Source organism: Falco biarmicus, chromosome 11 (genome assembly GCF_023638135.1).
Source record: "Falco biarmicus isolate bFalBia1 chromosome 11, bFalBia1.pri, whole genome shotgun sequence".
NCBI lineage: Eukaryota > Metazoa > Chordata > Aves > Falconiformes > Falconidae > Falco > Falco biarmicus.
In genome coordinates this window covers 34,463,836-34,608,014 of record NC_079298.1, presented here as the reverse complement: position 1 = coordinate 34,608,014, position 144,179 = coordinate 34,463,836, and the positions used below count along the sequence as shown (strand labels likewise).

At 41.8% G+C, this 144,179-nt stretch overlaps 1 protein-coding gene across 2 annotated transcripts; it reads right to left on the bottom strand.

Annotated features, from left to right (window-relative positions):
* Nucleotides 1–51,631: 51,631 nt before the first annotated feature.
* Nucleotides 51,632–137,688, bottom strand: PLA2G4A (phospholipase A2 group IVA). Of its 2 annotated transcripts, XM_056355907.1 has the most exons (19): nt 137,191–137,688; nt 120,483–120,581; nt 120,185–120,319; nt 112,345–112,426; nt 97,271–97,419; nt 94,515–94,628; nt 91,297–91,334; nt 88,974–89,115; nt 80,877–81,013; nt 76,732–76,954; nt 75,188–75,302; nt 69,734–69,871; nt 69,335–69,427; nt 66,388–66,459; nt 64,115–64,357; nt 58,772–58,956; nt 56,101–56,296; nt 55,736–55,893; nt 51,632–54,225 (listed from the first exon to the last, which is right to left on the bottom strand). In XM_056355907.1, exons 3-19 carry the CDS (start codon nt 120,215–120,217, stop codon nt 54,094–54,096), a joined length of 2,250 nt encoding a protein of 749 aa, XP_056211882.1. In that variant the 5' UTR covers nt 120,218–120,319; nt 120,483–120,581; nt 137,191–137,688; the 3' UTR covers nt 51,632–54,093. The 2 variants fall into 2 exon arrangements, with proteins under 2 accessions (XP_056211882.1, XP_056211883.1); XM_056355908.1 differs by lacking the exons at nt 120,185–120,319; nt 120,483–120,581; nt 137,191–137,688 and adding an exon at nt 113,335–114,131.
* Nucleotides 137,689–144,179: the final 6,491 nt, after the last annotated feature.

Sequence of the window (144,179 nt, the reverse complement as noted above, 5' to 3'; positions counted from 1 at the left end):
CAAACACGAGGCCATTCTTTCCTTTCCCAGATCAAGGTTATTTGCCTGCCCATGTCTTCATTTGTAGATAGAGATCATGGACTTCCATTCTTTTTTTTCCAAAATCAGATAAAATCTGGAAAAAGAGGCTGCATAATGCATCCCCTCAGAGGTACACTATGATACACAATGTCATTCAAAGTCTCCCTGATGCGAGTAGCTCAAATTCATTTACTGTCTTGTCTGGTGACGAATTACAAACAGCAGCATTTACTATGACCCGAGATACTCTACTTTCCCTTTCCTTTTCCAGACATGTTTTAATAAGTTTCAGAGAAATGCAGAAGACAGACACTAAGTGACAAGAATAATTTACTGCAACTGAGAGATTCATATCCCTCTTGATTTGAACACAACGGCAGCTTTCACTCCCTTTAAAAAGAAAACCGAGGAGCTCGGCACTCTGCAACAGCTGGGTTTAAAACTCTCTCCAGGCACTTCCAGTTTCTCTGAAGTAGGTACGTGAGGAGAAAACAAGAGACCGTGCCGAGTCAGGAGCGCCACACTCAGTGCCAGGACCAGGAGCCGTGGATTTAACACCAACTACCAACAGGGATATATGAGCCCCAAACACCCCTGCCTGGAGTCAGAGGTGACATAAGGAATGTTAGAGAAGTGTTTGGTGCCGACAGGATCTGCAGACCTGGCAGAGCAGCTTTGCTCTACCTGGGGCTCAGGTGGACTTTAGGGAGACAAGAAGAAAGTCCAAGCTTTTAAAGCCAAACTGTCCATCTCTGCCCCAAACCCTTCCTCCCACAAGTGTTTTGAGAGCATTTACTTCACTGAGGATGGCTGGCTCTGAACTGCCAGCCAGCTAACCCTTTCCCACAGCTTTGGGAGCACTTTGGCAGTTTTTAAGAGTATTTCTATAGCTAACCCAGGAGCTCATTAACCTTCTCCCTGTCAGGAGGAGAGGAGGAAAGCAAGCCACCTTTGAGGGTGATCTTCAGTACAGTTGTCTTGTTATGCCTGGCAAGATGGGAGAGGAGATCCCACCTTCACACAGAGAGGGCTGAGGATGATCATCCTTTGAACCCACGGGAGGGATGTTTTGCAAGTCAGACGTACGCTGTGAGCCCCGCTGAGGGCTGCCGGTGTCACTCCTGTAACACTTTCTGAACAAAGAAAATGTTACAGATTTACTGGCATTATTGCTTTTGACCTGAGCACTGATAAAAAAGTTGGTTTACACAAAGCAGCAGTAAATGTAAAAAAAAAAGCTGATTTTTTTTTTTATATTTTTATCATCATTGCTGCTGTTATTTCAGAAGGAAGTCAGGAGAGGGATTTCCCATGAAACACTAGTTTTCTCAAAGACCTACTAATATCAGATTGAAACGACATCCAGTCATCACCACTATGGGAGTAAAAAGAAAGGAAAGGGTATAAGGAAATTGCAGCACTCAAGGACACTTCAATTTTATCACCAGTCGGAAGGGAAATGCCTGGTTTTCTGGTAGCAGCTCTCTCAACATGATGAGAGTGCAGGCGAGACTCACCCACTGCCCGCCCTACAAGCATGCCTTTTCACTCCCCCTTTCTAGCTACTAGCACATCTTTAGGGAGTATGGACTGCTGCCCATAGCCCACCAAGATGATGACCTGCTGCTTCTGCCTAATGCCAGACTAGCTGCAACTCTGGGGCATCAAAAAATTCTGGGAGCGTTAGATGTCTGGGATATTATTGGAACCAAAAAAATGCTTTAGAGTTAGCACCTTGTCTATCATATCACATTACTTTTTCCTTTAGCAACTTTTAAGTCCAGTAGCTTGTTCTGATGCTGGAAGAATATGTACCTGACACCTCAGCTCTGCCAATCAGCATTTCAGTATGATAGCTTAATTTATCAGTAATACCAAAGTGTATACAGCCAGGGCACAAATGCCAATTCCCTCCTGCCACTCAGTAACAGAGCGAATGAAACCGATTAAAGGGGTACAGTGGACAGCTAAACCTTAAGTCTGTTACACCAAGAGGTCTTGAAGCCCTCCTTAATGCAAACCTCTTCCAAAAATATCCCGCACAGGAGAAAAATACAATAGAATTTCAAATAAGAGGGGGAAACACTGAGTTTAAAGCACACTAATGCATTGGTAACAGGGTTTTGTGATGGAGTAACCATAGCAACATAATGTACTAGTGGCTTTAAAAGAAAAACAACATGAAATCCCACACAGGTCTAGGTAAATTCTGGCACTCTTACAAAACTAGGCTGTCAAGGGGCTCTGGATTCACTTACCAAATATATCCCATTTGAAAAGCCCAGACATACAGATATGCGCCTGCTCAAATGCATATTTTACTTCCTAGTTTAAGTACTCAAAAATAGTTTGATCTAATTGGTTGCAAACATGCAAGTACCAATTTAATGCATGTAAAGCAATTAAAATTCAACTCACCAGCCTGTACATAGACTAAGCATAATCCTTCTCACACACGGGGCAAATAGTTGACAAGCTGCTTCCTTTCTGTAAGAAATAACGTTTATCATAGTGCTTCCCAAATCAATACTAGGAAACTGTAGCCAAATTAGAGGCCTCTGATACTTGTACATTATAAATTTACCACTCAGGATGTAATTACTAATAGTGCAGATATAATTAATATTAGCTTGCCTCAAATCCAGAAATAAGCGTACTAAGCTAGTTAGTGGTATAGATGTATTTTTGTAACGCTGTGGTCAGGCACAATGCACAAGTATGCAAGCAAAGTGACCCCCAAAAGGGTAAAGACAGCTGTGTGTAGCTGCACGCAGGATGCATCCAACAAAACTTGTCATAAAAAGGACAAGAGAAGCACAGGGGACCACTTATAGACTGCCAAATACACAGCAAAGATGGCTGGCAAACCAAAGGAAAAAGGGATAAAAAACCAGGCGTCAGCAAGGAAAATGGGAGAAGACAGACAACCCACTTCAGTTTGGGCTTTTCTCATTGATGAGTTCTCAACCTTGTTCACCTGAACCTCAGCCTCTGGGACCACCAGGAGCCACAGCCACCAGCACGAGGTGGCATCGCCTCCCTTGTCCTGTGTACTCACAGCTAATTTAGAAAATTAGTGGTAAAGAATAATGGCTTTATATAAATAGCACTGATGATTAATACTGTGTGAGAACTGACTACTTGCCAAGAGTGTGTTAATGAATGAGTTTAGTACTGTCCTGCTTTTTCAGCCTTTGAAACCCCATCACAGCAATTTCCAATTCCCTGATTTATACGTATATACACATATATTCAGTTCACACAAAAGCTGTTGATCTTTTTATTCAAATATTGTACTTGGGCAACTTGACCTCCGTTTTGAAGCCGATCTCTCCAGAGATTTGTCATGTCACTCAGTCCATCCCTACCTCCACTGCAACACAAACAGAGAATAAAGAAGCTCCATTTTCCCACTTCTTGTACATCTCATCCATTTTGATTTAAGTGCTCCCTCACAAGCTATATAGTTCATTCTCTATATACCAAAACTTGCAAATTAACAAGGCTATCCCACAGGAACACAGATGGGTGTCCCCTCTCTCTCTACATCATTCAAGGTAACAGATATTTTTCCGAGGGTGTTATGTGATGGAGCTGCAGAGCTCCTGCTCCCATCTCCAAACACATTCCTGTGCACCCACAGTACTCTCAAGCTGGATATTCAAAAGCCCCAAACTGAAACAGTAGCCCAGTATAATTTCAGTATAGCACTGAAATCAGAGCTAACAGACGGTAGGAACCTTCTTCAGGCATCTTTGAAACTCCCTCTAAGGAAAGACAATGGGATATTGTGAATATGTTATCACTTAGTAAAGATCAAAGTTGGAGTCATGCTGTGGTTATGATAAAAACTTTCTCTCTTTCAGTTTCTGATGTTCTGCATTTTTTAAAAAGGAAGTTTCTAACAGCTTGTCATTTCTCCATGAATATCTTCTTCAGTCTCCTCTCCAAGTTCTATTTATCAAAATTTTATCAGAGGGAGCCATGGATGAAATTTCTACGTGCCTAGCAATATTTCTGGATTTGTGCTGCCAGATAAATGAACACATAAATGCGTTCTCACTGGAAGTACAGCTACAGCAGTATTTGGGAACGAGAAAGGAGCTGGCAGCCCATCTGCACAAACAGTGACATCTTCCCTGAAGACAAGCAAAGGTTGTTTCTAAATATCCATGTTGACAGCTTTTTGAGGAAAAGTTTGATTAAAACAAGCACAGTAAAATGAACATTCTTTATTTCAAGACTAAATAAAACATAGTATTTAGATATCCAGTCAGCTGAGGGATGTAGACCCACGTCTTCTGTTTCTTTCAATGACAAAAGATGTATTTGCCAGCATAATCTGAAAATCTATAGTAGCGTGACACCAGTGTACTATAGGAATATATATCTAGAAACATTCATAATCCAGAAGTCTATCCATTAAATGGATGCCAATTTCCATAAACAATATGCAAATTTCAAAAGCCCTCCTAGAGAAAACGGTTGAGATACCATGTCTGAAGGCCATCAGATGTCTCACACCAAAACTCTGAAATCCTACCTGCCTTGACAGCATATTTATTTTGGCTGCAGTGCCCCACTCTCCAATTCTCCCTGTGTGGCCTGGTGGAGAACGTCCTTCCTGTACAAGGCAGAGAAAGCTCAAATGAACTCCTGTATATAAAGTTATGCTTATAATGACATTTTTTTAAGGATCTGGAAGTTTGAGGAATAGATTCTGGTCAAAGATGAACTCTCTTGACAAGATCAGGTGATTTGTGAAGAGAAAATTGTTGCCTGTGTAAATGTAATTAGGTTGGACTAAAGAGAAGCTGCCAAAGTCACAGCACCCTCCATTGGGGTAAGCCGGAGTAATTAAAGCAGCGTTAATGCCTATTTACACCAGCAGAGAATCTGGCTCTAACACTGGCTGTCAAAAAACAGAGGTGGTGAAATTGCATAATTTCACAAAAAGATATTGCTAAATAGTGAGATGCCGGTACTGAAATACCTAATTATCCATCGGTATATTAACCTCTTTGCTCACAGATGTCAGAGTGTTGAACAGACGCGGTGCATTTGGCACAGTCACATGTTCCCCAAGCTCCTACCAACGTGTAAAACCGCGAGCCACTGCCAGCAGATGAGTTAATTTGCTGTGAAGGTTCAGCTCATGTATTCTGCTTTGCAAAACCCCCAAAAAGGGTTAGCCAAAGCTTTCTGCAGAAAAAATATACTGACAGAAAGCTTTTGGAGCAAGGGAAAAGCAGAAAGAACTTTGACAGCTCGAGCACAAGCTGGATAACCCAAAACACACATTGCCCAGGCTGCTGAGTCGAGGAAGCTCCACCTCAGCTCTGCTGTCCCATCTCCAGACTATAATATTCTTGATCTTACGCACTGTTTCTCTTCCTGTATTTCCTGCGAAAGAATTTGCAGTTAAGATATAAATACCATCCATGGGAATCTAAGAGAACCTTAATGGGTGAAGATTTAATAATTTCCTGAATATTACCAGTGTTTCCATAATTCCCATATGTTTCTGAGATTTGAGGGACAGGGGTTGTTTTGCCTTTTTTTTGTTTTTAATTAAACAAAGCAGACAATCTGTCCTTGCTATGTAATTTTCCCCTCGCCAACAGAAGACCTTTGAACAGCAACCGCTTCTTCCAGTTCTCTCAGTTTTCCCTACAAACTCGAAGCTGACTTTCCTCTGCTGCTGACAAAGTGAACTTGAGCAGTGGGAAGCCAGTAAATCTCAAACAGCAGTGATGCTTTATGTACCTTAAGTACTGTAAGATTAAAAATGTGGTTTTATCACAGTGTGATACCAACGTTAATAACTAGTCTGGAGCAAGAATTCAAAGCTTTCAGTATTCTATAATTGAAAGTAGCCCAGTTGCACATGGACTCATGTAGCAACAGAGGAGCTCAGATCATCTTAGTCAGTATTTTACTCAAATAGGAAAGCCTGAGAAGGGCAGTGAGGCATCGCTCAGTCATGGATTATCAACAGTGGTGCACCAAACGCAGGGTTTCCATTAGCAAATGAAGCTACATGCAAGTAACCATTTGATGCCCTCTGATTACCAAGAAGGTCAGGCATGCATCAAAATGTATTTGTGGCATTTGGTGAAAGCAGAGCAAACATTAAAATTTTAGATTTTCAGCCCAAGATGTGCAAATTAACATTACACATTAAAAAGCCATTTTTCAAGCTTTGTCCTGGATTAACCCATATTACCATCCCAGATATCAAGTCTCCCACCAGATATATGATAACATCCTGTGTACATACCTGCTAAATCTCCTGGTGTGGCATGCATATGGCTTTGCCCGCCTGCCTTGGCTGTACACTTGTTTTCACGAACCTTTGGGCTTTGTCACTGTGTTCTCATGCCAGGTCTGACACAGCACTTTGACTATCTCCACTCAAAGACTGGTCACGATAGCCTGCATCACCCTTTCTGCAAATAAGGGCACATCCGTTTGAGACATACATGCTTAATCTTAAATTTTAAGTGAAGATATTTCTTCAGCCTTGTAAATAAATATTGCATCATCAATAAATGCGTTCCCTCTTGTATCTGCTTTCCAGTGAGCTCTATTAGTAGGGTGGGGAGGACAAGCCTACTCAGGTTGCTAAGCAGAACAAACATTTGAATTCCAGTAATTCCTTTAAAACCTCTACACTGCATATAACCCCCTTGAGAATATGGAGATGCACGACAGGAAAAGAGTAGGAGAAGCCAAGCACCAGCAAGGGCAATCTGAAAACCACACAGAGTTCCGTTGCTCTTTTCAGCACACGTCGTGCGTTGTGCTCCAGCGGCAGGCAATGCATCCCGCTGCTCATGCCTACTGCTCCAAACACACCATCTCACTCTAACACGTGGTTCTTCCCCAGACCTTTCTGGGATTCACACTGCTGTGGCACACTTTGCTGCTTCCTTGTTCTCTAGGTCTTGCACTGTGTCGGATGTGCATCTCTTCTAACTTGTAAGGATTAACTAAAACATAAACCAATCAGAAATGTAAACATTGCTCTTTCACAGCTGCAACCAGCTGGAATTTGTTGATTCTGTTCATGAAGACCACGTGTCAGCGGTTGCCTGGTACTGACAGCAGCTGATTTTCTCTATTAGAAAGCATCAGAAAGAAGAACGGCAATGATCTGTGAATAATATGATATTATATACAATGCACTAATTCTCAGGAGTAATGGACATATTTGGATCTAATAAAAATGTCAGAATGTCATTTTAACAGCTTTTGGTTATTATTTCGTCTCCCCTTCTCACACTACACACATCTGCACCTGACCTTAAAAGATAATAAAAATGTCAAGGACACGAAAGTGCTCTGTCTGTGTGTTCACATGTGTGGGTCTAAATCAACTCTACAGCTACAATTACTTCTGAACCACAACAACAAAAGTCTCTCGGCACAAACTGTCCCCATTTTTATTTTTTAAATCAGCTTCAATACAATTGAATATGTAGGACTCAATACTACCTATAAGCCTGTGCAAATGGTGCTCTGTGCATATACATTGCTCATTTCCCGCATGGATTTTCCGGTACTCCATTTCATTTGTGCAAAGCAGACCAAGCCCGTGTTTCTGTTCCAGATCAGGCTGCAGAGGAGCAGAATGCAGTGAGGAAAGCTTCAGCACACAGGAAAAAAGAGCAGTTCACGCCTCCCTCATAAATCATAATGAAACTAAGTAGGTATAACACTACATAAATTCAGGCAAATTCCGAAATTTCTGGTGAAAGAAACCTAAAAGTATCAACCAGAAACTTGCCTGACACCCACAGTAATTAAAAAATAATAATCAACATATGTAGTTATACTTTTTTTAAAAGTAAGAAGATTTAAATATGTGTAAATGTGCTAAGGTGGAACTGCAGGACTATTATTCAGCCATAATTCCATTCCAAAAGTCTAATAACACTTCTTGATTTAAATTCTACACATCATTCTGCTTTTGTTTTCCAGTTGCTGAAAACGCCATCATAAGAAAATACTACACATTATTTATAGTAGTGAATGTTCATGGTTTATGGCTTCTTTGTCCGAACGAATTACCATATATGTAAAGAAAATCAATCTTTTCAATTCCCAAACTGTTTAAGAATTTATGTTCATTTTCTATTATAAGCATTTGACTTGGTTTATGAAAAGTCAGATAGAAAAGTTTCAACACTTTACAGGCGGGAAAAAAAATGCTCTTGAGTCTTTTTAGGTTCTGCAATATAGAAGTTCTAAAGCCTGAGATATCCCTTCGTATTTTCTTTTCTGATGCTTAATATCTTTTCTGTTGCCCATTTGTGATAGCAATTCCTGTGGGGGATAATGAGGAAAAGCAAACATTTGTTCCGCACAGATTCTTTCTTCCATTAATAACCCTGACAAGGATATAGATGTCAAAGGCAGTTTCTGTGCATTCGACACAGACCTGATATGGAACTGTAGAAGCATTTTTAGTTGTATTTGTCACTGGATGTTACATTTAAAGATCGACATGTTTGCAAAGTAAACAAAACAGAAATAACAAGCACAGCCACACCTGCAGAAATTAAGTAAAAAGGGAGGTGTAAAACTGTCACCTCCTGAACCTTGTCAGCTTGGCTTGACACACAACTTTGCAGGAAAATATAGGCATGTGGTGTATTTTCAAATTTAGGTCAAATGTAGCAATTAGCCGTTTTGCTAAATACATAGGACTTCTGCTCTTAGTGTAGGTCAGGAATCTGGAAAAGCTGTGAGCCACTACCACAGAACAGCTCAGTGTGTACCGGTTTATCACTTGGCATCCTTAAAAGCGCAGAAACTTCCAGACTGTCTGCCTTTTCATCTTCCCGTTCAAAAATGCAACTTAAAGTAAAACCTTGCATTGAAGTAATAACCAAGCCACAAACAATCATGTTGCCAAAATTTTCAAAAATAGCTCATCATTTTTTGTTCCATTTAGCTTGTGACCGAGCTGGGGGTTGCATACCTGCTGACAGTAAGGGATCTGGAGATCCTGAAACTGTTATTATTTTCCCTCTTTTCAAATAAAAGAAGTACAGCAACCACATCCAGGAAGCTGCTGACACCATTTAACAACCAAAGCAATGTGATGAAAAACCACATGAAAAATCCAGCTGGAATTTTTGTTTGCCTGTTAGAATAAGTAGGCACACTATCAAAATTAAAGATCAGGCTCATAAATAAAAGATGCTTAAAACTCCATCCCAGCTGCGAGGAGCACTCTCATGTCACAACTCAACATGGCAGGAAAAGACTGAAATAAGATGAGCCTAACTCAGCGCATCCTTAAACACCCCCGCCGGGCTGGCATGGCTGGGGGGGTGACCACCTTTTGCTTCCCCCCCCCTCAGCCCCTCACAGGTGCCCAACAAACATCTTTTACCCACAGGGTTCCCACTACAGAGGATGGCAATGGACAAGTTCCCACCTTGAGAATAAGGTTGGAAAGTCACTTCCGACAGTTTAAACCACTAACTTGAAAATCAAGGGTAAAACCAAAGGATGCATGGCACAATTTGGGATTGGTCTGCTGGTATGAAGGTCCTGCCCACACAGTCGGGAAGGAGGACTGCCCCCAAAATGCCAACGGATGAAAGAATATGGAAGAATTCTTTGTTCCATAAATGATTTCCCTGGTTTTTCTGTCAGCACCGAGACTCTACACCGGTTCCTGGCCATCATAAATAAGAACTGGGCAGAGAAACAGGAACCTCAGTGCAGTGGGTGAGAGGGGAGGAGTACTTCCCCAAGGTTATGTTGTAAACTGCTTTAAATTTAGTGCATTCTGGTAAAATTGAAAAGTAAAATGTATGCTTGGAGAAGCATTTTATGAGCCCGAAGGATCTGCTGTTTGACAGAAACAGCAACTATGTGGGGAGGGAGATGAAGTGGCAGAGTGAATAAGTTATACCGACACTTTCTTCTCTAGTTTTTGACAGCAGAATTCTTAGAGGACATAGAGAAAACTTAAACCCATAGTAATTCAGAGAGCCTGCAGGCTCTGCCAGCAAGCGACAGTTATATTCTTCAGTATTATGGGGAAACTTTTGTCTTTTTGGAAACCCGTAACTTAGTAGGATTTCAAAAAATGTGTTGCATCTAAACTCATGGCTGAAGTGAGATACTCATGGGTTACAGCATGCTCACTGAAAATCCTCCTTTGCTGGAAAATATTATGATTTGTAGTACTTCCTCCCCCTTTCCCTCAGGCAGGGTGCTCAGCACATGCATACCCACCTCACCGTTTTTGCACATTCAAAAGTTATGGCATAAATATACTGGGGAAGGAGACAAGAACATTCCACCACTGCATTACCTGGCAAGTTTTTGCTTACTTGCAGGCTGGCGGAACTCTTGTGAGTTTCTTTATTAATGAAACTGGGGAATCTTCGTATTTTATTCCTTGCTTTCTGTCTCTGTTACCACTGCCTAACCATACTTTCAGCACTGTCACCAGCAAAATACATCTCCCAATGTTAAACCACAGTCATTTGATGATGATTCTAGAAGATGTCAAGATTTTAAAGGCTAAATCTAACCTAATGTAAATTGAAGTAAACATGCAAATATGGTTAAGCAAAAAGTCTCGTTTGTCTCTTTACCCTACTTACATTTTCTGTGTTGTTTCAATTATTTTAATTTTTTTAAATGGGAAGACAGTCACAGGAATTGTAATATAACTGCAAAATTTAAAGGTTACTATGGAAGTATATTTTCATTTATCCTATTTAGCTCTGAAATACACCACTAAGCTGCTAATATCTAATAATCCATTTTTAGAAGCTGAATGTTATCTGTAAAAATTAAATTGTTTACATCCACAATGTCGCATAGTAAATATAAATGCTCATTCATTATTTAAAATGTGCGTCTCTTTGCAGCACATTTACATCATAGCAAATTTTACGTTTTCCCTGCTTAGTTTTGGCTAACCAACTCCAGATACGTTAGCACCATCTTTTGGCTAAACTGTATCCTGACCTCTATTTATATCTTTTTCTTAGAAAATCTCTTACAAATAGGGTTGTTTTAAGGGGGCAGCAGGCAGGGTAGAAGATGCATTCAAACTCATATTGCTGCCATAAGCGTTCAGGCAGAGCTGTGGAAAGCTTTGGAAGCAAAGATCTGTGTGGTTGGCTACCTGCTCTCTCTCCAAATGGAAGATTTAGATTGGGACTAAGGTGGACGACAGCCATCCAAAAACCACCTCTGACATCTCCCTGGGGGATGTCTTCCGAACATGAAGAAGGGCCCAAATGGGTATTGAAGCTCAGGCTCTGGATGATAACCCAACTAAGAGAACCCTATTAGTCCCAATTTATTTTTACACTGAGGAGCCTTTACAAAGTTGTAGCCCTAAAATTATTTTTTTATAATTACTTTGTTGTCCTAGAATTGTGTAAAAGTGATTTTGTGTATAGATGCATACCAGGTCCACTAATTATTAATAATCTATGGATGCCTGTTGGCACCATTTCGTTTTCATAAAACATAAAATGTGGGCTTGCTGGAGGGACTTGCTGCTACTTTGCCATTCACTTTTACTTTGCACTTTATGTTACCTTGTGTAAAAAGCTCTTAATCCAGACTGAAGCTGATCTGTAAAAAGTATTTTTCCCTCTCTATTTTTATGTTGCGTTTCTTAGTGTTTATTAACATCAGTTAAAAAGGAGGATGAAAATGCTGGTTCTTACTTAGGCAGAAACCTCCACTCCCTTCTGTAACGTCATCCTTTTGTCAACTGACGTCACATCAGGAAAAAAATCTTACCTACCCACCGAGTAATGGACCCTCAACTGGATCATGTAAGAGCCCAGATGGCTATTTGTGCATGCACCAGGATGGAGGGAAGGTACCCCAAATAAGGCACAAATCAAGAACTTCAGGAGACTGTAAAAGCTGGACTGCTAGAATTTGCTGCATTCTTGACAATACTCCAAAAGAGAGAAAAGAACTATCTTAATATTATTTTTTTCTTTTCTGGATCTGGACAGATTCTGGCTAAGCATTTATTTCCCTAACTTCAAAAATTAGGACTTGTGGAGCACAAATGACCTCATAAAATGTGGAGTTGCCTTGCTGCCACAGAGGCAGAGGGCCCTCTTGGTCCAGTCTTTACCCAAGTGAGGTGTCACATTCTGCTTCTGCTGAGGTCTCTGGAGTTGTCAGTCACCTCAGTGAAAACACGCATAGGGTAACCTGAACTTACAAGGCGCACTGGGATGACTAAGATCCTTAACTACTTAATTTGCCTTTAAGAGCTGTGTTTGTTGTCTCTATGTAGATCAAAGCATATCCATGTCAGCGCATCACCACGTACAGGCAATGGGGTGCACCACCCTCTGTATCAAGGAAGTTCCATTTTAGAGCAAGACAAACACAGTAAACTGCAAACACAGGTGATACCTCGTCGAACAAGGACAGAACCTGGCATATTGTGCTGTTGAATTCATGTCATCAGTAGAGCTATGAATCCCACCAGCATCCCCTCTACCTCACCTGTAAAAAAAAAAAACATTCTCTCAGGGCCAAACATGAAGCATTATGTCTTTTTAGTGTGATGCTTTATATTCCAACTACTACGATGTGTAATCAATTTGACATTCTGCTTTGCAAAGCAGTCATCATTCATTGCCACCCTGATCTATGAGTGTAGATACATCATGATTTGCCCATGGCATCGAGTATTTCAGCTTTGTTAATCTACAGCAGAAAGATAATTTACTGCATGACAGCAGCAAATATCAGTGCAAAACTTAACATAAAAGAGAAGAAATAACACTTGAGAGAGAAATACGTGCTATGTGTATATGTAGTATGGGCATATCAGAAATACAGATTTGCTAGTAACAATTACTGGAGCAGCGTCAGATTCTAGCAGCAGTATTGCTTCAGATTAGTACCTTAGCTCAGAAAACTAGACTTTTTAGACTGGAATTTTCATGCCAAATTATTGTGATTAAATTGTTCCTTGTATATTGCTAATTTCAAGTTAGACTGTGGTCTGGTAACCTAGCAGTTCTGCTGTGGTTTGCAATGGGATTATATTTACTATTTACTTCTATGCAAGAAGTGCCATCTTGCATAGAACTGTGGAATCGGAAGGTAATTTTACTTTCTTCAAGTTAATTCTTTGGATTTATTTAGAGACAATAAGCAAAACTGGTAATAATTAGCTAAATTACAACGTAAGTCTAAAGCCATGCAGTTAAAAAAACCTCCTTTACCCCTTTGGTAGGTTTATATGTACTTTTGGAGACAGAGGTGCAAGACAGCTGCTGTAACGGAGCACACCAGGATGGACAGGAAGCATGTGAAAGTGAAATGTATTTAAATAAAGGCATCTAATAAGTACTGTTAACATTGCTATAACCAGATGCCTGTTAAGGTGTGAATGACAAGTACTGACAAAGGTATTATGTGTGTAATATAATATAAATCTGTCGTCTGTATCTATATAATATACATACCTATACCAAAGGATCCAATTTGATCTCTGCTTATGTAATTTTAATTTCAGGGTTAAGAAATCTGGAAATCCTGAAAAATGTATGTATGAACAAAAATGTTTTAAGTCTATGTGGAACCAGATCTGGAAATAGGAGGAAGACAATCACATCTTAAAAGAATATTGACATGTATCTGAAGAAAATTATACCAAAATGGACAGTCAAAAGAGAAACAGGTTAATTAAGAAGAGACACTGATGGATAGCAACTGTAATGGACAGGCTATCGAAAAAAGAGAGGAACCTTCTGTTGCAAAACAATTAACCTTGAGTAAGGAATCACATAATTCACCCATGCATAAAAGTTGACTGTACAAACAGCAAAGGTGGAGCTACCTCTGGACTGGATATTTAAAATTGTAACAAGCTGCGCGTAGTTGTTTCTTTGGCATTGGAGGGGCAGGACAGACCCCACTGCTGCCCCACATATGTACCGCTACACAGGTACGTACTGTCTTGTTCCCATCAGAGGGAAGCATACCTTAGTATTTCGTCTCCATGTGTGCAGGCTGTTGGATTGTTCTGGTCACCTACCCCTTTTCGGGGGGGTGGGGGGGGTGGGGGGTGGTTAAATGTCCAGTCTTCCCAAGCCTGCCTCTGGGACTGGTCTTCCGATATTCAAAAAGCCGTGTGAATTACTGTGTTGGTGGATGTGATGCCAGGAGTGAAGCAGAAGCACACAAAGCAAGCAAAAAAGCAAGAAAGTACAATAGTTTGTCTTACTCTAGCTAGCGACAATTACCCTAACCAGGAACCGTACGATACCAGAACTGGAGATTTATAGGCTGAAAAAACACACAGCTTGAAGTTTCAAAAACGTGGGGGAGGTTTCTGTTCCCATTATTCGGTAAATAAGTGAGGGGAAATGGTTACAGAGCTACACTGCTTACAGGCTTACACTGCTCATATTTTACTAGCAAAGGGAAACCTTCAAGGAACTAGCAGGTTTCTGCTTGCCGTCTAAATAGCCAGCGTGTTGTAAGTTTGCATCATTGACTGAAAGTACAGTGTTCATAAAATGGCTATCGAGGGACCCAGCCTGGCTGAATCTCATTCCAGTTGCTTCCAACCACATCTAGTGGAAAAGCTACCCTGACAACACACACAAATAACAAAATCTACTACTGCAAAATTTAATGCAGGCAAAAAGGAAGGAAAACGTTGATCATTATGCAGACAACACAGAGGCAAAAACTGTACTCACCTAAAGCAATTTGAAACTGCTAGAACTGAAAAATTAAGAAAAAAATGTTTTTCCTTGAATTTTGGAAGTCTAAAAAGTCTCATGGCATACCTATTTACATGAGAAAGTTTAAGGTCAAGGAGCTATTTTGGGCACTAAAGCCTGCATGTTCCTTCAAAGGTAATACCCCAAGATTTTGCAATTAGTTTAAATCGATTCAGAAAGAATTTAAACTACACCAAAAAGAATTTCTAAATGAAAATAGGCTGAAATAAGTGGAAGGGAGGGATTGTAAACTTGCAGGAGGGATTTTTCTCCCTGTTGCACTGACTGTACTGATTATTTTTAAAAAATCTGTAAGGCTTCTGAATCTGTAGTTCATCCTTGTTAAAAATTTTACGTGTGGAAGCTTTGAATTTTAAGCCAGAAGGATACAAAACATACGAGGCTTTTTTTGACCTTCCCAGTTAATGTTTGATAATTGGCTATGAAAGCACTTATTTGAACAGAATCCAGACAATCTCAAGTACTTTGGGTACCTATCGTTAAAAATAGTATTATGCAACTTACAAATGGCAATTTTCCCATGCCAACCACAAATTATTTTTAACACTCATTTGGCACAGTGTGTGTCTGTTGTATCATTATCATGGTAAATGTTTTGTTTATTGAAAACCCACTCTCTGTGAACAACTAAGCCAACTAACATTAGGTATTAAATAGCACCCTGCACATGGGTCCCTGAGAAAATGCTGTTGCGCTAATGTATTCAACTGCATTATTGTGAGCAGCAGAATGTTAGCTACTGCCAAACACTTAAATATTCTTTTTTAAACCAAGAATGAACATCTTAAGGAAACTGGCTCATTTGAGACATTTGGTGTCCCTGTTAGCGGAGGTGAGATGGCATCGCCATCACCTCCTTGTGCGCAGCGAAGTACAGCATAGGGAGACAGAAAGCAAACAGCATGTCGTGGAGCGTCCCAGTTCCCAAAGGGTCCAGCACTGGTTCAGCTGAGGGGCGTGTGGACAGAGGATGGATTTTTCCATCCTGATCCCCACCATCCTTCCAAGAAACATCAACAGGGAGAAGAATGGGAGAGGGAGCTGTCAGGGACATGATCTTTCTGAAGAAGAGGGAGAGAATAACCAATTTTTCTTGTGCATTGAGGGACAGCTGGGAAAAACAGATTGTCTTTCTACTATATTGTCCTCCATAAAAAAAAAAAAAAAAAAACCAACAACCAAAACCCACAGAACACAAGCCATACTGGAAGACAGTTAAAAAAAATAAAACAACAAAAACCAACTAAACAAACAACAAACAAATCAAAGAGCAGTTGTCATCTCGGATGATCCATCCGCTTCTGTAAACACTGTAAACACTGCTTCCCTTTTGGCAGGAAAGGATCATTTTAAACATCGCTAACAGCCATGCTTCGCTGCGCAGCACTCAGGTTCTTTTACCATATGAAACCATCCATCACAAGTCAGTGAAGACCCAGGAAGAGAGGAAATACTAATCAGGCTAGGCTCTCTCCTAATCAACATAAACATGAAAAAAAGGTATCAAACCTCTCATGAGCATTACACTTCATAGGCTAAACCATAAAGTCAGCCCTTGAAACTTTTCATTTAGCTCTATGAAGATAAACAGTAGATCAGCATTTTCATTAAAAAGAAATGTCATGGTTCATGCCTTTCTGTGATTGAAGAGGAAGTAGCAACAACTTTTAAAACTCAGGAGAAAAAACATATGCTTGCAATAAAAAATAAATAAAAATGCGATTGTTGTTCCATTAAATGTTTTAGTCTGTGATTATAGTAACTTCCTGATTGGGAAGAATTCCAGTGTTAAAACCCCTATGTAATGATAGCTAAAGTAGATCAAAACAGAAATGGTGAAGCTCACTGGGTCAGCCAGGGGTTGCTTCCCTAGACAAGGTGCAGGGGAGGAAACCTAACTGCTGTTCATACCTTCTGTGTTTCATTATAGCTGTGCAGCTGAAGAAATTTTCATCCCCCAATACTGCTCTATTCTCTCCAACCCCTATAATTTAGCAAAGACCTGGGACAAAACTACTTAAACAGCTTAAGTTACAGCAGATTTTGATTGAGGCACGTCGGAAAGTCCTGACACAGGCAGGTGTGGAGGAGGAATAATATTTAACAGCTAGGATTTGCTGAGATGGTGGGCTCCAGCTGGCACAACAGCGCCAGAAACAGGTTTTTCCCTTTGATGTTCAGCAACGACAAGATAGGGGATGGCTCAAAGGCTGGATGTGAATGAGTCATTGTCCACAAGGGAAACCACTGTCATGGAACAGGAGGCAGTGTCCTGGTGTCTGGCAGACACAGACCCTGCAGACTGTTTGGTAGAGCGATAGCCTGTGATTAAAGGCTGCTAAGATATAGACCAAGGAGCAAATATAAAGCAAAGCAAGTTGGAAGGTTTTCGGCAAAATGTTTTCCGTCACTGTAGATCTTTTGAAATCAGAACTTTTCACTGGAGGGTACAAGTTCCAAGAAAAGGTTTGTCAAGAAATATTTCTTCAGGATGAAATGACTGGTTCAAACAAAGGTCTGGTGGAGAAAATGAGGGAGAAGGAAGGAGAGCGCCTCAAGAAGCAGCAGCTGACCTACCCAACATTATGAGCATTCCTGTCATGACCCAAAACTAATATGTAACGTGAAAAGTAGGATATACGGCAACTCTGTCTTACAGGCAACACACAACAACTCCTCTAGAGTCTGCAGCAGGGTGACATTGATAAGGATGTAGCCAAATCCCAGGCAAACATGGCCAGACTGGCCTCAGCCTCCCCTCACGTCCTCCTGCAGCCCCCAGCAGTGCAACCTCCCCGCCACCTCCATCACTCTCCTCCCAGCAAACCCTGCTGCTAGCAGGCTGATACAGTTTGGGATGGGAGTTGCCCCTGAGCTGCTGTGTATCAAGGTGGAGGCTAGTGCTTCGCTTAGTGAGACTGCAGCGTGGAGCCAGACGCCTGGGGCCCCCAGGGAAGCTGCACAGGAGCTCCTGCTTGTGGGGCACGTTACACCAGGAGGACTGGTCAGAACAGACTGAAAGGAAACAGAAATGGCAGGTTGGGCTTTAGATCCCTGGGAGAGGTAGGAGCAATAGAGACAGGACAGGTATTAGAACAACGGTTGGAAATGAACTGCCCATGTATTAAATCCATCTTTCAGAAAGTAGGTCTCCTGGGAATTTGTAAAAACATTCAAAACATAAAGAAAATCTCACAACTGTGCATCAGCGATTGGATGTTCCATATGGTAAGCTGGAAGGCAAAGGCCTCCAAATCCTTTTCTTGAGAAGAGACAAAATAGGTACCAATCACTGGAGAAGAATTGCTGAGCAATCTCAAGGCAAAGTAAGCTTCTAAATTTCATACTTTTTTCCCTTTCATACGTTCTTTGTTTCATTATAATTGTGCAGCTGAAGAAATTTTCATCCCCCAGTACTTCTCTATTCTCTCCAACCCCTATAATTTAGCAAAGACCTGGAACAAAACTACTTAAACAGCTTAAGTTACAGCAGACTTTGATTGAGGCACGTCAGAAAGTCCTGACACAGTTGGTGTGTCAGTTTCGGGCAAGAGCAGAAAACACCAGTAATCTTCACAGAGCATCTTTCTGCAAGAATCTAAGCCCAAATTTACAAACCAAAGTGAAGGCCTGAAAGAGTTTTGGATGCTTATACAGGATTGTTCTCCAGCTTTTTAGTACCATAACGTAGTATACTAGTAATTTAACATAAATATATAACTGTACATAAAAAGTATATACAAAGCCACTCAAAAAAAGCATCCAGAAAACCTACCGACAAGGAGTTGGAAACCTTCAGCGTTGATCATGACTACTTTCTTTGTGTTAACTTTAAAATAGTAATGATTTTCTTTTATCTTAAATATACGAGCAATGAAGTAAAACAATGTCAAGTCAGATGACAAAATCCTATGTCACTTCAAACAATTGAGATCTGATATGTACTGTAAGTACCGTTCTGCTTTCAACAGATTAAAGTACTCTCAGATCTATTTTTTGTTCTAGTCAAAGGCAGACACATTGCATAAAACATCAGGGGGCTTTCTTTGATCAGATGCATATCTTTACATTTCTTGTTAAACAGTTATAAAAATAAAAAAGCCTTATAAGAGATAAACTCAGGGGATATTTATACTTTCCAAATGACAGCTCAATTGGGGTCTTGAATTTAGTACCACTTTTGAGGTGTAAAAATAATTATTTGTGCAGTAATTTTTTGAGTTATAGCTCTAGAGGAAACCAAGGAATAATCCTCAGCTCTGTGCAAAACAAGTCCCGCTTGGAGAGTGCTGTTACCTTCATTGAAACGGAGCTCTGCTGAATATTGCCGGATTAGAACAGCGAGAGTTTCTGAGCATTAATAGGGTCTTTCTGTGCCACTCTGGAAGTCCACAGGAATGATAAAACTGTCTTAATTAAGGCTAAAGATTTTCTCAGCATAAAAGATTATCCCTCTGAGAAACAGCCAGAGCAGTTCTTTGTCTTCAAGAATTAGATCAGATCGGAGGTACGAATGGCAAAGCCCAGAACAGGGTTTTCTAAAAATAAAGCACGGCAAGGACGAAGAGGTGTTCAGCCTCAACCTATAGCATCGTTTATCGTGTTTTTTTTAAGGCTTTTTCCAAAAATAAATCTGAATATGAGCTATCAAGTTTTTATATTGATTTTCCTCTGTGTCATGAAAAAAGAATGTTAATCAGCTGCTAAGAAATTAACCATAGAAATGAACTTGTAATACAAAGGAAAATGGGGTGTTAAGACCCTCATCCTCGGGTGAGATAAAAGCCACACTGGAGTAGAAGGTTCGTTTCTCCATCTCCTTTTTATATTGCAGCTCTGCAGACGTTAGCACCCAGCAAAACAAAGCTAACCGTGCCGTGAAATGCTGCTTTTCCTTGGACCACATTTGTTTGTCAGATCACCAAGTCGCACTGAGCACCAGGGATGCATGGTAACAGCTTCCCTTTTCTGTGTTACCTAGGCAACCTAGTTTTAACAGTCGGAGCAAAAGAGAAGGAATTCTTCATAAAACATGAAGAAATCAAATAGCATTCTGGCAGATTAAAGGAGTTTTATCCTCGTTTATCTAAACTACTCATCAAAACACTGAAACTCAAAGAGATGTAGGTCAGCTGTTCTGTCCTTTCTTAAGTCATATCTGAAATCGTGACAGGACAAACACTTTGAACAGTGCCTTCCCAGTGTCTGCTTGCCAATCCCACCCCTCATCTCAGAAATTATAACTTTCAGCATCCAAGACATCTAGGGACTTTTCAGGGTGGCCCTGCTTTGTGTTTTGAAAGTGCATTTTTCTCTCATGACAGCAATGTGTCGACTACCAGGCAGCATTTCTGAAGCCCTGGCCTTTAAAGAAAAATGCTTGCTGGTTGTGCAAATAAAGGCCAGCTCAACAATTTATGTTTTGAGTTAATCAACACAGAGCAACGTATTTATAAAAACAATTTTATCAGATTGTGGAAAGCTATTTCATCCTGATTTGCAAGACAACGGCTGAGAGCTCTGTAGCTCCATTCCTTTAGCGGGCCGCTCTCCGCACAATCCCTGCATCTGTTTTACAATATATTTAAATGCATGATACTAGACCAATACATAATTAAGTTCCAACTCTACACGTGTTAAAAGTACATATATGTACCTATGCTGTATACCTGTCAATACATTATTTATTCTCCTTCCAAAAACTGGAGTAGATTGTGAGAACTTTCTGAAGCACCTCCACATGCGCACTGCACTATCTATGTAGCGCAGTTAAAGCAAGGCTGGCATTTTTATGTTTTCTGAAACCAAGTGCGACTTTAATACCTGAGGTAGGCTTTCCATTAAACTGATGTAAGAGGTGAGGAATTATGCCAAACTAGCTGTACTAGACCATCAGTCTTCGTTTCTTTGTAGGACTGGAATCTGTATGAACTACCAACATTTATAGAAATAATTTATAGCGATAGAAAGATATTTTTGTCTGTAGCTTTGATATTCTCAGACAAGACTGTTGGTGAGATGGTCAATTCATGTCATCCTTTGCAGGATTTTTTTCATCTCTCTGAGATGAGAATCTGTCCACTAGGAAATCTACTGAGACTTTCGATTCATCTTTCAACTGCATATCCAGCATTAAAGAGAAACATCTTCCCGGTAAACAAATACCTTTGTAACACAGCTAGGGAAAAACAGCTCCATCGTGGCAATTTCCAATATTAGACATTCTCTCCTGTCCATATTTGTGCAAAATAATTTACAAATACCAGATACAACAGGATAGGGGTGAATGCTGAGAAAAACTCTTTTTTGCATTCATAGGTTTCAGTGTACTCTTTCCAAGTAGTTCAACACGGTTATGTGTTAAAATGCTAATGCCAACCATTTGCATAGTCTCCTCTGAATAATGAATAGCAGAGACTTACTGAATAAGAATCACAGAGTGAATTCCATGTCTACAGAGACACACCTTACAGACTCTTTTACCAGTTTCAGGACATTTTCTTGTTTCACTACCCTGGGAAACCTCAAGTGACATTTTTCTTTCATTTTAATATTTATATTCACTATGATTTCTCTTTTGTTGAACTGATCCCCACTGCGTGTGCTTCTCCATGCCTAAGAAAACCTCTCACCACCCTCCATGATTTGGTTTTCACATTGGTTTTGACACTTCTCTCCCATATCTGCAATAAAATCCTAGATTCCAAGTAGCAATAATTGTCCAAAGAAGAAATTCTGTCCATAGAAGCAAATGACCACTGGAAGGCGTTTGGAAGAAATGCCATCCATCTTACAGGACTGCACCCACTTGTAGGTGACAAATGGGAGCATGTTGGCAAACCAACATTATTTGGACACAACAGCATTTTAGCCAACCGTGGTCTTTGTCAGCTGGCTTTTGGGACCTTTTGTCTGTGACAGGGTGGCTACTGTATCATGCAAATAATGTATTTAACTCTTCATTACAATTATGCAAAAACAAATCTACACAGAAAATAAAGCTTCCCTCTGGCTCTTAATTTTGCTATCAGAGAATTTTTCTAAGCCAAAAATGCAACATGAGGCCATGGTGGAGACAGTCAACCTAACTTCATTGGGGGAGGGGGATAAGGGTAAAAAAATCACCTCTAGATTGATTAAGAAGCTATAGTTCTCTGTCTCTTTCAAAAAAATTACATATGAGGGGATACAAAGCAAGCACACAAGAAAAGCAGTTTCCAAAGCATTTGGTTTTCCTGAAGTTACTGCCAGGACCCAGGCTCCGTACCTGCGCCATAGACATGCATTTAGCCTTGCACACGAGTAGCCCGGCTGCTGCATGGGCACGATGGAGGTGGCTCCTCAGAGGACATGGCTGAAGGACACATTGTTTTGCAAGATGGAGCTTCTAACTGTGGAGAACAAGGTTTCGTGAATGTATTTTTGGTAAGTGTTAGAGTATGATGCCTCAACCAGATGCAAATTTGGGTCTGAACAAGAAGGACCTCAGCTGCAGCCACATAGCATAGCCCAAGTCCAGTTTAATTGTACTATTTCCAGCTAATGAAGCGGTGCAGATGAAAACCTCTTAGACAACTGTTACACATATACACACACACCCGTCACTAAATCTTTGCAAAAAGGCTGAAACCTGGTCATAAAGTCAACAGCACACATTTCATAGATGTGAGCAACCAGGACGTTGTTCTGAATCTCTGAATTTTCACATTAAAAAAAATATTGCAAACTAAAATCTACGTTGTGCCTCAATACTGTAGAAAGTGTTGCTGCTCTGTAGGTTTTCGGGGGGAGGGGGAGGGGGTGAGACGACAACAGAGATGCTGTTCATTTTCTAAAGACAGTTCATGTGTATGTCAGCCAGGTCAGAGGAACATGTGGCCTCTAACCCAGGGTCATCAGCCTTCATTTCTCTAATTACTGATCAGAGAGGACGAGAAAGCACAAATAAGAGCCTTAAACAGAAAAACTTTACTTAAAACAGAAAAAGTGCAGAATTAAAGAATGAATACACTAAACTTCAGGGGTGTTCACAGAACCACAGAATGCTTGAGGTTGTCTGGGGCCTCTGAAGACCATCTGACCTAACCCGCCTGCTCAAGCAGAGCCACCAAGAGCCAGCTTCCCAGGACTTCCCAGACAGCTTTTGCATGCATCAAAGGATGGAGACTCCACATCTCTGGCCAACCTGTGCCAGTGTTTGGCCAACCTCACCGTAAAAAAGTGTTTCCTGACATTCAGATGGAACCTCCTGTTTCAGTTTGTGCCCTTTGCCACTGAAAAGAGCCTGGCTCTGTCTTCTTTGCACCCTCCCTTCAGGTATTTACGTACACTGTTGAGTTCCCTTCTGAGCCTTCCCTGCTCCAGGTGGAACAGCCCCAGGTCTCCCAGCCTTTCCTTACAGGAGACATGCTCCAGTCCCTTCATCATCTTTGTATCCCTTGTCTGGACTTGCTGAAGTATGTCCATGCCTCTTTTGTACTAGACACAGGTTCCATTATTAAGCAGGAGGATCTTGGTTTTAAGAGGGAAACTAGACTGAAACAAGAGGAGGGGGTTTCTGTGTTCTCCCAGGCAGAATTCCCATGACTTCCGGCAGCTCAACCTCAGCTCCCTCTGTATTGCGACTGATGGAGCAATATCCACGTGTCCCACAGCAGTGCTGGAAAATGTATCTGTAACTGATGTATTCATGCATTTCCCTTATCAGAAAGTTCTGATTAAGTATCACAGGTGGTTTCATAGTGTGACGGGCACCACAAAGGAACCACCATGGCAGCTGCTGCATAGCTACTTGGTGCCTCCTGGAATACCACTGTAAAGCAGAGAGAACATGGAACTGAATGGGAATATTTTCCGCGGGATCCCACAAGGATTAATTACTGTTTTTCATGGTTTTATTAGTGATATGAGGAAGGAAAACTTTCCATCATACCCTCACTAAAATTTGCAGGGGAGACAAAGAACAAGGCAGCGGAAAACATGAAAGAAGAGTCATCACTGATAAAGACTTACATTAATCTTCAGGAGACCAGGTAAAGCAAGCAGCACTCCTCTAAATGTGGAGAAACAAGAGTTGTACATCTCTAGGTGTATGGCAGAGCTAACAAACAGCAACCCCCATCTTGTCTTGTTACATATAGTTCAAAAAGCCTACCGATAAATCAGAGATTTGGGAGGTTACTTCACATGGAAAGAGTCTAAGACATAAGTCTTCTTCATTTGAATAAAAGAGAAGTCAGAAGACAACTTAATCATGATCTACAAAAACTGATATCAGCAATTTATCTGTGGCATTGGACTCTTCCAATTTAGTCAATAAATCTATAACAAGTCCCAAAGATAAAGAAACAGCTATCAAATAAAGCAGAAGACAGAATTAATATATTTTAATAATTCTGGTGGTGGCACTTTCAAATGATCACAGAGATTTTTATATCTAATTTTTTTAAAAAAGCTTTTTTTTTTTTTAACAGATATGTTCTATCTCCTCTTTTTACTGAAACTTAAACTAAGTGGTCAGAATATTTCCTCATAGACTTGTCTCTTCATTTATTAAGTGAAACTTGTTATTTTATACCAGATTTAGGAATAATTGGCAGCATAGGCTTTTAAACAAAACACAGGGTTCAGAAACTTTCCATTATTGTCACTGAGGCCAACTGTCAGCGAATATTATCTGCCATGGGATAAACCTTGTTGTAAGAAATTCTGTTCTTCCATACCAAAAATGTGGCATAGCTAACCTGAAGTTTGAAAATCTACTACCATCACCACCTAAAATAAACTCCAGTGAGGTGCCAAGACTGATTTCCCCTTGATTTGGAAAGCACTACACATTTTACCATGGTACAATGCTAGAAAAACATAAGACCAATCACAGCTCCTTTATCTAAAAATTTTTCAAAGGGCTACTTAATCACTTGAACACGTTTAGTCATAAGTCAATAACATGATGATTTCCTGGAAGCTCTGGGTTGCTCTCCCTTACCCTCACAGCATGCAGATATGCTTCCTGTGCACATTCAAGGGAATTTAATTATTCTCCAACTTTCCCTTTAATTCATGAGGAGGGAACAGCAAGCTAGCCAAGGCCGTCAAGATACTTCATGGCTTCTAAATAACAGAGCCAAGAGTTGCTGAAGTTTGCAGTCAAGGCTTTTAAATTAGGACGATCCTAAGGAGAGGTACCAGTAAATACGTTCATTTCAGGTGGAAAGTGAGCTGTTACAAAAGGACAGACAAAGAAAGGTTAATAAAGCCTTGACTGACATTCAGGTTGAACCCTAGTTAACTTATATGCAGAGCTATTCCCTTTCCGAGAAAATAAAAGGTAGTGCTGACATTGATGCATCAGAGCCAAAGCTGCACAAGTCCCAGAACTGATGCTTGATATCACCCGAGTGAGGGAACCGGAATTACAGATGGCCAACACCTGCTACATTACTGATTTGGATCCTCTTCTTTTAAGCCTGTGGGCATAATTTGAAATTTCTGTTTCATTTGTAGTAGACCAAAGTTTTCTGTCAAGGCACCATCTGTAGCAATGAAATTCCCATCCAATTCCAATTCCTGACAAAAACCGAACCAACCCAAACAAAAATTATACCTGCAAAACAGCCACACAAAAGTACACAACTTCAAAATATCAAAGACCTTACTTATCATATCATATTTACACTCTGTATAAAATGCCCTCTGACATGATTTGGAACAGCCACATCCAGTAAAAGCAGTAGAACTGCTCAGTAAAAGCAGTTTATTGCGAAACTCAGCAAAAGCAAAAGAACAGCAATCTGAAAAAGGCTCATAGGTCTGCATCCCCAAGGCACTGTCTCCAAAATCACTCAGTTTGCTCTTTTGGGAACAATTGGGACCGTACGGGCCAGCTCCGCCACCGCAGGTACACTGGTCTCAGTGCGTACACACGACCATGTGTGCTGTGCCATCAGACACAGGTGAGACAAGCAGTTAGGAGGAGAGAGGGGAATTATTTCTGTTATAAAAGAGCATCTCCGAATTGCTCTATGTTATTTTATTTCGTGATCCTCTGAAGGAAGTAAATGACTGGTGATGGGAAGAGATCAGCAGTTTTGTATAGGTTTTTCCGCAGGAGCATTCAGAAGAGAATTGGATTCTCACCCAGGTAACAAAACCAGGGATTAATATCTTACAAGGGAAGAAACTGAAGCTGGGACTGAGCACACCACAAAGTGTTGCCTAGACACCACATGTAAGCAGAGAAAGTTGTCCACATTCTTCGTTCATGCTGAATTGCGGTAGAGAGGAAGGGAAGGTGTTGTAACATGTTCCTGAGCTCATGCCAGAGCCATTGTGCAACTCATGACTACAGGGTGGAATCAGGAAGAGCTCTGACCAGTAGGGTTGCGCTCAGCACTTCTCTCATCTCAGCAAATATTATTTATTTTGGGCTGGTAACCCATCAGAACTGTTTAGCATGTGCCTTTTTTTCTGTCCTTTAGAAAAGAAATTAAGAAATTGAATGCCTTTGATACCACTGTGGTGGTGACCATGAGCTAATACTCATATTAAGGTTACCACAAAGAAGTTAAGCTTCCGGGCAGCAGAAGAGAAAAACAACCTGTTGGTGAAGGTTCTTTTCTTGGAGGCATGAGTTGAAACCCTTTTAGATAGAAAAGAAAAGCTGTACCAAGGTTTTATGCGCCATGGATGACCATGAGCCCTACCTCTTTTCTTCTGGATAGCTTTCATGGGAAAGAGATCCCACAGGCATCAAATTTCAAAAGGCAGTTCAACATCATGATCCTGCTGTGACCCTTCTCTGCCAGCCACGAAAGGTCTCAGGCAGAGCCAACAAAGCCCACGCTGGGGCGAGACAAGCGCTCCCAAGGCTGCTCTGCTGGTCCACCTCCATCACAGCCTCCACAGCCAAGGACCAATCTGCCAAATCCCATCTGCCCGTGACTTCTCTCCTAGTGCTACCAGACATTAAATAGTCTCTTCAAGAGGTACGATTGGCTTGGTCAAGCCAATCTGTTGAGCTGTTACTACAGACAAAGTTTATGGACAACTTCAGATTAATGAGATGGTGTATAAACATTTTAAAACAGCGCCTACAGAAATAACTAGAATAACCAGGAGATAAAGCTGCCGCAATTTGCTTTGAGAAAGTTGCATTTTTCTTCTGCAAGCATGTACATGTGACCACAGGCTTTACACCGCACATATGTAGTCATGGGTACTGAGGGAGAGGGTTTGTGGCTTTTCTCGGAAGTTGCTTAACAGCTTTAAAACAACCACTGTCCTCCGAGGAGCTGGCTGAAGGGTTTGGTGTACATGCCTTTTCTGGCGTCTGAAAAGAACATTCAAAATTGCACCCTACCAGCTCTTCCACAGCATAAGTAAGTTGTATATTACTGATTAACACTTGTGTCACACACCTAGCCGAGCCTACAAGCCCTTTTCCCCGGTCACTGCACACACTGATAACGAAGGGAAGACTGGTGCAGTGATCAAAACGTGAGACTGCAGAGGCAAGACAAGGCTGAGGCCGCTCAGCGAGTCCCTGATACAGAAATGCAATCTGGGTTTTAAACAGCTTAATCCTGCTAAGGCCAGTATCTCCCTGGGCGCCGAGTCCCTGAACAACCCGGGAAGCTGCCGGTGTTCCCTAATGCTTTAGTTGCAGAAATAGCCATTGATTTGTGATTTAAGGATAACCAGTGCAGCATCACCTCTTTGAACCTGCAGAGAGCCTGAAACAATTTTGGGGCCATTCAGCAGGATATATGGATGGTTTACCCTCCCTACATTCCCCAGGGTGGTAGTACATTGGAAGCCTACTCACGACTTTGTGCACCAGCCTGTTTTACTGAAGGCGTCCTAATCAGGTGGAAGGAAACAGGGTAGAAGTCAAGTCTGCGAGATAAAACTCAGGAGTTTTCAACAAATTAGGGCTGAGCCTATCTAGCAGGTCAACAGCACCAAAATCAATAGACTCACTCCTTCCCACCTCACACCAGGAGCTGGTTCCTTCTGTCCCCAGCCGACAGCTGGAGCTCCTTAAATCCCAGTGGAGAAGAAAACCCCCAAGGAGATGAAGGATGGGATCCTGTCCCCCACCTCTTAGTGGCTGTCTACCACAACGCTCACTTCTTCAGCAGGAACATTTGCAGGTTTTTTTCTGTATTTGCAAGTTTTTTCTGGGTAGGTTTTCTGTTGGATTAATGATGGCACGAGGAAAGTGCTGAAGCTGGTGCCACAGAAGCCACAGCCATGTGTGACAGGACTGAAGCAAGCAGGTAGGCTTGCGCTAGCCCTCCTCATTTGGCTGTATCCTTAAATCAGGGGAAAGAGGGAGGACCAACAGGACAGAAGAGAGGCAAAGACACAACAATTCTCTTTAAAAATAAATATTCCTAAGTGGTACTGTAACGAAACAGTGACCAAAAAAAAAAAAAAAAGAAGTTAAAAATATAAGAAACCAAAATTAGAATTAATGATAAAATTCATGACATATTCCTTTATTCCCCATACTAATAGTAGAGAATGTAAAGCTCTGTAGAAATTCTTTGCAGGACTGAACCCATAAGCTCACCAGAGAGTTAAAAAGGATAGCCTTACTTTTTGCTGTTTTGCTCTATAAAGTGTTGCCATATACTGGATGCATTTAATGTGCTTAGAAAAAGGGCAGGAGAGGTCTCTGCAACTAGGAGATTTAGAAGGAAATTGTCACTTTCTACTCTTAAGTGACAATTTTGTAAATTCTAGATGTGACAGTAAGAATCGAAACAGTAAATTATGGTGCCGGGGAGGAGGTTGGTGGTGGTGGGGCAAGGTTTGACACAGAAAGAGCTCCACAGGCTCAGCTACAGAGGTTTGGTCAGGAATGTGCTATAGCTGCTATAATGCGCTTCTACAGAGCAACACTAACATCTAGTGGATCTGGGAGAAACTTCCATGGCTGGACCTCGTGGTTCTGCATTCCCCATGAGGAATGGAAACAGCCTTAAGGAGAAAATAAGGGTATGCCCTTATGTCCTGTCCCCCCCACTTTTTTAAGTACATGCATACACCTACTAAAACAGCCCTAGCCAAATCCCACCGCCTCTTTGCCACTTCTGCTGGCAAGAGAGGTAAATTAACTACCCCCATGCCAAAAAAACCCAAACCACAAAGCCCACAGCAGCTGGGGGAGGCTGGTGGGCTGCAGGAAGGGAGAGCCTGGGGATGCTGAAGTCAGCCCAGGTGCACCCAGCTGCTGCACCAGACGGAGCAGCTCCCTGAGTCCGCAGTCCCAGCACGGTCCGTCCCGTCCTGCACACTGTATAGGCAGAGCAATGCAACATTTTTATCTTAACGCTTCCCTAGAGAGAGCACTATACTTTCATATGATTTACTGCCGTATTATTTGTTACAAAGATTCTGATTATGATGATGATTAGAACTGACACCATGCACAGCTATGCAAGCAGAATGACCAGGATTTTGCCGAGCTGCTGTGGTTAGATAGCACCAGACAAATACACCCCACCCCACCTCCTCAAAATCCATAGGAAAAGGCAATAAGCACACCGATTGGAGAGGGGGGAGCAGCCACAAACCGCACAGGACTTCCTAGAAGGGCTGAAAGCAGCAATGCAGATTTCTGCCTTACTCAACCAGCTTGACAGAGCGTTGGGCAGTTCGGGGCCCAAAGGCCGTGCCTGAGCTGGGGAGGGGGCACGGAGGTCAGTGCATCTTTGGGAAGATGCGTTTCCCCAAGGGAGCAGCAGCTGAACTGCAAACTCATGGTCTTCCTAAGAGGAAGCCAATTTATTAATTGCCAGCTTACACATCAGTCTGAACCTTGGAGGCCCAGGGAAGGGAAGCAAGGTAAATTTTATTCCTCTGTTCTCATGGAGTCAACAGTTAGCAATGGGAGAGACACTGCTCACCTGTCTCAGCTCCCTGTTGAAGTCTCACCTCTGATGAGAAGAGATGGAAAAAATATCAATTCATAACAAAATATCTGAAAATTAACATTTGAAACAGGAAATTAAGAAATGGATATTGGGAAGGTTTTAATATTTTAGCAAGTATGAAATCATTAAGTTTGGATATTTTCATTAATCATTTTTTTAAATGATCAGAAAGTTGGGGGTTGTTTCATTTGTTTTTGGGGTTTTTTTTTAAGATGCTTTAGTTTGTTACTTCAGAAATAGCTTTCAGATCAGAGTCAGTTTTCACTAAAATTCAACGATGAGCCCGGCTGTACAGTACAACCTGTGTCTTTCTGAATGGGAAGAACAATTTCCTATTGCCTGAAAACAAACAAATTTAACTGGATCTTTCTTGCAGCACAAACAAACTAGTAAGCTGTAACAAGGCTTTTACCATCCGTCAGATTCTGCTGTCTGTGCTGTTTCTCCTTCCTCCAGACGCCAGACCACACTGCTCCACCCCAGTCCAACCGCCCCCCCACCCACCCCCCGGGCTATTTAACCACTTAGCAGGAACGAGCTACACCTGCACATCATCCACGTCAATCAACCCGCTGCCTTCGAGGAAAGGCCACAGCTGCTGCATGTTATCAATGCTAATCAACACACTGCCTTCATTCCTCTATAGATCTTCAGCCTTGTTTGAATGTCACCCTGCTAGAAGGTGGCATCCAATGCAAGCGTTGGGAGGTCATCTACTCCTCCTTTCTTAGTTTCTTATGCATTTACTAAAACTCAGAGCCCACTCTTCCCTGTGGCTCCCTTTTGAGAACAAGCATCCAGATGTTTCAGATTCACAAGGACTTCAGCAGCAAAAAACGCGCCAGCACCCTTATGCTGGGCAGATATCAACCAGTCCTGGTCTCTTCCCTTACTGAAAGCCTGCCTAAACATGCAGCTGTTACCACAACTTCTGCCCAGACAGGACCACATATCCACTGAAAGCCAGTTGCCTCCAGCCCTTTTGCTTCACCTTGGCTACACGTTTTAAAGGAATTTCCTACAGCTGGGCTTGCAGTATCTTTGTTGAAAGTGGTGCAATAGCAATCGGCTGGAACGATGCTCAGTCCATTTCAATTTCATTCAGACCAGCTAAAAGGTTTTCTACTATCCATATTCCATTTTTCCACAGTTGCTGAAAGATATATATAGTCCTCAACACTGTCATGAATATTCATGTGTAGCTCAGTTTTAAACCCCCTACTATCCAACAGCTTTAGCAGATCAGATCAATCAAGATGTGAAGGCCCTGGGATCTGTTCCCTCTCAGCCTTTCAGCACTGTCAGCACATACCCAAGAGAAAAACACCCATTACAGCTGACTACCCAAACTTTCACAACGCTTTTATCTTCCAATTTTGTTCTTTACAGGCAAGTAGCGCCTGTTGGCTGGCCTGGATGACAGTCTTTACTAGGTGTTTCATCCTGGCTAGCCTTGTCATTACGCCCTTTTAGAAGAATGGGTCACAAATGTTAAGAATAATGTCTTTTAAGTATTTCATTAGTGGTGAAATACCTAGCTTTAACAAACCCCTTGTACCACTTCATCTGTTTGTTCTGGAAGACCACAAAAAGGCCCTTTATCCATCACACGTATTGTTGCATTCAGATTTTACAACCACCTTCAAGGACAGGCAACCTTACCGACACCCTACCTGACCTATCTGAGCCAAAGGAACACACTTGATATGCAGGGCCAAGAATTTATTGATAGTTTAATTAAAGTCTTGACAGTCTAATCCAAGAATTATTGTAAGTCCAATTACATGATACGGACATTTATAGTCCAACGCATCCAATTATAACAGCCCTTTTGCAATGATGATATAATTAAAATCCTTATATGCAAAACTTTCTCACAGCTACCCATTTTTCTGGTGTTACGCCCACCCTTCACTGAGTGTTGTTACAGCAGCAGCATCCCACACTCCTCACCGGCTGGATTATAACATTGATAATGGGATTTCTTCCTCTTCACTCTTGAGTCTGCAAGGGTTATTTTTTCTGATTTGCCTAACAGTTTGCTTACTTGCTTTCTCCTCGTTGGTGCATAAATTCCATGTTATATGACGTTTTACTGTATATGGTACAGTTACTGTATGTTAAGTTGTTCTTTGTTCTCCTTGTTATACCTAAAATCAGCTTTATCTAATGTCCGTGGTTACATGCTTTCAGGACCAGTAATGACCACTCATGGTACGTGTTTACAAGTAGTTATCATCCCGTGTCCCACATTCTCCAGGCCTCTGTAGCACCTCGTGCTTGTATTTTGGGGGCCCTCTGCTATGATCTTCTGGGGTTTGTGTGCTAATAAGTTATCAATGCAGGCTACTGGCACATTCATCCTTGTTCCAGAGTCACTGGATGGTGCACTCTAAAAATAGCAGTCTGTTAGAAGGTACACAAACACATAGACATACACAGGCACACTGTTCTGCTCTCCATTTACTAACAGCACCATAATACCTACACCAATTTCACTGGTATACCATCAAGACTGCTCTACACCATATCGGACTCCCACATTACTTAGGGAGCTTATAGCAGGAAGCTTCCTTTCTGTTGGTACGTCCTGGTGAAGAACTAGAAGGAAAGCCACAAGCTCTAGAGGAAATACTACATTTCTCTTATTTACACATGAAACTGACCATCACTAAATTACTCTACTACCAGCAGCTCTTGATAGTTTCTGTCGATCTTTTGGCAATTTGAGATATCCTTTCTACTCGCTCCAGACCACTCTCCAAACCTCCCAACTAACCGTGATTAATGGTTACTTGAAATTTTAAGTAAATATCCAAAGAACTAAATATAAATAACTCAGCTCACCCTCTCTAGGGTAAATTTTGCAGGACCATCAGATTTGGGTTCATTTGGTCTTCTTCTTAGATGTTTGTTATTGCTTGTTTTAGGTTTTACTCTAGCTCCTCCTGTGAAGTTTCCAGCTGTGATAAAGGAAGCATCCAGAAAGACTGGTACCTGCTCCATATGTGTTTTAAGATGATTAACAGCTTCTCCTGACAACTGGATCCCATCTATGGTGGTCTTATGCTAACTCTTAAGTACATCAAGAATTGTGAGATGATTTGGCCAGGAGTCAAATTGATGGTGGAATTTCTGTCTTCTTGATAGTTCCTTGTTGTTGGAGAAGTCAGACCACCACAGTCTGCTTTCTCCCACCAGCTCGTAACACATTAGGTGGCTTCCCCTTCCCTCTACTCTTCTCCTATCATCCCTGAAAATATATTAGACTAGCTGTGAATAAGCGATTACTTTTTTTTTTTTTTTTTTAATTTCCCGGAGGTAAGAAAAACCTCATTAAGTTTGCCACAAAAAATTTTACCACCGGGAATCAACTGGAAGTGGCACTCAGAAATAGAAATGAGCTACGCCAGGCAGTGGGGCCCCCTGAGACAGAGCAGCTCGTACCTCAATGTAATGGACCTGCTCAGGCAGGGGTGCCCGGGGACCTGCTGCACAAGTGTCCTGGGCCTGGGGAACTCCTGAGGACCAAGCTACCAAGAGAAAGAGGTCAATAACAGCACTGAAGTGAAAAGCAACCTGGAGGGAGAGACACTGGGAAAAGCCTGCGTGCTCTTTTAGTTTCAAAAGAAAAGAAAAAAAAAAAGTTTGCACACTACACTATGCTAACCAAGAAAATTGCAAGTGACTATATTCCTGCAGACAGTTCCTCCACCACCCATCCACTGGGAAAGCAATAAAGCTTTATATCACCTTGGAAGCAGCCTCTGGTACTTCATGCAAACCGGGGCCTGACTAACGATACAGCCTTGGAAGCGAAATTCCCAAACACTCTGGTTTAGGACCATCCGACTTAATATTCAGGGTTCTTCAGCTGAAATGCTTTGAAGCCCTGAGGGGCCACAGTATGTCACGTTTTACTCCTCTAGCTTTAAAGATAGATACGATATCTACAAGAGGCTAAATTCCCTTTTACTATAAGACCAATTTAGCGACATAAATGTGCAAATGAGAATGTATCCAACGGCATCTATACGCCAGTGTTCAGTGCAGGCTTGCTAGAGCCCAGAGTGACACATTAGCATCATTCCCATCTCAATCTCTGACTCCCTCCCCTCAAAGAAATAAAAATGTAATTTTATACAAGATGTTAGGAGCTGACATTATTGATAAAAGCTAAATTTCTTAAAGAGTAATTCAGTTTGTTACTTACTGCTTGCTTGGACTACAGATTTCTTCTTTCAATGCCAATCTATCTTTCCTCATTTATTGTTTGTATTAAAACAATGGCACATGGTCAAAACTGAGGTTAAAATTAGAAAGGGAAATTCAGAGCATTTTGTCCATACCAACACATACATATTGACTTCTTGGGATACTTCCATCAAAAATTCAGCTTTGCAAGATCACATCAAAGCACTAACCAGTTAAACTGTCCTTTGAGCCACTTCCAGTTTTCCCTGACTTACCCCTTATGGGAATAAATCAGTGGAATAAAACCTCAGTCTGTATTCAGCCTAGAATATACACCCTGACTTTCAAAATCCCGTGTTAGCCACCAGATTTCCTCAGCCTGTGCCTTGACTCTCATTTGCTTACCACAGCCATTATGTATTTGCTAAATTTGTCTGAAATTTATATTTCAAATTAAATTTTTGCATTCATGTAGCTTTTTAATCTCCAGATTAAACAGTTATAATTAGTGATTTTATTTCAGCTTGTTCCCAGGCTCCTACCAAATAGGAAAGAAAATAGAAAACACTTTTTTGTTTGTTTGTTTTTAACAAACTCAGTTTCTACCTGGTTTTCTTTTTTCCCTTGTCTTTTTCTCCACACCCCCACCCCAGGAGAACCCGGTCACATTCTAGGCAAGGAAAAAAACAAGGAGATTTGATGGAGTAATTCCAATTTTACTGCTTACCACACAGGAGCTATAGGAGGATAAAATCAAATCCTCAGAAACAAGATACTGCAGTGGTAGAAGCCTTATGAGTATCTGGGCGGGTAGACACAAAAACACCTCTCAGCCTTCCAACTTTTGCACATACCAGCCAGCCAAGGAGGATACAGCTCCCTGGGATATACCGTAGCGAAAATGGGCAGTGCTACATGTCTAAGGCCATCATAAGGGGTGGCCCATGGGACCAGGTTGGTTCATCACAAATGTTTTACTCTCTAGTAACAGAAACTAAATCAGAATAGACTCTCTGCCGCCTTTGGTACCTAGCTGAGATTACAAAAGTAGAGAAATTACATTACCCAAGGTGAGTAATAATACCCGCTTCTTTCTGTTGGCGATAACTAGGCTGCAATTCATGCCTCAGAATCAACTCCAAGCATAACCCATTCACAACGATTTTACTTTTATGGAACAAAGCTGGTCCCTTGAATTATGACTGGGGCAGCAGAAAACAGTAAAAGCTATTTTGTAGAGTTGACACTCATCATTATGCACTTGAAATAAAGCCCTTTATTTGGCTGGGGGGGGGACGACACATAGATCATCCCATTTTCATCATTTTAGGAAAAAAAATAATTACAGAAATATCCAAACCGGCATTTCATTCCCCAGTGCTTTGCTCCTGCCATGCTGGTATTGCTGTCCTAGTTAATTCAAGCTGTAATGAGAGTAACTGACAGACCAGTTAGAGATGTACCGATTTCCAATTCCTTTCCTTCTTAATGATTGTGCATACTCTGGGCACAACTGAGCAGAGGGATGCTAAATATCTTCCAAAAAAGGAAAAAAAAAAAAACCACAAAAAAAAGCAACGCTGTCACTGCAAACTGCGCCAAGAGGAAAGCATGGGCTTACTGAGTCTTCTTCAGAGCATGGACCTGACCTCCCCCATCCCAGGGTGCAGGCGCCCTGTGACGAAAGACAGCCACAGGCTTTGTGGAGCTGAACGCGATTCCACCTCTGGTTGTAAAGTCCAGGACTGCTCTCAGACAGGATGGATGCTCCAGTCATACCTGTGAGAGGAATGAAGACTGCAGGGTGTGGGGGCCAGTGAGGACAACATTTACACTAGATTTTCACTAGTGCAGCTTAGTCTTGTTACTTTTTCTTTTGTCTTTACTACCTGCACTTTCCAGCCTACTCTTCAAATATCTGTAGGCCTTCCTCCATTCCTTTAAAACTTTCTCTTGCCTCCTTCAGTGATTCCTGAACACCTGATTAAGATAGACTAACACGAAGGAATATCCTCATGCTTTTCCAAACCATCCCACAGCCCTATAAACTCATGTTATTATTAGTTATGCTACTCTCTGTCTACCTCCTGGCAATTAATGTTGTCTCCCTCAGCTACAGTCAAACTACAAATACAGACTAACATAAAAATGTCAAATTCCCATCCATTACAAAAGGCAGAGGTTGGCACCCCTTGTTGCTGGAATTTACAGACTGCTTTATAGTTTTATCATTTTATCTTCCTTTAATGGCAAAATCAGTTAATCCTGGGTGGCATCATAAAACTTGCAAACAGAGGCAGACCCTAAGCCAGCAAGTCATTCCTAGAGCTTTGCTGCACAAATCCCTGCTGTAAAAAGCAGCAGCACTTAACTCCTTCCACTTCTGCTCCTCTTTCAAGGACTCGAGGCAGGCTGCAAACCTGCTATTTATCTAATTAGCACCACTAATAGCGCTGCAATTCCTGCCCTTTAAAGGTAGAAAGTGGCCCGGAGGCACAAGTCTCTTAATTAGTCAGCGAAGTACATTTAGTTTGAGAGCGGGGAAGTGAACCTTTTCGAGGAGAAGGTTCCGAGGCTGATGACGTCGGAGGGCTCAGGTGCTGCGATCGTTTGGGTACCGCGGGCGCAGGGCGGGCAGGTTCATCCCAAGCCAAGGGGCTCACCCCGCCCCCCCTCCGCGGTTTGCCATCCCTCAGGGAACACCCAGGAGTCACTCAGCACTAAGGAGATAACGACTGAGACTTTCATCCCAATGGTAACGCAGGATCCCAAGGGAAAGCCAGCCGCATCTGCTCAGCCTTCCCTCCGCACGCACGGGGGCTGGCGGACCCGCATGGAAAACCCTGCAGCAGGCACAGTGCTGGGGAAGCCAGCTTTCCCGGGGGTGGGGGTGAAGGGGCCGAAGTGCCTTGACTTCATCCGTTAGTGAAACTTTAATCGGGTATGCAAGAATTTGGGCGAATGAAAAGGCAACAGAGAGCTGCGCTTGGGCTCCTCCGAGTCAAAGGCCCGCGACTGAACATCACCCTTTGATGTTTTCCTATCACACTGCTTTCTCCCTACAGGGCACAGTGGAATTCTTAGAAAGATCTGGCACCAACTAGTCGTAGGATCTAAAATCCCCTACAAAAATAACAAAAATAAACAAAATAAAACAAAACAAACAAACAAAAAAAGCTAGACAAACCTGATCTGATCCAAAACATTAGGTTTTGTTTCTGCTCACCAATACGTGGTTCGCAGAGGACGTTTGGGATCTAGTTTCATAGATGTGGCTTTTCCCCATGTCCTCAGGATGGTGTTACTAGTCTCCCAGCGGGTGCTGCAGGGATGTGTTTGTGTTCGGTGTCCAGGGAGCAGCGTCCATCCAGCGCAGGACACGTCCCTCAGCGCCGCGCTGGGTACCGGCTGGAGGAGACCGCGCGCCCCAGGTCTCAGCATCCCAGAGAGACGCTCAAGAGCAGGATGGGGAAAACGCACTGAGATCCCCCAGCCGCGACCCAGCTGTCACTGCCACCTGCACAGCCGCTGCTGCTGTGGCAGGGGACAAGCTACCGAGGCGGCGCTGTGAAGCCCCGCTGTGCCCTGCCTCTGCTGCCCACCGCACGGGCAGCACCGCACCGCGAGGTTCCCACCTGCCTTACGGTTACCGCAGCGGGGTTTGCTGGGCAGCCCGCCGTGCCACGAACAGAGAATGTCGAGTGAGAACGCGACAAGCCCGGCAGGGGGGACCCGTCCCCGGCCACCGGGAGGTGGCGCCCAGAAACCAGCAGATGCTGCCTGTGGGACTGGGGGGACCTGAACGCTGCTCACATCAGGGTCATCGCGGCAGGTGGAAAACAGCTGTCAGGACCTGGCAGGTCTGGGGGGGAGTGTATGAAGAGAGGCACAGCCCTTTCCAGCCGCGGCTGGGCAGCTCCCCCGACCCCGGCAGCCCCCGACCCCCCGCAGCCCCCGCAGCATCTTACTCCTTCCCCGCACCTTCGGCGATGGGTTTAGCCAAGACGCCCTTGGCTGCTTCTACTGGCCCCAGCTTCAGTCTTACACACCCCTTAGAAGAACGTTTGAGCGCAGGAAACGTGGAAACCCACAGCAAAAATTCCTGTTGGCTTTTTCAGTCCCCTTTCCAATTTAATTAAGGCTAGAAGTGAACATCCAATATTCACATTTTAAGCACAAGCTATTGGAGGTTCAAAGAGTTTGACTATATCGTGTTGAAGTTTTGGGTACCACAGGTCTTGCATTGCAACATGGATGTGGTTGGGTAAAATACATTTATACATAGTCCAGTTTGGAGACAAACAGCCAACAGGAGCATTCAAGAATAAAATAAATGCAGGTGCACAAAATACATTGGCAAAAAGAAAGACTTTTCAAGATAATGTCAGAAAATAGAGTTCAGCATTTAGAATTTGTTAGTAACAGCGTGGAAAACGTTAAACATAGAACAGCACAACCTGGGCTCTGCCGCCAGCCAGCCACGGGGAAAGCTCCGTCACCACGTGCCTTGGTTTTCTTGAAGAGCAGAGGTGAAGGGAACGGCAACTGGCCTGGCTTGCAGCTTCAGTGTATTCCCGGATGGAGAAAAATGAACCATTTAGTGCAGAAATGAATAAAGACAAACAAATTGAAGTGCAAGTTATCGCTTTGATTTTTCATGCTATGAACCCAAGCGGGTGATCAGCAATACACCAAAAGAGAAAAAAGAAGAGAGTAGGGGGAGGGTCTGCTTAGAATTTGCCTATGAGATTCACTGTCAAGAGATTTCACTGAGGCCAAGACATTATAAGCATTTAAAAAATAGATTTTTATACAAATAAACTAAATGTTTGCAGGATTTTGTGCAACTGATAAACCAGTACTTCAGATTACCCAGTCACTGAGTAAGAGTTATAACTATTATGGGCTGATTTTTCTATAGCTGCTTGTATTAAAGCTTTTCTGAACATGAAGGAAGGACATACCAAGCTTAACCACAATTAGCAGCAAGGAATACATCCCGTAAATCCACTCCATGATTTTATCAAGCGAAAGGAGCTGAAGGTGAAGCAATCTTTTAACAACTTTATTAAATGGGATTTGTCTGGGTTCATAGCAGTCTTCCTCAAAGCTGTGGCTTGCCAAAAAAAAAAAAAAGAACCCCCCCCAGGTGGGCTCCCAGTATTTGAACATGCTTTGGAGAGAACCTTGAGGTTTCATTTTGCACTGAACCCAGCGGACCCTCTTCTGTCTCTTGAAGAGGGAAAAAGAGCTCTGGAGGATTTATGCTGCAGGCTTCACACTGTATACACCTGCTTTAAAGCTGTGTTCCATCTGGAGTGCTGTAAGTGTTTTAATTAATCTATTTTCATGGCATAATAGCAAGACAACAGAGCAGTAAAGTCAAACACAGCCACATGGTTTTCTTTCCTTCACGCAGTAATTCCTGCAAGGTCTATGGGTTGATTTTCATCTTGTGGCTTTGGCTTTGCATCTGCCTGCATGGTGTACAATTTTTTTCTTCTGTTTCCCCTTCGATTGCTCTCCACCTAACAGTGGGATGACAACAGAATCAAAAGCCATTAGTGCCACGGCCAATCTTGATGTGACGACGGTAAAAACCAACAACAGACAGAAGTAGCTAGTTTGCCAGCAACGTGCTGATTTAACTGGAAATGCTGCAAATGGGAGAATGTATTTATTCTTCTCATGAAGCTTAACAATACGGTTGAATTATTGCACTTAAAAAGGGAGTCTTTCATGCATATATTAATGCGGCAAAAGCCTACTATATTCTTCCATTCCTTATAGCATACTTTTTTTGACTTATGTCTAAAGTCACCTCCAGCTGCCTTTGCAATTTGCTTGATCTGCTTACTAGCAAGCAATCAGTGGAAAACTCTACTGCTTTTTGTGCTTTCTATGTTTTCCTTCTAAGCATAAATTACTTTAGAAGAGCACTCTCTGTCTTCACTATGAGATTTTTCAAGCATGGGAAAATTAACCTCTTACCCAACATAGTGCGTGCTTTGTGTTTATTTACACCATTTATTGTGAGTGCCGAGCAGTGCAACAGATAAACAAATTTCTTCAAATTACTCACAGAAACAACATTTGACTTTAAACACTTCACCTACAAGAAAGAAAAGTCTTTAGGGTGCCTGGAATGACATATTTCCCCCCCTGCCCCATCCTTTTATTACTGGCTCTGCCTTACCTGTTCTGCTGTTCTGATTTGGATGACAACACACAGAGGACAGCTGGACACTTTTGGAAGGTCAGCTGGAGAGACCTTCAAGCAACTGAAGTATGGCTGAATCACTTTGCTAGAGGACAAGGAATAAAATTTGAGCATTGCTGCAAATGCGGGGTCTACAAGAACTTATAAAGGCGAAACAGTGAAAAAATATTGGACTTCTGGGCCACTACATAGATTTTATGTCTGCACTGATGGACTAACCCAAGTAGGGGTTTATATATGGCACGGGTGGCATTTGTATTAGTACCACTCACCCCATGCAGCCTGAAAGAGCTGTTTGGGTTTTTTTGTTTTGGGGCTCGGCTAGGCACCAAAGCAGCAGCTCTCAGCATATGAGAAACCAGGCACAGCCCCAACCCTGCTGTGTGCCTGGCCCTACTGCTCTCATGCTCCATCCTCAACAGCGATGACCAACAGCGCACCACCCCCCCAGGCAGTGCAGTGACTTCTTTGCCAACCAGGATCATATCCAGCTCCCCTTGGAACAACCCCGATCCTGCAGCCAGATGCCAAACAGTCAACAGCCAGCGCTGGCTTAGTGATGGGAGGAGCGGCTCTCAGCTGGGAAGTGGTCTTCTCTGGAGCACCACACACCCAGCCGGGCCCCCGCAGGCAACCGACACCCACAGAGATGCTGCTCGGTCTCCACTCTACAGGGTGGAGGCAGGACCAGGCTTAACTGACAGATTCACATTCACATCCATTTTAGAGCTAAAACTGACCTCAATGGACGCCTTCGCTGCCGTAACGAAGCAGTCCGTGCGGGTGAACTAGACTCATCTTGGAGCCAAGGATCGGTAAAAGTAACTCAGGGAAAAGTTTCATCCGTGTATATTCCTTCCATGGCCATCCCTGTGGGAAGTGTTTGCAGAGCCTTAACCAGGTGGGATTTCGGCAGCTTTACCCTCACCTGCCGAATCGGTTCAAACTGTTACCCAGTCACATTGTACGGAATTAAGACTGTCCAGAAATAGAATTTAAAATTAACCTGTTTCCACTGACAAAACTTTCTCTGGACTCTCTTTTCTTTTTACATCAAATAAAATTATCCTGTATTAATTCTAAAACAAAGAACTGTTAAAGTTCTTAACAATTGTTAAGATTTCTCAGCCTTACAAAATCCATGACCTTTAGAGACATTGCTGGTAGTTTTTACACAATACTGAAATATTCCTTAAACTCTGAAACAACTTTCATTATGGACTTACTTGATGAGTTCCAGAACAAATCTAGCTATTAATTTGAGAGAGATTGGTTTAGATCAAAATACAGATCCTAGTGCAACTGCACTGAAGCAGAAATCCAGATGACTATGAGCTACAGTTTGACACAATATTTTAATTGTCTTTCAGCCTCGGGATTTTGTAATTCACTGTCAGGAAGAGAAAACTAAACAGGTAGCTATTACAAGACAACCTGTGAAATACCCACAGCCTTATCTGCACAGGTAAATATTAACCAAGAAGGAACTAAAAGTTTGTTTAGTTCTGGGTTAGAGGCTTAAAACAATGCTGTACACACCTGGGAAAAACATGACAGCTAACTGGTATTCCTGTTTGGCTGAAGAACTGGGGAGTTTGAAAGTGTTACTAGCTAGCAAGGTGGAAAAAATGGCAAGATGACTTTCAGTAGTCTATTGATGTGTGTCCACGATGCGTGTCTGCGGCTATGTGTTTGTGTTTGTCTGTGGCTATGAAATTTATTCTCCCTTGCTTAGTCACCCTCTGCTCCTCTTGCTCTTCCCCCATCCCTGCACCTGTGTGACTCCTGTCACCACGAAATTCTGAGGAAGTATAAATTTAATCAGAGATTTTCACCTACTGCTTACAAAACGCAAAATTTCTCAGAGGTCACAAGGTGGTCTATTCAACCCTTATAGCCTTCCTAGGATCAGAAGCAGGGGGAAAAAAAGATGGGAGCAAAGAGCAAGCAAGTTAAGGAAATAGTGGCAGCAATTTTTACTACTGGTAAGAAAAGGGTTTGAGATCAAACCTCCTGTCATATTATCAGCGCATGTAAATTACCTACACTGCATCTGAATCAACATCTGCTTTTTTAAACAGCTAACCAAAAGATTTTACATATGAAAATACGGTATGTCAGTGACGGCAGTGGCAGTTGTGGCAGCCTGGAGCAGAGCACACCCGAAGGCATTGCCCAAGACACAACCCGAAGTCCACAAAAAGCTGGGGGTTCCTCCACCACTACATCCAACACGTTTTGAACGTTATGTCAGATCTGTCACTTCTAAGGAACAGCTGCTATAAATACATGTATCTATCTATTTATCTATCTATCTATCTACATACAAATTTCTTATGTGTCAAAATTAAGTCCAACTACAGAGTCTCATTTGCTTTCTTGCCTACTCAGACCAGAGTGATACATTATAATATATCAGTGATCTCTCTCTTAGGTCTTTACAGCTGAAAATACCTAAAGGCAAGAAAAACAATAAGGCACAGAGCAAAATATTAGCGAGCCTGTGAAGGAAACCCTGTTCCCTGTGGATTTACCTTCCATTCCCAAGACTAAATCCTCAGCAGGGATTGATCGCAGGAGTTGACTCACTCAGTGTACAGATGTCCTAATTTTTCTTTATTTTTTTATGCCTGTGGCTGAAATTCACCCAAAACTACTCTCAATCCAGTCGTAACACAACAGTGACATGGGAGTTATTTATCAAATGTAAAACTTACACAGAACCGCAGAGGGGACAGCCGTCCTTCAGCCGCCTGCACGCAGGTGCGGCAGGAGCCTCGAGCACGTGTGCCCCGGCGTTGCCGGCGGAGGGGCGCGCAGGGGCCACGTGGCCGTTATCAGCATGGCCAAGGGCACTGACTCAGTGTGGTTCCTACCAGATAAGAGAAAGGGCCAGCAGCTCTTCTGGGATTTGTCACCACCACAAAAACATTGGAAATCTGATTTTTCCTATTTTTAGAACAGATTTATTTTCTCTTTATTTTTACTTGCAGTTGTCCCTGTTCATAACACGAGTTGCAGGTTGAAAAGGATTTTAATAACCACAGAGTGCTATGAAGCAGGTGGGCTGATATGCAAGTTACTTTTAGCAAATAACCATACTTTAATTAAAAAAGCTGAGTCCTGAACAGCGCCTACCAGGTGGAGCGAACCAGGCTGAGCTCAGGGACTCAGCCCATGGAGGCACTGACAACGTCTTCTCCATGTCTTCCCTAAACTTAACTGCAGAATCCACAAAATGCATAGCTGTTCAACAATCCCTTCATGAACGTCTCATCTGTAGACATTCTACTGAAAAAAAAAAAAAAGTAGACTTACAATTACTTTTACTGCAATTACCACTGAGAAGTAGAAAACATTTTGGGATAAGATTGTTGGAAAAAAACTTATGACAAATTGGCAGACATGGCTTACCGTAAGGAAAGAGTGAAACCCCTTCAGTTTTACACTAAAATTACTTCTATTCCAAGGTTAATTAGCTCTTTTTGCAGCTTGATGGACTGATTCTGTGGTGGCCCGTCCTTGAGTCACGGGAAGGATTCATTCAGCTCCAGCAGGTTACGTCCTCACCTGACGGGGACCAGATCGCTCAGAGGCACTTAGCCTTAATGTCCTGCTGCAGGAAGGGTGTTTGTGCATCCAAGAGAAAACTCATGAATCATTAAACCCCCATTTTCTGAGCTCACACATCACAGCGTTTAGCGCCTTGTGCTACCCTGGGGAAGGCCCCTATCCCCTCTGCAGGCTGAGCAAGGCTGCAGCTTGCCCAGGCTTTCTGGGGAGCAGCGCATCACTCACCGGCACTGCCCCTACTGCGCTGGGTTGTACCGCTCTGCTAAAACCATCAGCCTCCAGCAGTGAGGAGAGAGGGAACGGTGGTGATGCAAACGCTGAAGTAGCCGAAGCTGGCACTAGGGAGGCACTGGAGCACCGTTTCCTCCTTCTACCAGGGATAAGGGCTGAATTTTCATTATTTTTGTTTTAATTTTTCCTAAACAACCTGTGTTTACTTAGAAGGCAAAAGACCGTCACTTGGGTATTACCTGTAGATACATAAAACAAAGCTTTGGGTTTTGCAAGAGCTGTCCACAGTGTCCTGCCACACAGGGAACTAGGAAAATATTAGCAAAGGCTGTTTTGCACTGTGATGGCTTGCCATCAGAAAACCATGATTCAATTGCATCCATTAAGTCAACACATTTTTTGCTAAGTGCATCTTACAACATCACAGGCAATTATAAAAAGACATTTCAATTAACTCGAATTTTTCAATCTGACATTTATTAAATTACACAACGTAGCAAAAAGGTTGGCTTTCATCACACTGTAGAACATAAATGTTGAAATTTTACGTTGGAGAGAAATGTTAAAACTTGATCAAAGCGAACTGTTTAGAAGTGGTGCAGCTACAGGACTCTGACTGCTCATTTCGATTTGAAAGGAAACCAGATTTAAAACAGCAAATTCCTTTCGGGTCTATATGCCAGGGTCAAGTTACCAACCTTTCCGTGCATAGCTCTCTGTGCAGGTTTTTCCAGCTTAGCCGCCACGATACATGTCTGCAAGAAGTGCTGTGGCCTCACCCCCCCTGCCCGCACCCCCCCCCCCGCCCCCGGAAGGAGCCACAGGGTTTACATCTGGCCGTTTTTTGCATTCCCTCCTTCCTGTTAACTTCTGTTTGAGAAATAAGACAATGTCTGGAGAATGTTGTTTAGATGACACATGTGTTCCTTGACCAGATTACAGTGGCTGGCCAACGAAGGGAACCCACCACCTGTGGCTGAAGCTCCCGGCAGCCTTCACGTACCCCATCCACACGTCACAATTCCGGCTGCAGCACGAAGCACCGTGCTCCTGGGCTTATTTTATTTCCATCAGCTCCACCAACATTAGCTGACCTGTTTTCTCCTCTGTAATCAGCCATGACATTAGTCCAGTCTAAATCTCTCCTGGTAAATCCTTTTAAATCACTGCACCAAAACGTGCTTTAAAAACAAAGCGTTAAATAAAAGGAGAAAAAAGAAAAAAACCCACCGTTGATTAAAGACCCCTTGCTGCCCAGGCTATGCCGTGTCAGGGAGGGGTCAGAACTGCCTTGGTTTGGCAGGAGGGGAACTCACGGCAGAAGAAAGAATGGCTGGGTTTGGTGTACAACAGAACTGTAGACCGAAGTCTGTGCCTTTGAAATTTCATTGATTAAAATTTGGCTGATGTCGTGGGCAGCTAGTTATCATTGCTCATAAGAACATCTATGTTAGTGTGTGCTGTGTGGAACACAGGAGGCTGCAGCCCTGAAGACAGAGAGCAGCTGTCTACCAGTGTTGGCCTGTAAAGTACGTACCAGCCAGACCAGTGTCCCTCCTATGTTCAGTAAATATATTTTTTATAGTTATATAAAAATATATAAAAATATATTATAAATGCTATAGTAAACACTATACCAGTGCTTACCTATTTTTCATGTCTCCCAGTTTTTAGCCATTTTATTAAACCTAGATGGTCCCTTTCATCACATTTCACTGCGTGCGCAGCTCACCCTTCTCACTACTGGTACCAAATCACTTACCAGCAAAAAGACAAACCCCGACCCTGGCACTCTGCTGCCTTTACTGACACACAAACTAAACATCAGGGCAATAACCCTTTTTACTCCTAATGTTTCCTCTAGCTGGAAATGTACACTGGCCTACAGGGATGAGAAGAAAAGTAGGTTTGGTTTTCTCCTGAGCAATGGCAGTTCATAGGTTGAACACAAATTCTAGATATATGTATATAACTGCATAAATATCTGTGTTCTTCACCTAGAAGACTGAATTCCCTGTATTTCAAGCAGTTGGTGGAGAACTTTTAAAACGGCTTCAAGCACCTGAACAACTTCTTGCTTCATGGCAGCTGGATGTAAGGGGAAGATTTCTGTCTTTGTGAAGCAGCTTGAAAGTCAGAAGTGGGTGGAGAAGAGGCAGGATTTGCAAAAAAGACAATTATCTCATACTTCCACTTGGCGAATACAAAATCTAAAGTGAATGATTTATTACAGTCTCCTATGTTTTTGTGGAGTATGAGTGCGAAGAAATCATCTGAAGCACCCTGCAAATGGCAGCTTTTACCTACGATGGGTAAGAGAAGGAGTGGAGCCTTTTCATGCCCAGCCCTGCCTCCAGCTCCTTGCACCCTGGAGACGTTGGGGACACAGCTATTTACACGTATTCCACTGAAACACCTTGGGTTTGATGATCTGGTGCAGAGAAGGACCAGAGAAGTGCCACATTCGAGCCCTGGCTGGGCCAGGGCTGCGGTGTGAGAGCAGCATCCGAAGGGGATGGATGAGGGCAGGGGATGCCATGGCTCCAGCAGCTCCTCAGGGGAGCTGGAAACAGCAACAAAACTCCTGGGTATGGCTGCTCCCAGGGTGACCACAGGGCCAGCGTGCTGGCCAGACGCTTCGCTTCTTTGGTGTTTTCCATACTGAAAGCAAGTTGCAAAACATAAACATTTCCAGTGAACCAGAAACCTTTTTTTTGTTGGTTGTTGGAGGTTTTTTTGCTATGGCCACATCCAGAGCTGCTTAGCTACCATGTAGCTGCCCGATGCTCCATCACCCCACCCCATCCCCCGCCGCTGGGTCTTCTGGCTAGCCCAGCTCACAGCTGAATTTTAAGCCGTTCCCCTGTGGAATAAAGAAAAATAGCTCTGACCTTTTGCTATCGCTATTAATCGTATTTGATAATGTGACCCACGTTTTGCACAAACTCCTCTACTGCCGGATACAACTATTACCCATTTGTGACTTAATGAAGCCTACTAATTATAGGCACTTTGATAACCTAGTTGTTTGTATCTTGTCTCAGAAGCGCCACAGAAGAATGATAAGGAAAATAGAGCAAAGACATTCCTCTTGGGGAACTAAGAACATACAACAGCGGTGAGCAGGTTCTGCACCTTGCTGCCAGGGCCCGCAGAGGCACAGTCTTCCCACGACACGTGTGCCACCATTGCACCTGGCGTCACTGCCTGCTTGCCGGCAAACGGCACGTCCCTGGCATAGCATGTCAGACTGAGGAAGGAACGGTCCAGGCCCAAAAAGAAAATAAAAATAAAGGAAGAAAAGGAAGCAACTGGTAAAGACAGTGAGGATTTCCAATGCCAAATGATTATATCTCACTTACCAAAATGGCAGGCTGGCAAGCCCTTGTCCACGGCCTGAAGAAAGAGAAAGACCCACAGGCATGGGCTAACAGTAGATAAGGTCTACGGTCTGGTGGGTTATTGAAACCTGCTCTAAACTGACTTGAAACAGATTTGTCTACCTAAAAATGGAGGGGGAAATGTGGCTTTAAACAAGACATTAAAAGAGACTTGAAGCTGAGGGAGGAATGGCAAATGGGAGTTAATCAGCACTGCTGAATGTTGGACCTCTGCAAGGTCAAACAAGCACCAGTTCAAAACAAGGAGAGGTTACGGGAGGCAAAACTACTTAATTGGTGTTTTTCAACAGCTATATTAGGCAAAGGGGAAAATTCTAAACATGGTGCAGGCTGCCGGCCTGCTGCTCCTCCCAGCCTTCGTCAGCTGCAACAGTTCAGCAAAACCAACCCCCAAGTCCGCCCATGGCACACAGCCCGGCCCGCAGCCCAGCACGCAGCCCACGGCACGCAGCCCACGGCACGCAGCCCACGGCACGCAGCCCAGCCCGCAGCCCACGGCACGCAGCCCATGGCACGCAGCCCACGGCACGCAGCCCACGGCACGCAGCCCATGGCACGCAGCCCATGGCACGCAGCCCACGGCACGCAGCCCACGGCACGCAGCCCATGGCACGCAGCCCAGCCCACAGCCCACGGCACACAGCCCAGCCCACGGCACGCAGCCTGCGGCACCGGTGGGATTTCTGCCCACTGCTCCAGGTCTGCCTCGCTTCAGCCTTTGCTCCCATCGGCTCAACCTGCGCCGCGATCCGTGGGCAAACACGGTCACAGCTCCTCCACAGCCATCACCCGCGGCGTCCCAGATGAAAGCGGGAGCCCTGGGGCTGCAGGTAAACAGACAGACTTTCACACCCGCAGCTGCCAGCGCGCAGATCCCATCGGCTGTTCAGGCCGTGTCTATTTCTGTTGACAGCTAGCACGGATTAGTTAGTGTCATAAACAATGTTCAACCATAACACAAAAATGTCCTGTAGCAAATCCCCAGGGTTTAGCAAAATGGGACCAGAAGGAAGGATTTGTAAAATCCACAGCTGCAAATTATCAGTGTTTCTACCTCCCCAAAACGCTGACAAAATACTTGCCTCAATGTCTTTTAATGTCATCACGTTAATTCCATTTCATATTTTCCAGAACACACCCTAAACAACATGTTGGCAACAAAATGTCTATAACTTGTTTAGCCCAAGCTGGATGTGGAACGTGCCTCCTACATTAACCTCCTCATCTTAAGCACTTGACCTGCCTTACAGAAGATGTGAGTTTCCACGTCCCACGCAGAGCAAGTGCTGGCCCCATCCATCCATCCCGGTGACACTGTCCAGAAAATTGGGCAATGAGCATATATGAAGCTAAATTAGAAAATGGTTACCAAAAAAACGTGTAACGTTTTACCTATGTAGCTTGTTCTGCAGTGGCAGAAGTTACGGTTTCACACTGGAGTAAAAACAGAGCTACCTATTTTTCCCTGCTCCTTTTTGACTTGCCTAAAAAAATTTACCTGGCTGAGAATTAGAGGGAAACACAAAGGCCAGAACCATCCCAAAGCACTCAGGTTTCTACTTCTAGCTCGGCCATGGGCTTCAAGGAGGAGGCACTGGAACAGCATCGTTCTGAATAAAGGCAAAGTATTTTTTAAGTATAAAGTTGGGTCAACGTTAAATTCCCTGAGGTTTTTTGGACACGTCTCGGAAAGACCTCACAAACGGGACTGATGACTCCAGGCGCTGATGGAGCTGTGGGGAAGCCCAAAGCGCCAGCAGCATGTTTCCCCTCTGCAGACATCAGACATCCAACATCCCTCCCACCCAGCCCTTGCACCAGCGCCCGGTGGCCCCGTTGCAGCTGGGCTTTCCCTTTCAGCACCCCGTTTTCCCCCGCCTATTTCCCAGACCCAGCTGTATTTGTGCCACACTGGGGGTTCGGGTGTCTCCTTCCATGCTGGGGTCCCCCCTAGCTCATGGCTGCCTGCTTTGGGACTTCTATTCCCACACATGTCCTGGCAAAACCTCACCAGACCAGAAGCCCTTTGGCTCGCCCTTTGGTCCCTGATTTCTGCTGGAGCCAAGTTTGCACGGCTTGGCTCCCAAGGGCTCCATGGCCACACCAGGAATTCCTGTTCCTGTTGGAACAAATACTGCATCAAGTCGCTATGTCAACTCGGTTACCACACTGCCCCGGTTCTTCGTTCTTCACATGCAAAGCAGTCTCATGTTTTTGTTGTCATGGGGAATTCCTTGCCCGTGAACTATGAGAGTCTTCACTTTTCACCTAGCGTGAGAAGGGCCAGTGTATATAACTCAACTGGATGAGTCACATCGGTACACAAACCCAGCCCATACGTGAAGCGCAAAAGCAGTAAGAGTGATGGGTGAAGTTACAGCTTCAGGGAGACGTCTACATGCTCTTGCTCGGAGTGAGCACCAGAGCATGTGTTATGTAAATGCACGCGGCTGCGCAACTCACTCCCCTGCCTCCCGTTTCTGTGTGCAGCGGATGAACAGCTCTCCTCCAAAAGCAGCTTGGAAGTGCTCTAAAAGCAGAGATCCGTGGGTGATCCAGGCTGTGTTACAGAGAATGCCACGGCCCGTTTGCAGCGACTTCTCAAGTTCCATCCCACAGACAAAACACGCTGGCTCAAACCAGAAAGTGCGTTCATTGCAGCCCTGTTTCCCTGCCAAATTTTCTTCTTCCTGATGCAAACATTCTGGAGGTCACCGCTCTTACGCTCTCATGCTTCCCAGGTCAATCGGATTTTATTCTGAGTGTTCGCTTCCACTGCTGATGAGAAAAGGCAAGCAGAGACCTCAGGTGCCGGTCCCAGCAGCTGGGGACGCTGGCAGGTCCTGCAGACCAGAGCCCCAGGACCAGCTTTGGGGCCAGGTGTCCCTGGTGCAGGATGGGGGACAATCCGGTCTGCTTCCTGGGGGCTGCGCTCACCTGCAAGGCTGAGCTTCTTGCAGTCACTCCGGGTTAGCACGATGGCACTTCCATACCCTGCAGGCATCACTGAAAGTAATTCCTGACATCTGAAATAACTCATCCCTTAAACCCACCTTTTACTGCCTCCTAGGTATAACGCATTTGGTTGGAAAAAAAATATTGCAGGCATAAATTAGATGAGCCAGGGGTTGAAGGAAGGGAAAATGAGTAACAGAAGACGTATTTTTTATGCTAAGGAAAAAATGTGTATGTTTGGTTTCACATCAGAAGTGAAAGGGGTTTTTTCCTGCACTGTTATTCTCCTTTGATGCAATTTTTAACATAATGTGTGATAAGACTGTAAGTCCAAGTATTCTGCTCTGCTGCTGAACTGAAATAAGGTTTCAATTTCTAAGTTCCTAATCATAACTAAGATGGATTTTTTTCCATTTGAAGTTTATGGACACAGAATTAAAAGTGGCTTTTTTTCAAGGCTGTAGTGAAATCACAGTTATGAAATTACCAATGAACTTCTGGAGAGCCCAAGACACTTCAAATGATTGAACAAGTTAGAGCTAGGGGGGCTTCTTTACGACAAATTTGATTTCAGCAGAGGAAGAGCGACTCCAGCCCTGGCCAACAGACACTCTGCTCCAAAATGAGAAAACCTGCACCTGGACCTGCAGCACCGCACGGTCCCAGCAGCGTCAGCTCAATTTTGGTGCACGTCCACTTGTTGCTCCCGCCACAGATGTTTCAGACCACAAGCCTTTGGTGACTCCAGCATTTTCCTCTTAGATCTACTGGTCATAGCTGACTCTTAGTCTTACTCACCATACAGTAGTGGGAGAAAAATATTCGCACATTTTCTCTCAGAATGATGCCCTTGCATTCCGAATTCCCTGCACATGACAGACCGCTCCTGGTTTTCAGCAAGCAGCAGGAAGAGGCCAGCAGCTACTTGATCTGGACAGGTGTGGACGAACTTCCCTCCTTCACCTGCTTTTTAAGAAATACGAGATGAAAGGCAGCAAAGACCCACCACCACCCCCCCCGTACTGTAGTTAGCCGTGGTGGCTCTTAATGGGACAGCACAAAAAATCTGGCAAAAAGCCCAGAGCAAAATGTATCAGCAGGAATAAAAATGGATTGATGTGCCGGCCCCACGCACTGAGCTGCCCAAAAATGTTGTAGCTTTGACATCCAAACCAAAAAGAGTAACAAGCAAAACCGTGACTTTCCTGCTTGAGAGCTGTCCCACCACGTTCCACATACCATCGAGCTGTTCCACCATCTCTTCACAACAGAAGTGAAAATACCATGTAAATGATCAAAATAAACTGTCTGAAAACAGTAGGTGCCAAATATAGTTCTATTTTTTATTGTCTGATAATACTGTGATAATATAAACTGTATAAAGCATGATAAAACACTTCCATAAAACAGAGTAAGTACATATTATAAAATAAAATTTAAAAATATTATGTTAACAGAAGGAAAAATAAACATTAAAAGAAAATATTACAATAAAATAATGGTACCAGTTTGCTGCTGTATTCCAAAATTTATTGAAAATTATTAAATTATACAGCACTAAGAACTTAATTTCTCTCGATTTTAAACATGCACTAACTCAAACAGAAATAAAATCTGTGGATCAATACAGAAAATGGTACTAATCACATAACTTTGCATGTAGATTTAAGGAGGGATGAATCAATGGCTGTTAAAAGAAATGCATTATAATTACTTCCCTTTGCACGGGCTTACAGATTTTAGCAATTAAAATAGCTCAGTAACTCACAATAAAAGGAATAGCCACTGAATTAGCAATAAACTCTGGTAAATGAGCAGTTATTGTAAAAATTGTCAGAAAACTATCAAACAAAAGATGAACTACACTTCAGCCTCTGCGCAAAGTGATGGCATTCATTGCGACCATGGTCTTTGGGCTTGCTAGGGTCCTGGCAGCCCGACCAGAAACAGGGGGTGACATCTGAACCCTATTAATGGCAACAGAAACCTTGAGACTGACATTCCACTTACAGACCTTGAAGAGAAACACACGTACCTTCCGACCACGACACTGCAAATGAGCCTCCTTAAAACATGCTGCGCTTTCACCACGATGATAATCTCAGTGCAAGGAGCACTTTTCTTCTCCACCTGCTGTGGAGCGTTGGACAAGGGACCTGTAGGGCAGCTGGGGATGTGTTTTTCCCCTCTCACCTCAGCAAACACCTCCATCTGCTCTTTTGCATTAACTCCCAGAGGCAGCAATCTCACCTTGAACTAAACTATTTGGCCCCCACTATCTTCTTCAAACTCAGAGCAAGCTGCTAAAGGAACAACTGCCAGGACTGCTAGATGTGTTCACTAAGGGTTAATCCCACAAACTTTACAAAAATGAAACAAGCCAGCCAAGTGCCCCAACAATGCGTGGCTCCTGACTCCTGCACACTTACCAACTACATCATTTCAAAGGAGGCTGGAAGTTTTCGGAGGCACGACTGCATTTTTCAATGCATTTACAGAGTTATCTCAATCCTTGTTGAGATGGTACTAAAATAATCTATGTCTGTGCACGGTCTTTAATTATTCAATGTACTAAAAATACATTTATTTAAAAATAGCCCTGAAGACATGAACTACTTCACATTCTTACCTAGGAACATTTTATCTATCCCCAGTAAACATTGCCACTGTCCCTTTGCAGAAATGTGATGCTTTTAATCATGATCAAATGCAAAATCACTTTTAATTTCTCTATAAACATTCTGGTCAGAAACACATGAATTAACTATAATTTAACACATGGGTGATACTAGCTCAGGAATTCAAGCAATGTAATTTTGTGGAATAAATGTGGAAAATATAAGAGGTTGGACTGTTTGCTGAGTGGATACACAGTTCTTAAATAGTAGTAGAAAAAGTGGAGTTCAGCTTCTGTGAAAATATTTGAGATCAAAAGATTCAAGAGCAGATTCTTTTAGCATCAGCCACAAAAGCTCTACTAGCATTAATAACCAGCTGAGGATCCTACTTGTAATATCAAAGATGTATAAACCACATTTTTTTGATCCCTGTTTGGTAACAAAGTTTGGGTGTTTTTTTTAAAGAGACACCACTCAGGCAAGAGAAGTTAAATTAGAAACACAGCTTGATGATGGAGCTCTGGTAAGGCCAACATAGCCAATGGTTACTAACGAGCAAAACCTCTTCCAGTATTGTAAAATCAACCTTAAGAGAGCTAGTAAGCAGCCAAGCAGCTAATATACCAGGGAGCTCCTGTTCCCTAGCAGTAGTTAGCAATTATTGACTTCAAACCAAAGTCAGAGGAAATCTCATTGATAGAAAGTAGAGTATCATACACCTGGACCAAGCCCAGGTATACCTATTGTCTCTATTACTACAGTTTTTTCTATTGTGTTTCTAATTCCATCTTAAGTTTCAAGATATGCCCAGTATACATCAATTACAAATCAGACAATTGCCCCACTATGAGAAACCAGTGTATAAAATTTTGTAAAAAAAACCCAAACACTGAACCCAATGACCATAGACTAAACCCACTAATTCCATAGTTTTTAAAATAAGGATATCAGCATACTGAAATGTTTTCAGTGTCTTTAGTTTAAAAAAAACAAAACCAAACAAGTACAAAATTATATTGAAACTTAAAAATTCACAAGAAAATGGTTTTGGGAGTTTTGCACAGCCCTGATCGGGAGCAGTGATGCTCTGATAATGTCTTTTGCTTCCAGTTATAAAGACAGAACCAGTTTCTTGAAGGAGTGGGACCTAGGACACATCCTCTACGTATGGTTGTTGTTAAGATTGTTCTTGTTAAAGAATCTCCTTGCTTCAACACTGCTAAGAGACACGGAGCAGCGAGATGGATTCTCTTTCCTGTATTCGATGCTTTCCATCATAGCTTGCTTGATCACCTGGAAAACGGTGAACAACGTGTCATTCAGGGAAATAATTAACATCTTAATGATTTATTAACAGAAAAGAGCCCTTTAGATATGAACTACTGTTGCTCATACTTTTAGCACTGCTCCATCACTGAACAACGGGATTGCTGAGTATTATTATGAATACTACTTGATTGTACAAACCACTGATTTAAATGTAGTTAATAAAGATATGATGGGATACCACTAACGTCAAAGAAGTCACACATGAATATACACCATTTAAACCAAATCCTAAAGAAATTCTGAATGGTAAACCAACACTGAGAAAATCCATACTTAAAGGATATAGGAAATAATTATTATCTTGAGAAAGGTTAAATGTCCACTTTTGGCTCCCTTGTCCTGAAGTAACAAGATTTCTTTACTATGCTGAGAAAAAAAAAAAAAAATCACTTCTTTATCTGGGATGATCATTTACACTTGTGAACATGACAAGTCGCTCTATGGATGCTGGGATCATGGTGTTGTGTTACAGCTAGTACCAGTTGAAAATAACCATTACCGAGTTAGTTGATAAAGAAATTTCCAGAGATCTTTACAGAAAATTGCCAAGTTGTTTTTTGGTTTTTTTTCCAGTTAGAAAATCATCATGCATAAAGAACTGAGTATACAATCCTGAACATAATGTCTCCATCCCACACAGTCACCTTTGCTCAGCTACCCTGCAGGGCTTTTGATGGTAAAAACAGCAAAACCAAACAGAGACCAAATTAGAAAAGAATATGTATTGGAATGGATCCTAACAAGCACAGGCTCACACATTATGAAAAGCACACATGCTACGCTCTAATAGTTCCTCTGTTTGGAAGGTGGTGACATTATTACATCAAGCTTAGCCCCAGAAATACCATTTAGACTTTTTTTTTTTTTTTTTTTTTTTTAATCTCCACCAGAAAGCACCTCTGGCCTTTTCAGCAGCATATTTGCTTAGTGGTTTATTATTGACAGAGGATCACATACGGCAATACTCCCTACAACACTGGTGTTTCAGTACTTCAGAAACAGAGGTCAAGTGAAAAGACTAAATTCTCTTCACCTAATTCTTTGTGTGTCACCCAATTCTCTTCAGGTAACTCCAGCCACCGTATTACCTACAGCGACTGGATCCCCCACTCCTTCCCAGGCTGGAAGGATGCAAGTTGACCATGGCACAGTTTGTGCATGCTGCTTCTACTCAAGCTCATGAAGAACCTACCTGGGGTATACTCACTCCAGCCCTCATTAAAATAAAGCAGATTTCTTCCACTGGCTATAATGGGTTTTGATCCGGCCTCAACTTTGAGAATAGCAAGGGGCACAGCTAAGCGCGGGAGGTACTCTGTATGTCATAATCATCAGGTAAACACTGAAGTAACCCCCTGTACCTTCTGTATGGCACGTTTAGGGCCTTGCTCTTATCTTACTTATCTTACTCACATCACCTACCTTCCCTTAACAACCTAGACCTTTCAAGCCCCTTCCACACTGGCATACATACATCTATGTTATTGAGGGTGTTGAACTCCATTAGATCATGAAGCCTCTTGAAAGCCTCGTTGGGATACTGGAAGTTGAAGGTAGAGAATGGTGTATTTGGATCATCAAAGATGTCAAAGTCTGCAAAATCCTTCTCTTCCTGTGTTTCTCTTGGAATGCCTGCATACAGATCAATACAAAACCACAATCTAAATGTTAGGTCTGAGGACTTGCTGTCTTATTTTTTAATGGCTCTTTCGAAATCCCCAAACGCTACTGACAGACTTCAGTTATTTCAGAGCTAAAACATTTCAAGTATATAATCACCATGCCATTATAAAGCTTCAAAGGAAGAGCTAGATTTAGCATCAGAAACTCTGCGCTGACCTGGAGCTTTGTACTTCCGGAAGTTGATGTTGGCCAAAACAAAATGGATTATCGTTGGACAGTCCTTCTCCGAAGAGGTATCCTTTGGTTTGAAAACATAGCACTCCTTCATGCCCTCTCGATCAAATACATTTGGGTCTATTTTGGGGAAAGGCAGCTTGTTCATTTTGGCCCATTTTTCCGCAAGCAAAATTTCCTGAAAAGATAACCAAGACTCAGGTGCATATAAGCATTCACTGCAACGTGAGGTTTTATCGTGGAGACACATCACACGCGCTACTAGAAGCGGTTTTAATAACTCGTGCTTCTTTACAGCAGAAGGACTGATCAAGTCAGTCTTTGCATAGATGAACCAGTACGGCAAACTGAGCACCTAATTCAGCCTGCCCAATCTTCCCCATCTGCGCTGATTCACAGGAAGGAAAGAGCTGGCCTGTCACATAAATCTTTGGGTGAATTTACAGAGCCAACAGCCAGAAAAAAACCCATCCTTACTTTTACTTGCAAACTGAGTATCAGTGCTATGGAGACCAATGAGAGTTAATAAACACCAATCCACGTGTTGTTATGTTCAGTCACATCACAGACAGAACAACATTTGAAAGCATGCTAAGGGAAGAAGTAAATCTGGAAAATAGGCTTTTTTTCCTCGTGACAACTCAGTAAACAAAATAATTTGTAAATAATGACTCAAAAGCATGTAATAAGGGCGTGTGAGAGGGAGGAGAGGGAAGGTCAACATCTTTAATCTTGGTTTTGAATGAAATAGGACCCTTCTTTGGGCAACTGTTTTGGATACGCAAGAGATTAAAAGATCGTGGGTGTAAAATGATGAAACAAGAGTCATTGACTTCAGCTGGCTGATTTTCCTATGTATTGGAGTAATAAAAGTATATTAGAGTGCTACCATAGCTACAGGCCAAGTCTTGAACTGGCAATTACTCTTTGTAACGCAAGCAGAACCAATGGGATTGCACAGCCAGTAAACAAAACTGGTTTCTGTCCTTTAGGCCATTAGCATACAGCCTCTGCTTGTGGACTATACTTGCGTATTAGCTGGAGCTATGCCACTCCTTTTACTATACACATATTTGTGCCTCGGAAATAATGAACCAGTCCCTTCAACGCTGGCTTCATGAAAACCTAAGGCATCATTTAATTTTCCCACCATTTTTTCTTGCATAAAAGGATTTTGCCTTTTTTAAATTACAGTTTACAGAAAAACCTTTGGGATACCACTTGACTTCCAGTCAGTCCCTCCATGTTACGGTATGGTCCCCAAAAATAACACAGGTAATTGCAGCTGACGGAGACAGAAAGCTCAATGCATAGGCTAAGAGCAACAGAGCTGACTATACACTGCCTTTTGCACAGACTCACGTGCAGAGCCTTAATGAAGGGAGGAAAAAGATGTTTCAGAGGTGATGGTAATACTGTGTCAGTGAATTTAGCTGATGGGGAAAATAGTCATGACAAAAAAAGAGACAAATTCTTAAACAAATAGAAAATTAAAGGAAGAAACAGATGGTGGGATTCAGTCAATTAAGGAAAAATGAAAGATCTCAGCACTAGTAAGTCTTCTCAGTGCTCTGTTCTTCCAAGTAGTCCCCGAGAGACCCAGAGATTACAGAAGTTACTCCTTTTTATTCTCCTGAATCTTGTACTTGTTCTTCTTTGCATTTGACAACACTGATCTAGAGTTCATTTTGCTACTGCTGTCATTTTCTAACATTGTTTGGAGGTTTTGTCCCTTGATAGCAAGAAGAAGAAAAAAAATAGTCTTGTTTGTTCTAATTACAATCTGTCTGTAAAGCAACAAAGGATGCCAGTTGTTTCTCAAACAGGCATGTTTTCTTGGTTTCCTTAATAATTATTTTTGAAAGTCCACTTGGGTTTCAGATAAATATTGCCTCCTTTTTTTGACAACCTCACAATAGTTTCCTAAGTGCTGCTGCTTCTGCATCAGCTACCAACGTGATCCAACCTTAACCCTTCCTGCTGGAGCTGTCTGGATACAGGGCTGGCCCAGGCTGTACTGACTGACAGCTGTGCTTTCCACGCCTGTACAGAAAACAGCCACGTCATTTAATCTGTATTTTTCTGCTGTTGCTTTGTTCTGGCCTGAATGGATTTAGGAATCCTACTTACACCAGTTCTGGGATTATCATAGTGAGATGTAAATGAACAGTTAGCCCCATTTCCAAAATGTTACATATTTAACAATACCACCGTGACTGAGACACACTTCTGCAAGATGATGACAGAAAACCATACATGCACATCACAGCATCACAGAGGAGAACAGCTGTACAGACCTAGAGCACTAGCACAATGGTAATATTACTTACTTAATTGTTTAATACTGACATAAAATAAAACTCTGCAATTAAGCATGAAGGCAAGACTTCCATAAAAACAAAAAAGCTACTACTTCAAAACAATTGTATTAGCCTCCTTTGTGTCAGTGGTCTCATGTGAGTCATGTAAACAGGAACTGAGGCAGAACGTAATATTCCTCCTTGACGTGGAAACAAATTGCTCCAATGCTGTTACTACAATAGCACTAAGGCCTTCTGGAACCATGAAATGTGCAACCAAACCGGCTGGAAGAATAAAACTGAGACAGCTTATATTTATGAACACAAAGAATGGAATGGCCTGTCTTACTTACTTTGAAAGGAGGACTGGAATCACTTGGCCTTGCTGAAAAATCAAAAGAGATGATGAGATCAACACCTCTTTGAGGTCTTAAGATAAGTGGGTATGGCAGGTTAAATGTAAGCCCACTGTCCACTATATGAATCTTTTTGCTCTTCACATCTAGTGGCTCATATATCCTCTCAAACTCATCAGGATCTGCGCAGAACAAACGAAAACAAAACAAAACAGGAACACAGGAGTTAAGAACTGAAGTTTTGATGGGCTTTCCAGTGTTTCCCCAAGTACTGAAGATTCCACAGAATTTAAAATGTACAGTATCCCAGCTAAACATACCACGAACTCATGTGTAACCTTAACACTCAACAGCAGCAAAATGAGATGAAAAAACCAGAGCTGGAAGGGACCTCAGTGAAGTCACAGGTCAAGTACACAAACGTCCTGTCCCCAGGCAGAAGCTGAGGTGGCTCGAGGCAAAACTGAAGGGGTCAAATGCCCAGGTTTGACCCTAGCCTTCCCACCCTTACCCATCATCCCAAACAACCCATACATAAAGGAAAGCGTTTATGGGATGTTAAGGAGACAGATTCCTACAACCCATGCCCAAACCTCTTCCCCAGGTTCCTTCCCAGCTCCTCTTCCCCAAATAACTGAAATTTGCCTAAAAATCCTTAACATGGCTCTGCTCTTGTGTGATGCTTGTCTGTGTCTGCTTCTGTCCAGTAAAATTAGGACTTTCAAGTCCTTTTTTCAGCCTACACCAAACCTCATGACATCATACTCACTACTAGGCTAGGAACAAAAATAAACTAACTCATATCTGTATCTGAAATTTAAGCACTGGGCAGAATTACATGGAAGTGCCTTACCACTATTACTGTCATGGTATAGTATAAAATAGTCTATCTCTAACGCCCAAACGGAGGGCTGAAGAAGATGTTGTTTCCCCTTTAACCCAAATACTCCCTGGGTGCAGCTCAGGAAAAAACAAGCAATTTTTCCTAAGTGTCTTTGCACTTACCCAAGTCTCTGGGTGCTGCTAAATGATCCCTGAAGTACTTAAAACTTTCCTCGTGACAGTAATTTCTTGCTTTAAATCTTAAAAATATTTCCAGTGCATGTTTTTGCCTTTTAACTAAAAACTAATGCTCATATCTGTAGAGGGCAGTGTAATCTAAGGAATGCTGGATAGAATGATATAATTATTTCTTGTATAATTAAACCTTCTAGCACCTACTTATTGGCAATGGAAGAAATCTGAAAAAGATATTTTAACGTGAAGTAAACCCATCAAAAATAATTCAAACTCTAGTACCTATCATTCCAGGATCCATGAGAAAAATACACTGTTATGAGCAGCAAAAAGATTCTCAGAGCTCATATTTTGACCTTTTATTTTTTGTTATTACTTGAGGGCACTTTGATAAGAAATGAGGCACCAGTTTCCTAATATTTGCTTTGATTTCTAAGGGAGAAAACATTTTCAAATCATTGCCTGTTGCTAAAGGGCTAAGTGTGTTTACAGACCTATCTTAGAACCAGATATAATTCATAACCATGGATTAGCATAAATCAATGAAAACATGTCTATCAAATTAATCATTTTAAAAACACTGGTAAAAAACTGCACTTACTACAGATCCTTTTAGCACAAGTAGACCAGTTTTGTTTTCCTCCCCTTTTTTAATGTCAACATTTCAAATATAATTTAACCCATGTTCTCAATAGGATTTCTAAAAATAGCAGAAACATTTCTGTTTAAGTTTTGTATTATCTTATTTTACAAAATTTGAATTTTAAAGTCAACAGTGATCCTTTAAACAACAGTACCACCTCTCATAATGTTTGTGATAGGTATGCTACTGCATACACAAACTTCCTATGACAAAGGCATCGAAGAACAAGACAGTTCCTATTGCTTACAGCCTTCATGACTCTATAATCAAATTTATCATAATAATCGTATGATATTTGAAATGATAAAATATCATAATGCCATCAATAAATATATAATGACCACACAGATTGTTTTTATTAGTTGTGGTTCTTCTGTAATTACAGAAAAAACTGCAAGTTGAATTTCTCCTTTTTATTATAATTCCTCTTAGATGTACATTTCTAATCTTTGAACTGAGAAGAAAAGTCCCAAAATGCAACTTGTGTCCATGTTACAGGGTCAGAATTCAAAAGCAATGAAGACAATCTGGTTATTTTCATGACGTGACCTTAAAGGCAGACTGAGCGTGTGAGCCGAGTTGATGCACACAGGGTCTGGAGCCAGGGCCAGAGGCAGCACACGGCACTGGGCGAGACAAGGAGAGCAGGCAGGACCGACTGCCACTCAGGACCTGCAGGTGAGCCTGCCATTGCTCCTGGGAGAGATGTAACGTACAGTAAGTATCCCTGACGGTAAAAGAAGTGCCACCTGCTCTATAACCTGTGTGGTGTTATGCTGAAGGGCTGGAAAAGAAAGTTTAGGGATTTTTGTACTTTACAACACATGAATCCAGGAGAATCATTCCATATACTCTGGCAGCCCTGCTAAGTCAGTCCATTGTTATTCATCAAACGGTATGAAGACTGGATGAAGTATTTATCCTCCGAGAGCCTGGGACATGAATTTTCAGTCCGTGCAGACTGCTTTTATGAAAGATGCATCTGTATTACGAGAAGTCCATCAAACAGCAAACTGGGAGAAGCATGACTACAGCTCTGTGTGAAGCTAGCGCAGTACGCCTACCTGATTTGCAGTAACTGGATACACAAATGGATATTAAGAATTGTTTGGAAATAAGAAAGAGCATGTTCTAGAGACCAGACTTTGTCACAGACAGCAGCTTCAATGGAAGTATGGGAGATGAAAAGGGCATTTGCTGCTGACATGCATCCACTGTAACAGTTTCCATAAATACTGAAATAAGGAAGCAGAGCTTATGAGTTATTTTTTCCCTATTGTTATTCACTCTGCATTTTCTCAAGTGATTCTGGTGTGTCATAACATCAAGGCACAGAACAGAACTCTGAGTTCACAATGACATCAGTCAAGGGGTGTAAAGTTTTAAAGCTTATTTGAGATCAATTAATAAAATGCTCAGCATAAATCGAACCTGTAGCAAAGTGAAGCCAAGCATTTGACTTTCTGATCGAGCAGCTGAGATCCCGTCTGCATGCACTGCAGGCCCTAAATTGAATCCGCAGTAATGACTGCAGCATCTGCTTAGGTCTGCCACAGTTCATCCTCTGCAGCGCGACCCAGTGGGTCTACAGAAGGTTCAAGACAACTGGAGATGTAAAGTATTATTGGTATCCTTTCCGATTCATTTACTTCTCCTTTGGAGTGTCTGGTAATAAAGAGAAAGTAAGTCCTAAAGCAATTCAGACTTCTCTCTGTACTCAAGCAGACAGGTAAACTGCTAGTGGTAGGAATAAATATGCAAAGTTTAAATGCATCCAGTGCCTTGGCAATACACAATTATTTTAGATTTACACCAAAGTTTCCTGTCTACTCCTCTGGGCTCCTAGGCTCGTACATACGTTAGCAAAATTCACAGCATTAAAATGTGGATACACTTATCACACTACTGAATGACTACATGTTATATTAACTACTGAAATTTCATGGGCTTTTTAACAGTTCTTGACCATAATATTGCAACCACTCATACCTGTTAGACTCAAGTTGTTAGTTCAGGTTTACAAGTGTGGGCTTCAGGTAACACTAAAACGATTGGAGTTATGTCAAAGTTTTGCCAGACATTTTACCAAAGAAATTTCAGGCACTCAAAAGTAATTGCCTCAGAGGTGCAGGCTCATTCTGTCAAACCAGCATTTTAATTCAATTGGAATTAAAACCCAGGAAGTTGACAGTAGATTCTGAAGGTTATTCACTTGTCTTAATTATGCAAAATTCTCATCAACTGTCTTTTTTTCCGATCGTAATTTACTACCCGCTTTCCTGCCTCTTTTACGACTACTATAAATATTAAGATTACTCAGTTGTAAACACCTCTGAGATGATAAAAATATTTAGAAAGTGGAGTACAGATGGAAATTACTATACAACCACTCAAAGGGATTTGTTACATTAACAAATACAAATTAGAGCGCGTCTGCTGCTTAAGCTTTTAAACGACATCTGGTATTTACTCTTGCATAACGACCAGCCAGTACAATCTCTTTCCTCTGCACAGAAATAAGGGCTGAAGTGAGTACTGTTACTCTGAGGGATGGTTGGCAGTGCTGTGCTGCAGCACAGGAACATGGAAGGAACAGCACTTTCAGAGATTTGTAGTTCTTTGGCTTGATGGATGTCAGTAGTGATCCATAATAATCTAGAAGCACTATAGTCTGTACCACAGAAACTGTATGTGGAGGCTCCACCAAGCATGCATTTTCACCGGGATGCAACTTTTCTATAAGGCAACTCATACCCTTAGCTCAGTGTTCTGTTACCTACTGAGGAAGAAAAAAAAAAAAGCTCTAGTGCCAGAAGAATACTAAGAAATCAATTGGCTTTCATTGAGAAGATTGTAATGAACACTGTCTATAGCAAATCTTCAAACTGCTAATTGAACGTGATTCCTAATTCTTTGCAGCTACCGTCTCAGACACCACATACTTCATGGAGTGGGGGAAGACACTGAGTTTCTTTTGTAAATTTAACATTTTTCTGAAAGTCTTATTTTGCCTCCTCATTCCTGCTTAAGCCAACATAAAGGTGCAGATGCACCTACACATCAGTCACATGTGAAATGTGAATGCACCTGACAGATCAGTGACACCGGGAAGAACATGGTGTCAGCAAAGCAAGGATCCAGAAGTAAAAAAGTGTGTTGCTCCCACAGGTTTTTCAGAGGGAGACAAAGTCAGCAGAAGGGCAACAAAATTTTTGCAACAGGGAAGTCCTGTAGAACAAGCAAAGGTTTTATTTCCACCAGAAGGCTTAGAACCAGGAAGAGAAAAGGAACAACACAGGATACCCTATGGAGAAGTCCAAGAGAGTGAGAAAGTGGCCTTAATGAAGGGCACCATGCACAAAAGCAGCTCGGTCAACTCAGCCAGCAATTCCTTCAGACCTAAAGAGCCACCTCCCCTCCACGAGGCACTGACTGTTCTGTATGCTCTGCCAGGGGACAGGGGAGTAAGGCAGCAGTCACTGTGTGGTGCCCTGTGAAATACCCAGTCACCTCAAAACCTCTGCTGCTGATCAGTACTAACGACTGCCACTACAGAACCCTTCTCCTGCCTTCAGGTATGTGCTGTCGTAAGCCTCACAGTTTGATGTTACCACCCTGAGAACTCAAGTTTCTGGTTTTACTAATGAATACGCAGCCACATAGGCTTTCTGCAAACTAACCTGCAACCGCTGCATCTAGTTCATCTTCCTCCACGGACTCTTGAGTAAGAAGCTCTGCCAGAGGAGAGAGCGGGTAACAGCTGTTGAGGTTCAATCCCAGCATGAAGTTGTGCACTTTCCCAGCACGCCCTTCCCTGGTGTTGAAAAGGGCACTATCACCCACCAAAGCCATCAGCATTCGCTGCACCCAGCTCTCTTGGCTGTTGTTCTGATACTCTTGATTTGCCTCAGCATTTTCAGTGCCTGGAGAGGAAAATTAAAATAACCAATGGTGAGACAGTTAACGTATAAAGTATAAACCCAAGATTTCTGGGTCTACTAAAATAAAGGACCTATTAAAATAAAAGCAACTGGGTCACAGCCTCTTTCAAGGAGCCGTGGACTGAAGGAGTTCTGCTGCAGGAATTTCAGAGGAATGGAGAGACACTGCGCTCTTAACGTCACAGGCCAGTGATACTTTTCATCTGCAGTATAGCAGTGTGGATGTGTCCATCAGAAAAATCGGCTGGGAATGTGTTAGATGACCTGAGCCAGACTCAGTCTGGATAGAAAGGACAATGACACTACATATGGCTTTATCTGTGCTAGCTTTATGCTTTATCTGGGTGCCAGCACCTGGAAGACAAAATCTCCTGGACTCAGGGGACAGACTTGAGTTGCCAAGATCCATACTCTGTGTAGACCTAAATTCATCTGGATATATACTGACACCTTTCTCCATCCTTTGTTGACTGCTAGAAACTCAGCTTTCCTTAAGACAAGGTTAGTCTGCATAAAGCAGAATGCTACAGCATCAGAATTCTCATGTACCTGAAGATACTCTTACAGTAAACTGTAGACTACAATCAATATCTGGTTTTAATTAAGAGTACAATGAAACATCCAGACTTGAATGTCTATAGCTAGATGTTGCAGTGAAAATGACTTGGATTGGTGTCACCTTGCATTCATAAACTATCAAAGTTGACTTTTTGGGGTGTTTTGTGTGAGAAGACAATTCAGACTCAGGCTTGATACTTTAAATCCAGCATTGAAACATGCCTCTTTAATCCAGACTTTAAAGGAGCTGATTTTTATATAAGCAGAGAAAAACCAAGCATCAAACACCACAAAATGTAGAGGTCCAACATCTGTACAATATTCTATAGAAGTGACAGGGATTATCAAGTGTTTACAAATCACAGAGTTGTAGGTTGCCCGTTGTGGCTACAAACTTTGAGAGAAATGTAGTGTTACGTGCTAGCTATAGGCTTAAATAGGAAATCTGCAAATGAACACAAAATGTGGTACCACCCTCTCCCTATTATTTTACACATAATGGGAATTGAAAAAGTAATAATTTAACTGAGCTAATGACATAATTCACTGCCTCATCATACAAGATTTTCTTTTCTTCCTGTAGATCCTAAAATTACAAAGAGCTGCATTCCCATCTTTCTTTTAGTTGTTAAAAACAGGTGAAAATCACTGTTGTCCCCAAAAGTATCATCAAATACAGGAAGCCTTATTAGGACAAGACAGAGACCCTGACTAAAATCACCAAAATCCCCAGGTGGTTTAGGTACCTAAAGATAACTATCAATAGGATCTTTTCTTCCCACCATGCAATGTTGCCCTTGTAGTTGTGCCTCTTCTAAGAAACTGGATTTGGACGCTGTTTAAAGCACTGTGCCAAGCACCAGGGATTTCCTATATCAGATGTCATTTGCAAACATGCTAGAAGACACCATGAATGCTGAAAACATAAATTAAACCATTCTCAGGTAAACAGTTCATCAAGGAGCCCCTGAAAACAATGGACAGTGTTAGTTTGCTGGGCCAGTAACAATCTGAACATGCCTCTGAGCTCAGCAGGTTGCTGGCGACAGACTTCTAGAGATCATTGGCTCAGCAACACTCATTTTTGGTTGTATGCAAAACTGCAGACGGCTGCAAGGCCCTGTTGGGCTGACACCAAGACTGAAGATCTGTGAGAGAATCACTTGATCATCAGCTTGACCAGGAGCCATGAAGTCAAGCCAAAGGATCTCCTGAGGTCTCTTGTTCAACACTTCCCTATTTTGCTTGAGCCACTGGCTCCTTTAAGATCCTTGGGCTAGGCAATTAAGTTTTACCATTGGTATAAATGAGAGCAGAGCTCTCAGTCGCAAGAGATTATTGCTAAGACTATGGAAAACCAGCTGTGGCTGATGACCAACATCCACAAACCTGACCAAGGTACTGGAAAGCCAATGAAAAGAGTAAACTGAAACAGAATCTGAGGACTTCCTTACCTTTTGGATGCTGTGATTCATCTTCGCTGTCTGAACTGTCGTTGCTTACAAGATGCTTTAGCCTAATATTTTCTGTCGAAAGAAATACAAAATTACTTTAAACTGCTAGGGTTTAATTGTCAGAGCAGCTAAGAATTTCAAAAAAATCTGGGTCATAAAACTATCATAGTCTTCATATGAGAAAACACAGCTGAAGAAATTCAATCTTCTGTGGCCATCTTTACATTCAGAATCTGATCAGAATATACTGGCTTTAGCCTGCGATTTCTGCAGAGCTCCTGCACTAGGCAGATGAGCCAAACGGCTGAGAAAACAGAATGTAATTCTAAACTGGTACCTACCGCTTGACCTCTGCACTACATATCTGACACATTTCATTCACCTCGAATAAAACTCAGACGTATACATTCTGTTCTCTCAATAACTCCTAGTGAACTAGAAAGACAATGTTAAGTTCTGTTAGTTACTTGCTAATTTAAAGGAAAAAAAAAAAAAAGAGGAACGCTTAACCCCATTTATACATAGAAGAATGGATAACCTTAAAAATAGCCATTTTTTATATGTATAAATATATATATTATTAAATATATATATTTAGTAATAACAGAAGAACAAAAGCCAAGATGTTTATGAAAGTTTTACTGGAGTATGTGTGAAAAACAAAGTCCAATGCAGTTACACGGGCAGGAAAGACATTGGTTTTCACTTCATAACATTAAGTGTGAGAAATAAAACTAGAAATGAGTGAACTTCTCTGGCAAAACCCTGCATTGTTAGGGTTAACAGCTTTGTTTCCAAAACAACCGCAAAGTCATTGTTAACTGTTCATTACTATTCCAAGGCATTATTTCAAAGTCAAAACGAATACTGAAAAAGCAACACATTCCACGTCTCAGGTAAGGTTTGTAGTGGAGGTGAATTCACGTGAGAATGGATTATAGGCTGACAATATTATTTTTGCTAATTATGGAGGGGAGACTTGAAATACAAACATTTGCAACATTTTATGAGCAGCCTGATCTCAGAAGCTTCTATCCTACAGAGGCTGAAGACACTCAGCGAATTCCAGTGATGCTAATGTATCCAAGAGAAGACTTGAAAACAACCCCTTTATTCCCTAGTACAACATACGCTAGGAATCATCTCTAGTTGAAACCTGAAGCCAGCTAAAATAAACTGAATGAGGGTTGTTTCCTAATGAACTTGAACATACTATCAACTAATTCTTTTTTCCATTAAAAAATTAAAATAAAATAATATCTACTTTTCATCACAGAATGAAAACGTATGTTGTTTCTGGTGGCATACCTCTGCTTTGGGCTGTAATTTCCCACAAATGCTATAATTTCTACTAAATGCAGTACCAAAACAATGTCAATTACACTTTGCACTTTTAGCTTACCTCTAAATCTACAAGCACACCTGGCTGAAAGAAAAGACTGAACAGAGAGTCACTGTAACATCAAGTGTAAAAAGCCACAGCTTTATTACCCTTGGTAATGAATACTGGACAGATGGCCACCACTGTTGCTTTTTTTCTGAAGAGGATTATGCCCTCTTAGATTTACATACAACACTGTAAAAATCCCCACAGAAATGGAAGAGCTTAGTCATCATGTGTTGTTCCTTCAATACTTTTTCTGTTTAATATTCAGTGGGTCCTCAATCACTACTCAAATATGGACAAAGATGCACCAAAAAAACCCACGTGCAAACTCCTGAGCAATGAAAGAAGGAGGCAGGTCAAAATAAAAATTAGTGACCAAAAAAGGAAGCTAACAAAACCAACAAACGCCATTTTTGGACTTCAATCACCTCTTTAAAGCAACCTCTATGCAAAATTTATTATTTACTGCTGTGTGCAACACTGGCTCTTCTGATGTCCATTGGCATCTGGGACATCTTCAGCACTGGTAACAGATTGTGGTTCAAGTCACATTAGTATTCTCACATCTAATCTCACTTCAAAGCATATTTTTTGAATTATATGTGAAATGAACCACAGGTGAGAGATAACAATCTGTCTCTCAACATCTTAAAAAGCAGTAACACAGACTTTTCAACTACCACATTTATTGACAAAGATCCTCCATTAGTAAGCGTTAACACTCATGAGGTGTATCAGGAATATCAATCTGGAAGCACAGGTCTCATTTTCACCCATAAATCGTACATTATCAAAGAGCTGAATACCATCTACCAGGAGACAGAGACAGCTAAGGGGCTTGGGGGGGGTGGGGGTGTGTGTGTTTTTTTTTAAAAAAAAAAAAACAAACTCCATCTGCATTTTCTCTCCACACTCTTCAGAAAAAACTGGCTGTCTAGTACAGAATATTTATTGGTTATACAATTCTCTGGAATGCCGCCTTCTGAAGAGGAAAAAAGTGTAAAAACCCTTTCATTATCAACTGCACTCTGGAATAAAACACAATAGCTAAACTAAGCTACAACTCTTTTCTTAGAGTCATTATGTCATTTGTGCATTAGGAATGAAACTGAAGTCATCAGATATGAACAGGTGACTTGAATGGAAAAATCTAACAATGCAGAGATGATAAAATTTGGTTTTACTTTACTAATAATCCCTTGCATAATACAGTGCAGTGTCAAGAGAATATGCAAATAACTATCAAGTATTTGTCAGCTTCTGATCTCCAAAAACTAGCGTAACATTAAAAAGGGAGTTGGGTTAATTTCATGAAAATAGTTGGGATATATGCATGTGACTTTCAGTGCCTCTGATCAGAAACAAAAGGGAACGAAAGAAAATTACTGACCCTCTTTCACTGACCTCATTAGAATCTAGCAATGGCAGCAATTAAAGTTACTTGAATTCCACATTCTTAAAATAACTACCAGCAGACTGCCATCCTTCCACAGAGTGAGAGCACACTAAATCTTGCTAGTAATTGTTTTGCGTAGCAGAAGCATTATTTACTAATGTTACCTAATTCTTCTTCCATGGTGGGACCTTTATTTTGAGAATTGGAGACGCCAAGTACTCTGTTAAATAATATAGAAAATGCACTGCCCCAGACACCTGAAAGGGAAAAAATAAACAATGAATGCTGGCTGGTAGAAGGGAAAAAAAAACCCATATACAAGTAGTTGCTTGCTCTCTGAACACAACCCTGATTTTGGAACATGCCAAGTCAGATGTACATACCAGAAACAATAGAAAAGGGAATGCCAGCCCATGTCTGCAAAATCCTTCAAATGGATGTCTTCCAACAAACTGAGAACTCTACTTCTTGTCTCACACTCTGTGTGACTGCATTTAAAAGCCCTTCCCCATGAACTGCTGAAATTAGTCTTATTTTAAAGTCTCCTTCTGTCACATACTCACCCATCAAGAAATGCAAGGGATTTTCACTATACTTCTTCACCACTGTCCCCATAAAAAATTTGCTTCCAAACAAATCAGGAGACATAAAAGTGCCATACTTTGCCATACCAATCTCATATGGACTGAATTCCACCCAGTCTGCAAAATAAGAAACAAAATTGTGCTTTATTTAGCAATCTCAGCCTGAATAGAAACAGAGGATGAAAATACATAAATGAATGAAACCTCTGTCCGAGTAAAGAAATTTGAGTTAAAATGGAAGTTAAATAACCAACAGGAATACTTCTTAGGTTGTGATGAAGTCAAAATTTTGATTTCAAATGAGACAAACTAATGTCTCAGCAGAGAAGGAATTCTCATTCTCCTCTGTTATCACAACAAACTTTTGAAAAAATGAGGTTGCAGAAACAGAAGTATAAAGCAATCACGAATGAGATCATAATGAGAAAAACAAAATTGCATCTGGTTTTCATCTCATGCTTCAGTATGACTCCCTGTCACATGAAACGCAACGTGGGTCTAAGTTTCCAAGTTTCTTTTCTTTCACTGTCATCCTACGAAAAACAGAGCAGTGACAAAGGCAGCAGAAAAATCATCTAGTATCACAAAAGTTTTGAAACATTCTAGGACAGGCATTTGAATTCCACCAAAACCTAAAATTTCTAGTGAAATCCAGTATGAAAAGGCAAAGCTGAGAGGCAGTTGAGAAACTTACTAATACCAAACAATGCCAAACATTTTTAAAAGTACGTTCCATTTTATTGAATACAGAGCTCAATAAAAATATGGAATAAAATGTTCAAATGCATTTTCTGATCTTAGTAGATGTATAACAGTAATGATATATGCCTTTTTTGAAAATGGATTCAGCTGACTTTGAAATATTTTCTTTGATACAAGTGGATTTGCTTAGATCAGACAATTTCACAAAGGGAGCAATGACAAACAAAGGATACCCTACATTTTTAGTATTTCACCCATTCAACTCTTTTGTCTTCCATATTTTTAGTAGTGATTGCTTCTGTAAACAAATTGGAGGTAATTCTGAAATATGAAGGCAGAAGAAACGGCTTTGAAAAATCCCCACAAGTCATAGGATGTGTCCACTCCTCAAGATACTCGGTGTTTCTGTTGAAATGTTGAGTGTAAGGTTAACCACTTGTCCTGGATAGGAATGATCTAATCATGACTGCTGAGAGTTTTGTTTCATGGGGCAATGCTTATCTATGCTAAGTCAAATACAACATCCTATTTTCCAAATAAACCACCCACAAATCTTCACATTTACTGCAGCAGAAGGAAATTCCTTTGAAGACCTAGTCCAGGAATTTAATGGTATTTCCCTTGAGATATATAAACAGGAATTGGCAGATATGTATTCAGAAACGTGTTGACGGGAAGACTGGATTTATAATTAGAATTCATTTAATCAGTGATAGGCCTTATATCTAAAGAAGATAATTTCTAAATCACATATCCTGCATAGGGAAATAAGATTTCTGCCTTAAAATTAAAGGGTTTCAGCATTAGCTTCTGCCATTCCAGAAATTTCTTGAGACAGTGGCCATTTAAATGAGCAGGACTTGAATGTCCCAAGAGACAATAACTCTATACCAAGAGAAATATATAGTGTTTATATCCCAGTAAATCGGGCTAGTTTCTTGGCTGTGACTTAATCCGAAATGTACTAAAATCAAACCTCTCAGCTGTGTTCAATGCATTTTGGATGTGGCCCTGATGTAAGTTTGATCGTAACTCTACGCTGCTGCTTACCAGCTGACAATGCAACAGATTTTCCCTGTTCTCAGGAGGAAAAACAGGTGGTAATTCGCCAACATTAAACATTTGGCAGATTCAGGATGGGGCACATAAACGCCTCCACTGTACTACAACACAGAGACCAGACTCACTTTAGAGTCCAGCCTTGCTGCATGCGGGCAGATCAAACCACATACCGTAGGCAGCATGTGTGATGGACGTGGCTAACCAAGCACCAACCGACGGATCCCTCTGAAACCTGGAGCCTGGGATCTGACTGCCATGAGTCCTCCTCAAGGCAGCCATGCCTCCAGAAGGAATTCCATCGCACCTGCTGGTACGGAGCAACACACACTCTCACCCCCTCACCGACATACGTTTATGTAGTGGATTTGCATGGCAAGGTTTTGGTAGCAGGGGGCTACTGGGGCGGTTTCTGAGAGAAGATGCCAGAAGCTTCCCCCGTGCCCAGTGGAGCCCATGCCAGCCGGCTCCCAGACGGACCCGCTGCTGGCCCAGGCCGAGCCCCTCTGTGCCAGTGGCAGCGCCTCGAGGGAGGGGACTAAGAAGGGGAAAAAAACAAAATATGTGCAACACAACTGCAGTGGAAGAGAGGAGTGGGACTACGTGAGAGCAGCAGCGCTGGCACCCGGGTCGGGGCAGGGGGAGGCCAGGGGGCTCCAGGCGCCGGAGCAGAGATTCCCCGGCAGCCCATGGCGAAGCCCCCGGCGAGGCCGGCTGTGCCCCCAGCCCATGGGGGTCCATGGGGGGGCAGATCCCCACCTGCAGCTCATGGAGGACCCCACGCAGGAGCAAGTGGGTGCCCAAAGGAGGCTGTGACCTGTGGGAAGCCCACGCTGGAGCAGGTGGGTGCTCAAAGGGGGCTGTGAGCCATGAGAAGCCCACACTGGAGCAGGCTCCTGGCAGGACCCGTAGCCCCATGGAGAGGAGAGCCCAGGCTGGAGCAGGTTTGCTGGCAGGACTTGTGGCCCTGTGGGGGACCCACACTAGAGCAGTCCGTTCCTGAAGGACTGCACCCCATGAAAGGGACACATGCTGGAGCAGTTCTGGAAGAACTGCAGCCCATGGGAGGGACTCACGTTGGAGAAGTTCATGGAGAACAGTCTCCTGTGGGAGGGACCCCACGCTGGAGCAGGGGCAGAGTGTGAGGGGGAAGGAGCAGCAGAGACACCGTGTGATGAACTGGCCGTCACCCCCATTCCCCCTCCCCCTGCACTGCTCAGGGGGAGGAGGCAGAGAAATCGGGAATGAAGTCTGGGAGGAAGGGAGGGCTGGGAGGAAGGTGTTTTTCTGATTTGAATGGTAATAAATTAAACTGATTTCCCAAGGAGAGACTGTTTTGCCCAGGATGGTAACTGCTGTTTGATCTCCTTGTCCTTATCTCAACCCATGAGCTTTTGTTATATTTTCTCTCCCGTCTGGTTGAAGACAGGAGTGATAGAGTGATTGTGGTGAGCACCTGGTATTCAGCCAGGGTCGAACCACCAGTTTACCATAATGACTTTCAAGAGCAAAACACCAAAATCCAAAATTTGACTGGTCTGGCACTGCAGCAGCAGCGATGGTGGTGAACAAGGCTGTTAGGGGATGGAAGCACACAATACCAAAGCCAAACATTAAATTCCACTCCCCTCTTTAACACTGGATATCAGTATTCTCAGGTAATTTCTCATTATTAAAGAACTATCATAATTAAAAAATAATAATAAAAAAAGTCATCTAACTAAATCACTGTAATTATGTTCAGTTAAAATATTACTGCAGTAATATGCAGGTATGGCCAGCACCACCTGGGTCAGAAATGCCATCAGCAGGGAGAACATGCAGAGCCCGAGGCATGAAAGCTATCAGCAGCTGCATGAAATCTTGCACCATCACGGAAGGAATGTTATCTTATATAATTAATGCATGTCAACTTGAAACAACATGAAAGACCTCACCTAAATCTATAATCTAGTAAATAAGAAAGTGTAAATATTTCTGCTCAGTTTACTATGTAATTCACTTCAAGAAGAGCTGTTCAGTTCTAAAAGGAGAAAAAAAAGCTTACAATACAAATGATCAAGATCTAGCATCCTATACATCGATACAGATGACACTCTCAAAAAAGCAAAACCAAGAACCTCTGGCAGGCACAATACATTTTTTAGACCAATTGGTAAGGCTAGAGAAATTAAGACCAGCCTTCAGGTGTTCTGGCCTTGCTTAGAGAAGGCCATTATTAACTAACCATAATTTTGTTTGTAAAATGGTAAATAAGTAACCCAGCAAAATTTCTCAGAAAACAGAAGCTCATGAAAAACCAAAACACTTTTATTGTAAAAAAAAAAAAGTTTCAGTTCCCTAAGGAAGAAAGTAGGCATTCTCCCATGAAAAATTTGACTTAATTTACCACCTCATTTTCAATTACAAACAAAGTTACAACAGGAACTTCTCCAAATAATCTTTTTAGGAAATGTGGATACAATGTCTGACTTATAAACCCTGGGCAAGCCACTTGGTGTTTCCCTTCTCAGACTTAATATATGACTATATATACATATATACCCTTTTCTTTGTACAGCATCTAGCATTAATTGGACCCACAGAACTGAGGCTACTAGATGGGATTGAAACCTATGGAATAAATAAAAGCAAAAGCCACTTTGGTGTTACCAACAGTACTTTACACTGTGCCACAGGTAAAAAAGAGGTAGTGTAATTTGTTCAATTCTAATTTCACTCTTCTTAAAAACGAGGAATAATTCTGTGTGATTGAAGAAATTTCCCTTTACCCGTTTGATATACTAATGTTAAGCAGCTTTCTGCTGTTGGAGAAACGCCAGCTTTCTTTTTCTCTTGACTCCTGCAATGTACTTAGTTACTACATGGATAAGCAGTATTCTTTTCATTGGTAGGGAATCTTTTTTTTGGTAACATATAGAGAACAAAACTTGGCCACCACTTAATATTTCACAGAAACCTAAAGAGGCTGTTATTATAGTGTTAGACTTACTTTCAGGTAAAAAAAAATTAAATACTGTTACAAAATGGTCCAAGAGTATGTCTCTAAACTGCAAGAATGATGGAGAAATAAAGGCCAATAATCTAAAATAGTCTGTTTGTCTTTCCATGGACAGGAAAAGATGCACCTTAAAAGCCAAGAGAAGGCTCAGTTCCGTGGTATGCCATGAGGAAGACATCCATTTGATGCCTGTTCTCCACAGCCCTGTAACCTTGGTGCAAATACTGCACCAATCAAGTGTGTATCCACCTACCTAAGTATGGGTTATCTTATCCCTACGTAACTCCTTGTTATCAGCCTCTACTGTCAGATTCCCAGAAGCTGCTGAACACAACCCTGTCCATTTCCCAATCACTTTTTAAAACCCACCAGAACTGTCTTTATGATGTGCCTGTTTGATGTACCCTTCAACATCACAACTTCCTATTCTTTTTGTAAGTTAAAATCTCCCAGTACTCATTTTGTAACAATGCAAATTTTGTTAAGCCCCAAAGAATGTTTCATATCATGGCAAATTCCTTCCTAATCCTTGCTGCAAGACTAATAATTTCTAAGCGTACCAGGCTGCAGGATACAATTATTCTCAGAATTATTAAAAACCCAGGCTTTTTTGTCAGCCATGCACTGCTCTCTTCTTTTCACAAGTGTCTCAATACAGATTGGAAACATACCTGCAAACATCAGCTCTGAGACATCTGGTTTGACATGGAGACATGTAAAGAGTGGGAGAGCACACTGAGCATTATTGATTTTCTCTTTCATGTTGCTCAAAGTGGTGTCCATTCTCTGCATGAAAAGGAAGACATTATGTCAAAATGGATCCTGTAAAGGCCTGATGATATTTGGGAGAGTACTCATTTCTCTCAAATTCTCAAAGAGAAGGAAAATGGACAAACCCAGCTCCTTAAGACAAACAGAACAGAAGAATTTGTAAAAGGAAGTACTCTGCCTGAATGTCTTTGATCTGCACAGTTCAGGAAGGAGGGAGTGGGAGAAGACATGATAGGAAAATGACAGAAGCATCTGTTAAAGAATCCAAAGTAACATGGCCAAAATGAAAACAGTATTGCTTGACAAAGCAAGTTCTTTCCCTCTGCTACTGTAAAAGATGAAAACAAGGAAAAAACTCTTAGGCAGAACTGCCAATAATGATCATATAATGCTTTTCAATCTGTGCTGTTTCTGAAAAGTCAGCAAAGATAACTAAGAAAAGCAAATGGACTATTAAGAGGTTTACATTTGCTAACCAAGGATCTGCATCTCCCCCAGAAACCATTCTGGAGTCTGCAATCAAGACAGACTGAAAGTCATTATGACATAATAGTGCTAAGATGTGTTATCTGTGAGTAACCAAAATCTTTATTTCCACTTTTCACTGATTGTATCAGGTTCAGATTTAAGCTAAACATTGGTGCATTTGTTTAACCTCTTAGTAAACAGTGACTTCTAACCAACCTCACATGATCATTAACATTCCTTCATCATCAGAAACCTATGCTATATATCACAGTTCCTAAAAGCTGTGTCGCCTGCTTCTCAGTACTTTAAAGCGTTTAAAACCTAATGGCAATGTATGCTCATGAAAGACACAAAAACACGTCTTTGAATTTAGTAACACATTTCAATCCTACCACAAGACCAAATCCAAGTTCTGACTGATCCAATCACCTGACTCATTTGAGCTTAAAGTCTGTGTGCCTGATTCAGTCAATTAGGATTTTTCAATAATTAAATACAACAGTATGAAGCCCTCCTATTGTCCCGTTTCTCAGAAAAACAATAATTAATAGAGATATGGATCTTTACCTTGGAATTACTATTTGGTTAAACAAATGCTCTTTTTCTTATAGCAAAATGTGCATAAAGAGGTTGCACCACATTGTCATTTTTTTGTTGAAATTGCTTGAGCAAGTGATTTTAATACACAATGTTAAGAGCTTGCTGCAGGTACCCAGCAACTGAGTTCATTTCTGTTGCACGTGAATGCATGATGTTTTCCTAGCTGTTAAAGAAATGAGTACCATTCAGAAGCATCCCAGAGCAAGGAAAGCATTTACAAGTTTCTTACCCAGTATCTTTTCAGCTATAACTTTAAATATCCCAATTACTAAATACGCTTTTGTTAAATGTTACCAAGGTCATTTCAAAAAAATATTAGCAGCGTTTATTACGCAACAGTTTCATAACTCTAATAACCATAAAAAGATGAACTCACATTATGGATAAGTGTTTCACCTATCAGCATTCCAAAGATATCTGTGAAGGTGACAGGCTGCCCTGAGCTTTTCTTATTCCACAGTGCTTCAATATAGCGTTTGACTTTCTGAGGAGTGAGCAGCAGAAGTGGGTTGTGACTCACGGAGTTCATCAACTCTTGATTAATCTCCTTTGGTCCTTTTTCTGGAAAATCTGGGTGCGAATACAAAGTTGACATGTACCTGCAATGGAAAACAGGCTCTGTAAGTTATCAAAGCCTGGTTCAATGTCAGCTGCCTGAAATGTACAATAAGCTCATAAATAATTTGATACGATTACTGATTAAATCAGGTTAATTTATTCACCATTTATACAGTAAAATGCCATTTCCTTTCTCTCAAGGCACAGAAAGCCAAACAATTTGTTCTAGATGTAAGCATACAATCAAAAACTCAACATACATTTTCATAATGTGTATGATGTAGAAGATTAAAGTGTTCCTCATTTATATGTTTAAGGGATAATGGACAGAATCCTCATAAGTTGAAAAAAGTTTCTCAAGTTGTCACAGCATACAAAAATTTGGCAGACTGGAGGTCATAGATATATACACGTGCAGTTCTTTCACTCTAAGATGTCTCTCTCTCACTCTCCAGTTCATTATCACTATCCAAAATTTCCTAAAATATATTAGTATATGGCTGGCTTTCCAGGATCTAGATGTTTTCATAGTAAGATGAAGCACAGTAACTACAACCTGTGCAGAGATTTAATTGACTCGCAGGACTGAGAAGAGGCCTATCGGGCAATCTTGATTTTGTCACTGAGTAACTCTGGAAACTGAAGGTTTTTTTACTCAAAATAAAGTTTAGGCACGCATGCAGACAACTGTGGCCTGCACTTGGTTGGCTTAAGTAACACGATGAGTGAAGACTCAAGATAGGCCATTCCCATCTTCTAGATGTTCATTTCATTGTTATTTATTCAGTTAGCTGGCTCAGGTAAACATACCACACTGGCAGGCATAATTCTGCACAGCAGTGAGATATGCACTGTGTGAGCCTGGCCCTGAGACCACTGCCCACCAATTCACTTGACAGCGCGATGAACCCCACCACATGCCTGATGTAAGAACTTGCTCCATAGTCCTTGTGCAGTCTCTAAAGCTTAGCATGCACGTCAGCTTGTGGGTGGAACAAACTCAGCAGCAAGCTTCCATGTGAGCAGAGAAAGGAAAATGCAGGATGAAGAATTCAGTACAAGGTTGAAGCAAGATGACAGAAACCATCAGGGAGGTAAATGCACTGCTTCAAGGTTAGGCATGCATCTGAGTGAACAAGCAAAAACCTGCCTCTCCCTCCAGAAAAGCAATTCTCCACCCTTTAGAAAAAGAAAAGAGCATTATTCCCAAGTAATAGACTGCATAGAAAAAAAAGTTTCAAAGTGTCAATTAATTTATTCGTCAAACAAGAGAGTTCAGATAATCTTGCTATTTTAGTACAGATTTTATAGGTTTACATTAGATCAACTAAGTATTCACATCTGGGTTTTCCCCAAAAAAAGACCTCATGGACATCTGACTGACATCTTTTCAGAATACGGACTACATACCATTGCCTAGAAACACAGTGAAATTTTTTCACACTGTGTTGCACTGTTCAACTGCTCTTCATCCAGCCAAATTATACCATCCACTTTTCACAAATCTGACAAAAGTACATTGAGATGTCTCAGCAGACAGTGATAAATCTGCCCCCTCAATCACTAGTGATAAAAAAAAAAACAGGTTCCTGGGATGCCAACCTTTTATAGTCCAATATGAATAAGAAATTTACTGTAGTTTCTAGACACTTCTAGCATTTCAAAACCTTCTGGCATTCTGAAAGCTTTCTATCTAGTTTGGGAGGGGGGAATCAAGCTTCACACAAGTGAAAAATGATTGAAAAAAAAACCAGCACACAAGGAATAGAACAGACCATCACCTATTTCAGAAGGTTTAGCAACATTGGGGTTAGAGTATTTCCTCAGAACGTGTGGAACCAAAATTCATGTGTTTCCTTAGAGGTTAAACCAGGGGATAAAACTAATCCCAGGCAGATTCCCTGCTCATTTATATTTAGCTATTCCAACAAAAGTCTTTCTCCCTTATTCTTGAAGTAGGGAGACATCCGTATAAGCTCATAATTGTTGCGGTTTAACCCCAACTGGCATTAGACTGGTAGGAACCCCAAGGTCTCCATACCAAACTCCTGCTCAATGCAGAGCCAACTTAAAAGTCAGATCAGGTTGCTCAGAGCTTTGTTCAGTCAAGTGCTGCTTTCACAGTAAGCACTCACCGAGTCATCCAGAGAGAGGACGACACCTTATCCAGCCTAGCCAAGCAAGGATGGGGCAATACGTTCCAATGCCTGACCACTCTCACTGCAAAACAGCTAATTCCTAATAGCTAATCTAATTTCTCTTGCTGTTAACTTATGGCCATTACTCCTTGCCCTTTCTCTGTGCATCTCCAAAGCGACTGTTTTCTTTACAGCTACTCATTAGGTAGCTGAAGACAACAGAAAGATCTCCCCTCACCACTACCTTTGCCTAGTCCTCAAGGCTAAAGAAACCGAGCTGCCTTACTTGCTCATGTGCTCTAGTCCCCTAAATGCCTTGGTCGTACTCTGATGGAATGACTCCAGTTTGTCAATGCCTTTCTTGTACTAGGTGGCCCTAAACTGGATCCAGATGCAGCTCCACTATTCAGACTAGTACCGGTTATGATAAAATTGTATTATGTGACATTTGCAATACCCCCTTGAAAATTTCAAAATTTTCTTAAGATGTAACATCCTCTACTGCAACCCAATCCACTGACATTAAAACCAAATCTGCAACTTTGCACTTAATGAAAAAAATACGTAGTGTGAAGGAGTCCAAGCAGTTAAGAAATTGGGGCTAAATTTGTCAGATGTCTTTGGCTGATGAAAATTACACTGCTTTGAAATGTGTTTCATCATTTCTTTTAAGAAATGTGAAAACAAATAGTTTCAACATTTGTAATAAGTGTAACTCGGGACAACTTTTATAGAAGCCAAGGAGACAAAAGACGGCAGGTTCATAGCACTGGGCAGGGAGAAGAGAAACACCTTCATTCAGAAGAGTGGTTGAGGGACACGTAATACTGGGGGTTCAGAGCACTCTGCTGCCTACAAACCCTTGAGCTCATAATGTGCAGACAGTGCCTTTCACACAGTGACATCACTCTGATTTTCTCCTGCTCACGTGGTTCCTGTTAATGGGCTGAAGTATTTATCGAGTCAGACAGAAGGCCATCATAACTACCTGATAAGGGCATTCTAATTGAGACATCTTTGAAGATCTTTACTCCCATCTGACTAACAAACTATTTTGAAAAACAATGTAATTTCTAAATTAAACAGTGACAATAGGAGTGATAACAAGGTAATCCATAGCAGGATGCCCTGCAGCATAGCAGTCAGTCAGCTTTCTTTCCTACAAGCTGAAATACACCTGCTCAAATCTCCTAAGAAAGAATCAGTGAACAGGTCCTAGACATCCCCAGTAAATCCATCCACTAAGAAGGGGATTACTCAGTCTATAATGGAACAAAAGATCTTTCAGTGATTTTGAGAATCTCTTCAAAGTCCCCCAAAAGCATACAATCCATTTTGGGTTGAATGAGTCATTATCTTCAAATCATGATAATTTATTTTTTTTCCATTTCATCAGCAAAACAAAACAATACAAAAATATTTTGGATTTATATCAACAGCTTGAATTCTTAATTTTTTGGTATCAAGACGAAAGAATCAGTTACACAGTTCTAGTACAAACAGTATTGGCTGTTCATACAGAAACATGGGTGTGTGTGTGTAACACCTCTTTCCATCCATTCCTACTTATCAAAGCTCCTAAGATCACCTGGAGACTGAGCTGTCTTCACCCTTTGAGGCATTCTGAAACACCTCCACCCGCAGACGTGCTCCACTGACCCGCTACGCTGCAAGACAGCTGTCTCTGTATGTCTTTTCCATACTGACAGTGCACACACAGAATTTGCTGTGAATTATAACCTTAGATGTAAGTTAACTCTCATGAAAATTCATCCTTGAACTTCCTGAAGAAAAACTGAAGAAAAACAAAAGAAAAAAACCTTACCACGTGGATCCTGAGAGACCAGCAATGTAAGTCGCACAGTCTAAAACTCCTGATTCATAAAGTGCTTTCATGACTCCAGCAAACCCTACCATGGCACGAAATCCACCTCCTGAACCCAGTATCGCTATCACTGGTACCTGCGTAGATGAGAAGAATAGCGTATGACCACATCAATTCTGGTAAAGACTTAAAAGTAGTAAATAAACATTGTTCACTGATCACTGGCCAAACATACCAGTCTTGTGCAATTAATAGGTCACCATCCAGAGATCCTCACAGCAGAGAAGAAAGCTGTGCTTTCCCGAACTTGTGCATAGAAGTTCTAACAAGCCAAAAAGAAGGTAATCTGCAGTCTTTTAGTGGCACATGTATAAGAGAATGGCAAAATACTTTAATAAAGCGCTTTGAAATACGACTTTTAAACACAGTACGTTAGAATGCAACATGGGTGATCCCACCCATGAATTTACCTGTTCTCTTGGGCCAAGAGTGATGTACAATATTTGTATGTCATTTACTTAGTCCCTTCTGCTTCACAAAGAGCTGGATGGCAGGATTACTTTTGGACTGCAGCACAGGAGGAGGGCAGAGCCGATCACAAGCAAGGGAAGCCAGGAACTAGCTGGCAGCATGAGAGGTTCTGCCAAGGTAGAAAACTTGCTTCCTTCCAGCTTCCTATTTATCTTCTACCTAGGGACCATTAGCAACCAGGAGGTGCAAACAGATGGCATGTAACAAAGCACCCGGCATACAGGGATATAAAGGGAAGCTAATGTGCCTAATTCCCATGCAGGCAAGAAGGAAGATGTGACTGATGCAACACAAGGGCAGAAGAAAGCAGGAATTCCCAGGAGAGGGGGAGCTGCAAGCTTGCTGCTTCTGGCAGTGAGAGAAATCCCCCCTTCCACCTGCAGCCCTTCACCTCAGTTCAGAGCCCTGGTGACAGAAGAGGAACAAATGCTGTCAGGGAGGATTTTGGACCAGGTTATCACAGTTTACTGGATAAGAAACAGTGATATAAAATGACACATGACAGTAGCTGACGACTCCCTCTTCTATGGGACCCAGGCCAACCGGCCAGTCAGACTGATTGTTTAAGGGGGGTCTGCTGCTTGCCCAGACTCCAAGTGCATGAAGACATGGAGAAATGGCTGAGTCTCACCTGGTCTTCTAGATGCTACTCCTTGCTGCTCATCCCTGTGGGCAACAGTGATACGAGCAAGGGAGACCCTGGGTAGATGAGAGGTGCTTTGCCCTTTCTTGGAACAAGAATGAGGGGCACAGGCAGCTGAGACTGTAGCCTGTGAACTTGATCTTTCTAGTCCAGAAGAGGAATGGCTCAAGAAGATGCTGTCATGCTCAGGTGGTGTCACTAGTGAGACTCCTGGCTTCTTGACCATGAAGCCTTGCTTGCTGATGAAGATGGTCCATGCGAATATGAAGAATCCAGCTGATCAACAAAGTGAGGAACACCTTCATGAACACACTTGCTAATGAGGAAGACTTCACACTAACTTCACCAACAGGGTAAGTGAACAAAGGGCGCAAATGTTGCAAATGCATGGGACAATGTTCGTAGTGAGACCTGCATGTTTCTGCTCAAAAGGAGGAGTGTTCAGAGGCTTACCTCAAATGTCTCTATATTAATGCACAGAGACATCAAACAAAAAAAAAATTGGAAGTTCAAGTGCAGTCACCAAGTCTATGATACAAGCAGAACACCACAGATGTGGTGGGACAGCACGCATGCCTGGCCATGCCATGCCATGGATGGGTAGAGGCTGGGAAGACAGGAGGGGGGAAAAGGGTGCAAGGGGGCTGTGCTCTACAAGAAAGCAGCTCCTTGATTGCAGAAAATATCGGGATGCAAACAGAGACACATCTTTTGGGAGCTTCTGGGTCAAGATCTGAAAGAAAGTAACACTAGGGATGTTGTGGCAGTTTGATTCAGACAGATAACCAAGGGGATGAAGTGGGGTAAGACTTTCTCTAAAAACCAGAAGTCTCCTCATCTGGCTGTGGTCCTCACAGGGTGGGGATTTTAATCCCCTACTGAAAGGTCAGCATTGTGTAAGCCATCGAGGAAGTTTGTAGGCAGCCTTGGTGACAATTTCCTAATGCAAATGCTGGAGGGGCTGATCAATGCTGTACCTCACCTGCTGTACACTAACAGAACCAGGGGCAAATGTGGCCACTGAGAGCTGCTTGGGCTGCAGTCCTCCCAAAGTAACTGAGTTCAGATCAGACCAAGGCTGGGAAATGAACATTAGAGTTATGACTCTGAAACTCACTAAACTCTGGATTGTTCTGGGACTTGCTAGGCAGAATCCCCCTAATTTTCTCTGATGGCAGTAAACTGAGTGTTGGCAATAGCCTTCCTTCCAGAGACCACCAGGACAAGCCAACCTCCAGAGGTCCCTTCTAACCAGTATCTCTATGCCTCTGTTCTATCGTACTTTTTATTCACTGCTGTTTGCTAATAGCGCACAATATCTGCGCAGACTCCTCCATTCTAGGTTCCTTACAGGCACAGAAAGGTAATGTCTGATTTTTCTGATTCTTCAGGTCAAGTAGTAAAATACATATATATAAACACACACACACACACACACAGATAGTCAAATGCTGTAATTAAGATCCTCCTTAGCTTCCTGCCTACTGAAATAATGTATAGAATTCCAGGTTCAGTTCACTCAAGCAGATTTGTGGCACTGCTTCAGACCTTGAAATCTAATCAAAAGGTCTACAACTAGGTGAATAAACGACGTCAGGTCTCAGCATTACTAAGGACCTGCCCCATGATGCCCTGTTACTTAGAACTCTGTTTCCCTGGTATCTGAAGAATTAGAACTTGTTTGAAGAAATCATCGCTTTTAGCAAAATTTCTAAATGAAAACACACTCAGAATTTATTTATCCATAATTCAAACCAGAGAAGATATTGAATTCAGTTATTAAATAAACTATTTCGTTACAAGACCACAGAAATTTTTAAGACAATCCAAACACCAGCTTTAATCCAAATTGTATCTTTGTAACAGAGCCAAAAGCAGTAAAAATTACTACTGAGAAAGAGAAGAGAGACAAATAATATTTTGGCCAAGAGTTTAAAAACACATTTTGTAATAAAAACATCTGATATTACTACATAGCATGAAGACAGTCTCAAATTTACAACTACCTTGCAAAAACTACAGGAGAGAGAAGAATATAGGTGCACCTATACACCTACTCACCTATCAAGAGATAGCGAAGGGAGCAAAAGCAGACCCAATAACAAATGACACCATATTGAAAATAGATGTACAGGGGTTTTATACTTCTTTCCTTCTTACTTCCCAGCCTTCCCAGCCTGCCTTCAAAGTGGTTCCCCTCCACGACATAATTTCCCCAAGTATTTAAAAAGAAGACAAAATAAAATAGAAATTCATTTGCTACCATCATCAAGTATTTTAGGCTAAGGAAAGGTCCTATCTGGTTCCCAGTTTCTGAGATGTAGAAGAATTTTCCACTGTTCCATGGTGATAGGGTAGCAACCTCTTGGTTGTTACCAAGCATAAAAGGAATTACACAGTTGTGCCGAAAGCCCCTGTTTGATCAAATGGATAAGTCGTCAAAAAATTCACTGAAACATAATTCAAGGTGCCAATAGATGGGATTAGCTATAAGAAAAGGAATCACATGACTACTGAAGTTCAGTTTCCTTCTGCAGACTCCACACTCTAAGCAACGCAACTCCATGCAGACTGAAAATGCAGTCACATGGAAATGACCATGCACAATGACCAAGTAAGTTGAGACATTTCTCGAGGCTTCCATTCCTCAAAACCTGCTTATTCTTGATGCAGTAAGATTATCTGATTATCTTCTTCATAAGTGTTAAGCTTTAGTAATAGAAACCACAGGTATTTACTGGCATCAGCATTCATGATGCACCTCCAGAGATAGCTATCTATCAAAAAAATGACAAAACAAAGGTAATGATTTAGGACATGCCTGTTTTGTTAAGCCAACACCCCAATAACGGAGCAGTTGCTTTGTACAGAACAACCGTATTACTAATCACAAATTTAATCATGTACGTTAGGCTTTGAAAGCTCTTTATAACCACTACCTAATTAACCTACACAGACAAATCCAAACAGGATGAAGACAGTGGTCTGCAGGTGCAAGCCTGGAAAAAGTATGCAAGAACACTTCCAAAGCACCACTATTCAACAAATCTATTCATCAGTTAGGTGGCATGAGCACAAGGGAAAATCTGAGTTTTCTTCAGGATCCAGAGAAATCCAGAAGGAGGATCAATAAAGAATGTCAAGAAGAGTCACTGGTATCCTGACTGCAAATGCTTCCTGTACACTTAATCTTCACAGGCATTCTGGGAATCATAGGTTCCTGTACTGGGGGAGGGTGGGTATACTGAGAGGTAGGGGGATGTATAGTACCTCTTAATTTCCACTTGATAGCAAAGTATGAAGAGCTGCAATCACTACTTTATTTCTATAAATGAAATTCAAATAAAGAGTTCTAGAGCAGAGAGCAGCAGCTTAAGTTAAGCTTCCCACAGTAAATGAAGTTTTTAAATGATGAAAAAATAACTGAAGAGAAGCACCTACTAGACATTTACATTCATTTATTTCAGCCAGCTGAATACAAGCTGACTTGTAGGCATAAGTCAGGTGATGAAGCCTGAGTCCTTTCCTGCTTTGCAGAGTAAGGTAGAGTACGTTTCCAAGCAGTTAGGTTTGTCAAAGCAGCTTTTTAGCTGAAAACTGGTTTCCAACACATTTAAGGGCAAAAAACAGTAAAATTTGAAGTTACATAAACCCATCTTACAAGCTGCCCTCTAGGATAAACAGGGCAGGGGCAGGGGGGAGTAGCTGCAGAGTACAAAGGGAAAAGAACCAAGAAGCCATCTCACAATCAGGAAAGAATGGAGACTAGGTAGGATCCCAAGGCACGCACACTTCTCCACGCACCCAGGCTGGGGCTGACACACTCCACACTCAGGCACTCTGAACCCCAAGTCCTTTGTGCATAACCAGTAAAACCATGGCAGAGGTACCAAACCCATTCAGGCAGATGAGTAAACTCAGATCAAAAGGGTAGAGTGACTCAGAAGAAAGTGATGTGGTGAGTCAATGGCAAAAATGTGAATTGGATTTGAAAGTCCTGGAGAAAAAAGCCCGTTGCTCCCATCCCTGGCCACAATGCCATGCTCAATTCTATATGGTTGAGCCCACTTTGAACAACCAAAAGGCCATGCCAGCATGGATTTCTTTTTCCTATGGCTGGTCTGCATGGCACAGTGCTGAGGGACTGAAGCTAGCTTTGAACAAACTAGCTTAGACATCACCAAACACCACTGAACAGGATTTAACAACACTAATGAAGTGTTTTGTCAATACATCTGTACTGTTTCTAGGATCCACGGGGCACTGTACGATGTGGACAAACTCAGCACCACACAGTTCCACTTCAATCAATAGGCGCCTCATCTCAAGTGCTGACTGCTTAATCACCAAACTGGGCACGAAAATGGAAAGGATTTGGGAAAGAAGATATTTTTTCAGAAAAACAAGCTTTGGACACAGCCACTCAATCATATTTTCCAGTAATCTGGCAAAAAAAAAAACAAAACCCAAAACCCAAAAAAAACCTGAAATCTATTAAATCTTGTTTTGGCAATGAGTGGAGCAGATGTTTTGAACTAAATGCCCTGGAAACATAGTGCACAAAATCTGGACAAGAATACCTGTGGTGGTTTGCTATGAGGTACAGAGATGATTATTAGTTTTTTTGTCTTCAAATCCAGTCTTAGAGAAGACACTTTCTTTAATTGATTACAGTGTTTCTAGAAAATAGTTTAAAGGAACAAAAATTAACAAAATAAATGGAGCAAAACCACAGGTACAAGAAATCTCATCCTCTGCGTTTTCAGAATGTGCCTCAAGATAAAGGAAATTTGGAAGTACTCACTTCCCCATCCAGAGTTGTATAATTACTTCACTGGTATTACAGTCTTACAGCATTCCTGCAAGGCACATATATTGCTATTCACAGATGAAGAAACTTAGGTGAACTTTGAGTAAGTGACTTGTTTAAGATTAAACAATGACTCGGAGGCAGCTAAGAACGCTCATTATGTCTCCTGACTTCTGATGCTATGTTAAGACTACAGACATCCTATAAATCCTCCTGCTTCTTCCATCTGTAGCAATAAAAGTTAAAATGACATGCTGAAAGGACAAAACTATATTTTAATTTGACAAAAAGGTTTTTCTCATCGCTCGAAGCAGCTAAAAATTCTGATAAGTCAGCTTGGAAATACACACTTGGCGTATGAAAACCGGGAGGATCACATTACCTCAGTCCTTCCTAGGGCTGATAAGCCTACAATTAAAAATTACTGTCTGGTCTTGGAAGATGTAATTTAACTGATAAAATTTCAGTATTTGAGACAGCGAGGAATAAGAAGGGAAGATGATGTCAAAAAGAATACGAAATCTACCTAGCATTTACAATAATTCATGCATACATCCCACCTGCACAGAACTGATACTTCAGGCATTGACTATCACTCCAGTTCTAACTGGATCTTGGCAGAGTATCTGCATCCTTTCTGACAAAGATACTCTGCTGCAGAAGGTCAGACCAATGTCACGCTCACAAATAGCTGTTCTGGTAAGATTTGCATGCATTAAGATTAAAATAACTGAACCGAAATTTAAAAAACCTTGAAAATGTTCCTTCACAATATGCACAATTCATATCACTACAAATAAAATATGTACGATGCGTGTCAAATTCTTTCATCTTCTTCAGAAAGCTCACACAAGCACATTTTATTATGCAACAGGGTTTAAAAGTATACAACAGTAACACATTTACCACCTGCTTAAAAAACTTCACAGAAACTAAAAAGTAATTCTTCATTGTTGGTTCCAGTTTCACAAAAGACTGTCACATTTTGCTTATACTAAAAATGCGCAAAAGGAACGTTCATTGCTTGACACGCACACCCCACAGGCACAGTCTTCCTGCCACAAGAACAAGAAAAGAAGCATAACAAGGGAGGGGAAAAGCAAGTTAGAAAGAGGAGGATGGAAAAGCTACTACAAAACAAGTGGATCTGTACCAAGTTTACCCTTAATTAACTCAAAATAACGCTGTGTTTTATGAAATCACCATAAAGATCAGCAGGGTTTGGCACCCTTCCTCACTTTGATGTGACCCAAACCACAATCAGTCCATCTAGATCTGCTGGCTTAACTTTCTGACTGAGCACCAGCGAGTCAATGAAAGCTGCAGTTTCCCACATTCTCTAAGCAATAAATTTCATCATCCTAATCCTATAAAATGGGCTAAAGGAAAAGAAGAAAGGAAAGAAAGAAAATAATTTCTAAGATGACTTTAACATTAAAACATCTCACTCCTTGCCTAATCTTTTAGACATGAAGGCCACACAGCCAAGGCCACTTAAAGAGCACAGGCTGGATATCAAGCATGCAAGGGCAGATTCTGCAGTTCAGCGCGTGCCCAGAGCCACCGCATGCTTCTTCTGCAGCAGGTATTTCACACACCCTTTAGGCATTTTTCAGATGACGATCTCAACTCAGAAGCAACACCTCAAAGCAGCATGGAATTCAAAAGCAGAGCAAAATGAAAAGCATGGATTTATCTCCTTTGCCCAATTTTAACCTAGGCACAGCCTGCTAAGGATTAAAACAATAAAGAACCCGATAAAAGTCACAGCAGTTTGTTCAGGCGCCAGTGGAAATGAAAAGCTGTGATTTCTATCCTATGATGGCATATAGTATAGTCCTCTTACACATACTGGGCATATCTTATTTAAGTGCAGCTTTATTTTGGCACAGGAATTTGTCTCCTTAAACTTTAATCTATAAATTTAGAGCAAAGAAAAATTGTTCTCCTGCCTAAATACTGTATGCACATAGAGGAAAAAGAGATCTTACTGGTTCTCTCACCGGTCTTTACATTGAACCCTTCTACCTCATATGTCTCATTCATTCTTTTGAGAGACAAATGCAGGACTCCAAAGGTGATACTAATCTAGATGTCAATTCTCCAAACTTACATCACGGGAAGTGGTCAAGTTCTTGCTGTTTTCCTCTCCTAGAAATGTTTTCATACTGTGCATGATATTATCTTTTCGCTGCTGCCGAAATTTCTTTTCCTCATCACACAGAGCCATGCTGAACCGGAGATCAGTTGAAGAGCTGTGTAGCAAAACAGACAGGCTTTAACAAAAGGCTTAATTCAAAAGAGAATTAAAAATACCACCTAGGGAAATGAGCGGGAGTAAGAGTAAATTCCTCATTAACTTAAATAAGATGAAATAAAATAAAATAACATAAAATAATGATTGTTCATGCAACATTGTATCTGCTGATTCCATGGAGTGACAGATGCAAGGAACAATGGCACACTGCATCTTTAAGACATGCATTTTATACAGAACCCTCATTCTTCACATACTAGTGAAAACCAATCACAAAATACACAGCTTCTAGTGTTATATTACATGGTCTTAAAATCCTCTAAATTAAAATATAGCAAGTGAGTTCACCACTCACATACAATTATAAATTTAGTCTATAAATTTGAATTTTCTGCTTATCCACTGAACAAAGACCTGTAATGAAAAATTTTCTTACATTCTCACTAACATACACTGTTCTTAAGTTACAGGTTCAAGTTAAGGGAGAAGAGGGTAATTTTGACTCTGTATCCATTCAGTCTTATGATCAAAACCCATACGGATCTCAGCACAAACGGTACTGGCTGGCCACAGGAAAACATCTCAATCTTTTTCTCTAGCTTCTTCCCCCACATCCTCTGATCAAAAAGTACACAAGGTTGCATAAAGACCTCAATACTGTACTTAAATAAAAGCTACAATTTCAGCTCCCACTTCTCATCTCATGGATATGAGACAAACAATTTGAACTGTCATCTCTTTTGGACTAGTTAACTCACCGAGCCTGTACGTCATTCAAAGCGTTTGAACTATAGTAGTTTCCAGCAGCACTGCCTCTAGCAGAGAGCAGCAAGAAGAGTGTACAAGCTCGTCCCAGTATCTGCATCGTTGAAATTTCCATATTTACAAAAATGAGTTATTTGTGATTGTGATTCACAAAATATTTATTTGTGAATGCTTTGACACGTTAGTTGCAAGGCAGCATTTTTAAGAGTCCTTTATGAAAAAATAAATGGTGAAATGGATCTATTTAAGCACAGATAGTAATTCCTCGGGTTTTCAAAAAACTATTATGTAAAATAATAATGGGATTAAGTAAAAGGGGGGAAAAGATGACCTACAAGTAATGTTCCATGAAGGTATATATGACACCGTGAACAAGAGGTCCACGCAGAATCCAAAATCCACGTGGCCATTCAAGAATAACAGAGCAGAACTTGATCAGATCCTTTTGTTTAACATATTTCAAAGCCTACTGCCTAAGAGCAACAAGACATAGCCAAGCACCTTCAGTTCACTTAATCTCAAAGATATGAAATACTTGTAATGTACGAGCCCTGGAAGACTTAGGGGTGGTCTCAAGGACCACCCAAATATGCATCTTTACTAGTACAAAGCGATGAGCAGAAATTATCCCGGGGGGATATTTGTCAGCCTCCGGAGTCATTATGAAAGAGTTCTACATTTGCAGTTACAGTGCTCAGCAATGCTACTTATAGTTACAGACAGAAAAAGACCCATTAAATGCCTTGTTCTCAGTTACTCATTTTTAGACTTAAAAGACATTTTTCTGATAATACTTCAAAGTAATTTTTGGTCTTTCGCCTAGATAGGCTAAGAAAGAGGGAGAAAGACAGAGAGGAGAGAAAAAAAACAAAGGTAGGAAACCGCTTAGCTTTACACATGGTGAAAACCTGAGATCCTCCACCTTTGACTTCAGCACTGCATTGTATTAACGTTCAAATACATTTCAGGGGCAGCTTTGTAACGAGCATCCATATATGCTGGAAGTTAACATGAGATGCAAAGTTACCGCAGAAGGTAAAATAATGAGGATAACAGCTGGACCTGATGTCTATGAGTTTATCAGAGAAAAGGCCCTTGAAAAGGAAAACACTTAACGTGAACCAGGAAGATAAACTCATACATGATGGCCTTGTCCCAGCAAACATTTGGTAAGGGCACACCTTTAGTCCAAGTAATGGTGCTTAAGTCCATGATAGAATTACAATGTGAAAATAACCCTCAATTTTACAATTCCCTGACTTTTCAGTACTTGGTATTTCTATGTTAGAACAAGGAATATTTGTACTTTACCTGAGATGTTTTTAAGAAAATTCTAACAAACAGAGTAAAATAAAAAATACCTTTGCTGCTAATACATTTTCCAACTTTTTTTTAAAAAAAAAGGGATACTTACCATACTTCAAGAGACAATTCTAAAGTCATTTCTGTGACCTAAACAAGAAGTATTTAAATATGGTTACACCACTTACAGAGGGAAAAACCCACAAGCACACCTCAAACAAAAAAAATATCTGATGGCAATAGTTCAAGTATTTTTTTTTAAAAAGGAGGATATTTCTGAAATTCATGAATGAGTTTCTACGGAATATATTTTTTTAAAAGCATACAATGTGATTCTAAAATACACCACTTTCACTGAAAATGCTGCTAGGTGCTGCTAGGTCCTGACTTTCATTCATCAGATCCCATGGTCTTGGCTTTCTTCCACTGACAATCACTGTTTTACAGTGCTATTCATCTTTGGCCTGAAGGGATCAAATTGTCTTCATACACTTATGACCTTTTGTTTCTACTGCCAGCCACAGTCTATCTGCCACTTGCTTCCCAGTTCACTGAGTAAACTTCATGCTCAACTTGTATCTGAAAAAAAGACTTGTAAAGGAATGACTGCTCTGTGTCCCACAAGAGCCACCAAGCGCTTTCCACCGTTAAATATGCTTAAATTATCAATTCATGGAAGAGTGATGGTTTACAAGTTTCTGAAAGATACAAGTAAATTAATAAATGTCACTACATAATGATTTCACTTAGACACATAGAACTACCTGACCCATAAGCTACAGGCTGGTCTCCTCTGCCTTTCATAGAGCACTGAAAAGGGGTTGCCTGCAGGCAAGAGGTTAAAAAATGGTGGTTAATGCACAAATTGCATGTTAGGCAAAATCCAAGAGTATGAGGTTGCTAGAACTGAGACAGAATGGACAAGCATTTTCACCTCCCCGAGCTCCCTCACATGCTATGGCCATTGACACACTGGTACAGCCCTGTAGGACCATAACACTCAGCAGTGTCTTGTTTCACTCTGCCTCTAGCTATAGACGGATTATCTTCCCCGTTTGCGGTATGTGAGCACTACAGACAGAGCTAGGACACCTCAGACTGAATATCTGCTTGACACATACAGAGTACTTAAGGATAAAGAAGCCCAAAGCTGCCTCTGGCCTCCCACATCTCGCATACCTGCTGACGGGCCAGGTAAGACCTGGCACTCCACTCCTGCCCTCTGAAATGGGAATTGTAAATGAGGCAGCATATTAACAGGGTGGTGGCAGAAAGAAAAGGCAAAGAAATAACAAAGAGAGAACATGAAGAAACAGAGTGAAGAGCAATTTACGGAAATACTTCAAAGACAGGGTTGCAATTACATTATTCCAGCACCTGATATTACTAATTTAGAAAGCACTTCAGAAACCATGCAGTGATCCAATGGTTGAAAAAAAGTACACACACAGTATTAAATAAAGCCTTGAATTGAAATGTTCCAATGGGGGAATAGCATGCCACTTTCTATACCATATACAGACTGCCTCAGAAATCTCAGGAATACAGGTTGTGTATAAAATTGTCTATACAAGGCTCAACCTGACTTGATGTTCCCTTACTATTTGCTTGAAAATTTCAAAGTGTATTTGGCTTTTTTCACTTTTTTGCCCCCTATGTTCTCTACCAGTTTTGCTGAGTGCTGATGAGAAGTTAAAGCATATCTGTAATGTGATGAGGCCTTATATTATTGGCATGAGCTTTGTAAACTATGTTTTCAAAATTTATTCATCAGCTCTTTCTCACTACCTCACCTCATGCCTAGCAGAACCAAGCATCTGCAGTCAGCCCACACTCCAGAAGTCCAAGAGTTACAGAAGCACTTAAAGAGAAATAAATATGCAGGAACTTTAAAAAAAAGAAAAAAGAAAAAAATAGGAGGGTATCAAAATTCCAGCTGCCCTAAGGCTATGCCTAATCAAACACTGAATCTTATATATGAGACTCTCCAGTTTCCAGTAAATAGGCCTTGACCAGTTATTTGCTGTAACCACACTTCTAAAGTTATATCACATGGAGAACAGCAGAGCAGTCAAATCAAGACCTCTGATCATATAATAAGCCATAGCCCAAAACAGAAATGCAGACAGTATCCACACAATATACATACATATAAAGATAACCAGATGTGATGGATATAAATACAAGTACTGAATTATATTCAGAACGGCCTGTGATATGTTACTCTTACAAATGACAATATTTTAATACATGCAAAACAAGCTCAATTACACACAGATTTGACAAGTTCCAGGAGTTACCGTGCAGGCAGACAATCCCTGCTAGACTGACTCCATCTGTTTTGTGTACGTGTTTAAAGACAATAATCCAATTACTGCATTATTGCATATTAACTAGGGCTGTGTTACAAAAAAGCCATTTATTGAAAGTGAAACATATAATAATAAAAGAATTTCTGTTAGCTTTCTGGAAGCCACAGGCATCAATAGTAAAGGTAATATACTGACCAGCAAACCTGGCATAACCTCTCACGCTTACAAAGACCATTAAACTAAATTGAATCAAGTGGTGCAGAAATTGGTTTAGCAAGTGAAAGTTTGAAACTAGACTTTGAAGGAGGATTCTCTCAGCAGGGACAACTAAGGCATTCAATGGCAGTGTTCCTCTTAATTCTCCTCTCAGAAGGACTGTAAGAAGATAAATACAGTGCCTTTAGGCCAGCACTCTTGTGTTTAACCACGGTCAACAGTGAATACTTAGAAAATGAGCCTCAGAGCAGCATACACAGACAACAATCCTCATCTGAGATAACCAGTCCTGTGCCCCAAAATATTTAGCGATTTCCTGACTGAAAGGCTGCCACCCTTGTCCCCTCCATGATATATTCTAATCCCTTACTGAATTCAAAACTTAGTTCTATCTTAAGAAAACACACACATACGTAGTACTGAGGTAGACCGATGGGATCAGAAATAGTCTCAGATTTCCTTTCATCTAGGAACATCTAATCGTGACCAGTACCATGAGCAGGGCAAATGTTTTCCTTACCCTTCAACAAAATGATTGAGGGGAATACTTGTATAACAGACTCAGTGAGAGTCCTCAGGCCACACCACTTGGCCTTTATAAGCACCATCCTCTATTGATTTGTGAAGCAGCTTTATCTCACCAGAATGCGGCACAGATAAAATTCAGGCATTTAATAAAGGACTGAAACGTGGTACACCCTGGTCTACACAATAGTTTAGGTCCCTCAATTCAGGTGCTCTTTTACGAGCTTTCCATCATATTCAAAGCTGCACCAACAAAGCCATGAATGTTGCAACTTACATCGTTGAAAGTTAACTGGACCTCTTTCTTCTCTCCCAGTTTCAGAGAAGATATAGGAAATGTGGATGTGCCAAGAGTCTCATCCATAACGTAGTTGGCATCCATCAAGGTAACCTAGAAAAAATTAACGGGTATTCAAATCTACTTTGATAAATCCCTTTTTTCATTCCATACAGTCTGTGTCTAAAGTTTTTTAAAAAACCCTATATGGAAAAAGAATAGGCCTAACCCAACCCAGTTAACACCCAATGCCAACAGACATCTTCTTTTAAAACAGGGTAAGCTTATGTATAGTGTCGGTGGCACCTTCAAGACATGCAGTTGGCAAGAGTGTGACAGCACCATTTACAAAGGGGTTTTTATCTGAGCAACTTTCTGTCAGTAAATCTCACCACCTTTCTAAGCAGACATAATAACTTCACATTATACATATCAAATATACAATTACTTCACATTTCCAGTTGGGAACACTTCTCTATGGAGAAACTTCTATAGTTTTAAATATGATACACCAAAAAACATACAACAACTTTTTAGTGAAGATAAAATCCAGAAATCCTAGCCTTGTATCTACAGACCAAGATTTTTATACCAATGATTTGGCCAAATGTACAGCATTCCGAATTACACAAAGCTTTTCTCTGTAGTCAGCCAGATCTTCAAGTCTCTTCTCATATTCTCCATGTCAGAGCACATACCTTTTCAAAATGTGATGCTATCCACAGGTGAGTGTGGATACCACAGAACACTTTCAATGCTTTAGCTCTTACCCATGTGGGTCTACATCTAGCAGTTTTTTCCTCAGTGGCAGCCTTCCAAATTCTCAAGTAAGAAACTCAGAAAGAATTTCGAATTACCATTTACATGGTTTCTATTAAATGAGTTCTCTGAACTCATTTGGCTTATGATTTTTTTCCACTCTGTGGAATTGTATCTTCAAAATTATCATATGTTTGCGGCTTGGACTATTTTCTTTTGCATAAACCAAATGGAATCAAGATACAATCACTTGAATAACTAGTTGCTGCATTTGGGTTCCGCCTCTTCTCAGCTATAAAGAATCTTCTTCATCCTGTGCCACGAGCAATGCTTTGAAATGATGAACTGTATTTTAGGACAGAATTCATTATTTTAATGGCATCTACATTCCTTCTGTTTCCTTGCAGAACTTTATCGCTGTAATCCCTGAGGGATGTCTTTGAAAATCAGTAACAGCACAAACTTCTTAATCACATTTTGGAGAGCTTCTTACACTTCAGAGTGAAAAGTGCACTTGAGATGGAATTAAAGATTTAGATTAAAATAATCTGAGGAGTTGAGAAGACTGCAGAGTCTGTGTAAGCTTGGGAATTCACAGAGGTTTTGGGTGGGAAGGTGGTTTCACAGATTTGAATTTGGACGCTGCACTCCACGCAGAATCCAAAGGCTCTGCCAGGCACTGTGTGTGCGTGCAACAATGGGAGCACACAAACATCACCAAACATGGTGAAGAGAATGTTTACCATGAACACATATATGTGTATGTAAATATATGTGTCAACTAGGTCCATGATTCACCATTATTACATGTTATCACCATCACCAGCTCTTTGCAGGCAATTTTCATGGAGTTTTACAGCACGTGTCTCAAATCAACAACAGCCTTTAGTTATTGTAAAGATACATTTCTGAGTTCTATTTATAATCAGTCTCATTATGTTCTGTTACAGGAGAAAGAGACTTGCAGAACCTGGCAGTATGCTGTGGCCATACTGTGCTGGAAATCAACAGCATGCCAGCTCGTAAAATCCTGTACTTTACAACAACTGAAAAAAAAGGTCCCAAAACCTGAGAAACACCTTACAAAATGTCAGCCAAATTATAAAAGGTGTTCTAATAACTGGGGGTTCTCACCCTGGTGGGCAATGAAGCAGTCACATTACCACAGCAGGAAGTGAACGATCCAGCCCTCCACGCGGTCAAAAATATCTGAGATCATGTAACAGTACAAAATGGATGGCTTGCCAGCATCTAAACTTCTTCATGTAAGAATGCATAAAGATGCAGAGTATAAGAGGTGGTACTGTTCCCAAGAAGACAGCTGGTAAGCCGCTGACCACTGCTTTCAGTGACTTTAATAATTTATCCTTTAAAAACCCTTGAACCAAGTTTTGTACTCAATAAATTCATACATGACTAGAGAAGTTGCCTAAGTGTAGCTACAAGCACAATCTGACCCAGTCTTTATACAGTTCTAGTAAAACCAAGGGACTATATTTTAATTATTACCTGCTATTCCCCAGTTACCATTCCACTCATCTTTTGAGTATCATGAGAGCTACTACAGATCACATCAGTTATTTCAGCTGTAGCTCCTGCAGATCTTACAAATAAGAGAAGCAGGGAATGGGCAGAAACTTGACTTCACCTGCACCTACTGACTGTCCATAATAGCTGAATCAGCGTAGAAAGCAGGGCGAAAATAATTTGTGGCTGATGTAAAGAACAGTAAGCTGCTAGCCCTCAGGCACAGTCTGAGAGATGACTCAGAGGCATATCTTATAATGACTCTCAAGGCTACTCCTTGAATAATTCAATTTACACAACACCTCTTGCTTAGCATCATGCCTAAAGGTAAAACCAAGCCTTTAATGTTCTAAAAAAAGTTGTAATCTTGAGAAAACAGATGCCATACACGTACAAACTACCGTATTTTTAACCTTGCAGACACTGCAACACTTCCGTTTTCCCAGATGCAGCTCAGCCATGTGATTTACCTCAAGAACATTCTCTTGGTTGGGGTCCAAAATGAACTCAAAGGTCTCGTTCCACACAGGATTCACATCGTTATTGAAATGTTTTGTTCTCTTCCTGCAGTCAGGTGCAGATGGGATGAACAGCTCCACGTAGGGATCTGGAGTGTCCACTACAGATCAAGAGAGACGTTCAAATTAGGTAAAACTCAAGTTTGGGTTGTAATAATCAATACAAAAGTGAAACCACATATCACCTCATAGTCTATAACAGGAAAATCTTTAACTATATAAATAACATAAATATATGAATGATACAATGATAGTAACAATCTCCCAAAAAGAAACAGCCATTATACGTATAAGAGCAGAGAAAAAAAAGCCTTGAGCAAACAGAATGGCACTGGGACTGATGTTTATTGGAAATATGTATACTTCACCAGGCAGTCGCAATTATTTCAGAAAGCTTTTACCCCTTCCTCTCTTTCTAGCCTTTAATTACTTTGGCCTCTGTCACAGAAATAAGTATTACACAAAACCAGTCTTCAGTTAAGGAAAACAAGCAGCTTGGTAGAGTTTTGGATCCTTTTTCACCTTAGTTGGTTTGCCATTCATCAAGAAAATCAGCCAGGCCGGTTATGTACTGCTACACACAGCATAAGGAGAGCTGCTCAAATCTGAGGCCACTGCAATCACCACAGCTTTTGGAGGTCACCACAGAAACAAGATCTTATTTACACAGTATATTTGAGTAACAACTGCACAGAATACTAACTGAAAATATAGAAACTTATGGCAACTATAGCTAATCAGAATTATCAGTGGGCGAAAAATACACATTGACAAAACTCATCTGATGTGTCTAGTAACAGCCATTCCTGAGAGCAGAGGATGCATTGTTGGCAGCCCTAAAAATCCTACCTTTCCAAACAGCTAAAGCATGTAATTTTTTTCCTGTCCAGTGAGGGGTTTTCTGAACAATGAGATTTTTTTTTTTCCTGTCAAATTAGGCCAAGGCCAATGTAGGCCTTTACAGATTTCTCTAAAGCATTGCTCAAATCCTTCACAGGAGAGCATGGGAGGTTATTTCTGTGGTTTTGGTGACCATGACAAGCCACCTGCTCTGCTATAGTAGAACACACACATCCTTCCAGCGTCCCCTCTGCAAAGTTTGTCCTCTGCTTTAGCGAAACGTTTCCAAGCAAATACAACACCCACCACAAAGAAGAATCCTTTCCTTGAAGATCTCTTTTTGAAAGAGATTAAAACGCATTACTAGGTGAAACATGTCTGAACATTCCTCCTTGTACACACTTCAAGTCTAAAGATACTTTTTTCAACAAAGTCAAATGTTTTTAGAGCCTCTTGGATTTCAGTACAACATTATCAGTGAGACTGCTGAGGCCCAGAACCACATGGTCATTTCAGCTGGGAGAAGGAGGAAAAGAACAAAACAAAAAAGCTTGATACTTTCAAAGGGGAATCAATCGTCTTTTGGAAAAAAACCAACCCAACAACCAAAAAAAAGGCTTTTTGAAACCACTTAGGAAGTTCTGTCTATGTACCAGGGCAGAATGGAATCCAAACTAAAAGTGTTTGGCCTCCCAGCAATTCTAAGGGGGACTACCTGCCAGAATTAATGCATCTTCTGATGCCATCACCAAAAATAAAGGGAGACTGAACTTACACACAAAGTACTTCAAATATCTCTGGAGATGCAGAACCACACAAGGCTCGTGGTTTGAATTAAATATTCCTCTAGCTAGAGAAGCTTTAGTGACAGTAAACAAACCTTCTAGACTTCGGCTTACTCAATTAAAATTTTGTATGTAAATATTTGCGATTCAAAGATTTCACTGTGTCAGAATGTCCTTGGACTGCTACAGCATTCCCCAGAACATCTTGAGTTTTACACCATATCTGTGGGGCTTAGCTAATTGCTACAGTTTGGCAGGTCACACTGCCTGTATAATTAACAAGCAGCTATTTAAAGTTGGGGATCAGTGTGGAAAGCCTTTAAATAGCAAATCTTTATTAGCTCCTAAGAATCTGTCTGATCTTGTCTCTTCTTTAAAGACAGGGGAACAGGGGGATCAACCCTCAAGTGTTTTTTATATCTGTTTTCTCACTGACAGATGTAACTAATTGCTACGTTTTACTGAAATAATTAGCTCCCCTGAATTACAACACAAAATTGTGCCAGAAATAAGGCCCCTTGAAACAAAACAGCAAAATATCTAGCAAAATCAAAAGTGACAAGATCTCATCTGGTCAGTCTGGATATTGAGCGCTACTTTGGCAATGAACACTACAGACTTGCTCTGCCAAGAGACTGAACTTGTCTACTAAAGCTTGGGGTTTAACCAGAATACTGGTGCTGAACAGTGTTCTGGGCAAAACGTCAATGCCTCCCTTTCCATTCAGTTTTTTTATGTGATTATGTGATCAGCCTTAACTATAAGTTACAGAAGTCTAATTTCTGCTTTTAAACACAAGCAGCAAATGGTTTCCTATCTGTATTCAAAATCCTGAAGCATGTGGAAACCCCATCCCGCTGCACAGTTGGCATACAGATACTATTACTAACTTCCTATCAGACAGGCTCCAAATAAGTGTTGAAAAAGAAACTAAACCCAAGGCACAAAACAACTAAACTTAGAAAAATCAGTCTTCGTAACTCAGTACTGCCAAGCCACACCCTCATTCCCTGACTTTATTATCTTTTTTGACCTGAGGCAAAGAGTTAATCATCTGCCCTTTCATGTTTGAAAGTTTATTTTGTGCTATTTTCAATTAAGAAAATGAAAATCTATTCTTTTATAACTTCCTTCTTCAGATGAAGAGGAAAAATACTGGAAGACTGTGTGCTCTGATTAAGGTATTGCTATAAGCTATACTATATTAATCAAAATCTTACTCCTCATTATTGGCAGGGGACCAAAAACTAGCTACCAGCAATCTGGCAAGTAATACGGAAGTATCGACTTAATGTATTTCAAAAATTAAAGTTATCAAAAGCAGATAAAACAGACAGAGTGTGTATCCTTTTGCATGGATGTATTTATGCCTGTTTGCAGTTTTGCTGGATAATTTGCCAAGTGTGTTTTTTCCAAAAAACTAATCTGAAAATATAAGTGAAAATCAGTTTGACCACTGCTGTTACCTGTATTTTGATTTTAAAAGTTTTTTTGATTATAAAAGGCAGCACCTTTACAGAACAGTTTATGGGTCAAAAGGTGGTGTTTTGCAAGTGCAGTCAATACAAGAGAATTATCTATGTAGAAGTAACACTGTCATATAATTACTTTTCTATTTTAGCAGACTAGTTGAATTACGAACCACAGACTTTTCAAAAGAAGCAAGGTGTACTTCTTCCTCAGGACACTTCTGAAAAAAACCCGAAGTTTCTATTCAGCTCAGCTAGGCTCTGTTCTATCCTTTACACAAGCATTCTCACATGACTCCTCCTTGTTGGTTAGCTACCTGCAGTGCATCTCAGCTTCTTATTGTAGGTAAAGTTTTGGAAGGTTTGCAAATGGAAAACTTGGAAGGTTTGCAAATGGACACAGGCACTACCATAAGATAGCAACTGCATGGTATGATTCCATATTCCTCTCTTCTGGCACTCTGACTATTCACAGTAAGTGCCTCAATATGTGCATGCAACTAAAAGATCATACTTCATACATAATGGTATAGATATAACACTCCAGAATAGAGGGACCAGACTCCATTAGTATTTCTCAGGAAAAAAATAATATGAAGTGACAACTAAGTACGTCTAAAATGCCGCTTTTACACTACAAAATAAAATCAAGTTTCAGCATTGATGTCAATGGAAATAACAGAGGGTCTTGCAATGAACAGCTTAAACTAGATGAATTATAAAGGTAATTAACAAAATGTTCTTAACAATCCCTTGCAAGATTTAAAGCCTCCAGCAAATCTCTAGGGGCTGAAGACAGATATCCAGTAACAAAAGCAGAGTTGGCATCTAAACTTCTCTTTTTAAACACAATGGCTTAAGAAATAGCTGAGAGGTAGGAAGTAAGGATTCATTGACTTCTCTTTGTTTAATTTATCACCTGGTTAAGTAATTGCTATAGAATTCTATCTCTAAATTACATTATGAATCATGAAGTGAAACATACAATGGACAGTAATTAGGATCAATCATTTTCACATTAAAAATGAGCAATGCTTTAAGCAATCTGTCTATTAAAGAAACCTGTAAACTCTTCTATAATGATTGGAAACCATTGGATCTTACATTATTTATTTGGTGAGATGACTGTCATCAGGCCCTCATATTAATATAATTAATATTTTAAATATATATTTCAGTCATTCCAATTTCAATAGCATAACAGACATAAACTATAGAAAGCCTGTTCAAATACAAAATGCCAAGGATGAAGCCACTACCATCATCTATTAAAATTTTTCTCATTTGTCCACCAAAAGTTGAAAGAAATGCAAAGTTCTTGAAGTATTCTAAAATCTGGTTTGCTGCAAAAAGACTCTGCACCATAGGAATTTGTCTTTTTTCTTCCACGTGAGCATGTTGTAAACACTTGTAAACATAATGGATGTTAAATACAACTCTATCAACTTTAATTTCAATTAATATATGCATCCCCATTATAGAAAGTAAATCTGGATCCAGATTTTTTGGATCCATGATCTCCAGATACCATGTTTATGCAATTACAGGAATATTACAGCAAGGACATGGCAGAACTTCCTTAAAGAACTATGTTAGTTTGGTCCATTGGAGTTTTTTTGCCTTGTGGTTAACCAACACCCTCTACCATTAAGTCCAACCCCATTCAGAAAATCCCACTAGGTCCCAATACTTTCCACCATGGTTTTGGCTTACTGCACTACAGTTACTTAAGAGTTACACTAACCAGACTACTTTGTTAGTACGAAGTTACATGCAGCTGAGTGGCTTGACTGATGCCAAGCTAGGAACAGGCATTGCTGGACTACCTCTCTGTCTTCCAAGGGGAGGTAAACTAAAAAATGCCAGCTCTGCCTTGCGCACAAGCGGATCTCGCTGGAGAAGGGAGTGCAGCAGGCTGTGCAGCACACTCGCTGCTGTCTAAATTTTACAGAAATTACCAAACCTACCAACTTCCTAAAGAAACCCGAAGCAGGGGGCATGAAGGCATTTCCAACAGGTTGAACGTTAACTAGTATCAATCGCAATAAACCAGCATGGCACAAGTACATGAATCTCTTCCTAAGTAAGAAACACAGTTTTGATGTATATTCAAAAAGAACAACTCAATTACTTATTATTAAATAGTATTTTTTATTCAAATAGTTAATTTTATGGGGCTCATTGGACAATATGCTTTGCAGTGGCATGGAAATATGATTTGCTCTCTCTGCTTGAGCCAAGTGAAAATGTAATGAATTTTCAAATCATGTTTTTTCCCAGTTTAAAGTGATACTCCAGTTTTTAAAAAGGGAATAAAATAGTATCTATCAATAAGCATAAATAACTGCAAAAAAAAAAAGTGTCTCACGAACAACATACTAACAAATATATGAATTATTGGACTTGGCTTACCCTTGCTCTGCTGCATGCTAGTGAAAGGACAGACTAACACAAGGGCCTAAATAAAGATGTCTCCTGGAGAACACAGGCACCAGTAACTGATCAATTAACTCAGTATCAGACAGGCAAGGAGAAACAGACAAAAGGCAGTGCCACAAGGTCCCCCACTGAGCAGCCAGCAACACCCCCTGGCTGTGTGGTGGGACCAAGGGGTGGTAAGCAGTCCGACCAGGCTGTGGTGGGACCAAGGGGTGGTAAGCAGTCCGACCAGGCTGCTGGTCCTCAGGGTGCACATCAGCTTGGTGTACCCTCCCTGCCAATTCTCAGGCAACGAACCAGTATGTAGTCTTTGCTGTGGAGGCTGGCGGTGTGATTTTGGAAACCAAGTTCTTCTCCTGCATGAAGAGGTGGAGCCCAGGAATGCCAGGAGCAGAAGTGGTTGTGTCAGGCTGCCACATAAGAAACCATCTTGTTACCCTCGTAGGTAATCTTCGCTTTAAAAACCACCACAGCCACACAATCACAAGCCCTCCATTCAATACCATAAAACTCTGCAGTAGCTAACAACCATAAGGCTCAAGTTTTGATCTCTCTTTTTAGATTTGTTCTGAATTGCCATTTTCAGAGGACTGTTGTTGAGTCCACTATGAATTCAGGCCTCCCATTCATATGGAGCAGATACATCTGAGAATCTTCAAACAGACCAAATTCGCAGGCTAGCAGTAATACAGATGCTAGACCAAGAGTCTGGAAACATGCCAGAAGACCACAGGGAACCTAAAATATCCAAGAGTACACAAAGACACTGCTAGTAAGGGGTCCCAAGAAGGAGGTGACAGGTTATTTGCTATCTCTGTTTAAGGTACTACAGGCAATGCCAGGGCTTTTGGCCTTCATCTTCAAGAGGGATTTTGCAAAGGGGATGATGCAGTGCAAGATTTCATGAGCGGAAGGTGACTACAAGTAAGGCAGCTCTCAAAGAAGCAGCTATGCTATGCTATGAGAAATCCTGTAATTGGGTAATACATTTATTAGAGATTATTACCGTCTTTTATTACAGTGCTTTTCATCTCTGGTGTTACTTAAGTGAAGGAAAGAACTGAACTCCCAGCACAGCCACTGTACTACCACCCAGTTTACTGGGGTGGGACACCTCTAGCCACATCGCTGATCCAGCCTTGGAAGGAAAAAAAACCAAAACCAAACAAGTCAGCTGAACCTTCATAGGTTCAAACCAAATTAGAAGTGCCAAGAACAAAAAAAAAAACCATTCACTTCTCTAGATTATCTTTACAGTTCTCTTTGCAGACAGACAGCAGTGAAAAGTGACTAAAATGCTAGCTTTCAATAACCCAGAGAAAAATCTTTTTCTAGCAGTGTGCCAGAAACTAAGGGCTTTGGGTTTTTTTAAAGTCAATTTAAATGCCTAGGTCTTAAGAGCCTTCTCAGTGTTAAATTTGTGAAACTTCTCACTCCACCAACAAACACACAAGCAGGAGAGAAAGAACAGGCGGCGTGCCTGCCTAGCTCAGCTATGACTGTGGGTCCACAGTAATGCCAGATCTGGGCAGTCATAATTTGGTCTAGAGTAGGTTCAGGCATATCATCACATTCCTGATAAATTACTCAAAACCCACACTATGACTTTTATTCCAGATTTATATTAGTTGATGGAGTATAGATTATTCCTAGTCTGGCATACAGTCTGCTAATAAAAATTTAAATTGGCAACATTTTCTGAATCCGCAGAACAAGTTTACACTGGATCTGTGTCTGGTATCAAAAGGCTTTAGAGGTTTTGGTCCTCTACCAGCAGCCCTAGAGCTTGATTTACTATGTTGATGAGGTGCAGCCTCCAGGCCTTTGAGTGAGAAAAGGATCTTCCCTTGACTTTTTAACTCAAGACAATTGTCAGGATCATTTTAAAAACCTGGAGCTGCCCTAACTGGGCAGAATCGTAACTAAACATAGGCTCAGGATGGCTACATAAACACCACATCCTAGTAAAAGCATCATCATTGCAAATACAAGCGATTACAGGACACTCAAAAACAAAGCGACACCTGCGAATTGTTTCTGCCCCAACCTCGCTGCTCGCTCGGGTTATTACAGGAGTTTCATTTACAGGACTGAAGAATGGATTGCAAAATGCTTAGTCAGAACAGTGTGTGCACATCCATGTTAACAGGTCCATAAAGGGAAAGGGCTGATTGTGCAGGTGAGTTAATCTGTCCAACTAAGCATGATACAACCTAGCATTAAGCAGACATTCCCTGTATTTCAACTGTCCTGTAACACTGTTGGCCAGATGCTTTGACAGAGCATAGTTTTTAGTGACAGGCTTTACAACAGCGTTCCTTTCTGTAGTGATGAAGATGAGAAGGCTGATTTTTTTCCCTCCTTTTCAGTCAGAAATAGATAAATGAACACATTCATTTATTTGTAAGAACTTCTTTTCGATACAGACTGATATGTGGAACAGTTAGCATCCCACAAAATGCAAGACAGTAACCAGAGGATGCTTCAAATCACACTTTTAAAAAAAACATTTTCAAAACAAATAAAAAGTCGTCTTCACACAGTAGACAGCAACCTACAGAACTCCTTATCAAAGGAGCTGTGCACAGGAAGACTGAGGAGAGATGAAGTTCATGCAAGAGAAACTCAGCGAGGGCTACTAATTACGTAAGAAGCACGTCCAGCTCAGGGAGTCCCTTACTGACGACAGCAGAGTACTTGGGAAGTACCACATGCTTACCCTGTTCATGTTTTTCCTTTGTATCTGGCTATGACTGATGTTCTTCCCGATTCTCCCTTAGGATCAGGCATTAGCTCAACCCTAACACAACTTCAAAGCCCTCCCTGGGAAGGGGGATGAGAGGAAAAAGAAAAGAGCAGGAAGAAATCAAATTATTACAGAGGACAAATGGAATAAAAGGAGGGAGACCCCTCCTAAATGGAAGTGAACAGCTCAAACTGGAGCAACAGTGGTGTCCACGAGTCCCTGGGGGAGAGCTCCACCACAAAGTTCTGCCTGGAGACATGACAGCACATGACACAAACAGTTCCCAGCCACTGTCAAGCTCCGTTCTCCTGCAGCTGCAGTTGGTCACAGCATGGCAAGGGCCTCAAGCAGCGAGACAAGGAGGTCCCTCAACCAGAGTATCAGGTAAGATGGATCCCTGGGCTAAGCCAGCATGACTGCTTTAATGTTATCGTTACAGTGTAATGGAGTAACAGGAGAGCCTTCCTCTAGGATGAAAAGTTTTCACAAACATTTTACAGCAACAGTCCGTGTCTCAATAACTACATGGCAACTACTCAGAGACAGAATTTGGTTCTCATTGAAAATATATTTTTTGCAACCAGAAAGAGCAACATCTTCTGGATCAGTTTTACTGGGGAACGCATGAGCCTGTTTCCAACACAACTTCCACCTCCCAGCACTGCTTCTGGCTAAAACTACAACAGGGGAAAGGAAACTGAAATCTAGTCTACAGTTACCTTAGTGTTAGACTGTGATCTGTAGTAGACATTGCAGCAGCGGTTGTTACTAGTATTGTTCATTTTTGAAGATAGACATCTTTTAAGGATGCATATTTCATTAGCAGCCTATGGCTCTGGAGCCAGAGGCATCTGCTATGGTTAACAAGGAGCATGGACCACTACACAACATGACTCACAGCAGGGCTGGTACAAGGGCTGTCAGGAAGAGTCAACCTAAATAGGCCTTGGTCACCCTGGGACTCAGTTGCCCATCCAGGCCACCCTACCACAGACTAGAGCAGGATGGATCTGAATGGGAACATTTCTATCTCCCTCCTGTGAGATACTTCCAGGTCTCCTCCTTGGTTCTGTTGTCAGGCACACAGTACATCTTACAGCTGCTGGCCACGTGAAGATCTGCATGTGCTGAAGACTGGCCAACTCTGACCTACTTTTTCCAGGCTGTCTGGCTGAAAAGGGGGAGTAGTTTAGCTTGTTTTCCTCTGGAAGCTCCCTTCCAAAAACCAGGTCCTGCTTCAGGGCTTTACAGGAAGAGCATTATCTAGTGACGCTTCAACAGTTAAATCAAGTATACTGTAGCTGAATTAGGGTACAGTGCTGGCCAGCTGCAATACAGAGAACAGCTGGATTAGTCCTGACTGAGCTGCTGTAAGACACAGTTGTGTCCCTGCCCCAATACAAGCACGCAAATCTCCAATTCTTCCATTTCAGCTAGCTCAAGTTTAAAACGCTGTACACATATGCCTAAACTGCACTGAACTACTATGAATATGGCTTTAAATAAGGCAGCTTCAACATCAGGAGCTATGGCTCACAGCTAATAGAAGCCCAGAGCAAAGCCCTATGAAGAGAGAAATGGAGACTGGAACTGCGCCGGACACCCCCTCCTCTTTTGATCCACATTGCTGAAGCAGATCCTACAGCTAGGGCCAGGCTGGCACTGCAGGCAGGGAAAGACGCTCACTCGTCCCACACAATGCCACAGCTCCTCGTTTCCTTTGGAGAAGCAGGAGGCAACCAGGAAGGGTATCGGTGACACTGCCGCAGCAGAAGAATGTCTCCTTGACTTGTGGGGGATGTCTGTTGCTGGTTGCAGCAGCATGGGCTGTGTCAAGAGCTACTTAGAGGAGTTGCTTTCCCTCTCCACATTAGCAAGTTTTGCAACAAGGGTTGAGCTCTGTTGACTAGACTGCTCCCAATACTTTAATCTGTTTATCTGACCAGCCTAACTAGGTGGAAATGCATCCTTAATTCCAACTGGGTGAACAAAAACTGGGATAGAAGCTAAGTACCAGTGCCACAAGCTACCCAAATCTGAAATATTTTAATTTTTAAGAAAAGACTTTTTCCTTAAAATGCCTGGAATCACACCATGTAATGTCATAGCATCAAAAGTAGATGAAGCAAACAAAAATTGCAAATCCACAACAGGATTATGCAAGATTAGTAATCAGTAACAGCAGAGTCACACAACTAGTTTCCTTTGTAGATGCTACCAATTATTTTGAAAGCCAGTACACTTGAACAAAAACAGATCCTTAAATATGTAAGACAAAATTTACAATGCTTCCTTTGGCCAGTTTTCCACCAAAACCCCTGAAAAGTCCAGAAGGGAAAAGACGGTATGGAAAGAAGAACCACAGTTTCAAGCATTTCTCTTCCAAAATGCTGCAGTTTGGGGTTCTGACCTTTTTCTACAAGAACTTGTAGAAAGTAAGTATGGAAGCAAAGGCTCTACAGTAAGTGGTATCTGGAATAGATTCAAACCTAAACATCCATTATATACTGGATTGGAGGCAAGGTCTTTTCTAAAAGCTCCAGAGAACTGATTTTACAGGGTCTATTGATCCCAGCAACCATCAGAAAGCTAAGCAATTAAGGTAATTAAATCCTCACCAAAAAGATGCAGATTTTGAGATATTCCATCTCGTATTAGGTTTATGTAGCAGGTTTTGGGCAGCGGGGGGCTACGGGGGGGTGTAAGGGGGCTTCTGTGAGAAGATACCAGAAGCTGCTCTCATGTCACACAGAGCCAGTTTTAGCTGCTCCAAGGTGGCCCAGCTGCCTAGCCAAGGCTGAGCACATAAGGAGCACTGGGGTACCTCTGTGATAACATATTTAAGAAATCATAAAAAACCACAGCACAGTAGCTATCAGAGAGGAAGTAGAAAACATGAGAGAAGCAACTTTGCAGATACCCAGGTCAATGAAGAAGGAGGGGGAGGAGGTGGCTCCAGGTGCCAGAGCACAGACCCCCCTAGTGACACAGGCTGTCCCCCTGCAGCCCATGCAGGACCACGGTGGACTAGAGAACCACACTGAAGCCTGTGGAAGATCCCATGCTGGAGCAGGTAGATGTGCCCTGAAGGGAACTGCAGCCCATGTAGAACCCACACAGGAGCAGACTCCCATCGTGTGGCCCATGGAGATAAGCCCAGGCAGGAGCAGGTTTTCTGACAGGAACTGTGGCCCATGGGAGACCCACACTAGAGCAGTCTGTGTCTGAAGGACTGTATCCCACAGAAAGGGCCCATGCTGGAGCAGTTCTGGAAGGACTACAGCCCATAGGAAGGACCCACGTTGGAGAAGGTCATGAAGGACTTCATGCTGTGGGAAGGATCACACACTAGAGCAGAGGAAAAGTGTGAGGAAGGAGTGGCAGAGACAACATGTTATGAACTGGCTCCAACCCCAACTCCCCATCCCCCTGCATCACTTGGGGAGATGTAGAAGAGTCAGGAGTGATGTTGAGCCAGAAAAGGAGGTATAGAGAAGGTGTCTTTAGTGTAATTTCTAACTATCCCACTTTGTTACTCCTATACAAAGGCAACAGTAAATGAGCGCACACCCGAAATAAGAAGGGACTTGAATTAACTCCTGGGAAAGAGGGAATCTGAGCTCAAAAATTTTTTCACCCCCTCCCAAACGCCCTGGATCATGTGTCCTACAGTAATTCTTGTTTATCATACACACATACATTCACAGAATGCCAAAGTGGTGCCAGTAAACTAACTTCTTTCATACATGAAAAGCATTTGCATGGAAAGTTTCTATGATGCAATTATTGCCATTTTTATTTTGATGGGCTTCATCAGCGAGAAACAAAAGCAGCTACCGCAGCTTAGATACTCGGTCCTGGTATGACCCAGATTCAGATTTGATTGCTTGCCTTTGTCAGATCACTACAAAAATTTTAAATCTTACAGAGACAATGGGAAATCTCAACGAAATAAAATAAAATTTTAAAAGAGAGGGCTGGAAGCTATCCTAGTTCCAGCTTTCATTCTTGTTCCAGCCACCCAGATCAGCCAAGACACTAAAAATACGTCTTGAACCAGCAGTGGGGGGGGTGGGTGTGTGAACTGTTCTCTCAAGGAAACACATTTCCTATGGAAGTTACAGTGTAGTGGGCATCTATCACCTAGTCTTAAGGATGACACAACCATTTATGGTCTTCATTAATGGAGAGCTAAAGAAATACTGAAAAACTTGCTTACAGTACTGCAGGTCTCCCCAGCCCAGACTTGAGGAGACAGAGGTGTGGATAACTATGCCAGAGAAGTCAGGCCCTCCATGCCCACCCACAGACTTGGGGCACCATGCACGCTAGACCTTTCATCCAAAACTCCTTGAGCAGAGCTAGACCTCCAATCCTTAAAATGAAAAATACCACACAAACAGTAAAATTATAAGCACTTCCAGATATTTAATAAACTTAGATTTACTCAGATGTTCAACAGCTATACCAGAAAGTCTTGGAAAGACTGATATGGAAAAAAAGAAAAGTAAAACATTGTACAAAATCTCTTAAATTCCCCAGGACCTCCATCACTACCACAATGTAAAATTACTTCTCTTGCCCACAGAGCAGTCACTGTCTACACAAACTGGAGCAACAACAGAACAAATCAGGAGAAACCCACCAGAAGAGTCAGCTTGATAGTGCCCATCATGGGAGAGCAACACTCAGGTACCCACCTCAACCAAGGCATCTCATACTACTCAGCACATCCACCCTCCCTGGCAGTGAAGCCTTGAGATCAGAAACCCAGCGTAAAAGTTCAGAAATTCTTTCAACTTACAGTTTTGGCAAATCAAACACATAAATAAACAAAAAAAAATAATAAATAAAAATTAAATTTAAAAAAAAGGCATGATCAACTGTAAAGACCCTCCGCCGCTCACAGCTTCATGCATATTTAATTAACGTGATTACAGATTTGATCAAATAGCTTCAAAGTTCCAACACACCAAGCTTTGTATATACACATGGGAAATAAAAACATTTTTTATTTTCCCAAAATGAAAACAGAAGCAATCTGTTTGGGTTTTTGTTCTGGGGGTTTTGTTTGGTTGGTTGGGGTTTTTTTCTTTTTCTCTCTCTCACTTCAGAGGATTTGCCAGCACTCCAAGAACAAGCCCCAGAAACTCGTAAGCTCACTCAGAGATGCCCCAGACTGCAGGTGCCTCAGGCTACAGAGCTACTAGCTGCTGCAGACAGGAAACCAAGCAGGTTTCAGTGGCCCTTGAGCACAGTTCTGTCAGGTTTTATCAAAATAAAAATTTCCTCCTGAGTAACTTTCTGGTTTTGATGGTTTGGTAAGATAAGGGGTTTGTCTGGAAAAAAAATTCAATTATATTGATGGATAATATTTGGAATTTATATTACAGGACCGCACTTGTCCTGGCTTGGCGGGAAATGCCATGGTCTTCTGGCTTTCTTCGCCCTTTCCATACTCCTTTTAATATACCACGGCAATCCCCTTTCTTCCCTTCCCACATTCCCCACGCTGTCTCCTGACAAAGACCTCTGTGTCAGACAACCTGTGTCTTTCCAGTTCACCTATCTTCTTACACACGCAAACTTGTGGGCCCCTCATTCAACTCTTTATGGCACTTTTCCTGAGGTCATCTTATATAAAGACCCTCTCACAGGCCACCAGGGTAACACCCCACTGCATCTTCTCTGCGTGCTCCTTTCCTTCACCCCACAATAGATGTTAAATAATTCCCAGTTCTTTCTTCTTCTCTTCTGCCAGGGCTCCCCTCTCTCCCCTCACACCTGAGGGTCTTGAACATTCCCCTTCCAACTGTCCCTTCCACTTACCCCTCAAGTTTAATAACAACAGTCAACACTAATTCTGAAAATCCTGTTAACTGAATCAGAGCTGTGTGTCAGAGCAGCTGCTGTAGTTTCAGCTGAAAGCAGTTACCAGGAACGAGCTGGAAGACACCGAATTGCACATCAAATGAGGCTGATGAGAGAGCAGGAGCAAGGCACCACGCTCATCCGCCCAGCCCCAGCCTGCAACTCTTGGGCTATGCAATGCTCTGCATGAAGTGCCAGGGAAAGGGGGAGAGATGACCTGACAGCAAAAGTCAGAATCAAGGAAGCAGGAACATTCTTCTTACAGATCAGCCAATATATTATCCTCTCCTTCTTTCACCCTTAAGAGCAGACAAGAGTTTTCATGGGTCATTCTTCCTGGTGGTTTCCTGTTCAGCCAGAGGCTCAGAAGCCCAACGCAAAGGGGAAGAAGCGCTGCTGTCATATAGCTCTCCACCATGAGATCTGCTTAACCCATTTAGATTTTTTTCTTCTTACTGCACTGACGCAGCAGAGCTCTGGGCCTTTTTTTTTTTTTTTTTTTTTCAAGTGTTCCCAACCACCAAACCATAGCCTTTTGAAGATACAGCAATTGCCAGTTTCGCTGTACGCAAAACAGCACCTCCACCAACTGAGCCAAAGAACTAAGTGTAGGTGTTGGTTGCTTGTAAGCAAATTGTTTACAATGCACTCAGCTTTTTTGGATCAATGGAAAGAAGGAGTGGCAAATCTGCTTTTGGAGTTTGAGTGAGCAATGAAATGGGTACATTGCCCTAGATTTAACAAGCAAAACAAAAAAGAACAACACCAACCCACTAACAATCATTTAATGCACGACAAGCTTGATGTGTCATCTCCCCTTGCCTACAGCAACAGTCTCCTAAAAGGAAGAGACAAAATAGAAAGAGAAATACTCACGCATGTCACCAATCGCTCCTTTTGTGACATTTGTGGCTTTCCTTACTGTCACAGTGAATATGTGTGAATACTGGTGTTCCACCTGGAAGTCAGAGAGTTAGAGGTCATTAAGCTTCAGAACCAAAAACCACCTACCAAATTAGGTTTCATTTTGACCAAAAACAGAGAGAGAAATCACCCAGTCAAAATGTAAGTGAAACTCATACTGGATAGAGCATCTTAAAGCTGAACTGCACCCTGTAGTTTTACTGAAAGGTCAGACCTTAAACTCAGGTTGCTTGATTTTGCTGCAGCCACACCTACTAATCTCAATGAGTAACACTCCTCCTCTCTGCAGAACTTGCTTTAAGGCATTTAGTCAGCCAAAGACAACTTGGTACAGTAAGAAAAAAATTAGAAGGGGGCTATTTTACAGTGTGCTTGTCTTTGTAATTACCTTCCCCCAGTAAAAAGAATGGGTGCAATTATTTCAAAGTATATGTTCTGGAACAGATATATTCACACTGCACATGCAAGGGATATAGTTAGTAATGCATGGAATACACCTTTTTAGTACACATCAATATTCAGAGTGCAAGTGCCCTTAAGACAATAGAGGGAAGGTAAAAAGCAAGCTGTTAAAACATTCACAAGCAAATTTCACAGTTTCTGGAGCTTCCGGTTTCCTGCAAAGCCCAAGCACACAGCAGGAGCTGTGTCTTCCCTGAACAAACTAGGGAAGTAGAAAGAGATGTGAAATTAAGAAAAAAAAAAAAAAGAAAAAAAAAGTAAAAACCTTAATGAAAAGAGGTCAGTAACTCACATCTATTGTTACTTCATCTACACAGCTGTAAGTTTGACCAACCTACTGAATACCATTATGAGAATGACCACTGCATATCGCAAGGCAGACGACATTGGCCTCTGCAGGGACGCTGTGCAGAGCCTATGGGCAAGTTTTATGTATTAAAGCCAGGATCAGGTCTCACACAATTGCCTCTCAGCACTTACATCTATGCTGCTATCTTAAAGGCAGTCTTAGGACACTCAAGTCGTCTGGCTGCCCACAGTGCCTAGACATGGACTCATGCACTGGTACAACCCAGAGGGCTCCAGCTCGATCTCCTGCAACAGAAACTCAGACACAGGGAAGGGATGACCACACACCCGAGTTATGCCTCTACAAAAAGCATCAGATCCAAGCTGCTTGGCTCTTATAGCTCAAGACACTGTATCAAAAGTGTACCTCTTATGGGACCTCAGGTAGTCACCTATCTATAATGATAAGTCCTACCTCGGGTTTCCATTCCTAAAACTGAAACAATGATGATATTTTCTATCTTTTCCTAACCAGCCATTAACTTTGTGAATTACACTAAAATAAGCACTGCATATCAGTCATTGGGATCAAAACAACTAACCAAATATTAAAGGTCTTATGATACATTCCAATCAGAAAGAAAAGGGGAAAGTACCAGAATCAGGAAATTCACTGAAGTTTATTTAAAATGATAGACAATACCCTTGATACGGGACATGTTTATTCAGGCTATGCCTGGTGCTTTCTTGCTGTTTTCATCTGGATACTTCCTTTTTTCTTAAAACCCTTCTTAAAGGAACAAACAAATAAGCCAACAAAACCCTTCAACCCATACATGGCTTAGTTTTCAACAGTGGCACATGCCTCCATTTAAGTTACTGCTGCTTCAACTGCTAGACTTTATAAGGGCCTTCAGGTGGTTCTTCTAGATATTTCAGAACTGGTTGTTTCAGCCAAGCCTCTTTATTTCACATCTACAACATGCTTACACCCAGAAACTAGAACCAAATTGGATTCCTCTAATACAAAAAAAAAAAAAAAAAGACAAACTACTCTTTCTTATACGTTATATTATCATTTTCTCAGAAAAAAATAAAAAACCCAAACCCAATCTCTTCTAAAGACAGAAAAAGAAGCTTGTGAATGCTTAAGTAACAGTTGAGTCAGGACACATTAAAAAACAAAGCAAATTATACCAACAAACACTCCTCCACAAGTCTGTAATCTAGAGGTCTGCAAAGGCACAGCCACATCATCACGGCAAAATATCTAGGAGAAAATGCCCACAGTGATACCAAGGGTATGACTTCACTGCAGACACTGGCTGACCCAGACACTGAATTGTTGCATCTTTATTAAGGCTGTAACCACCCACATGTTGTGACAACTGCTGGAGGCTCATTTCATGATAGTCTGCCCAACAGCAAATTTAAACTGTGCAATTTTTCCCCTGTAAGCTGCAGGGGTTGTCTGATTCAAAGGACAAGTAAGCAGGCAGGGGGAAAACTGTGGCAGTGTGAACTATTCTCTTACAAGTGGCATTCTGAAATCATCATTGCACAGCAAGTGGCTCCCCAACCACAGTAAAAATGGAATCCAGATTCTAACAGATTCTCCCAGTCAAGACTGTTAACTCACCTTCAAAAGCATCAAACCCAGCAGAAAGGGTTTAGATGTGGGAATTCAAAGCTGTTAAGAAGCAACACCTATTTACCAGCCTGCCTTCTGCTGACATGAAGACATACCAATGATTTTTGTGACATCCATCACCTTTTGCACCACAGCTTCCAACAGCGGAATTGGAAGGAGGATGGGACTCCTCTCTGAAGAAACTTCTGCCTCTGCCACATGGCAAAAAAAAGTCCAGCTGTCCATCACAGCAAGGTAAAGGGGATTTTAGTGGGCATCTGGGAACAGCTGGTACCACCGTGAACACAGCTACATGAAGTTACTCGAGCTCTGTCCTTTACCCTGCTTCAGGAACATTTACAAGCTGTGCATCTCCAGAACACAATGACTCTCACTGTCCCTTGTTTTCAGTTTGCTTCTTGAAAGTGCTGGAAGCCCTTATCAGTGTGCCACCTTCACACGCATATCAGATCACTTAAGTGTTGGTTTCACAATGCAGCACTGGCCTCAGACTACGTTCACACAGACTGATGTAGTTCCTTTGTCATATACAACCTTATAATTAAAAGAAACAGCCTGAAGTACAAACACACCACCCATCTCCTTATTCTTAGCTATTAAGAAACGAGTCTCTCCTCACTGGAGACCACAAATCAGAGATCACCAAACGTTTAGGAACAAAGAGGAGGATGGAGTTATAATTAAGTTACAAGTTTGGGACATGGGCATGCTGGATTTAGTTCTCAGCTGCTATGTGGCACTCGTGTGCAATTCTGGTGCCCCGGAGTCCTGTCTGTAAAATGGGGACACTACAAGATGCTCACTGACAAAAAGCACTTCTGTAATGTAGTTTTCTTGCATCTCCTAGTTCTACTCACAAAACTCATGTGCTTAAATAAAATGCCTACCATCAAAACAAGGCCTACATCAAAAAAAACACCGCTTACTAGTGTGTTCTCAATACCGCAGCACACAGATCATCACCACTTTCTATTACCAGTCGATGCCACCCAGAGGGGCCTTGCCAGGCTCCAGAGGGGGGCCCAAGCAAACCTCACAAAGTTCAGCAAGGCCCAATGCAAGGTCCCGCACGTGGGTCAGGGCAATCCCAAGCACAAATACAGGCTGGGTGGAGAACGGATTGAGAGCAGCCCTGAGAAGGACTTGGGGAGCTGGTGGACAAAGAGTTCAAAATGGCCCAGCAATGTGCACTCGCAGCCCAGAAAGCAAACTGAATCCTGGGCTGCATCTAAAGCAGCATGGCCAGCAGGTGGAGGGAGGTGATTCTGCCCCTCGGCTCTGGAGTGCTGCACCCAGCTCTGGGGCCCCCACCGCAGGGAGGACATGGACCTGTTGGAGTAAGTCCAGGGGAGGCCACAAAGGTGGTCAGAGGGCTGGAGCACCTCTGCTGTGGAGACAGGCTGAGAGAGTTGGGGTTGCTCAGCCTGGGGAAGAGAAGGCTCCGGGGGGACCTTATAGCAGCTGCCGGTGCCTGATGGGGCTGACAGGGGAGCTGGAGAGGGACTTGTTACAAGGGCAGGTAGTGATAGGACAGGGGGGAACGGCTTTGAGCTAAAGGAGGGTAGATATAGATTAGCTATTAGGAAGAAATTCTTCACTGTGAAGGGCAAGGCACTGCAGCAGGTTGCCCAGAGCAGCTGTGGATGCCCCATCCCTGGAAGTGTTGAACACCAGGTTGGACGGGGCTTGGAGGAGCCTGGTCTGGTGGAAGGTGTCCTTGCCCACAGTGGGGGGTTGGAGCTAGATGATCTTTAAGGTCCCTTCCAACCCAAGCCATTTTACAATTCTATGAAGTGTTCTACACTCTCATGAGAACTACTTTTTATTGACTTAGGCAGCAAACCCCATAATTCCAGCAGTTGTTCTGCTAAGTTAAGTCCGGTTTAAGATCTGGTGTCCTCTGAAATGAATGTAAGTATGCAGAGGTCTGGCAAAACAGAAAAACATTATCTCCTTTCCTTGTGCCTCACCCAAAATAACACAGAGGCTTATAATTATAGAGTTTTCAATATTTGGCCATAATCACATGTTTGGAAGAAATTTGCAACTACTAAAATAAACGATCTCCCTCTTAGTAAAAAAAAAATAATAATATACTGAGATACACAGAAAGTTCGAAAGTCTAAGTCTTTTCTTACACCAAAATAAATGTTTTTCATGCAACTTAAGAGTAATTGGAAATTAAGGCAATTTTCCACTTAGGATCCAGTTTCTAAGGGTATTAGAAGGCCTAAATGTCCACAGTGTAACAGCCTGCACAACTTTAGAAGCATTTTTTCATCAGCTTTTAGAAAAACTGAATTATAAAGAATTTATACGCTCCCTGAAAATACCAAAAGAAATGTATTGACTCCAAATATCTCTGTAAATCCAGCCCTTGTTAGTTTAGATGACTAAGCTGCATTTTCTAAAGTGACTTACATTCACCTTAAGTCTTGATAAAAATCTGTACATTGCCAACTCCTCAATTACTTCTGAAAAATAAGACAATGGTATGCAAATGGCTTAAATGTTGCAATACTGAGTGGAGCAACATCTGCATACCTTTAAAAATCTAAGCCAGGTTTAAAATTTCAGAAGCTCACAATTAAACTCAAAAATCTAAATCATATCATCCAAAGTGACCTCGCTTTACATATGTTTCATTTCACTTTTCTCCATAAATTTAAAAGGAGAAAAAAATAATTTTCAATATACCCACTCTGAACTACAGAAAATCCTGTAGACAGTGTTCACTCTCTGCTAGTTCAGTCCACAAGGTTTTCCAATTATCCTGCACAGCAATGATTCAGTATCTCCTGTTCTAACACCACAGCTCTCCAGCTCTTCTAACTCCTTCTGCCTCCTTTGTTCCTCTTCCACCTTTCACTGTTTTTCAACTCCCAGTAAAATGTCACTAATTATCTGATTTCCTCTATTTTACATATCACTGGTTTGGTGTGTACCTAAACACCATTACCTTCCCACTACAGGACTGGGAAACAGAACAGCATGCTAAGCTCTCCTGTAACACTACCAAGTTTTACCTACGAACTTTCCACGCTTATGGAGAAAGCAAACAATTTGCATGCTTTGAATAAAATATTTTTCATATCCCAGAATGCTGAGTCACAAAATGTAATTCAATCAGGAGACATACTTGCACACAAAAATACCAATCAGGAAGCTCTGGTATAGACAGATCGTGTTGTAGGTATTTATTACTTTTACTTCCTTAACATTAAGGACACTTGAAGCTGATGATTGGGCTGGACAAATGAAAATGTTTGCCTGTTTTCTTAAGTAACAGATTTTCATAAAGTCTATGCTCTTCTGTCACAAGGTATTACAATTAAGACAAATGTTTGTGCATACACACCCACAAATTTTATCTTGAAGTGATTTTCCCCATTGTTGTAATATTTATCCCCCATATCAATGTAACTGAAGATGTATTACACATCTTAATTCTTTATTCTATGATTCTAAAAGATATTTGGGTACAGTCAGTTCTGTTTGTACCTGCAGTAACTTTGTTAATGCCTTATTTCATTCCTCTGAGACTTTCGTAAAGTGAGAAAAAAGAAAAAAATAAATAGATCAGAAAACATAATAGTTAACAGAAGGACTCTGGGCAAATGCAGAATTCTTTTGAGTCTTTTAATGTCAAATGTCATTAACAATTCAAGATTTTTTCACCGATATGAGCCTCCTGCTCATAACTGTTCCAAATTTTATTAAACTTCCCATGCAATTTCAATTTTTGAATTAAGAAAGCTCAAAGATTTCTATTCGCTTTTGAAGCAATTACAGGATTAGCTCTTGCATTAACAGCGCTCCTTCCTGCGTTAGCAACATTCCCACAGCAGCAGTTAAGCACTGCCAGAGTACTGTAACTACATACACTTCTAAGGCTCCATTTTGTTCATTATGATATATATTGGTATCAAAAAATAACTTTTATGTGAATGACTCAATGAAATATAACCAAGTGCTTCGGAGACCTCTCCCATAAAGGTACAGATCAGGTCAAACATTCCATCCAGGAGAGGGCACTGACGCAGAAAGGAGTCTGTATTTTTTTTTTAATGCCCTTAAATAGAGACATCAACCTGAAACTTGTCTTTACAGCACTGCTCACAGGACTACAGAGTGAGTAAAACCCAAGTTTGACATCTGCTGGCTGCAAATTCACATAGAGGATGTGACTGTGTGGGGTAGAAACCACATAATTGATTAGAGATAACTTCAAGGAAGCATATACTATATTTTTAGCAATGTAAAAGTTCAACATTATGACAAGTGTATGGTAACTATCTTTGAGTACGTATCACTTTTCCTGCATGCGATTCTGGGACTGTTATGAAAAGTGCCTGATATGAACACACCCAGCTTGTTTCAAGATTTCAGTTTGAGTAGGAATGGCAATTTCAATGTTTACTTTGGAAAGTCACTCAAGCAAAGATGTGTGGGAACATTAAGGGCTGAAAGCCAGCGTTCAACAAGCTGCTGAGCCACTCCACTGGCTTCCCAAAGGGCACTTCTGTCCCATTTCCTTTCTCCTCCTTTCCTTGCCCCTACTTCTCTACTTACACAGGTTGTGCTCACATGGTTGTGCCCTTCCCTTGCCCCAGCTCTGACAGCAAAAAACTAATCTTTTGCATTGAATTGTTTTCCTGCCAGTTCAGCAAGGTCAGCTGGCTCACTCCAATCACCAGCATTCAATAGCTGGTACGAAGGATGCAGCGGGAACTCTGGAATAAAGTGGGAAGGAGGAAGCAGGAGCCTTTGGCAGCAGTGTGTTGTTGAGTGGCACAAATCTTTTCACTTATACCTAGAGTCTGCAGGCTGTATTTTGAAGATTCTTCCTGAATCAACATCACTAATACACACTAGTTTAAGATCTAAATATTGAAAATCGCCCACTTATCCCTCTATCTATAGTGATGAAAAGGGAAAAGTTATTCACCAACTGGAACTGTACGGCAAAAAAACTGTACTGTAAGGGAGAAAGTTAGATGTGATGTTACTTCTGTAGACTACAGTTCAGTTCGACAACCAGTATGTCGAAAAGTTTGTATGAAACTGTCAACTACAGGCACTTTGAACAGTCCTCTAGAACCACAGCCCATCACACTGTACCCACGCGGTTGTTAGGAGCCCTTATTCCATTTTGACTTACACATGAGTAACTACACTCGAAGCCATGACATGCTTTCGAAAAGCTAACCTGAATTTTTCAGATTTCATTCAAATAATTTCTGAAGAAGACTGCTCTAGCCACGGTTGCCATTTCTTTAAGGATTTAATGGTAAGTCAATGCTGTGCACTTATTTAAAGTAACTTCTAATAGGATACATTATACAAGACAGTATATAAACCAGCATACATAAAAGATTCAAAGCTACTTACCACAATGTGTTGATAAGGATCTATGACGGACATTTTTGCCTTAATTTTATTCACGACAACTGTCAAATGTCTGTTTCAATTCTACACAGAAGAGGCCTCCCAGTTTTTCAGAGTTCAGTACAACAGATCCTTTAACTAATAAAGAAAGAAAAAGAAAAAAAAAAGTACAATTCTTATGTTCCTTGTAAACTATATTTTGTAACAGAGAAAATTAATTCCTTTAGGAAGGTTCCCACAATTCATTGTTTACCAAGAACTTCATTTCATATAAGCTATGGAAGTATAAATATTTACTTGCCTGATCTAGAGGAGCTTCTTATGCTTATTTTCTCTACCTCAGGGTAATATCACAAACCAAATATCTTGAATTCCAGTCATCCAAGTGTTTCTAGCAGCTCTACAGATAAATAAAAGAATAGAGCAATTATAAATATAATAAGCATTATATTTATCAGCAATTATATTCATCACATTCAAATGTATATGCTTCCATGCATTACAACCCTAGTTAAAATAAAACAAAACCAAAAACCACACACAAAAAAACCGAACTAAACCATCAGGTTTTAGTTGATAGCCTTTTTCCTGTAATAACAAATTATTAGTTCCCATGCTCTGCTTCTATATTAAGATGCTCACATGATTAGGACAGGAGAGAGATGAAGTTCCTCTTTGTATCTTCCTTGTGTACAAGGCGAAGTACAAGGATACATCCTGCACTCACACCAAGGGACACACATTTTCAAACTGAAAGCCAGTTGGAGAGCGTAAGTACACTTGTCAGCAACCTGCAGCAGGTAACTGCAACCCTTTGTAGTAAGGGTCTGTTTAGCCATTTTAACGCAGCTTTTCACACCACCTTCACTTTGAAAGTGCACAAATAGCAATTTCCCAAAGTTGCACCTAACTGCACCTAAGAAAATAACAGAAAACAAAAAATTCCAGCATCTAACCTGCAGCACAGTTCATTTGGCAGCTGTTCGTTTAACTGTAAAGGAGCTGCAATAGTGCCCTCCATAAACCTGGGAGGGGAATTCCAGCTGAAGCTGTGTATAACCTCCCCGGCCACCCCAGCTATCCAGAGATTCACAAGAGGCTTGGAATCACAAACTGCAAACCAGCTGGCAAGATCTGAACAGGTTCTTCACAGGCCACTGTCTTCTGAACACTCTGAGAAGATTTCTACTGAAATCAGGGTCCACCAGAGGCCTTAAATTTCAGAACTGATAACACCCATCAAAATAAAATACATTAAGAGAGCTTATACCCTTCTGCAACACTAAAAAAACCCAATGGAATCTGCTGGACAGCATCAGTTCTCAGATTCAGCTGGACCATACACCGAAGCTTCAGAGTAAAAAGAAAGTAAGTACCACACGGTGCTTGGTTTCAAGGAAAGGATTCCTAATCCTCAATTTTGAAAGGCCAGAACAAGCCCTAAAGAATGATGATTTATGTCATTCCCAAAACCCTTGCTCTTGAGTAATTATGTCCAGGCATTTCCATAAAAATTTTGTTTCGTTACAATCATTGAAACATTACGATGTTCCCTCTTTAATCCTGTCAGGCCTAACAGCAGCTAGAGGCTAGAAATTAACCTGGGTTTATTTATTTGTTTTTATCTAGAGAAGTCTGAGTAAGAGTTTTAACATACACTCAGTTCATAGCTTTCACTGAAGGCAGTTCAATGCCAGGACAACAGGAACAAGCCATCTTTATCATAGAAAGCAAGATCTCCAACACAAAAATCCAACATTATTTCTTCTACTGCAATAATAATCGCAGGAATTATTTTTATTAACATTCTACCAGCTACATTCAGCAGTGGCATAAACAGCAGATGGGAGGGAAGTAACATTGTGTTTATAGATGTATCGTATAGCTGGTTTGTTATATTCAAGTTTATGTTACTTTGGGTCCTACTTGCAGTATGACATTGGAGAACCTTTGTAAACAGGCCCTGCAACATCAGTTTGTTGCAAACTTAAAAGGCAATCAAGAAAAGGGATCAGTGAGGGCTATTCAACCACTATAACGAAAAGGAAATTTATAAGTCATAAAATAGAAAATACACCATTTCCCCTAACTGCACAGTCAACTACCAGCAAGTTACCACACTCATTTTGACGATGCACAACGCCAAGCTGAGGATACTGCTCTCTATCTGCAGAAAAAAGAAAATGGGTTATGCCTAGGACGCAAAGCCTAGCTCAAGTTATTTCTCTAGCATCCTAGAGGCAGACTTCCAGTTCTCCAGATCACCACTCAACTGCTCGACTGGCTTACCCATGAGATCATCCTCTGTTCTCCTGTAACCCCCTGCCTCACTTATTTCAACATCTGCAGGAAACACATTTGTGATCCTGCAAACAACGGTCTCTTTGACTACAGAGCTGTAATGAGTCCCCGAGCGCCATGTGTCCTCTTACACTGAATGAGGCAAGGAGCATGCAGACAGACAAATATGCAATCACGTAATTAACAACTGCATCATGAACACACATGCACAAACTGCAAGCTAAAGATACAGAGGTAGAGTGTCTGAATAGGGAGAAAAGGGCCAGGGAGCAAGTAAACCCTGATGTGATACACAAAGCTTAGTGTCTCAGTTTTCCATATGGTTCCAACCAACAGCATGACAGGTGCCAGCCCTAGTCATGCTGGTATTACTCCACATTGAAGCTCCTGGTTCACTACCTTAATAACCATCTTTCCGGATGTGCTAAACAGAGGCAGGTACCCAAACGCAGGTACCCAGTGCCATTTCAGACATGTGAGTGTACCCAAGGCTGTATCTTGGTACCGAGTATACCAAGGGGCTGGCAGATGCGCAGGTATCCGTGCTCTGACAGGAGCCAGCAGGACATCTCAAGTGGGTAGCAGACATCTACATTCAAGTGACTTGAATACTTATGTACTTCACAATGAATTTAATTCAAATCAGAGTTACTATATATACCCTAATATAATTACACCGCACCCTTTGCAAGCTTGCACTACATTATCAATGGAGTTTGGGTTAAGGACACTAATATATCTCTGTACCTAAAAATCTTAGTGTGGCAGAGGAGCCAAAACACGGCACTAACAGAAGCTACCTATTATGGTCACCAAAAACTGCAAAGAGAAAGTCTTGAAGAACGTTTACTTCAGACATCTGCAGTAAATAGAGTTGTGATCCCAAAATTATCTTACTTAACACTGGTACTATACACTGTCCATCCCACAAAGCCCAATGGAAACATCATCAACTAATTAAGGACTCCATCACACGCACATACAAAGAACCGAACTCAAGTTGAGGCTGGTGACAGGCCAACCCTTGACAGATTGCAGGGAAAGCAGCACCTCTGAGCAGATCTTCAAGGACACTTTAATATTATTAACGTGTATTGTTTGTTTCCCTGATATCTGCTGGTATTGCATCATCTGGGAACTGTGCCGTTCTCAGGGCTGATCGCTTTCCTTCCTGAACAACTAGAAAAAGCACCTCGCAGGCAGTGCCTCTTCCAACACCACAAGCATAAATTCTGTCAATTCATACAGTATCACCAAAATTAACTAAGCTGGCCAGACTGATTAATGTTGCATTTCTTGACATTTTATTGACAAATGTCCAAGTTTACAAAACACCATAGCAAACATAGCCTCTTGAACAGGTCACAGTTTATAGCTTGGTCATGTAATACAGAGAGAGCTTTCTGCTAAGTTCCTAAATTCCACTTTTAGCCAAAAGCGAACGCTAGTTTTGTCAGCCCAAGAGCACTAAATTGTTAGGCACAGTTTCAGACATCAAAAGTAAAAAGCTATTAGTAGATAGGTGGATCACTGTTTAAAAATCAAGACTCTTCTGCGATCTTAACTTATTTTCATTTGAGGTGACAGACTGAAATGGTTAAGGGATTATTGTCTCTAAAAACCAACAATATCAGGGCAACTCCACAAACAAATTACACACACATGGACAGAGATTATTACTGGAACATTTTCATTCTCAGTGTTGATCCAGTAAATTCCTACAGATAGTTCAATTTCACAGGATATGTTGAGGACAAAGGACAAGAAGAATAATGAGATTTTCCCACTTCATGCTGAGTATGAGCTTAGTCTACAGTTACCCTCACCGAGCGGAAAAGCTCTGAAAATGAGTAAAGCACAACACAGTATAAATATCACCAGCAGAATACATCCTCAAGATTGTAAGAAAAATAGTAAGAGAGACTGTTTATATTAAACTGGCCAATTCTTAAGAATCAAAGAGACAGACAATTAAAAAAATAAGTGAATAAGTGCAACTCACCAGTACAGTCATTAATACTCTTATCATATTAGATTGGGTAAGGGGTACAGAGTAAGCTAAGAACTGAGTCAGGCTTTTGGTATGAATGTCACCATCCTTTTTTATCAAATCTACAGAACTGTTTTCAGTTACAGATTGATCCTGTGATTGTATAACAGAAATAACAAATAGTCTGTTTCTACATGATTTAGCCCAGCATCCTGGAAAATCACTGTAATGTTATTTCTTAATTTAGGTCTTCCCACAAAAGAAACAAGGTTTACCTCTTACTCTCTGTAGAGCACCCACCACTCCATTTTCACCACAAATGAAAAAGTACATGCTTCGCTGACATGCAAGGACTGTTCTTCCCATGCCTTGCTAAGAGAGCATGGCTGGAAGGAAGGATTCTGAGCAGAAAAGCAAAAGCTTGACCCTTTGTGCCATATATTTGGAGGATGCTCCAGGGTGAAGTTTGGCAAGGAAGTTGACACAGCATAAATAGCTAGACAGGAGATTTTAAGATTGGGAAACCACATCTGACTTCCTGTTAAAGAGGACGTAACAGATGAAAAGATTTGGAGATGACCTGTCAGCCTTCAAGCAATTACTGAAACTGCAGGTGACAGTGTAATTAAGACTTCCTTTCAATGGAAAGGGAGCACTACAAAAATACCCCAGCAGGGCTGAAACTCAGGAAATTTCACAGAAATCTTGAGCAAGGTAAATTTACACTTTATCTAGTGCTGGAGGCTACTTCAGAGGCCAAAAGCAAGGAAGACAGAAGTGGTAAAATCATCAGGCCAGTTCTCCACATACAGCTGCCCAGTACTTTCTGGAGAGCTGTCACAGTAACCTCCTGTAACAGGAGGCAAGACTTGGCAACTCAGGGGAAACCAGACATGCTCCCGTAATAAACATAATTAAGCTGGATTAGTCCAAGAGAAAACAAAAATCCCTATCTTACATTCTTCAGGGAATGACCTTACCAACAGCAATATTCAAGAGGCTAGAAGCACTTCTGCCTGAATACCTGGACTTACTTCACATCGGTCATGGAAGTTCCCAGTACATTTCCTATCCAGCCAAGTACTGTAGTTTCATCGTGAACACTAACTACAGGCTTGGATGTCAAAAAAAAAAAAAAAAAGCTCAGCTGAGGGACTTCAAGAATATTCTTTAAAAATGGAAAGGATCACTGTCTTTTTCCACAGAAATTCAAGCCATAGGTAGTTCAGATGGCAGTCTCAAAATTTATCAGAGAGCCTCAAGAAAGCCAATAAGTAATCCCCACTGCATTGGCCAGACTCCCTGTAGCTTATGTGGGAACCAGCAAGCTTGTTTTCCCCCAGAAAGGCCAAAAACCAAAGAAGGTGAAAAATCCAATGGAAGTTCCATGAAAAAGAAGAATTATTAGGATATATCCTCTGTAAAAACAATTAGAGTACACTAGTCAAATCCACCTATTATTTAAATCATTCCAAGACCATCCATGCAGGCTATTTGTTATATACACGCTGCAATTAAGAGAAAGCAAGATTTTAAAATTCCCATCATCTCTGTACATTAGGATTTCAGAATTGAGTTATTCCACAAACAAATCTTTTACGTATGACAGTTATTTGTTTAAGGGTAGTCTTACTTTTGGAAGACCAACTTAAATTAAGGCATCAGAGAACAAAAACAATTCAAGATAATGGGTACCCCAAGTACCTAGCATGTTTGAGACGTCACGCCAGGCTCTCCAAAATGGAAAAACCTCAATACCTGTGGGAGCTTTAAAAGTGTTGCCAAAAATGCAAACACTTAAATAATAACTTTTAAAATTAAACGATACACATCTCAAATGCAACACCTGACTGAACAGAGGGTTTTGTTGATTACCTTCCTTTAAAACTTAGGTGAAGGGAGGAGAAGAAAAAAAAACTCCCCGGCATTTCATTCTTACCTGAACCTTTGACAAAATTTTCCACTTCCCCTACTGTGCTGCAGTGTGCTGCTGAAGAGCTGTTCCCTGCCAAAACCTCCAGGAACCTCCTTTAAGAGGCCTCCCTGGTCCTATGGAAAGAACTGTTCCTGAATATTTTAGGGCACTAGATTTGGACTTCAAAGATCTCAACCTGAATCCCTCACATGCCCTTGGTGACAACAGGGATGTTATCTAATTTCTAAATATTTCTGGGCCAATGCCTTTTAAAGATTTTATTAAAATAATAGGAGTTTGGTTCTTACATATTTTTCATTTATCTATGCCTTCATTCCTTCTTTTGCTTCCCTGCTGTAAAATAGGGATGGTTCAAAATAAAGAAACTTTAGAAAATGTTAGAATACATTTTTATTGAAGTATTTATGTTCCACTTTTGGGGGAAGAGAGAAGCATGCAAGGCTGCCCAGGCTTCAGTTGCAGATGGCAATCCTTCTGCACTACAGTTACACAGTGGTTACACACAAAAGAACCACCGTAATAACAGCTAAAAATGCAAGGAGCTGCTGAAATTAACAGCCGGCTTCTGTTCAGGTAACACGTCAACAATGAAATGAATTTAGCTGAAAGTTAGGCAAACACTTCCTTTAAGTATCTTTTAAAATCCTTTTTCAATTCAATTAGTATCCTAAGTTACCCAAGCTGCTCTTTTTTTCTGAATGTCCTGGCATTTCAGTGCAAACTGTAATGCCAGTCAGCACACACAAGCTCCTGTCATGCTGGCACTGGAGGGATGAAGAAAGGACTGCACATAGAAGGTGTGTTTCGTCATTTTACACTCATAGTGTCTGTACAATGCGACTCAACATTGCAACTTCCATATTCTAGTTTTGGACTATTTACTCAAAATATGAGCTCTGGTCACTGTCTGCAATAAAGGGGACAATTATGCTGCACTTCCTTTGGTCTATATGGTCATAACATTAAAAGTATGACAAAGTAATTAGGAGTGACTCAAGGAAATTTGTCATGACTTTCTAGTAAAAGTAGTCATGAGCAAACTTCTGGCGCTGAGATTTTTCAGCCCCTTTTAAATAATGTAAGTAAAATTTACATGGAAATATTTTATGGCCATTGACAAGCTGGAGTTTGAGTAAGTGATGTTTTACGCACAAAAAGGCAAAATACAGACATCCCTACTGGGTATGTTACATACTTGAGGGGAGAGATTAAGCGGTAAACTTTACTACGAAACATTTCTTTGCCCCTTTCACATACAAGTAACAGATTTACTAAATAAATACTAGACCCACCAGGATAGACCAACTGCCTATCCATTTTCTCGAGAAGTCTGTAGTTGGACACTTTTGCAGTAGTAAGTGCATCAATACCAGCAGTCTTCATCATGTATCTAACATCCAGCTTCCACGCAAAACCAAACAGCCTGGCACGAGCCTGCCTGACCTCACAGCCAAGCCTCTAACCGGAGGCATTCAGTCCAGGATTTGAGCAGTTAGAAAAAAGCTCCTGAATTACCAGGTCGTGTTTGAAACCAAAATTACATCAGCAAAGCATTTACTCAGGGGTTCTGATTTTCTCTACAAATTCAAGTAAGACTTTGTTGCAGGTCCACAGCCCCGCTCTCAGGCTGAGGAGGGTAAGCAGCAGGCTGTATTCCTGCGTGGAGACTGCACAAGGGAGTGGCATCTTCATCTGCCCCTTCTTGAGCTTCCTCTCTCTGTAGCATGCCTCTCAACCTCCCCCCACCTCTCTCTGTTCCCAGTCATCCCTGCCATCTGTGCTCCAGCCAACAAGGGCCTGCACCTGCTCTCTTCCTGGGGCTATCACGGCAGCATCAAAAGGGCCTGAATTTTATGCTCCACCATTTTGGCTGAGATCAGAGTAACAGCATGTATTGGGTCCGGCTGAGCTCCCCAGCAGCCCCCACAGTGCTGTGCTGGTATCAGTAGCTAGAAAGGTGCTGATAACACCCCCGTGTTGGGCTGCTGCTGAGCAGGGCTCACAGCACCAGGGCTGCCGCTCCAGCATCCCCCCTCCCCTCACCAGCAGCTGGGGCAACGTCTTGGGAGGGGACACAGGACAGATGGCCCAAACTGACCAGAGGGATGTTCCACACCATATGACGTCTGCTCAGATATAAAAGCTAAGAGAAAGGAGGAGGAAGTGGGGCATTCATTATTTATGACATTTGTCTTCCAGAGCAACCTCTGGGTACTGAAGCCCTGCTTCCCGGGAAGTGGCTGAACATGGCCTGCTGATGCAAAGTAGAAAATAACATCTTTTTTCCTTTGCTTCCACACAAGTGACTTACTTGTGCTATTGCTTTCATTAAACAGCCTTTATCTTGACCCACAATGTTTTATTTCACCTTATCTCCCCCCATGCCACTGCAGAGGGGACTAGTACAGCAGCTTGGTGAGCACCAGGCATCCAGTCAAGGTCAACCCTCCACACAGCAACAAAAACACCAAGCTGCTCCAAGAGCTCTAGTGCAATCTCTCCGTCTCTGCTGATTTAGGAAGCTTTGATTAGGTGACGCTTTCTTCATTTTTTAGGCAACTATCTCAAAGTGCTACTGTTAGCAACATAGTCAAGACCTGAGAGAATGAGGATCTAAGCAACTATTAAGGGATGCACAACATTAACAACTAAGGCTTTGGAGGTTGGTTGAAACTGAAAATAACATTTTTATTTAATACAACTATTGGAAAATTTTCCATTTATCATAAGCAAGAAGGTATGTCAAACCTTAGTATATCCTGATTCTAGCAGTACTAAGAGGCTAGCTACACCAATGGTTACATAAAGCAAACAAATAACCCACAAAACTAACAAAAAAGCAGTAACTGCTAGCTACCCAGACCTTAAATGTGGCCTTCAGGAATGCGATACAAACAATCTCGTTCACTGAGGAGCCACAAATGATGACTCAAGAAGTGAGTGGACAGCAATCAAAGTCAGGAAGAAACCCCAAATTTTACACACTCCCTTGTTAAAACAGCTTTGCAAAATTAGGGACATAAGGGGGACTTTCATGCTCTTCTCTGAGGCATAGAGGGTTGGTCAGCCAGAGAAAGTTCAGCAAAACTTAGGTTAACTATGACTACTCTCTTACCAAAACGTCTAAGCTTTTAATTTAACTATTTCTTAAGACACCAAGGGCTTACTACCTCCCTTGCCAAGGCAACCTCCCTCTCAGCATGTTAAAACACCAGCTGACGTACCCACTCTGTGCTGAAAGGGAAATGACTGCCACATATTACAGGGAAATACACAGTGGAGATGTTCAATCACTTTTCAACAGGAGTTTTTGTTCAGAAAATGACATTTGTCAAAGCAAGTTGTCATTAGAAAACTGATTTAGTTTTAATAAAACTTTGAGAGTTTAATCACATTTCTATTCAAAACTAAGTTAATTCAAAACAGCCAGTCTGTACACGACCAGATCACTCTCAGTTGGAAGAGATTAATTTCACCTTCCCACACTATTAATTTCAGAGCAGGCATATGTGTATTGATGTCACTAATGCCCGATGCTTTTTCTTTCTCTGACTCTTCATTTATGCATAGCGACCTATACCAAGAAGCAGGACTGCTCCACAACTGTATGTTCTGCTCTAGCATGCCAAAAACTCGGTGTCGAATTCTTAATCTAAAATACGCAGAAGACAGGCTGGGCACTGCTCTCTCCCTGCGCACACCGGTATGTCAGCCAGCACTCTCCTGCTCTGCTCTATGTAGCACCATCATTTTTTCTGAGGTTCTTTCAGAAACAGTTCTTTCAGCATTACAGCTGATCATAGACAGACTTAAGTAAAGCAGTAATATTAAAGAGAGGTAACTGGAGGGAGAAGTCAGGCTCAGTTCCCCCAACCCTTCTTATCTTGCACTCACTGGTAAGAGGTTTTAAAAGCAACAAAACCCATTTCCCTTCCACTTTACCCATATCAAACATCTTTTTCACACATGCATTATTTCAGTTCCTAAATTACGAGGGATAATCCTCAGAAACATATAAAATATAAGCCAAACCAAACAAACAACCAAAAAAACCAAAACCTCTTGCCTTAACTTTTCCTTCCCCCCCCCCCCCCCCCCCGACAACACCGCCTAATAAAATTCACCAAAATTATAGCAGCCATTTTTTCACAACACTGCTGATTTGGGAGGGGAGAATGTCTAAGGTGAGACTAAGAGACAAGATTTCAGAGTTTTATACGTAATTTTGATTCAGATTTGACTTAATGACTAGGAAGAAGCTATTTAATATCTCTATAATCAAGAACACCCTTCTAAAAACTAAACCTATATTCACTAGGCCACAAGAGAGTTGAAGAGCTCATTAAATTAATAGATTTGGGATTCTTGGAAAAAGGAACTTAAGTATGAAAAGCAAAATACTTGGAAGTATGTCATAGTTAAATGTATTCAGTCACTTACCAGGAAGGTCTACATAATCATGTGCTATTCAAAGTGGAAAATGCCAGAGAAATGCAAGATGTTGGGAGAGTTTGCAATTAGTAAAGAACTGGTTTTCATTACTGTCAGCACAGACATCACACCATCTTCCTACAGGAACCTTAAACTGCCTGGTAAAAAAAAAATAAAAAAACCTGCAAGTACCACCACCAAACACACAAAAACCCATAGAAATAACCTGATATAAGAAAAGCTAGAACTTGCTTCCTAGCATCTTCCTCTCCGATACTGTATGAGCTACTATTCTCATTTGTCTTGAGGTTTTTCACTAGCACTGTCCCAGATTTATAGTTGCAAGGTTTTGGTTACAAAAAGAAAAAGTATTTTTCCACATAAGATGACAGTACAAAAACACCATGGTTGTGAAAACAGATTCATGCCTTTATCATAAGATAAAGGGGTGCTGCACTTACTGCTATGGTTAGAAAATCATTAGCAATTCTCCTTGGATTGGGAGGAAAAAGGATTAAAAACAAACAGCAGCATAAGAACTGTTAGTTTCATATTTTCTAGAAATTGCCTAGGTCAAGATATGATCATAATTGCAGATGTTCATTTAACCAGGCATTATGAAACTTTATGGAACAGAAGTACCTCAAAGGGCCATTATCTTTCACAATTCTCCATTATAGGTTCTTTCAAAAAGATGGCACGCAAGAGTAAAAACCAGAAAATCTCCAATTAGTTACATTCCACAGGTCTACACAGACATCTTCTCCCCAAAATGATTTGTAGTTCTGTGGGTTTTTTCCTAACAGCACTGTCAAAATTAGGCAGCAGCTGCTGATTTTGCATAGAGTTACACTTTTGCATGTTGAGTACAAAGGCACAATTTTTTCTGATGGCGCATGCAAAGTAATGGTTCATGCCACAGTCAGAGCTTCTCCGTGTTTGGTGTGACAATTGCCCGTGAGCGTTGTTTGTTTTCCTTCTAACCTTAACGGCGTTTGGACTGGCCAAAATGAATCCTCTATTTGATGCTAAAAATAAATGCCCCAAGTTGACAATGCAGTACATTAAATGCATGAGAAATACAGCTCCAGTGGTTAAGCCCCATTTACAATCTATATCCTTGAGACACAGAGAGGATAATGGGGGGGTACACCCCACCAAAACCAAACCAAAAAAACCCCACGCAATGTACAAGGCTTTCCAAAAGCCAGAGCTTTCTATTTCATAGTCTGGCCAGGGAAATGGACCAAACAGGGTAAGACAGCCCATACATATGCATTCACTATGCTTCTCACTCCAATCATCTCCATCCACCACAACATTCCACTTATGAGACTTGTTCATCATGCATGTCTTCTAAAATGCAATCCCTTGGGGCTGTGATTGCCACTTATTACAACAAATAAACATTTGTACAGAATGTACTATAAACTCTGTGTGTTTGTGTGCACGCAAACTTTATAATCACTATAGATATAAAAGGGTCATTATTCTAAAAATGCAGATTCCTACAGATCTTGGCTAAGAATATAAACACTGTTATAACTGACTGATAATACTAGTAGGAAAAGAAATAAAAGTTTTACTGATTTATGCTGAGATCATTTTAAGGAAAACATCAGATAGATACTAAAGATGAGTCAGTTCAATGGCTTATAACCACAAAAAAACCCCAAAACACAAATGTGATAAGAGTCAAAACACATAGTTCTGAACTTCTGCATGTGTGGAAGCTTTTGACCCCATGTTTTCTGTCTCCTTCCTAAATCTGCATATTTAGGGATCAAAGCTGGAACGGTAGAGAGGCCAGGATTCTTGTTTGCAAACAGCCTACTTTATATTTTGAAAAATATGCATTCTGCATCCTAAGGTGGTGAAAGCAAACAATGAGCAACATTTAATTTAGTAATTAAGCCTATAAATGCCTGCCAAAGTGATTTTGTTATCTGCAGACAAAAACAAGCACTGTATTCCTTGCTCTGAGCTCCAGGATGCACCATTACCAATGCCACCACCCATCTGAAAGGAGATTGTACCTCAAAACTTAAAAAGAGTGCTTGCAAACAGAGCTGAGCAGCCTGCACAGGGGACTACTGTGCTCAAGAGACACAGACATCAGAGGTAAGGTTCACCTCAATTCACTTCAAATTCTACCATACAGCAGTCTTCATCTGTGCTTAGCTAGCAGAAAAAGACACTCCTAGCACATAATTGGTGTGGTCTGTTGGATATCTGCTTTAGGATCATGTTAATTTTATACTGGAAGCACCTGTTATTCCTCTAGGGATCACTTGAAGAATCTGGGCAACTCACACATCAGCCTCCACAATGTCTGTATTTGTCAGTCCAGATCCCAAAAGCTTCCATCACTACACACACTGACTGTCTTGGAAGCCATAGCATGCAGCAAAAGCATGAACCGAGATGGAAAGCATCATCTCAGCAACTATCTCTCTGGAGAAGGAAAACATATTGGGAGAAAAGCTGCAGTGTTCATGCCCCCTACCACACCTGCCAGCTGATACAGGACCAACACAGGCTTCAGAGTTACCCCTGGTGACAGTCCATGGGTTTCATTATGAATGTTAGAGAAAACAAAATCTGGACAGATTTTATTAATCTACCCATATATGTCCGATATTTTTCCCCTCACCAACACTGCAGTCTTATTTTTTATAGAAATCATCTCATTCTATACAATACTTTCATGCTGAAGAACTAATTGATATTCCTAAGTAAAGCCCACCAATTCTCACTTGCAGTATTGCCACTACATTTTCCATTTTAAAAAATGGGGGTAAGGTTTAAATGTTCAGTAGTTGCTTTTAGTTTCCCCACAATCTGTTCAAAACTAAACCAAAACAATTCTTTGGAGCTTCTTGGTGCTTTGCTTCAGCTTTCTGGACCACTTTCAGACGTCCTAGAGACCACCTCCCATCCCTGCACCATTGGCTGAGTAACACTGCTCCAGACGTTGACACACAGGCTACTGGAAATTGGTACAGTCAGGAAATTCGTATCATTTCTCTGAGGTAAACAGTAAATGAAAACCCTCGGGAAAGTCTGAATACCAGGGTGTTTTGTTTGGATTTTTTTTTTTAACAAAAAAAAAAAAAAAAAGCGCGCGCGTTCTTTGGAAATGGAAAGCATTCTGTTACTACATCACATTATTATAACCCAGGGCAGCAATGAGATCATTTCCATTACTAAGACAGGTTCTGGGATTTGTTTTTCAGGCTAGTGAGAAAGACGCAGTTATATCAGTGAGGCACTACAAACACACACAAGAGAGTTCATCACCTCTCAGGAAGAAAATAGCCAATTCTGCTGCTATTGCCCACGAAATCAAAGAGAAGTCCTTCCACAGATTACATGAAGCTTCTGTTTAGAAAGAGACAAATGAAACAAAAACAGACCAGCTGTAAACTCAGTTTAAAGATGCGTCTCCTGACCTGCCCTCCAGGCCTTAGCTGGGAGTTCAAACATCAGCTGAACCACAGCTGTAGGCAAGCACTCAATTGTACAGCTTAAATCACCTCCAGATTGCAAGTCACAGATATTTTTTACATGTCTTTAGAGCAACCACCGAAACATGGGCTTCCCCATCAATGTCAGGTAAACAGTTAGTCAATAACTCCATTTTGCTCCCTCGAGGTCACTCCCTTTCTTAGGATACGGGGACTTTGATCCCCATCAGTATTTTGTATCAGGTAAAGAATAAATTTGAACTCAATCTGCCATCTCTCAACTCCATGCACCAACCATGGGCCATACCTTACTCTGAGGTTCTACTTGTTCTGCTAGAAAGTTTCACGGGAAATGAAGTATTTTCTTTAATTTTGTAGCCAGTTTTCATACACTTGAACTTCTGGGTACAAGCAGGAGACACCTCCTTCTCTGGTCGCTATGTGAGTCTATCCCTGGTATTTTCCAGCCCAAGCCATTCAATTAACTTAAATTTGAATTCACAGTTCCAAAGTCTCTAGAACAGCTTCAGTTCTACTGCCAACACTGTCCTCTTCCAACTGATATGGCAGTCACTGAAGTTGCCACATACCTGAATATTCCATGTCAATTAAATAGACTCAAATAGAACCATTTCCTATCACTCCTGAAGCAACACGCACCTGAAAAGCCATTGCTACATTGCACTGGATTCAGTGCTTTGGCACAGTTAAGAATACAGGCCAAGGAAGAGAGCAGAGGTTACCCAAAAACGTCAGTGAATCCTGCTCAACAGCTTTGCAGGAATACCTGTGAAGGAAATAGTCAGGGCCCACCCCACACTCATTATTTTTCCCATATGTATGGCTAAAAGTTATGAACTGAAGTATGCTAAGGCAAAAACAGATTGGCTGAAACACTTCCTATTCTAGCTATTTCAGGCCAGCTGACAAAAGTAATCTGTTCAAAATATCTTACAAATTCAAGAAGGGCACCTTACGATGTTCAATAAAATACACTCAAATTAAGATGAAATCAAGTATGCAACATTAGTGAAGCAACAGCATTGGATTCCTTTTTTTGGCAGGGGGCTTTCTTCTAAGAAAAATAAGTCATAAAACAGCACTTGCTGCCAAGAGTCAAACTAGTATTTTTCCATTGCAGATTAACCAGCCATGCAGGAGGAGATTAAATTACGTGATTCAAGCATAAATACTTCAATTTTTTTTATTATATATCCCTGCCATGGCACCTGAGAGTGCAGAAAGGTGGTCACAGAGGGACAATGTGGAGATTTTGAGAGACGACAATGGCAAGGAGCACTTAACTCTACACCATATATTCCAAACCTTCCTCTTAACTCTAGGAAGTAAGTAAAATAAGCACATCAGTTTCAGGTTCACATTTTCTCTCTGAAATTCCTAGTAGGCTGAACAACTGTTGGTAACCACAAAGCAGCTGATCCTATGAATCGGTTGTTTGATACAGTAAGTATCTGAGGCTACCAAGGCGCAGACCATCTTCCTGCCAGGAATATCCACCACAGTTAGAAGTCCTACCCACACCACTGCTCCTCACGGGGTATTAGATCTTTATCTAGTCTGAGAGTCTGCCTGCCTTCATCTGCAAGGAGCCTCCAAACTGAAAGATCCACACTCTGCAGTTAGGGTGGCCGAAGGGATTTGCCCCAAAGGTCCCAAAAAACCCACAAGGCTCCAACAGACAAGGTCTGCACAGCTCGGGGGCGGGGGGCGATGGTGTCACACTGCCAGCAGCAGCTCCAGGTCACAGCCCAGTCGTTCAAACCCACTGTCAGCAGCTGCTGGAGGGAAAGTGCCAGAGTGCTCCGAGGCAAGCCCTGGCGCGGCTGGGGTCCCACCGCCGCGCAGCCGAGGCAGCAGCTTCTCCAAACGCTGCAGTGGGACTGTCCAGAAGTCAACCAGGATGGCAAATTAACGTCTACCTGCAAGTGTGCAAGTTTTAGGCTCAGAGAGGCACACGTAACCCCATGAAAACAAGGGATTACAGTCTGCAATTGTACTTCTAACATGTATCAGCAGATGCCTGCTGTAAGTCACCAACAGGAACTTATGCACGGTTTTTTTGGTATCAGACCCAAAAGAAAAGCTGCTGTTGCAGACATTTTGTGACATTTTTCCTCAACAGACATACTGTTTTACTTCCCTATAAGTTTCAGAACGGATTGCTTCACCACACACGCTGCGGAGGGACAAGCGAAGGAGCTCGCGGTAAGCGCTGCCAGCACCGGCCCCGGTGACAGGGCCAGGGCCGGGCGAACCGCGCCTCGCGGGCGCGGGGGCTGACCCTGACTAACGCGGTTTGTGTCACTTGCGGTCCCGCCCCCCACTCGCTGCTCCGCCGCCACGGCCCTGCCTCGTACCCCTCGCTGCGCACGCAGCCGTGGCGCACACGCCGTTACCCCCCCGCTGCCTCCCTTCTCCCTCACGTACGCCTGGCCGTACGCGCCCGTGTGCCGGGGGGGGGGGGGGGGGGGGGGGGGGCAGGGCGCGGCGGCTGCGGGAGCGGCGAGCGGACAGCGCTCCCCGGGCGGGCCGCCCGCAGCGGGGCGGGCAGGGCGGCAGGTGCCTGGCGGGGGCGCCCGCGGGAGGACACCGCTCCGCGCCGCCCGGCGCTCCCCGGCCTCGCCGCCCCCCGCAGACGGCGCCGGGCCAGCCTCCTGCCCCGCCGCGGGGGAGGGCGGCCGGCCCCTCTCCTCACCGCCGCGCTCCGGCCCGGCCCGACGGGCGCCGCAGCCGCCCCAGCCCGGGTGCGCCGTGCCCTGCCTGCCCGCGGGGCTGGGCGCGGGAGCCGCGCACCCCCAGCCCTTCCCTCCCGCCCCGCGGAGGAGCCGCTGTTGAGCGCGTACGAAGGCGGCACCGCGCTTACGGTTGCCTGGGGTCCCGCGGGCTCGGCCATCCCTCTCGGCTGGCGCGCGGTCCCGTTCCCCATGGCGGGCATGCGGCACTTTTCTCCCTCGCGGCGGGGGAGGCGCCAGCCGTCAGCTGACCGCCGCCTCTTAAGGAGGCGTGAGGAGCCGCCGGCCGGCCGCGGGGGGGGGGGCGCCGGCTGCGGGACGGCTCCTGCCGGCGGCCGCGCAGCGAGGGGGACCACACGCGGCCGTCAGGCTCCGCGGAGTGGCGAGCAGCCTCCAGGTGTGGCGAGCAGCCTTAAGAGGCCACCTGGCCGCCCGTCGGCCGCGCTCCCGTGAGCAGAGCAGAGCAGCGGCCGGCGGCGTAGCGGGCGGTACCGGCTCCCTCAGGCACCGGCGCGCCGCGGGGCGTGAGCAGCGTCAGCTTGAAGCCGTGTAAAATCAACCAAGTACTGGCTGTGACCAAAAAAACCCCATAAATAATCAATTATCTAACAGGTGGGTAAATGGGATTTTTCATTAAAGTAACTTTAAATAAAAAGTCAACACCTTTCATTGCTGCTGTGGGTATCCGTGTGGGAGTAGGTGTGTTGCTCAGCACCACGTGTGCGTGCCCGCAGCGCTGCGGTGGGCGCTGAGGGAGCGGGGTGGTGGTGGCCGAGTCCTGCTGGGCAGCTGGGCAGGGCAGCGAGCTGGCCTCAGCATCGCCCGGGAGGCTGAAGTGCCCAGTTCTGCTTGTCATGGGTGTGCAGCTCCCGGCCTGATGCTGCCACCTCAGCCCATGGCCGCTTCCCGATGCAGATGGAAGAGCACCCGCCCTCTGGTCTGTGACCCAGCGGCATGCTTTGGGCCTATACACCAGGGTTTGTCAGGTGTAAGCTGATAAAAACGCATCCCATACCCTCAGAGCTATGGACGGGAATGTCAATTCTGCCCATTAAACACAACATTTACCACAATCTCCTTTTAAAACGGTCAAGCGATGCTTCCCCTCCCTTCCATGGGCCTGAATTTCAAAAAAAAAAGGCACCAAAGTGGGAGACCAACACTTAAATTATGCCCACTTCAGTGCAGAGGTACCTAAACTGGTAGCACAGGACACCAGTAAAGGAGCAGTTTGGATCCAGAAGCCCCACGCCAACAGTGTAGGCTAACCAAGGACACAAGGTGTTAGTCTGGGGTCAGTGCCCCATAGCCATGGCTACACCGCCCGGGCCCAGCCTGCCCGCCTGCGTGGCTCCACGCCGAGCCATGCCCATGGGCTGGCTGCCACCCGTGAGGGCTCTCTGACTTGGTCCGCATAGAAATCCTTCAGCACAGTGGCAAGAAAACCTCTGCAGTGCCGAACCCGGCTTTCAGGCTAGTGTTTTACCACCCTAAGGCTTACAAATGTGAAGCAGCTGAGCTTATGCACAGATGGAAGTCATTCCTTGTCACCATAAGTCTTTTCACTGTCAGGCAACTGGTTCCTCTCACAATTGAGCATTATTAAAGATTTTAGCCTGAACCACACCCCCATCACGCCTTATTCAAATTATGCCACTGGCTTCTCATCTGGCACATAGGAAGTTAAAAGTTGCACGTTTTGGCTGCCTGCAATGGTCTTTCCTGGAGAAAGGGGAAGTGGGGAGGGGATTAAGGGGAGCAACTGGCTGGGTTTGGTTGTTTTTAATGACAACATGTTCATTTTTATTGATTCTATCACTTTTGCCGTTTGTGAAGACTTAAAATTACCTTAAAGTTCCCATCCCCATTTTTTCTGTTTTGCTTTAAAGGATTTAAAATGGAAGTGTTTTGAAATATACAGATGCATATTTATAAAGTATTGTATTATTTGCTGCATCATTAATACCAAAAAAATATTTCCCACCTGGGTGTGTGGACTTCACAATGAGTCAGTGAGAGAAGCTGACAGGCTCAGCTGCTGCTCACCATACCTTGGTGCTCTCAACATAACAGATGCCAAAGAAGCCCATTCTTCTTTAGATGCACCAAAAGAGGAGACTGAGTTTCACTTTGATGTTGATGTCAAGCTCTTTCCAAATACCCAGTTCTATGCTGGAATTTTCCCAGGCTTTGCACATACTTAGCATGTAAATAGGACCTCGATTCTTAGAAAAATGTGGCCATAAAAAGGCAAAGATAAAGGGAAAAAAAGGCCTAAATGACTCAACTAGGACCTCTTCAAAGTGCAGAAGACTGAAGGGTACACTTCCACAAGTGAGAGGTAAATAAGTGGCATTCACATTCTGTTAACGAGGGTCCTTAATGTGTAGTAAAGCGGTAGCTGTAATTAGAGGACAGCAAGCCACTCCTTGGTGCAAAGCAATGTAAGCCAGAAACCTCATTTTCTCCATCATCTTACTGGCCTCCTGCTATGATGCACTGCAACAGCTGAGCAACTCTGGCCATTACTTTTAACCTCGTTTTCTGTCTCATCTTGTAAGGAAAAAAGGCATGGTAAGAAAGTGCTGTCCTGTAAGTGCCGTCACAAAGAAGGGCAAGTTTATGTTTAGAAAGCAAACCTAGGACTGCCAGCTCAGAAGACACTTATTTGATGTGGACAACCTCTTCACCCACTTCCTTGTCGTGCCTATTCAAGGGAACATTAACCAGAAAAATGCAGCAAACCCACAATGGTGTCATTATTTAGGTCCTTTTGACTTCCATGTCAACTACTGTCTGAAGATCACCATCAACTCATCTCTTGGTAGGAAAGGACTCTTTAAAACATGTCAGAAGAGCTCAGTAATCGTCTTGAGACATGTAGAAATGACAAAAGGCATGAAGACAAATTGCTCTTAATAAGTTAGTTACTTTCTTCCCTTTGACTGGTGATTGATCAGCAAGGCTGAGGGTATGACTACCTTTCCAGTGTCCTAAATCCCCCAGATTTTCCTATTTTGAAGTGTCCAAGGCATGTAATACATATTGCTGAGCGCTGGAGAGGCAGAGTTTCCAGAAGCTGTGTACATCTCAGAGCTGACCGTAAGCGCCCATCACTCCAGAGCAGGTATGAACCGTGTTCCCAGGGGTCTTGTTGCTTCTCCCAGGCATCTCCACCCTGGCACAGTCCTGCTCAAGCCCCATACAAACTTCTGTGGAGCCACACGTTGCTCACAGGTTTGGTTAGGTTTCCCCAAACCAAGGAAGGGTTATCTGCAAATGGCGGTTTAATCTCCAGCTCTCTTTCCTGGCATTTTAAATTTATGCAAAACATGATTCCCAGGGTATGGCTCTGGTTATATTCTTTCTTTGATTTTACAGATAGCATGTGCAAAAATAAACACAAAACCCAACAAACGGGGGAATTCCATTATTACCGTGAAAACTCCCTGACTTTAGTTCTGAGTAGCAAAACTCTGATTTCTCCCTGTCCAAGGAAACAATGCAGACTCTTGATAAGAAGCTGACTAACCAGCAAGCAAAAATTCCTCTTCTTCTGACGCAAAGAATGAAAAGTTTTCTTTTACATTATGACTGTTCCTGTTATTTCATATAATATTATGAAAGTTATTTTTGGTCTTAATCCTGTCTCTTTAGGAAAATTATGGTTAGGGTTTCATGATATTTTTTTTCCTGTGACAAAATAAGTTTAGTAGATACCTTCCCCCATCTCTCATTCTTCCCACACACTGCAGGCCCTTACTCACTTCGCTGTGCCTGTGTGAGATTTTGTGGGGTGCCTCATCAACTAGTGTCTGAGTGATATGGGTTAAGAAACGTCCTTCCATTCTGTTTCATGTGAAGGGGTTTTTTATTATTATTTCGTATTATTTCAACCCACTACCTACCTGCTGCCGCTGTTCATTCTGCAATATCCCGCCATGTGAGATGTCATTTCTGCCATCCACTCATCAACATACGCTGTATATATGTTTCGATCTGCCAAAGCCCCCAGACCATGAGCTGCCTCCTCAGCTTTTCTCCCTGATGGTGGCTGGTCCACAGTGGAAACAAGCCATGAACTGTGGTGAGGTAATTAGAGGCTGCGGAAAATGGCATTGTGAAACACAAAGGTCTTTTCTAAAGCAGACTCGCAGGGGAAACTATGGCAAATTACAGAGGCCGTTTTAGTGTGCTGCTCAAGAGCATCAAAGCTCAGACACAACTTTAAGGAACCCATGGAAAAGCAAGACTGGGCATATCAGGACAAACAAGCACCTAAGTAAACAAAAAGGGATATTTTGTTAGACACTTAACACAAACCTAGCATTTTCTTCCAGTCATTTTTAAGCACAGACATTTCACAACGTATCAGAAAAAAAATCACTCTTTGATCAGGCCTAAAAACTCCAGCAATTCCGTGGAGGACTACCTCTTACTCCACATTCCTGAGGTCTCCACGAGGCCTGAGACATTTGCTCTTGTCAAGATAAAATATCTCTTTCTGTGGTGAAAATAATTCAATCCATTGTATGTAACACCGGGAGAGGGATATTGTAAATCTTGCTATTAAGATTGCTTCTAGAGAAAAAGTCATTTGCTTATCAATTGCATAACCTGAAATGGCGCAGCTGGGTCCCTGCCTAAAGCTGAATTTTCAGCTAGCAGCAGCTATCCAGTGCCTCCTATCATTGACATTTGGCAGAATAAATACATGTTTAATTTCCAGTTTGCTGCTGTAAGACCATTTATCAGACATTTTTGTACAGCAGAAAAGCAAAATTTCCTCTAAGCCAGTTTGCCTCTGCACTTACTCCCCCACATCCACATGCGAACATTTCCCCTATCACTTAAAAAATAAGTAATGATTCTGGAGGACTTTCTACTGTGAATGAGGAAAATTTGCACTTGAAGGGAATTCTTCTCAGGTGTCTGGTTTCTTGACAGACCCCATCTTTCTGTACCTCCTTCCACCTACATGGTAGTTTTCTGGGGTTGTGGCCAAGTCACCCATGGCAGTTATGGAAACAAACATGAAGGGCTAAAGTAACAGCAGGTTTCAGACACAATCCTCTGATCCTGAAATATCTTCTGAGACCTTGAAGTACAGCACATTGGGTGAAACCTTCCTATTAGAGAAGAAGTTAGTCTCTGTGACTGTCTGCTATTATAATGCCTGATCTCATAAAATGATAGGATCGTGGGATAACTCTGGCTGGAAGGGACCTCAGGAGGTTTCTGGTCCAACCTCCTGCTCAAAGCAGAGGCAGCGCTGGGGTCAGGCCAGGTTGCCCAGCAGGAACTTGAAAACCTCTGAGGACAGAGATGGCACAACCTCTCTGGGCAGCCTGTGCCACAGCTGGGCTGCCATTGTGGAGGAAACATTTCTCCTTAGATCCATTCTGTACCCCTCTTGTTTCAACTCCCACCCATCACCTGAGGTCTCTCTGTCATGTACCACTGTGAAGGACCCAGCTCCGTCTTCTCGACCCCCGCAGGATCATCAGCTTCTTGATCTGCAAGCAGAGCCGTTCCACTTCACATTGGATCTTGAACTGGTGAACAGGTGTGTCTGTCACAAAGCGACACATCATTTGGATTCCCCCCAAATCAGTGCAACCCAAAGGCCCTGCTGAACGCTCCACATAGCCAGTGTGTGAGCTACCAGGTCAGTTTAAGTAATCATACAGCAGTTGATAGTTCATGATAGTTTTAGGTTAGTTAAAACTCACACAAGGTATCACCAGCTGCTTTGTCACATGCTTTACAGGAATATCATGTGACTTTTCAACGAATTAGAAAAATTATGTACTAAGGCTGGTCTTATTTATACTGGGACCACTTAAATTTATTCATTCTAAACGAGATGAGTACAGGACAAAATATTTTATTAAATTATACCCTGGAGTACCATTTACATTATAGAAGTAAATAAAGTTGCCTCAGTGTGAACAAAAACCAGTCACAAAAAGAAGCAATATAGAGAAAAAAAAATCATGCTAACACCATGAATGGTATGGAGTTCATTATCCTGAAGATCTGCTGTCCTCACTGTAATTTCTCACCTCCCTTCATGCCTAGTATCTTGTCTTCACCTGTGACCAGTAGTAGGACTTGAGGAAAAAAAACGTAGGAACCAGAAAGGGCGTAATATGCTCCTTTCCCTGCCAGTGATGTGCAGACTAGGGACTCCCAACCCTTGGGGTTGCACCAGGACCATGATTTTTAAATTGCTGTCTGTGGACAAAACTTGTATCATAACTGTCTAATCTTTCTGATGGAATACCTTCAGCCTCGGTGCCTTCCTATGTATAGAAATCCCACAATGTGAGTTGATAGAAAGCTTACTTTCTTTTGTTTGTTTGTTTTTTCTACAGGCTGGTCATTTATTCGCTGAAGCTAAGTTTTTGTGCTGTAACAGTGAGTAATTTCCTGTACACCTTTTCCAAATCACCAACAGACTTTTGTCTGTCACCTCTTTTCCAAGCTGAAGAACCCATGTTTATTTAGGCTTTTTCTTGAGGTGTGTAAGTCACTGGTCTTTCATTTACTTTTTCTGTCTTCTATATTCTCCATAAGGTAGCCAAGTAGAATGACATGCATCATTCAAAACATGGGCTGTGAGTTCATATGGTAACTGTAGTTTTGCTTGCTTTCTGTTTCCTTTCCAACTATTTTTAATTTCCTACTTGCCTTTTACTGACTGCTGAGCTAGCCACAGTGATGACCAGCTCTCCTTCCTAAACAGTAATACTGAATTTGGATCTATGTCTGTGTATATGTACTGCAATTCTAGCTACACAGAATAAATCTGATAGCTGCAAAGCTGGTTCCTTCGCTATTAAACCTTTTTTTTTTTTTTTTTTTTTTTTTTACCTGAATAAATATATTAAATAGCACAGGCGCCAGCAAGAGATTCCACTGGTTATCACTGTCAGTTATGGAAACTGAACTCTCCTTCCTATCCTTTTCCCGCTCTGTTAACTGGTTATTAATCAATGAGACTACTGTGGATATTTTACCTTCTTTTTCAAAAAATCAAGTTTACCAAATTGTGTCACCTAAAGGGTGGTTGACATCTTCAAAGTGGATTTGTGAGGCATGATTTTTCTTTGAAAAA

What these genes read in the sequence shown, in the direction of transcription:
- PLA2G4A (XM_056355907.1), bottom strand. Translation starts at nt 120,217, where the DNA reads ATGTCCGTCATAGATCCTTATCAACACATTGTG. An exon ending in ACCAAGAGAATGTTCTTGAG is followed by an intron (nt 94,629 to 97,270) that starts GTAAATCACATG and finishes AATTTTTTCTAG; the next exon opens with GTTACCTTGATGGATGCCAA. An exon ending in ACTTGACCACTTCCCGTGAT is followed by an intron (nt 81,014 to 88,973) that starts GTAAGTTTGGAG and finishes TCATCTACGCAG; the next exon opens with GTACCAGTGATAGCGATACT.